This window comes from Protopterus annectens, chromosome 1.part0, assembly GCF_019279795.1.
Source record: "Protopterus annectens isolate FY-2018-M chromosome 1.part0, PAN1.0, whole genome shotgun sequence".
NCBI lineage: Eukaryota > Metazoa > Chordata > Ceratodontiformes > Protopteridae > Protopterus > Protopterus annectens.
The window spans coordinates 168,876,193-169,020,371 of record NC_056725.1 but is presented as its reverse complement, the minus strand read 5'-3'; positions in this window follow the sequence as shown (position 1 = coordinate 169,020,371).

The following is a 144,179-nucleotide window of genomic DNA, read 5'->3' as shown; positions in this document are numbered from 1 at the left end:
TCAGCAGATATGCATGCAGTCCTATGACTGCAGAGCTATACATGTAATCAATTTCAAAGAAGCCCATACTGCCTTCAGAACGTGGAATATATAATCTTGGTATACACTGATTTTTATATATTATTTGATAAGTGTGATGCATTTTCCTTGTTTTCCTGTCCAATTGATATATTACTTTTTGGGCCAGTCAATCACCCCCAAACTATAATTTAGAACAGGTAGAGCAAATTGGTTTATAGCTTGAACTTTGTTCCTAGATGTCAGTTGTTTTCAGTATTAATTTTAGTCTTCTAAAATATTCCTTACTGAGTTTTGTTCGCATATGTTCATGCTTTATTCTCAATACTTCATCAATTCCCAAATATTTATACACTCCCTCCTGCTCAATTTAATTTATATCACATTCCTGTCCTGGACTGATATTTTCTTGGTGCTGAAGCTTTCCTGCTTTAAATGTTGTTTTTGCACATTTATCAAAACCAAATGACATTCTTATATCATCTGAGAAAGCTTTGATAACTTGCAGTTATGCTTTCAGCTCCTCACCTGATGAACTATACAGTTTTAAATCATCCACAAAAAGAAGACAAGAAGTCTTTACACTTTGTTGCTGTCTGGGAGCCACAATTTAACCATGACCTAATCTGTTCAGTACACAGCTTAATGGTTAAAGGCAGGACAAAAGAGCAGTGGTGACCAAAAGTCAGCCTGAAATATCCCCCTTTGAATTTTTATCCCTGGGATAATAATTTGGCCTTGATCATGGCTTAGCTGCAAAGTGGTTTGCCACTGTTTCATGGTCACTGTAATGTAATTGATCGATGTAGGGTGTATCTTATACATCTGTAAGCACTCCTTTATCCACGAATGTGGAATGCTGTCAAATTTATTTTTGCAATCTAGCCGTGCTATACTTAGATTTTTCCTCATTTTACAATTGTCTATTATGACTTTAACAACAAAATGATCCTTCATTGCATATTACTTTCTTTTGTTACCCTTTTGTTTTATTGTCATGACCGAGTTTTCTTCTAAATGACTATAAACTCTGTAAACATCAACTCCAGTTTATAGTTTATACATTGTCGGAAGGTAAATTATTGGTCTATAGTTTATAGGATAGCTTGCAGATTCACTCTTAAGATGGAGTATCATTTTTTTCCTGTTGTTAACAGAAAAAAGGATGGTGTCTGGGGTGTGTATATAAGTAGTTCTTACTCATAGCTACATTTTTGTGTAAAGATGTTAATACGTTTAGCCAGAAGTTAAATACTGCATCTGGGCCTGTAGTTTTCCATTTAGGAGCTTTTCTTAATTTTGTTTCAATTTCTCTGGCTGTTACTTCATGACATTTTATATCCTGTACATTTGAACTTCTTACTGTTTCTTTCACTTTTATCCATTCAGCATCTTTGTTATGTTCTATGAGGTCTTCACAGATATTTCTCTAAAATGTGTCTATTACTTTTTTTTGGTGGTGTTTCTATTCATTTTGATTTATTTCTTAATTCTCTATAAAATCTTTTTGGGTCATCAACAAATTGCTTATTTTGTACTTTTCCTTTATACTTATCCACATATCTTCTATGTTTTTTTGCCTGTGCTGATATCTTTAGTTTATTATTTACAATAGTGTATGACAGATCCTGGTCTGTTCTGATACTGCTCATTGCTTTTATTATGTCTAACTTTCTAAATATTTTATTAAACTATTCCCTCTCCTATACTCTTCTAACAGTGACACTTCTTCTCTTAAACACTTTATAGTTTTCTCTATTCGATACTTCCATTATGGCATTTGATTTCTTCCCGTCCTTTCCCTTATCACCTTGTATTTTTGTGGTAAGACTTTAGGCAGGATTCATGAAGGCTTGCACAGAGTCTAAGAGTAGTGTAAGACTCCATGCAGCCCTCGCGATCCAGGAACAGCCCAAAATTCTGCGTAATAGACCAGCTAAAATGTCTCTTTCACGGAGTGGGCGTGGATATGCTAATCACCTCACTTGCAGCCGAAAGGCACGCAAATGAGGTAGATTAGCGATCCACGAAGTAAGAGCCGTTTTAGCTGCAGAAATGTACTCAGTTGACAACTGAGTACGTTTCTGCAAAAAACACAATGGAGCCATGTCAACTCCAAATAAAGGGTGCATATGTGTCAGGCAGCATGCCAATGGCCAAATATGTGGCCATTGGCAATGTACCCAGATGCAAATTTGAGAAATAAATTTGTTTTTTTTCGCCGATGTTTAAACGCAGCACAGCCCCACGCCAACGGGCTGCGCTATATAAAACATAAAAATGAAGGTTATTGAAAACACAAAGTTCCAATTAACACACAAGCTGGAAATAAAAAAGCCCACGTACTGTTCGTACTCTTTAAGTTTGTCCAACTAGTTGACACAGGCAACCAAAAGGTAAAAGTCCAGTCCTGGGTTCTCGTTTTTAGTCAAAGTAGTTAAAAATGTCCATACGTTGTTTGCTGCAATGCAAACCCAATGGCAATTGAGTGCTGGTTAAGTAAATACAAGTTCCATATTAGAATTCAGGTTGGTTCGCATACAGATAAACCCTCCGGATAACCAGCACTAGAGAGAGTTGTTACAAATTCCGTAAGAGAATGTACCCTAGTCCGCTTATAGGTAATCTCATACGGTTGCCAGCACTAGTACATTATTGCTGCCATAAAGATGAACATAAGCCCAGTCTGGATAAAAAAGAAAAAATACTCCAAATGAGTTCCAACAGCACAAGTTGTCACACTGCTCACGAACAAAGTAGCGTTAAACGCAACCAAGTGTTTTTCGTTCAGATACGTATCTGAACTTCATCAGACAAAACAAAGACTTTTTGGTCAGTTAGAATTTAAATACACCCAAGTGATGAGGGTAGTCTGACATTAATTACGTAAGCTTCTAATTGACCACGTTTAAAGGCAACCTAGTGTTTGAAACTGCTCTATCTAAACCATATCAAATAATTAAAATTTTTAAATAAATGTTTATACACAAACTATTAGTGTTATTGCATGTTTGAAATAATAAACTTCACATTAAACTAAAATGAATACCTAAAACAACTAGTACTTGAGTACTAGGATCCCCACTAAATGTTTGTAATATGTACTGTTGTATACAGTTCTGAAACAATTTATAAGTAAACAATAACTGACCTATGGCAATAAATATTTAAAACATATCCTGTCCTTCAATACTTATGTTATTATTGTAGGAACCATGTGTGTTCCATTAAATTATTTTAGATTATAACTGATGGTGAATAAATTTCTAAAGTGGACAAACAATAAGCATTAGTGTTTCTTAACATTAAATTACTAAAATATTCTCTCTATAACTAAAGAACAAGAAAATGTATTTAAAAATAAATTATGAATCAACAAATAATTAACTAATTTATACAAATGTAATTTTATATATGTGTATATATTTATATATTCCCTTGAATCAATAATAAAAATTAATTTAAATATTTAAGTCCATCTAATATATTATAAATATTCAAATATAAAATTATTATCAAACATTAAGAAATATCCTAATAAATATACAAATAGTTGTTTATTTATATAAATTTATTACAAAATGTTAAAATGTAAATGTCTCGTATTTATGTAAAAAATATGTATGTATATAAATGTATTTAAAAAAAACCCCTCAAAACTGTTAATAGTGTCAACAAATATACGGAAAATTCCACTTATCTTAATAAGCTTTTCATTTTTAGCACACATGCAAGGGAACAAAATTCATTAAGTCCTGGCTCTCTATATGCAGCTAGACGTAATTGCCAGGACAATTCATTTTTTTCCAATTCTAGTTTCAAGAAATTGTCAGTTATATAGTCAACCTTATTTGACCTATTCCTAATTTGGCTGATTACCATAAATTTAAAACTATGGCCTACATTTAAGTTACAATGTCTAGCAAGAGCATTTTCATCTTTGTTCTTTCTAATTGCATAAATATGCTCATAAATTCTGTCCCTTAGACGTCTGTCCATTTTCCCAACATAAAATGATGTACAATGTGTGCACTGAGCTAGATAGACAATTGCTTTTGAGTTGCAGTCAAATGAATCTTTGACATAATACTTTTCTTTCCTAATTACATACATTTCAGATTCCTCAATGTAGGAACAATACCTACATGCCCCACATTTATGGGTACCCCTATTGTTTTTCTTCTCATTATGTTTTTGTTCTAACAATTTTTTCATATTTGTACCTCGTCTTTATGTAACTATAGGACCAAAGTTTAAAATATTTGCAAGATCTTTATCCAGTGTTAACCAGTACCAATATTTTCTCAATGCCCTACATATGTCCAAAGCTTCTGGGCAATACGTAAAAGTAAATGCAATGGTGTAATTCTTTACCATATCTACTCTGTTGTCATTTAGCCCTTGTTCTAATGTAAAAGGCTGTGCTAAAGGTACTTGAGTGCCCTCACTTGTTGCATCATTTATTGTATATGTTACAATTCCATGATCACCATGCAGGATAGCATTATATATCCCTGTTCTTCTTTTACCAATTACTTCTTGGAATATTTCATCTAAGAATTCTGATGGGTAACCTCTACTATAAAACATTTGGTACAATAATGTACATTCTTTATCAAAGTCCTCCTCTAGTGTAATCATCCTAGTCACTCGAACAAGTTGACCTTTAACTACTGATTTTTTCTGATGGCTAGGATGTGCACTTGTAAAGTGAAGAAAGGTGTTCGAATAGGTGCTTTTTCTATAAATTTTCGCTACGTAACCTGCTGTGCTCTTACTAAGTTTGACATCCAAGAAGTTGATAGTATTTTCTTGGTAATTTTTTGTAAATTTTAAAAATGAAGTGGTTGTATTAAAAAAATCAACAAGTTGTTCTGCTTGTTCTTCTTGACCTCTTAAAATAATAAATATATCATCTAAAAATCTCTTATATATAAAAATTATGTTGTTCCATTGACTATTAAAGATATGATTTGTTTCCCAGTAGGCCATAACTAGGTTTGCAAAGCTTGAACCTACTGGTGACCCCATTGCTACTCCTATTTTTTGAATATACAACTCATTTTCAAAAGACACAAAGTTGTATTTCAAAATAATGTCTAGTAGTTGTTCTACTACCATACATTCGTTAGTGGTAGCGCCTTTTGATCTAATAAAGTCCACTACCCATTCTATGCCTACATCATGTGGTATGCAAGAATAGAGGTCAGTAACATCTACAGTTAAAAAATTGTGTGTAATGTCAAATATTGTACATTGCATCTCTTCAAGGAATGACCATGAATCTTTAATAATTTGCTTTTCTTTGCATACATAGTTTTTTAGTATAGAATCTACCAATTTTGCACATGCATATGTCATGGATTGTCTTGCATCCACCAGTGCCCTAAATGGTGGATTAAGTAGGTCTTTATGAAGCTTTGGAATCCCAAAAATTTTTGGGATTCTTTGTGTCAACATAGTTAGGTAGTGTTTTTGACTAATATCTATTAGTCCATCTAAAAACATGTCACTAATAAAAATCTTAATATTATTAAATGCTTTATTAAGTTGGTTCGTATTTGATAACTCATAAGTATCTTTTTCCAAAAGTGCTGCCATGATATTAGAATAATCTGTGTTGTACATCACTACCAGGCTTCCACCTTTGTCTGGCTTCATAAATCTCAATGGAAGGCTCCTCAGGTGCATTAACAATTCTATTTCATCTTGTGCCATGTTAGAATTGTGCTTCCCTTTCTTGCTGTTTATTATATATCTAAATTCATTTTCACACAACTGTTCATACATATTTAAAGTAGCATTTTGGGGGGGATTGTATGTGCTTGCTACCCTTAATTCATTTTCATTAACACTAGTGTTACCAAGCAGGATACTCAAATTGAGCTTGCGTATAAATAATTTAAAATCGATCAATAATTCCGCAATATCACATCTCTTAGATGGTACAAATGTTAGCCCTTTGGAAAATAATTCCACAAGGGTTTGGTCTATATAACATTCAGTGAAATTGTAGATTTTAAAATCACCTTCCCTATTAGTCAAGATCTCATGCAATTTCAACCCTGAAATTTGTTGTTGCTGCGGGTGTTGTATTTTTTCTTTACCCCTTGTTGTTGATTCATTTTCCAGGTTCCCCCCTTCCCCCCTCTGTAGTTTTTTTGATATTGTTGTTGTTGGTCTTGGCCTTGCCATTCATCATCAATCACAGGATCCTGGTGAATTCCTCCTTGTGGAATGTCTTCTAATTCAAAAATGTCACCATCAAAGCTGTCATTGATTACATTATTGTTATGAAAGCTCTGGGTGTGACCATTACTAACATTTTTGTTCCATGTTGTTCTTTCTTTATTCCTTTTTGTATTTTGTTCTGTGTTACCCCTCAGGTTACGTATACTATTCTGGGAAGTGGGGGCGTTTGGGAAAGCTAACCCTTCCTGGTATGCTTTCAAATCTCTGTTTAATTTCTTTATCTTGTTAGTTTTTAGTTTATTCATTTGTTGGGCAATACTTGATAGTGTCCTGTTGTATTCAAATTCATATCTGTTGTAGTCAATGTCATTTTTAATTTCTTGTTCTAGAGTAGTAGTTTCACTTATCAAATTATTCAATGTAATTTGATAATGTTTAGTCATACGTCGAAGTATTTCCAGACCATGGTTGTTATAAATTGAAATAAGTTCATTATAAAAATCTGTCCCATATTCTAACCCCGTAGGGTATGAATAATGTCTTAAGCCCTTAGGCACTATTTTTCTTTCAGACATCTGTTGAAATAATTCAGCTCTAATTGGAGCTTTTTAATTTTAAAAAGCTTATTGTCGAATAATTTTAACTTGTCCACTATATTACCATTAGTATCATTGTCAGTCATTAAAATGGCCCCTTCTGATGAAAGGTCCATATTTAGTTCATTATTTAACCAAGTATTTAGGTCAAAGTTGTTTACAATAACAGTTTCAGTTACCTCTTGTGTTTCTCTTGTGCGCCTTCGTTGTGGTAAACCATTATTTCCACTAGTTGTTGCCTGTGCCCCACCTGTCTCTGTTGGAGTATTGTTACTTTGACTGAGTCTATTGCCGCCAGAGTTGGTAGCAAAGTCCACTTTTTCCGATAAGCGGTCAAGCCGTTGATTAATTAATTCCAAAAGTTGCGTCAAATTTCCTTGTGTTAAAGGTTCTTCTTTGTTTAAAACTTCCATCCTCTATGGTATGCAGCCAATGGACAAGTTAGCAAACTGAGAAAACTTAACACTCCACAAAACTGTAAAATACGAATATTGACTGCTATACCCTTGAGAATAAAGTGCACCTTGTGTAATACTCACGTATTTTATTGAATACACAAAGTTCCAATTAACACACAAGCTGGAAATAGAAAAGCCCACGTACTGTTCGTACTCTTTAAGTTTGTCCAACTAGTTGACACAGGCAACCAAAAGGTAAAAGTCCAGTCCTGGGTTCTCGTTTTTAGTCAAAGTAGTTAAAAATGTCCATACGTTGTTTGCTGCAATGCAAACCCAATGGCAATTGAGTGCTGGTTAAGTAAATACAAGTTCCATGTTAGAATTCAGGTTGCTCCGCATACAGATAAACCCTCCGGATAACCAGCACTAGAGGAAGTTGTTACAAATTCCGTAAGAGAATGTACCCTAGTCCGCTTATAGGTAATCTCATACAGTTGCCAGCACTAGTACATTCTTACTGCCATAAAGATGAACATAAGCCCAGTCTGGATAAAAAAGAAAAATTACTCCAAGTGAGTTCTGACAGCACAAGTTGTCACACTGCTCACGAACAAAGTGGCGTTAAGCAAACTGCCAAGCTTTTTGATTCAGATACGATCTGAACTTCATCAGACAAAACGCGTTGACTTTTGGTCAGTTAGAATTTAAATACACCCAAGTGATGAGGGTAGTCTGACATTAATTACGTAGCTTCTAATTGACCACGTTTAAAGGCAACCTAGTGTTTGAAACTGCTCTATCTAAACCATATCAAATAATTAAAATTTTAAAATAAATGTTTATACACAAACTATTAGTGTTATTGCATGTTTGAAATAATAAACTTCACATTAAACTAAAATGAATACCTAAAACAACTAGTACTTGAGTACTAGGATCCCCACTAAATGTTTGTAATATGTACTGTTGTATACAGTTCTGAAACAATTTATAAGTAAACAATAACTGACCTATGGCAATAAATATTTAAAACATATCCTGTCCTTCAATACTTATGTTATGGAACACACATGGTTCCTACAATAATAACATAAGTATTGAAGGACAGGATATGTTTTAAATATTTATTGCCATAGGTCAGTTATTGTTTACTTATAAATTGTTACAGAACTGTATACAACAGTACATATTACAAACATTTAGTGGGGATCCTAGTACTCAAGTACTAGTTGTTTTAGGTGTTAATTTTAGTTTAATGTGAAGTTTATTATTTCAAACATGCAATAACACTAATAAATTTTAATTATTTGATATGGTTTAGATAGATGAAGTTCAGATACGTATCTGAACGAAAAACGCTTGGTTGCGTTTAACGCTACTTTGTTCGTGAGCAGTGTGACAACTTGTGCTGTCGGAACTCATTTGGAGTATTTTTTCTTTTTTATCCAGACTGGGCTTATGTTCATCTTTATGGCAGCAATAATGTACTAGTGCTGGCAACCGTATGAGATTACCTATAAGCGGACTAGGGTACATTCTCTTACGGAATTTGTAACAACTCTTTCTAGTGCTGGTTATCCGGAGGGTTTATCTGTATGCGAACCAACCTGAATTCTAATATGGAACTTGTATTTACTTAACCAGCACTCAATTGCCATTGGGTTTGCATTGCAGCAAACAACGTATGGACATTTTTAACTACTTTGACTAAAAACGAGAACCCAGGACTGGACTTTACCTTTGGCCTGTGTCAACTAGTTGGACAAACTTAAAGAGTACGAACAGTACGTGGGCTTTTTTATTTCCAGCTTGTGTGTTAATTGGAACTTTGTGTATTCAATAAAATACGTGAGTATTACACAAGGTGCACTTTATTCTCAGGGGTATAGCAGTCAATATTCGTATTTTACAGTTTTGTGGAGTGTTAAGTTTTCTCAGTTTGCTAACTTGTCCATTGGCTGCATACCATAGAGGATGGAAGTTTTAAACAAAGAAGAACCTTTAACACAAGGAAATTTGACGCAACTTTTGGAATTAATTAATCAACGGCTTGACCGCTTATCGGAAAAGGTGGACTTTGCTACCAACTCCGGCAACAATAGACTCAGTCAAAGTAACAATACTCCAACAGAGACAGGTGGGGCACAGGCAACAACTAGTGGAAATAATGGTTTACCACAATGAAGGCGCACAAGAGAAACACAAGAGGTAACTGAAACTGTTATTGTAAACAACTTTGACCTAAATACTTGGTTAAATAATGAACTAAATATGGACCTTTCATCAGAAGGGGCCATTTTAATGACTGACAATGATACTAATGGTAATATAGTGGACAAGTTAAAATTATTCGACAATAAGCTTTTTAAAATTAAAAAGCTCCAATTAGAGCTGAATTATTTCAACAGATGTCTGAAAGAAAAAATAGTGCCTAAGGGCTTAAGACATTATTCATACCCTATGGGGTTAGAATATGGGACAGATTTTTATAATAAACTTATTTCAATTTATAACAACCATGGTCTGGAAATACTTCGATGTCAGACTAAACATTATCAAATTACATTGAATAATTTGATAAGTGAAACTACTACTCTAGAACAAGAAATTAAAAATGACATTGACTACAACAGATATGAATTTGAATACAACAGGACACTATCAAGTATTGCCCAACAAATGAATAAACTAAAAACTAACAAGATAAAGAAATTAAACAGAGATTTGAAAGCATACCAGGAAGGGTTAGCTTTCCCAAAACCCCCCACTTCCCAGAATAGTATACGTAACCCGAGGGGTAACACAGAACAAAATACAAAAAGGAATAAAGAAAGAACAACATGGAACAAAAATGTTAGTAATGGTCACACCCAGAGCTTTCATAACAATAATGTAATCAATGACAGCTTTGATGGTGACATTTTTGAATTAGAAGACATTCCACAAGGAGGAATTCACCAGGATCCTGTGATTGATGATGAATGGCAAGGCCAAGACCAACAACAACAATATCAAAAAAACTACAGAGGGGGAAGGGGGGAACCTGGAAAATGAATCAACAACAAGGGGTAAAGAAAAAATACAACACCCGTAGCAGCAACAAATTTCAGGGTTGAAATTGCATGAGATCTTGACTAATAGGGAAGGTGATTTTAAAATCTACAATTTCACTGAATGTTATATAGACCAAACTCTTGTGGAATTATTTTCCAAAGGGCTAACATTTGTACCATCTAAGAGATGTGCTATTGCGGAATTATTGATCGATTTTAAATTATTTATCCGCAAGCTCAATTTGAGTATCCTGCTTGGTAACACTAGTGTTAATGAAAATGAATTAAGGGTAGCAAGCACATACAATCCCCCCCAAAATGCTACTTTAAATATGTATGAACAGTTGTGTGAAAATGAATTTAGATATATAATAAACAGCAAGAAAGAGTAGCACAATTCTAACATGGCATAAGATGAAATAGAATTGTTAATGCACCTGAGGAGCCTTCCATTGGGATTTATGAAGCCAGACAAAGGTGGAGGCCTGGTAGTGATGTACAACACAGATTATTCTAATATCATGGCAGCACTTTTGGAAAAAGATACTTATGAGTTATCAAATATGAACCAACTTAATAAAGCATTTAATAATATTAAGATTTTTATTAGTGACATGTTTTTAGATGGACTAATAGATATTAGTCAAAAACACTACCTAACTATGTTGACACCAAGAATCCCAAAAATTTTTGGGATTCCAAAGCTTCATAAAGACCTACTTAATCCACCATTTAGGGCACTGGTGGATGCAAGACAATCCATGACATATGCATGTGCAAAATTGGTAGATTCTATACTAAAAAACTACGTATGCAAAGAAAAACAAATTCTTAAAGATTCATGGTCATTCCTTGAAGAGATGCAATGTACAATATTTGACATTACACACAATTTTTTAACTGTAGATGTTACTGACCTCTATTCTTGCATACCACATGATGTAGGCATAGAATGGGTAGTGGACTTTATTAGATCAAAAGGAGCTACCACTAACAAATGTATGGTAGTAGAACAACTACTAGACATTATTTTGAAATACAACTTTGTGTCTTTTGAAAATGAGTTGTATATTCAAAAAATAGGAGTAGCAATGGGGTCACCAGTAGGTTCAAGCTTTGCAAACCTAGTTATGGCCTACTGGGAAACAAATCATATCTTTAATAGTCAATGGAACAACATAATTTTTATATATAAGAGATTTTTAGATGATATATTTATTATTTTAAGAGGTCAAGAAGAACAAGCAGAACAACTTGTTGATTTTTTTAATACAACCACTTCATTTTTTAAATTTACAAAAAATTACCAAGAAAATTCTATCAACTTCTTGGATGTCGAACTTAGTAAGAGCACAGCAGGTTACGTAGCAAAAAATTATAGAAAAAGCACCTATTCGAACACCTTTCTTCACTTTACAAGTGCACATCCTAGCCATCAGAAAAAATCAGTAGTTAAAGGTCAACTTGTTCGAGTGGCTAGGATGATTACACTAGAGGAGGACTTTGATAAAGAATGTACATTATTGTACCAAATGTTTTATAGTAGAGGTTACCCATCAGAATTCTTAGATGAAATATTCCAAGAAGTAATTGGTAAAAGAAGAACAGGGATATATAATGCTATCCCGCATGGTGATCATGGAATTATAACATATACAATAAATGATGCAACAAGTGAGGGCACTCAAGTACCTTTAGCACAGCCTTTTACATTAGAACAAGGGCTAAATGACAACAGAGTAGATATGGTAAAGAATTACACCATTGCATTTACTTTTACGTATTGCCCAGAAGCTTTGGACATACGTAGGGCATTGAGAAAATATTGGTACTGGTTAACACTGGATAAAGATCTTGCAAAGATTTTAAACTTTGGTCCTATAGTTACATACAGATGAGGTACAAATATGAAAAAATTGTTAGAACAAAAACATAATGTGAAGAAAAACAATAGGGGTACCCATAAATGTGGGGCATGTAGGTATTGTTCCTACATTGAGGAATCTGAAATGTATGTAATTAGGAAAGAAAAGTATTATGTCAAAGATTCATTTGACTGCAACTCAAAAGCAATTGTCTATCTAGCTCAGTGCACACATTGTACATCATTTTATGTTGGGAAAACGGACAGACGTCTAAGGGACAGAATTTATGAGCATATTTATGCAATTAGAAAGAACAAAGATGAAAATGCTCTTGCTAGACATTGTAACTTAAATGTAGGCCATAGTTTTACATTTATGGTAATCAGCCAAATTAGGAATAGGTCAAATAAGGTTGACTATATAACTGACAATTTCTTGAAACTAGAATTGGAAAAAAATGAATTGTCCTGGCAATTACGTCTAGCTGCATATAGAGAGCCAGGACTTAATGAATTTTGTTCCCTTGCATGTGTGCTAAAAATGAAAAGCTTATTAAGATAAGTGGAATTTTCTGTATATTTGTTGACACTATTAACAGTTTTGAGGGTTTTTTTAAATACATTTATATACATACATATTTTTTACATAAATACGAGACATTTACATTTTAACATTTTGTAATAAATTTATATAAATAAACAACTATTTGTATATTTATTAGGATATTTCTTAATGTCTGATAATAATTTTATATTTGAATATTTATAATATATTAGATGGACTTAAATATTTAAATTAATTTTTATTATTGATTCAAGGGAATATATAAATATATACACATATATAAAATTACATTTGTATAAATTAGTTAATTATTTGTTGATTCATAATTTATTTTTAAATACATTTTCTTGTTCTTTAGTTATAGAGAGAATATTTTAGTAATTTAATGTTAAGAAACACTAATGCTTATTGTTTGTCCACTTTAGAAATTTATTCACCATCAGTTATAATCTAAAATAATTTAATGGAACACACATGGTTCCTACAATAACAACATAAGTATTGAAGGACAGGATATGTTTTAAATATTTATTGCCATAGGTCGGTTATTGTTTACTTATAAATTGTTTCAGAACTGTATACAACAGTACATATTACAAACACTTAGTGGGGATCCTAGTACTCAAGTACTAGTTGTTTTAGGTATTCATTTTAGTTTAATGTGAAGTTTATTATTTCAAACATGCAATAACACTAATAGTTTGTGTATAAACATTTATTTTAAAATTTTAATTATTTGATATGGTTTAGATAGAGCAGTTTCAAACACTAGGTTGCCTTTAAACGTGGTCAATTAGAAGCTTACATAATTTATGTCAGACTACCCTCATCACTTGGGTGTATTTAAATTCTAACTGACCAAAAAGTCAGCGTTTTGTCTGATGAAGTTCAGATACGTATCTGAATCAAAAACGCTTGGTTGCGTTTAACGCTACTTTGTTCGTGAGCAGTGTGACAACTTGTGCTGTCGGAACTCATTTGGAGTATTTTTTCTTTTTTATCCAGACTGGGCTTATGTTCATCTTTATGGCAGCAATAATGTACTAGTGCTGGCAACCGTATGAGATTACCTATAAGCGGACTAGGGTACATTCTCTTACGGAATTTGTAACAACTCTCTCTAGTGCTGGTTATCCGGAGGGTTTATCTGTATGCGAACCAACCTGAATTCTAATATGGAACTTGTATTTACTTAACCAGCACTCAATTGCCATTGGGTTTGCATTGCAGCAAACAACGTATGGACATTTTTAACTACTTTGACTAAAAACGAGAACCCAGGACTGGACTTTTACCTTTTGGTTGCCTGTGTCAACTAGTTGGACAAACTTAAAGAGTACGAACAGTACGTGGGCTTTTTTATTTCCAGCTTGTGTGTTAATTGGAACTTTGTGTATTCAATAAAATACGTGAGTATTACACAAGGTGCACTTTATTCTCAAGGGTATAGCAGTCAATATTCGTATTTTACAGTTTTGTGGAGTGTTAAGTTTTCTCAGTATAAAAATGAAGGTTATAAACCCACAAATGTGGGTTTTATGCAATACATGGATTTACAATGCAGGGACCAGCAGACCAAAAACAACATGGCCACCGTTTAGTGGTTGCTAAGGGGGAAGTTGAGTCTAAGACATGTAACTAAGCATTAGTAGGCAATCTGATGTAAATGAGTGTTAGGACACTGAATCCCACTGCCACATAGCAAATGAGCACATTCTGAGTAGTGTAAGAGTTACATAAGGGGGAGGAACAGAGTAGGAGATAGGTGACATCACAGGGGGGAATGGCAGAAAGAAATGCAGTTCATTGGAGGTCAGTGTTACATGACAGATGTCAGACACATATCCTGGAAAGAGGAGTGCCACAAGATAAGCATGGGAAAGTCAAGAAATGGAAGGTGTACACTGTTGCTTACACCAAAGTTTCTTGCTGGGCGTGCATGCTCACGTGTGTGCACCATGAGGCACGAGTAGAGCAGTGTGCTCGCGTGTAAGGCAGACTGAGCATGTGGGAGCCTGTTGGCAGACTTGTAAGACTGTTTGCACTGGTGTGCACATGTTTTAACCTGAATAAGAAGATTCTAAACCATGTAAGCATGTGTGCGCGCATGTAAGCCACTGTGAGCACATTTCTGCTGGTATGCGCGTTGCTCCCCCCTGAGGAAACAGAGAGGAAAAAGGAAGCAACAGAATTAGTAGGAAGCTAGCAGGGAATACTGCTGGAGCTAGCAAGTGAAAACAATTAGAAGCAGGCAATTACACAGGCAGAATAGTAGCCCAGCCAAGCACTTAAAACTCTGCAAACAGCAGTGCAGGATGTTTCTCTCAAGAGACACTGCAAGACAGGAGTAAGCTATTAGAAGTGAAAACTGAAAAAGCTGAACTCAGAGCAGAAATGCTAGGGGCTGCCATAGCTGTCATAAGGAGACATAGGCGACTTGCTGAAGGTGGTGACAATGCAAATAGTGCCAGACAACCCACAGTGAGGAGACGGAGAAGAGTGTACAGGCCCAGGGTCACCTACCATGGGTTACATGAGCTGGAGATAGTGGAGCACTATAGAGTGGACAGAGACCTCCTGCAGCAAATTGTTGAGCTGTGCAGGCCACGCCTCACACACAGAACCAACAGAGGGGAACCCATTCCAGTGGAAACCAAGGTATGTGTTGGCCTAAGAATACTAGCAACAGGTACCTTCCAGAGACCAACTGGTGATATGATGGGGATATCACAGGCATCAGCCTCCAGGGTACTGCACCAGTTCCTGGATGCCATGTCAGCACATGTCGGTGATCATGTATATTTCCCCAATGCCCGTGAGGTATTGGCCAGCAATATGCATCTCTTCCAGCAAATAGCGGAATACCCTGAGGTAGTGGGTGCAATAGACTGCATGCACATATGCATCAAAGCACCAGCCGGTGAGTGGGGTAGGGCCTACATTAACCACAAGGGCTTCCCCTCTATCAACTGCCAGGTCATGTGTGATGCCCAGGGCATAATAATGAATGTGTGTGCTGGCTGCCCTGGGAGCTACCATGATTCCCATATCTGGCATTTGACGCAGCTGTACCAGACATTTGCCAATGGGGACATCCCACATGGACACCTAGTGGGGGATGCAGGTTATGCACTGAAGCCGTGGCTGATGACACCCATCAGAAATGCACCAACACCTGAACAGGAATGCCATAATGAGGCACACGCACAAACATGTAATGTAACAGAGCGTGTGTTTGGGCTCCTCAAGTCACGGTTCCGGTGTCTGGACACATCTGGTGGAGCCTTGCAGTACTCACCAACTACATGTACCCAAATTGTCATGGTATGTGCTATGGTACATAATATGATCTTGCAAAAACAGCTGCAGCAGGACCAGCATAGGGCCAGGCCAAACAGCCCCCCACCATTGCCAAGGCCATCACAGGCAGAGCGTGACTCAGAGGAGGAACAACCTGAGCCTGCCCCAGTAGGCAGAAGGAGGCGTGCCCAGTATGCCCTATCCTTGGCAAAGAGGCAACGCATAGCACATACACTGGCTCAGTAGGAACCCTGGGAATGATACCCCTCTCTGACTCACTCATATAATAACAGGGATGCCTAAAATGACATAACCTGCTCTCAAAAATGTACAGGGAGTGTAGTATGTGCATCCGACAGAGGCAGCCCTGCAGCACCACCTGAGGCATGAATGCCATATGTTAAGCAATGTAACACCATGTAGTATATGCAAACTTGATTACCCTGACTAACATCCTACCCTCACCAAGCATGATGCCACAATATGACGATGAGATGATCAATTGCAATAATTGGCTGAAGTATTGCAGTTAGTCAAAGGGGATCCAATGTGTGCCAGCCTGGGATGACATGCTGAGCATGACATGATGCTCCACCTACTAGGGCTGGTGTGCACCTATCAGTCCTGGCCTTATGGATACTGGCAAAGGCTGTTGTTACCCACAGCATGCCTTGAATAGGTAAGGCTCAAAACACAAACTCACCTCCATAGGTATCACAAGGGATAAGCACCTAGATGTAATGCTACCCAATGCCAGAAGTCTAAACAGCAAGATGCATGCAGTCTAAACTCCCCCAGTATGGAGAATGTTGATATCTGTCCTGTAACAGAAAACTGGGTCAAGGCTCACAACAGCACCCTAACACTACCAGGTTACACCTCATACTGTGCTGTACAGCCTCAAAACATGGAACAAGCTACAAAAGGAGGGTGACTAGCAATAATTGTCAAGGATAACCACACCCCCATGTTGGTACCACAACAAGAAGCAGCATGGACTAGCCATGGTCAAGTAATAGTGGCTAAAACTGCCTCTCAGTTTATAGCCTGCTGCAGACTACCATACTAACACCAGGAACTGCACTTGGCCTATGTTGGAATGCATGAATATATCAAGCCCTCCAAACCACATTATATTGGTTGACTGAAAATACCCAAACATAGACTGGGAGCATTATACTAGCTCCAACACTGTAGGACAAAAGTTCCTAGAATCCATAAATCAAAATGCCCAGGAACAACGTACCACTCCCACAAGAGGGGTAAGCATACTGGATGTGATAATCAGCAACGCGGGTACTGGATGGCAAGATGAGAAGTGTATCCCTCACTGATAAGACCTGACCATAGAATAATCACACCAGATATACACATCCTGACCACAGTCCCTGGCCATAAAACCACAGTGAAAAACATGTGTAAATCAAAACTTGCACTTCTCCAAACTGATGTGGAATCCATTAAAGGCCCTGTGCAGCTGCAAAATATGGGCCACACCTCAGAACCTGTTATACAGGCATTCCATGAACACTGCCAGGAATGCATGAATTATGCAATCCCAAATAAAACCAAGACACAATGCCATACACGCAGGCATCTGGCATGGTGGACTCCAGCCATTACCAAACCATGCAAGAGAATGAGGAAGCTACTATATGATAGAGCAAACATAAAAAGGGAAGTAATCACTGATCAGTAGTATGGCAATAAAATATGTCCACACATACAATCCACTAAGACCAGCTACAACAAGTTGAATCTGTGAATCTTGAGGCAATGTTACACCTGCCCTATGTACACAGACAACCCTCACCTCCCCCCAAGAAATACAAATATATGTGAGAGATGCAACCATTTATCCAAACCAGAGGCTGAGCTCTCCCAACTCAGTACTGTCAAAACTATTGAGGAGGAGAAGGTAACCACACACATCACAAACCCAGTCTCACATAGACCTATCACAACTGCAAAACAAAGACATAAACACAGAAAAACATTCCCGGAGGCCCTAATTACAAACACACCATATCAACAGAGGTCTCCAAAGCAGACACCCAAGCAACCACTACCTCCAAACATAGCACATGCAACACATAGTACACAAAGCTGGTGTGCCAAACAGTCACAGGCCAGAAGGAGAAACAACATGCCTGATATAGTTGTAATAGGTGACTCCATAGTCAGACACACTGCTGTCCCGCTCACCAGACTGAACAAGGGAAAGGGTACAGTAAGCTGCCTGTAGGCTGCTACAATATGCCACATAACACAAGTACACAGGTCACCCCAAAGCAAGTAGAAATATGATGCAGTCGTTGTCCATGCTGGCGTGAATGACCTGAGATGTACCTCCCCGGACTACATGAAAAGAGACATAGATGAGCTCTCCGATTATGTAGTCCAGGCCGGTATGACATTGACTGTGTGCAGCATCCTACCCTCACCAAGAATGATGCCACAGTACAAACACAGAATGATCAGCTTTAACAAGTGGCACAATTACTGGTGTCATTCCAAGGGGATCCAATGTCTGTCTGCTTGGGATGTCATGCTTGACAAGCCACGCTGCTGTTCCAGGGATGGCTTGCACCTGTTACCCCTGGGCGTCTGGATATTGGATAAGGCTCTTACCACCTCCATAGAGCCTTTCATAGGCAAGGCTGAAAAGACTAACCCACCTCTCTCGAAAACATAAGTGGAAAGAAACATAAGGGTAATGCTGCCCAATGCCAGATGTGTAAACCTTAATATGAATGCTCCCGAGGCCCTCCCCACTATGGAGAACATTGATATACGTGCAGTGACAGAAACCTGCAGCAAGGCTCCTGACAGCACACCAGCACTACCGGGTTATACCTCATATCATGCATTATGGCCCCAAAACCTGGACCAAAACATAAAAGGAGGGGGAGTATCCATATTCAGCACAGACACCCACACATCCAGGTAACTGACAATGCACGAAGCATCGGAGACCACCCATGTGCAACTAACCGTAGGCAAAACTGCTGTACAGTCTGTAGCATGCTACAGACCACACTCTCACACACAGGAACCCCACCCAGCCATCCTGAAGACACTGGACAGTATGAATGTCTCACCAAATACCAAACAAGGTGCTCACAAATTACCACATAGGTGGTAATCCATTATGTATGGAAGGAGTAATCAGGGACCTAGGGACAAAAGTGGACAGTAACCTATTATGTGACACTCACATTGCCAACGTGGCTAGGAAGACTGTCTATATTGGACACCGTATCATGAAAGGATTTACATCTACATCAACAGAGGTCATTGTGCCCCTATAATGTTCTCTTATCAGACCCATAATTTAGTACAATGTCTCATTTGGGATGTACCTTACCCGACACCTGCAGCAGTTAGAAAGACCTCAAAGGTACCTCAACAAGAGGATAAAGGGTTTCAAATATATGTCATATGTTGCCTGGCTGTAGACACCCCAGCTGTATGCAGTCACATACTGCCTACACAGAGGCATTGTATGCCTGTTGTACAAGGCCATGTCCAACACAGGAGTAATGGACATGCTCCACCCCAGAAAACCCAAATCCATCGGAGCTGTGAGAGTGAGAGATGTCAACCTCAACACATAATGAAATAGGATGTGCTGGAGGGATAGATACATAACCCAGAGGCTCCCTACACCCTGGAACAGAATCCCATTCCATGATAGGCAGAGCCCCTCACTGACTCTCTTCAACAGGTATCTTGCCAAGTGGATGGATGATCGTAGATGTACACTGGGGGTCTTCACTGTGTCATGTCCAGACAGAGGCACAGTAAAGTAAATCATAAATGGCCATAATATTCACATAGCAAGGGGTGGCGAAAGCCACAACACTCTGGCTAGGCTTATAAATTCCCTAGGACGGATAGCCTAGTATGAACCTATGAACCTATGAAGATACAAATTGTACATGACACTAAGGATAATCACAAGGCTTTCTTAACTGATGGTATAAACCTTGTTGGGAATTCACAGATATGCTCTGAATCACTCATATATTACAAACAACATACCAAACACACACACATATTGCCAACATCCAACCTGACAGGTGCAGTGCAACCCCCCCCCCCCCCCAAAATGCAAAATATCTATCCCAGCAGAGTGCTGGCCCCCTGACATTGCAGATGCTGAGGTAACAGCCAGCATCTACAAAGCAAAACACACAGCATCAATGGTATGAGATGGTGTCCTGAGCTGAGTCCAACATGGACTCCAAGAAGAATGGAATGCCAAATAACACTACTGCTCAATGTCAGACTTACCACCGGATATGTACCCAAAGAGCAGTGTACAACAACAGTGGTCCTTCTCAACAAAGGTGTTGCCTGAATGGATACTGCAACTACCACCCCAGAATCCTGACAAGCTTGGTCTGCAAAGCTATGGAAAGGATCAGCATGTACCGCAGACATAAAGATATTGTGGACCTACTGACACTGGACCCTACCCAGTGTGGCTTTCTTAAGTGCAGATCCTGCCCCTTAAACATGTTTGACTCATTTGAAACAGTCATTAATGTCATTGATGAGGGGAATGTGGTCCACACAGCGTAGCTGGACCTTGCAAAAGGCTTCCATACAATACCCCACTTGTTCATTATAGATAAACTCACCAGCTTAAATATAAACCCTATGTCAGTAGAGGGGTTGCAAACCAGACCAAGGACAGAACTGACATGGTCAGAAATGCTGCAGCCATGTCAGACTACAAACCAGATATAACTGGCATCCTACAAGGCTTGATCCTGGGACCTCCCTCGTTTGGTATATATGTCCCATAGGTACAGGCCAACATGGAAGGACTGTGTCTGAACAAGTTTGCAGAGGACTAAAAACTGGCCACCATATCTGACCCTCCAGCTGACACAAGCATCCCACAAAAGGGTCACATAGAAACAGACAACTGGTGCCATAGCCATGTCAGCAAGCTAATTGCAGAAAAGTGTATAGTCAACCCCTGTGGATATACAGTAAGTGCCCACCAATTACCACATAGGTGTTTACCCATAAGTACTTAAGATGTAATAAGAGACCTGGGGACACAAGTTGATAGATATCCTGCATTGGACAAGCATGTGGCTGTAGTGGTTACAGAAACATACCATATACCCACCTAATCATGAAGGTAGTGAGATCTAGATCAGGGGAGGTCATTGTGGCTCTGCAGTCATCCTTCATCAGCGTTACAATTTACTACAATGGCCCCTGTGGGATGTACCTCAGCAGACACCTCCATCAACTGGAAAGACCCCAAAAGTACCTCACCAGGAGTATCAAAGAGCTTGCACAGATGCCATGTGTTGCCTGATTAAACAAACTGCAGCTCCACACACTGCCATACTGCCCACCCAGAGGCAAGCTGTGCCTGATGTATAAAGCCATGTCCAAGATGGAATCAATGAACATGCTGCACCTTGTACAATCTGAATGGCAGTGAGCTATGCACATGAGAGACCTGAACCCCAGCACCGACATACATAGGACAAGCTGTACTGAATGATCCATAACACAGAAGCCACCCCCACTCTTGAGTAAACTCCCAGTACAGGTTAGCCAGAGAGTCACTCATCGACTCTCCTCAAGAGGAATCTTGATGAGTGAATGGGAGATGGTAGGTTTACCCTGGGTATCACTGTTATGTCACGGGTAGACGGAGGCACAGTATACTAACCATGACATATGTCATGGTTAGTATACTAACCATGACATATGTCATGGCAAACTCCAGTTACAATGTGTGTCGAAGGACAAACACACTCTCTGACTAGCATTAGAAATGGCCTAGGGCACATCGCTGGTGTTTGCCAATGTACACCTATGTTGTGGAATACACTACTAATGTTGGACAAGCCTGGTTTAAGTAGTTCATATCTGAACATAATACAACATGGTCATATGTGCACAACTGGCCCCTAACCAGTCTGTTGTGCTCACTATGAAAATTTAAAGCAGTGATAGGACTAAAGCCCAGGATACTGTCCACCACAGTGAAAGTACTGAACCAGTACACTATATGGTACTACAGTGTTAGGTCAGTATGAAAGGATGTTTATGCAAAGTATCCCATGCAAACCCTGCAGGCACAGTATAATCCCTGTTGTGTTCAGACACAAAGCAGTTGGACAGTAAGTACACAACATGACACACAACACACAACCATAAACATGAGATATTGTTGAAGTTCACACTCATCCACAAATGTGGTGGACTGCAGAGTTCAACATATGGAAAGCTCACACTGGGCATGCTCGCACACTTTGATAAATGAGACATATGTCAGACAACATGCCATGGAAAGCCTGAACTGGGCATGCTCACACACTTAAGCCATATCTCAGTTTAGCAGTTGGCCACACATATCTGGTATTTGTACGTGTTATTCCAGGAACCAACCACATTACAGCAATCTGCCCAGTGCACACAGTTAAATGACTACAGAGACATAAGTGATATAGTGGATCCCTCACATATTCAAACATCTTCCACAGATACACAAGTTGTTCATAGAAACAGGGAATGCTATGGCAATAAAGACCTTCAAACAGTCTATCAGCAACAAATATTGTGCATCTGACAATTAAACATATGGGTGTAGAGGTCAACACTAGGCTGTTTGCCCTAGGGAATGAAAGCTTAGCCAGAGTGTGCTTGGTGTCTGCCTCCCCAGTACAGTAGGCTACTGTGCCACTGTAAAGTAGGTCACATAAGGCACCGTTTGAGGCTAGTGTGCTGTGCCTCCGTCAAGCAGGGACACAGTGGAGATCCCAGGGGTTGAATTTGCTAAGCCACATCCATGTTGTTGGTGTGTGCTGGAAGAGGGTTGGTGAGGACCTCTAACAGTAAGTGGGCATCAATAACAGACTGAGGTTGAGCCTTATCCGCAGTGTCTGGACAATTTCACTGTCAACACTTTGTCGTGATGATTATGAGGGATTGAAGTGTCGTGCCAGTACTGTTCAGAGATGTCCTCCCTCTGTGGGCTACTGCTCTGCAATGTATTAGCTCACTCTGTCTGTTGGACAGCTCATATATGGCTGGTGTACACCTGACAGGTGTCCTGTTGTGGAGGAGTCATGGGTATATTTGGGATAGCATGATCAATGCAAACCTTCCACATGCTCATAGAATGCAATTGTCAAAGATTATGCAGAGTGGCCTGTATACTCCCCCAGCATGGGTCCTTTGAAGTCTTCCACCCCAGTCTTCACAAGTGTAAAGTCTTCTTTTGATAAATACACTTTGTTTGCAGTGACAACCTTGCCTGGGGGTGGGGATGGGATATGGATGTCCAGGGAAAGGTGGGTATGGTCAGATATCAACAATGGTGGTCTACCTCTGGTGTGGAACAGTGAGTACCCATGTTGCAGATGGTCAGGTGCAATATGTATTCCCCCTTGTGGCTGTGGTGAGTGGTCCTGCCATACCACATGGACTCACAAACTGTAGTGGCTGTAGGGTAATGTTGTAGAGGCCTGTGTAGTTCCCACACACAATATACCTGTACCTGATGTTAACAACTGGAATGGTGTATGTGAATACCTTCGTATCTTGGCACTGTTCCCAGGGAAGCAAAGTGTGTGTCCTGGATGTGGGAGGGGTGGTCAGAACTGGTTGTGTTGTGTGTTACAGGTCCTGTGGTCACGAAGCATGGTATAGAACATAACCTGCCAGTGCTGATGTGCATATCTGACCCTGAAGTAGGTGGCTGCAAATGCATATATATGCTATCCCCCACCTGACAGGTAGTAATAGATGTACATACCTCTGTAGAAATAATGATGTCAGCACCCTATAAATACTGCAGGTGCAGAACAGATGCCCAGTAATTTGGATAGTGCGCTCTGCTAATGCGTCTCCCTCAAGTGTCATAGCATAGTTAGGTAGGGATTTGAATCCTGCAAATGCTCAGTGTGTGTGGGTGAGGGGGGTTAGTGTGTGTGCAATTCTGTGTAAGAAAAATGTCTCTTTTGGCAACTAGGAAAACACACTACAGGATGCATATTCCCCTTTCTAAACACTGATGATGTCAGCACCTTATAAGTACAGCAGGAGAAGGGAAACCTCCCAGTAATGTGAATAGCGTGCTCTGGTAATGCGCCCGTCTTGAATGTCATAACATAGTTAAGTAGGGGTGTAAATCCTGCAAATGGCAAGTGTGTGTGCTTGGGTGAGGGGGGGTTAGTGTGTGTGCAGTTCTGTGTGAGAGTAAATGTCCCTTTTGGCAACTAGGAAAACACACTACAGGATGCACATTCCCCTTTCTAAACACTGATGATGTTAGCACCCTATAAGTACAGCAGGAGAAGGGAAACCTCCAAATAATGCGAATAGCACGCTCTGCTAATGCATCCATCTTGAGTTTCATAACATAGTTAGGTAGGGGTTCAAATCCTGCAAGTGTGTGTGTGTTGTGGGGGGGGTGGTGGAAGTTGTGTGTGTGCAATTACATGTGTGAAAAAACTGACCCTTTTGGTAACCAGTACAACACACCAGCTGGTGCATATTCCAATATCTACACAGAGATGATTTCAGTACCCTACAAGTACAGCAGAAGAGGGAAAATCTCCCAGTAATGTAAATAGCACGCTCTGCTACTGCGTCTCTCACTACTGTCATAGCACAGTTAGTTATGGCTTTGAATTCCACACATGCCACGTGTGTTTTTGTCACACAGAATGCCCATGTGTGTGGGTTGTTGTTCACAATAATGCATGACATCGATTAAACCAGTAATGGCAATGGACACAGATGATGTATGTGTGTGCCAAATACACATATGTACCTGTGACCTTCAATAGTTCCCATGTCTGATGCCTGCCACGTGTGAATACATGGTATTTGCACTGGATAACATTATGACTGTGGTCTTCTGTGCGGGTGCTGCATGTGGTATGTGTATATACAGTGTGAGTTGTATATGGTATCATCCTAGCAGTGAGGGATACACATCTGGTCTGGGGCATATAGTCTACATGTTGTTGATGAACAGGTGCTGCATGTTTCCACCTGTTGTGGGAGTGGTAACAAGTTGTTCCATAGCAATGCAGTGACTACATGCTAGGAACCTTTCAGCTAGGGTGTTGTAGCTACAGTAATGCATCAGCATTCAGTAATACTTCAGCATTCTTGGTAAGGGTATGATGCCAACCAAGGTCAAGGTCATACCAGCCTGTGCCACATGCTCAGAGAGCCCTTCTATGTTCCCTATCATGTAGTCCAGGGAGGTACATCACAGGTCAGCCATAGTGGCATGGACAATGACTGAGTCATATGTGTCCATGCCTCTGACTGACCTGTATGCTTGTGTTATGTGGTGGACCATAGTGCCCCACGGGCATATCACTGTGACCTTCACCTTGTCCAGCCTAGTGAGCGGGACCTCACTGTACCGGACAATAAAGGTACCTAACACAACTGTAGCAGGTGTGTTGTCTAGCTGTACAGGCTGTGACTGTTTGGCACACAGGATTTGTGTGCTATGTGTTGCACGTGCTGTGTTCCGGCTTAACGTATGCCTGTGTGCCAGCTGCAGAGGTGTTTGCTGCTCAGGCAGGATGCTATTCTGAGGCTCCAGGATAGCCCCAGTGTGTTCATGTGTTTGGATTGCTGTCAGTGTAGGTCTACATCAGACTGGTATTGTAGTCACTGTAGTATTTCATGCCACCTGACAGGTTATGCCAGTACTGGGTTCAGAGTGCTTAGTCCCCAGTTTGGCTATGTGGTTGCATCTCATACATGTGTTGTACGTCCATGTGTAGGGGAAAGGGTTGACTGTGTACATGTGGCAGCTGTGACATTGCCACATGACTCACATATTCCACAACTGTATCATAGAGGTGACTGACAAGTGACCTTTGCACATGCTACCATAGTATTGTGATTGCCACGGTGATTAACAGCACATAGGGCCAATGGGGAACAAGGTACAGAAGGTAAGTATGTGAGGGTGTAGTGCCTGTGATTAGTTAGCACTGGCATATATGACTGCTCACATGGTCAAATGCCAGGTAAGTCATATGCAATGTGTCACAGGCAACGTACATGTGAACAGGACAAACAGTGATGCTCTGTCAAGTGAGACATGGACATACATATGGTAAGCTATCCAGATGTCACTAGGAGTCCACAGAAGCTCTGTAAATCTGCATTGCAGGTGGGATCAGTATTTCAGGGTAACTGCAAGCAAACATGCATGCAAACAAAGCTACAGTAAGCAGGGCTGCATGTAGTCCATTTTACAGCAAACAAGCTGTATCACTTCCAGTAGGTAACAGTGCAAATATCCAGGCACTATACACATGTACATGGAAATACACAGGTCAGATGGCCAGGGTCCAGTCTCAGCGCACACAAGTGTACAGACCATGTACCGTCAGGATGCACAATAACCGGATGGAAACCCAGGTGCTCATACCTGCAGTAATACACATGTCAAATAACAGACACTGAGCCTTCACTCAGTGGTTCCATACTTAGTAGGATGTATGCTACCTGTCCTGCCACCACAGTATCCCTGACATTTATGGGGACTCTCCCTCCTGTGAAAGTCAGTTTTGTGTGTTGGGGCTGTCTAGCATGGTATGAGATGTGAGCTTGCAGTGCTAGGGTGCTCCTGTGTGTCCTGTACCAGCCGTGTAGTACTGCACACATATCAACATCCTCAAACATCCACATTGCAGAGTCCAGTGTGGGCAACATGCCACTTGCAGTTTACACGTCCATCATTGTGTATCAATACTTTCATTACCTTATCCCCTGTGCTACCTATGTATGTAGCCTTCTGTTGACATCCTTACCACCAGTATGCCAGCATGTGCAGATGATACACTATGGTTCTTACCATGGGTGTAGAAAACAGTACAAGACAATCATACCCTTACTGCATCAGGCATGCTGGGATATACCCACAATTATATCAGCACACAGTACTGTTAACAACTGATACTATTACTACACATCTATGTAGTCACCCTGTGCATCAGCAACATGTTAACCTGTACCTGCACTGATGTTACAGATTGCAGGAGGTGGCACAGTTTCATCATATGCACAGGGTGTGAACTTGGTATGCCTGAGTCTGCCACTGATACCACCAATTGGCATGTATGTGTATGTGTGTTGGTGAGGGACAGCAGTACAAAGTGGGGCAATGTTGATGCAGTGTGTGCGTGTATGCAGTAGCCCTAGGTGTTGTCAATTCGCATGTGTGTATGGATGCACACAGTTCCCCCTCATGGCTGCCATATACCGGTGTTTGTGGACAGCCACAGACTGTACCTGCCAGGTCATACAGATCAGTGTCTCTGGCCACGGACATGGTACCTGTGCCTTGCAGGGGTGCTACGGACTGTATCCAGTATCAATCCAGACTGGGTACTGTCATAAAAAGCAGGTGTTCGTTGACTGGACACAGATCCCTGTCGGGCTTGTCCAGAGCCAGGTGCACGTGGTCTCCTGGGGCGGTCTGATGACAGCACAGACTCAGCATTGCTGGGGCTGCTGCTGGCACTATGGGGGTGGCCGTGGCCCTGTTGTCGTCCGTGACAACTGCCAGCTGCTGCTGTTGCTGGCATACACCCACGTCGACACCTCAACCATCCACCATTGCCCTGGCTCATGGACATGTAGTTGTGGAACTGGTCTAATATGTTCCCACAACGTCTGTCTATGACATCAGTGAAATTACGGATGGCAGCCGCAATGTCACGCATACTGTCAGTCATGGCTGTGCGACATGCTGTCAGCTCCCTCAGACCCTGTCTGGTGTACCGTTCCATACATGACTGTGCCTGCATGACAGCCCGAAACATAGCTGAGGTTGTAAGACCTCTGTGGGCACATCTGACAGGGGCAGTACGCCCACGGATGCTCCCACGAGAACCCCTGGACATCTGTCTGTGTGGTACCATCTCAGGGCCATGCCCATGGCTGCTGTGTGGGGAAGCATGTGCCACAGATACCACATTACCCTGGTCAATGCCCACTGTATCCTGTCCATCACCTAGGGACATTGGTGACAAAGGGTGTATTGGCAGGATGACTGTGCACATTGATGGGGTTGACAGCTGTGTACTGTCAATTGGCTGACCAATGACAGACCCTGGCACACCTTCCTGTGCCATTACACAGATGTCATCATTATCAGTACCCTTGGCACCTGATTCAGGTTCCCTGCTGCATGACACTAGATCAGCACCAGAACCTGTGGGAGGGAAACAGGAAACACAGTTTACAATGTCTACACAATGTTACCAGTGATGCACACATGCACACATGCACACATGCACAGGTGCACACATGCACACATGCACACATGCACAGGTGAACACATGCACACATGCACAGGTGTACACATGCACACATGCACGCATGCACAGGTGCATACATGCACACATGCACACATGCACAGGTGCACACATGCACACATGCGCAGGTGCACACATGCACAGGAGCACACATGCACACAGTTGCACACTTGCACACATGCACACATGTACACAGTTGCACACTTGCACACAGTTGCATACTTGCACAATACTCAGTATGCGAGATATCAACACACAGACACAGACACACCTGCATGCATACACAGAGCACTACTAAGTGAGCCTAATATTACTATTACTATCAAGACTATTAAAGGTATTGTTAATACACACTCACCAGCATGGATAGGCTGCATTGCTGTTACACCGAAGGGGCCTGCAGAAGTGAGGAAATTAATGTCAGTGGGCACAACTGTGCCATTGTTACTGAGTATGATACAGGTCAATAGTACAACAGTTGCCTTTCACAGGTCAGCTGCTGATATTGAGAATATCACACTTGCACATTAAATACTATGATGACAGCTACAAACCAAGGACACACCTCACACATGCATTAACTACCGGTGTACACAACAGTCAACTATACATATGGCATATTACCTGCACGCTCGTAGTCTTGGTGCTGTGTGGCTCCAGCCTCCATCATAATGCAGGTCTGCTGCTGTTGTTGTTGTTGGTGGGCTGAAGCCACAACACTTATTAGTAGTCCCTCCAGTCTGGTGAGTGGGGGATGTGTAGCCACCCCACCACCTGTTGCAACCTGTTGCCTGTGGATATCCGACGCACACTGATGGACATTTCTGATTAAATCACTGCAGTGATGTCGTACCTGCTCATATGTCCTATTATGCGTGCCTATGTCATTTACCCAACGGACCAGGTCTTGCCACAGTGCAGCCCTCTCCTGCTGATTCTGGCTGGTGCGGGAAAAGAGTATTGCATAATCCCGCACCAGGCTCTGGTGTATTTCCTCATCCTCAGCTGCAGAGTACGCTGGATTGCGCTGGAGAGCCATGGTCCTGAAAAAGGAAATAACATGATATCAGCAAAATATGTCAGCAGAATTTGGCACACATACTACACATGCTACTCGACTGTTGTGATACAACATATCTCCCATATATAGCATCTGTCTGTCTATTGGTGGATACACATGTAAATGGCCAGGTATCAGTGCTCAGCCAACAACTGTGCAACAGTACCTGGCACACTCCATACAACATACTACCAAACCCCAGCAGTCAGAACACTGATTCAGGTGCAAAGCACCTCCTCACTCTGGGGGTTTGTATCGAGCTACTGTATGGGGTACATCATCAACTACTGTGATCTGACCACAAACTAATTGCCCTGGATATACATATCCCACATCCACCACCAGTACAAACAACTACAGTGAATAACATTTCAAATGCAAACTTTACACTTCGTAACACTGAGATGGTATCCTTTAAGCCCGCTGGGCCAGTGGAAGACACAACCCACAATGCTGACTACTTCACAAATGATTTCTACGGACATCTCCGAGAATGCATGGATCATGCAATCCCATATAAGACCAAGACACTCTCCACAAAGGGAAAGCATCCTGTCTGGTGGACCCCAGCCATAGACAGATTGTGTAACAAAAGATGGAAGCTACTGCAAGACAGATCATAATTCCATAAAGGGAAGGCATGTCTGATCAGCACTAGTAAAGAGCTATTTTCTCTCATACAAACATCCATGGGCAACTTTGAGAGGGAAATCACCAGTGACACTACAGATAACCACAAGGCCTTCTTCAGTTATGTTAGAAACCTGGTCAGAAACCCTCCAATATGCTCATAGTTAGTACACAACAACAAATAATTCACTGAACCCACAGATATTGGCAACATTGTGGCAGACAGGTTCAGTGCAAGTTTCCCTCCTCCCTCTCCCCCAAACTAAGACATACTTATCCCATCTGACTGTAACCTCACTGTCATCACAGATGTCCAGGTGAGAGCCGCCCTCAGAAAATCAGAAAACACAGCATCACAGGGACCTGATGGTATCCCCGGTTGCATGTTACATCAACTCCAAGAGGAGCTAAACACACATATAGAAGTGCTAAGTAACACTAGCCTGACTACAGGATATGTACCTGTACACTGGCGTACAGCAGCAGTGGTTCCACTCCACGAAGGAGGCACCTCTACATACCAATACAATGCAACACAATACAATACATTACAATACAATACAATACAATATGCTATTGCCCCTGGGACTACAGTAGCATACTGTTCTGCTACCCTGACCATTGTGACACATGTGATGTGATGGTACCTGCTCCTGTCAAACAGTTACACAGGGTGACTCATATGGCATATTACCTATCTGACTAACATTCAGCAGGGGTATGTGTGACATGTACTCATGGGGAGTCTTGCTTCTTAATGCTGTGTGGTTTATTGCAGGGTATGTCTTATTTGTGGGTAGTAACCTGTACCTCCGCCATGTGCTCTCTACTGCGGTGTCAAGGATGACACACAGCGGTCATTTAGGTTGTGGATGGTGTGAGGTGTTACTATGGTTGTTGGACATCTGTCATGGGTGTGACTTAAGTATGTAAATCCAGGAGTGGTAACCTCTATGTGGGTAGTATGTGTGTACTCTGTGGTGTTGTCAGTCACTGTGCATTGGTAATGTGTTTGAGTGCATTGTCACAGTGTTGTATATGTCACTGTGTCCTTCTCCATATCTGTAGCTGTCATGTGAGGTACATACCGTGGCAGCCATTGTGTGGTGTGGAGGGTACACTGACCTACATGTCCATAGCTGACACACCATGTCTGCTGACACATACCATGTGCAGGTATTCCAGGAATAGTGTGCCACTGTGACTATCATTGGGGGGACTATTGTACACATTTATGACCCTGTTCACCCCTGACACATGCAGTGGTGGGCAGCCAATCACATACCTGGTGGTTACTGGTGTAGGTGATTTGAAATGGGGTATGGTACTCCAGTTTCGACACTGGTGTTCACTCCATGCCTTTGTCACCAGGCACCTGTTGCAATACATCTGTACACATGTGCCTCACTCAGAATATATATACATCTCTCTCTCTCTCTCTCTTTCTATATATATATATATATATATATATATATATATATATATATATATATATATATATATCTATATGTATATATACATATGTCTATATATATATATATGTCTGTATATATATACACAGATATATATATCTCGATGTACATATATTACTATAGATATGGAGAGAGGGGGTGTGTGACAGAGAGGGGGTGAGATTGACAGAGCTGGTGGGACAGGGGGAGTGTGAGATCGTCATATACAGTCATATCTGTAGATAGTCAGATCTGTCTGTCTATGTATATGTATCTACATATATCTATATCTGTATGTGTGTATTACATATATATGTTTCTACATATTCTATCTATCTACATCTGTCTATGTATTCCTACATCCCTCTCTATGTATGTATACATATATACATATTATATATATATATATATATATATATATATATATATATATATATATATACATACATACATATATTGACATACATACGTATCCATATGATAGATAGGTATATCAACATGTTTGTTTACAAAACTGTATACACACACTAACATACTGCTAAACATACATAACTGTGAAACCTACTTTGTACATTGTACTACAACCTACATTCAACCTACATTGATATGTGCACATAGATGCCCTCACATACATATGTATGTACAGCCTTCACTGATATTTGCTGTATGTCCCCTGCCGTATGCACATCTTCATATACATATGGATACAGACCAATGACACATATGGAGGGTTCACAGTATGTAGACTTTTAAAGTATTACTTTACATTACCTGTGTTTGTCACAGCTGCTTGCTTTGCCGTTTGGTTTGGTGTCCTGCTGCTGCTCCAGTTGGCAGATGTCAGCTTTCTAGTTGGTTTTGATGAGTGTTTTTGTTTGTGTATGTTTTTTCTCTCTCTCTCTCTCTCTCTCTCTCTCTCTCTGTCTCTCTCCCTACTTCCAGAGGGTGCAATGAAAGTATTGCATGTGTGGACTGGGAGTACAGCATGCTTTTGTAGGTATCTGCATATGCCCATGTGATGGCCTCTGCACCAATTGTTAGCCAGCATTTTCTAATTGCATGCAGCCAGTTGTGTACTGATTGCAGTTCTCACTGTGATTCCAGGACAGTGCTATAAAAAGGTATGTGAGATAGGCATAGCCCTTTCAGAGTTTAAGGGCAGGGACCATGCTGGTATGCTGTGGACACTGTTCTGTGAGTGTAAAGGTTAGTATCTCTCTCATATTTCTGGCTGTGTTGTAGATTAACATTTCTTCATTCATTTCTCCAGTTTCCTGTACTAAGTGTGTATGTACACTGACACCTAAGACTACTACTACTGTTAATGTGGGTGTGTGTGCTTTCCTGTGGGACATGTGGTGTAACTGGTATATAGCAGTGGCTCTTGCAATTTGTTGCTATGGCTTCAATATTTGCCATTTACATTCACTACTTGTATGCCTGCTAGGTGTCTTGACTGTAGTGTGTTGCTGTGGCTTTCCTATTTTCCATGTACATTCACACCTTGGAATACTTGCTATATCTGCTAGGGTGTTACTGCATGCAGTGTGGTCTGGCCATGGTGTGGGCCTTGACATCTGTTAGGGTATTTGAGTATGCTGCTGAGCAGGCCCCAGAGACTCTCAGGTGCATATTTTATCTGCCTCATGGAATGGTACATATCAGTGGGGTACACCCATTAAATTGCCTGGTATTCTGCAGTTGTGACTGTAGGTTAGCATGAGCATATGTATTACTACACTATTTCCGACGTGCAAGTGGTGCATACTTTCAGTACTTCATAGTTACCATTGCATGTGTTGTAACACCTTTCTGCCTACTGTTTGTACATTTCACAGGGAGTCTGTGGGGCATCCCTGTAACTCAGTCACTATTGCTATGTCTAGGCTCTTAACTATTCAAATATGGCAGTGTCAGACCTCTCAAGTGTACAGATATTTGCAGGATGTCCACATTTTTGCCTCATATTTTGGTCCATATCTCATAAACAGCTTTTTCTGGCAAATCACTCTGGGCTCAAGTCAGACTTTAGTGACAAACATTTCAGTTTCAGACTTCATACCCTTCCAAACATCCAACATAATGCGAAACCTGTTACTCTCTCAACTGTCTAAGTTTGTTGGAGCAATATTTGGAATGTGTCCCTGTTTTTGGGCCTTTGCTCCACATTTTTTATTACTTAGTCCAGATGTGTTGCTGTAAGAGGTTGTGGGGTATGGGCAGTGATTATCCTGCTGTGAGTATGTGTGTGGCTTGCAAGGTGCTACAGTGTCATTATTACCTACTAGCTACCAACTAGCATGGCTGTTTCTGTTCACACGCTACTATTATAGAAATCCACTACATTTGACAGTAAATATATATGACATGCTTTGTGTACTACACATCCTATATTCCCTTTACATTCATTCCTACTATTACATGATATATTTATTGTAGCACAATGTTCTTATATAACAGTCATGGCTTAGTGGTAAGTCATGCAGACTACTGTTTCCAAGGTTCTGGGTTCGGGACTGACATTGGGATTTTATTTTGCTTTTGAGCAGACTACATGCCTTGTCATTCAGAGTGACTAAGGTACTTTTAAGCAGTTGTAACCGGGTTAGCGCTGGTTTGCGTGGAGCTCACACATGCGCACTGGCGTTCAGCTCCGCGCATACCCACTTACAACTGCTTAAAAGTGCTTACTCTTGCGCACACCCGCGCTAATTTCTTTGAAAGAAATGAAAATGGGGAGACAGGAAAGTGGTGAAAAAGGGGTCACAAAGAGGGTAAGACAGTAGGGAAACAAGCTTGAGTTTTGCAGGAGGGATGTAGGTAAGGCCCATAGCTGCCCATTTCTTCATCAGCAACAGCTGTGCATATGTTTGTAATTTGGTGAGACATTTGAAACCTTCCACCCCTGAGAGAGGTGTAAGGACAACAATAATACTTGTTGTACAGCCAATTGTAATTGACAGTTTCCATGCCCAGCAGACATGTGTGCGAAATGGGCAGCTATGTATGGGGCGTAATTTTTTTGTGGGTACAGAGTGCCCTTTTTTTTTTTTTCAGGTGAGAGTGGTATGTCAGGTACAGGAAGTCGGTATAGCTGGGGAGGTAGGTTGGGTAGGTTAACAGACAAGACAAACAAGACGCACACAGGGCTGGTGTATGACACATGTGGGGGGATTACACAATTGACAGGGATGGATGTTTGGATATCTAGAGCCCATGAGCCCACAGATGGCAACAGTGGAACTGATATCCCCACCCATGGGCAGTTGCCACTGTGCCTTCACTGCCCAGGATGGGGCTGTGCTGGGGGCTGTGTAGGCTGGGCAGCAGGCACACCCATTAGTTGTGCCACCCATGCCTCAAGCTGGCGTAGGGGCCCAAGAACAGCCTCCCAGATCTCCCTACGCACCACAGTCCGGACATTACGGAGGGTGAGTGGATGTTCTCCTCCGGCCACACTTGCAGAGGGGGGACAAGCCCCATCCCCTGCAGCGCTTCCACCCACAGGTGGCACAGGGCCACTGGAGGAGGGTCCGGTCTGGGCACTACTGCCAGGTGCCCTCGCCAGCTGAGGAGGGAAAGGTGGGTCCACTGGAACCCGCCTTCCCTGTCGCCAGACACACTAGTCATTGGTGACTCCATAGTCAGACACACTGACGTCCCGCTCACCAGACTGAGTAAGGAGAAGGTCACAGTAAGCTGCCTGTCGGGTGCTAGAATCCGCCACATAACGCATGCACTCAGGTCTCTCAACAGCAGGTACAAGTACGACTCAATCATTGTCCACGCTGGTGTTAACGACCTGAGACGTACCTCCTTGGACTACATGAAAAGAGACATAGAGGAGCTCTCTGATTATGTAGCCCAAGCAGGTATGACCCTGACCTTGAGCAGTATCCTACCTTCACCAAGAATGATGCCACAATACAGAGATAAGATGATCAGCTTTAACAATTGGCTTAAACTCTGGTGTCATTCAAAGGGGATCCAATGTCTGTCTGCCTGGGATGACATACTGGACAAGCCACGCTGCTTTGCAAGGGACGGCTTGCACTTGTCACCCCTGGGATTCTGGATTTTGGCAAAGGCTCTTGCCACCCCCATAGTGCCTTTTTTAGGCAAGGCTCAAATTCTAAACCTACCACCCTAGAACACAACAAAGAAAAAAAACTAAGGGTAATGCTGCTCAATGCCAGAAGTCTCAACCTCAAGATGCACGCACTCGAGGCCCTTCTCAGTATGGAGAACATCGATGTCTGTGCTGTGACAGAAACCTGGTTCAAGGCTCCTGAGAGCACCCCAGCACTATCAGGTTTTACCTCATATCATGCGTTCCGCCCCAAAACCCGGACAATACCAAGAAAGGAGGAGGGTATCCATATTCATCAAGGACACCCATACCTCTAGATTGGTGGCAACGCACGATGCATCGGAAACCATCCAGGTGCAATTAACCATAGGCAAGACTGCTCTGCAATTTGTAGCATGTTACAGGCCACCCTCGCAAACTCAGGAACCTCATATGGCCTTCCTGAAAACACTGGAGGGATAAATGTATCTCCAAACACCATCATACTAGGTGACTTCAACTACCCTAATATAGACTGGGAACACTACTCAAGCCCAAACACTCTAGCCCAAAAGTTCCTGGAATTCATAAACTCAAATGCCATGGAACAACTAGTCACCATCCCCACAAGAGGAGAAAACATACTTGATCTCATCATCACGAACATGGGAGCACAATGTTCAACACGAAGTATACCCCTCACTGGTGAGATCAGATCACAAACTAATCTCGCTGGAGGTCCTCATCCGCCCCCACCGAAATAAAAAAGACCACAGTAAATAACTTCTCGAAAGCCGACTTCACACTTCTAAAGACTAGTGTGGTCTCCTTTAAGGCCCCTGAGCCGGCGGTAAACATTACTCAAACTGCTGAATCACTTACAAATGCCTTCTACCAGCACCTGCAGGGCTGCATGGATCAGGCAATCCCAAGCAAAACAAAGACTCTTTGTACCAAAGGCAAGCGTCCAGTCTGGTGGACCCCAGCCATAAACAAACTCTACAACAAAAGGAGAAAGCTACTACAAGATAGAGCAAAATCCTTAAAAGGTAAGACACCGCTGATCACTATAAGTAAAAAGCTAAGAGCTCTCATAAAATCATCCAAAGCTAATTTTGAGAAAAAAATAGCTAAGGACTCTAAAGACAACCATAAGGCATTCTTCAGCTATGTCAGAAACTTAGGAGGAAACTCCCAGATATGCTCAGAATTAATTCAAAATGATGTGAAGATTACTGATCCTACAGACATTGCCAGCATACTGGCTGACAGGTTCAGAACTTCTCCCCCCCCCTCCCCCCCTAAAGGAGAGATATCTATACCAAATGATTGTAGCCCCCCAAACATCTCTAACGCCCAGGTGAGAACTGCTCTCTCCAAGGCAAAGAACACAGCATCCATGGGACCTGATGGTGTCCCCGGCTGTGTGCTTCATGAACTCAACGAGGAATTAAACCCACAGTTAGGACAGCTGTTTAATCTTAGTCTCACCTCCGGATACATACCCAGGGAGTGGCGCACAGCGACTGTGGTCCCTCTCCACAAAGGCGGTCCCTTCACCGACCCTGGAAATTACCGTCCCATTAGCTTGACAAGCCTTATCTGCAAAGCCATGGAGAGGATCATAATGGATCTCATAAATAAAGACATAGGGAATTTGCAGACTTTGGATCCAACCCAGTTTGGCTTTGTCAAAGGCAGATCATGCCTCTTAAACTTGGTTGACTTTTTCGAAACAGTCACCAAGGCCATTGACGAAGGAAAGGCAGTCCATACAGCCTACCTAGACCTGGCGAAGGCTTTCGATACAATACCCCACTCGGGCATCATTGATAAACTCATCAACTTAAATGTAAACCCATACATTACAAGATGGGTTGCAAACTGGCTGAGTGACAGAACCCACAGGGTCAGAGTTGCTGGCGCCATGTCAGACTCAAAGCCTGTCACAAGTGGTGTCCCACAGGGCTCAGTCCTGGTCCCACTCTTGTTTGGCATCTACTTTTCTGAAGTACAAGCAAACACAGGAGGGTTATGGCTGACAAAGTTTGCAGATGACTGCAAACTGGGCCGAGTTGAAAACACATCCGACACAGATATCCTTCAGAAGGGTCTCACAGAAACGGATAACTGGTGCCAGAGCCATGGCCTAAAGTTAAATGCCAAGAAATGCATAGTCATACCCTTCGGGAAAAATAAGGTTACCCCTAGCTACCATATAGGAGGCAATCCCCTGATCACAGAAGAAGTTATCAGGGACCTGGGAACCCAGGTGGACAGTAGCCTTTCATTCGACACCCATATTGCTAAAGTAGTTAGGAAGACCTTCTACATTGCCCACCTTATCATGAAGGGATTCACATCTAGATCAAGGGAAGTCATAGTCTCCCTATACTCATCACTCATCAGACCAATGATCGAGTACAATGCCCAATTCGGAATGTATCTGACCCGACACTTGCAGCAGCTGGAGAGGCCACAAAAGTTCCTCACCAAAAGGATAAAGGGTCTCAAAAATCAGTCTTATGCTGCCCGACTGAAAGAACTCCAGTTATATTCAGTTGCTTACCGCTTGCTCAGAGGTGACCTATGCCTGACATACAAGGCCATGTCGAACCCAGATTTGATGAACATGCTTCATCTCAAAAAATCTAGATCCCTCAGAGCCACAAGGGCGGGAGACTTAAACCTCGACACGGTTATTAATAGGACGTGCTGGAGGGATAGATTCATCACCCAAAGACTCCCTATGCTGTGGAACAAAATCCCGGTTTATGTGAGGCAGAGCACCTCGCTGGCCTTGTTCAAGAGGAATCTTGACCAATGGATGGGGGATCGCAGATACACCCCAGGGGTTACCTCAGTGTCACTGCTCGACAGAGGCACAGCAAAATAATGGGCATAGTTTCTCCAAACTAAAGGGGTGGCGTAAGCCACAAAACTATGGGCTAGGCTTATAAATGCCCTCGGGCAGATAGCCTAGTATGAACCTATGAACCTATGAACCTATGTTTTGCATTATGTCATGACAGTTTGGGTTAGTAACGTACAATACCATTCACAATTAGTTGTAACAGCATGCATTAGTATTCCCATTAACCAAACACCCAGATATTCAAACCATTGAACAGCAAGCATAACACATGCATATTTTGAACAGCAATACACAGTCCAACAACATGCAGGGTTGATTGATGGCAACAGGCCATCAGGTTTGGATGTATGAACAGGGCAGATGCATCAACGTACATGCAAATATGTATGAACCAGCAGGACAAATGTCCAGGGGTGTTAATTGTGATTGCACATACCAATTTCACGTGGAATGGATTATATGTGGTTATAGGGTAGGGTGAAGAAAATTTAATTAACAACTTCAAATACCAATACATATGCTGTACATTTCTAATAGCTGCAGATATATACACACTACAGTCCTGCCTACAGTTTCCTATGTGATAGCTACTTCAAGTTGATGATAGGAATGTTACTGCTACATCAATATACATTTTCATTTTTATTCATACACATTCATATCTGGCTCTGTTCAGCTACATCATCCTGCTACATTTGCTTTATATAGCTATAGACAACTGTGGATGTTTGGTATTTCAGACAACCATACTATCTGCATATTGCAGACTGAGAGCAACATATCCAGATTTTGGGATACACATTCCAGCTGCAGTACCGTTTTCAACACATGTTACTGTTTGGTTCTGCCTGTCACATTCATTCCATTCTGTACTGACTGCAGTATACTTTATTCAGGAGTTATTACTACTTTATTGGTGGATTCATAACTCTTTCTCACACTCTCTCACTTGTTTTATTTTTACAATTCAGGATGGTACTTAATTCTAGGCTTTATTGACATGTTTTACCTGTAGTTATAACAATCCTTTCCAACAGTCTCACTTCTGTCATGTTTCTGTATTTCAACAGGGATATATTTCACACATGTGTTTTACCCAGCTTCTGCAGCTGTACTTTTCAGCCTGCTGCAGGTTATGTACTATTATATTACAGATGGGACATCTTTATTTCAGACTTGTTTAATTTTTATGTTTGGATTACAGGCTGCATCACACTTTTGTAATCAAGCAATACTTGCAAACCCTCTTACACTGTTACTTGCACATTTTATTAATTAGTGACTACACTGCACTCTTTTGCTAACTGTCATGCTTATATATTTATTTACAGTTACAGGGAGAGAATTACTGACCTGTCTGGTGGCGCAACCGTGCCAGCTTATTGACATAGGCTCTACTGTTCGCAGAATGGACACCTGCAGCTGTAATATAAATAAAGTAATATTGGAATACACATCTCCATAATATTAGCTAGGTTAATTTCTTACATAAATAATTACATGTAACCTACTCAGTAGTGGGGCGTTGGGCATTTGCCGGGCCTCCTGGATCCAATGGTTCAATTGGTCCTGCTTCCATCTCTTCAGGTCCGCATGGTGGTGACAGACCTGCTCACCAGTCCTTGGTATCCCTGTGGCACTGGTGAGATCATGAGCCAACCGGTCCCACGCCTCAGCCCTATATGCCCCACAGGACTTGGCCCTGCATGAGTTGGGCCTCATGATTGTGGACAAGGAGCCAAACCATATATTTGGACTCCTCAACTTCCCACCTCTGTGCTCGGAAGCAACTACCCTCACCTACACCTGACATTCTGGCTGCAAGTTGGTTCTACAATCGGTTATGCTGTGTATTCCCGCCTATGGGGCTTATATATGCCGTTTTTCCCACACTTATCTGTGATTGGCCATTTTGGAATTGTATCAGCTTCACAAAAGCTGCTTTGTCATGCTCCTCTTTCTATTCATTCCTATATATATATATATATGCTATTACTGCATTTCTAAGTGCAACTGTCATGGCTTAGTGGTTCAGTGCCTTGACTATGGTGCATGGTATCCTGGGTTTGAACCTGACCACTGCTTTTTATATTTTATGACTGTCTACACAGGCTAGGAAGTGTGTCTGTGTAAAGGCAGTTTTGTTACAGCTTGCTCAACGTTGCCCGTCGGTTAGCTTGTTGGCACTGCGCGCAGCTCCGCGCAAATGGGTTACGCTGGTTTGCGTGTCATTTGGCTGTCAGCATGCATATTACGCTCAGCTCAGCTATGAGCACACAGTTTCAGCGTGTTAAACCACTGCTCACCTATGGGCACTCATTTTATACCTGTTAAACCACTGCTCACCTACGGGCAGATGTACTCAACTTGTTAGACTGTACCTCAGCTATAGGCACATCTGACTTTTTCTTTTTTTTATTATCTCACATTTCTTCAAAATATATGTCCCATTTCATTACATTTTACATAAAATATAATTTTATATGTGTACATATATGTCAGGGACTTGTTTCGTGCTTATTTCACTAAAAATAAAAATTGATGTTGGGGGGGCTCGAACCATGACTGCCTGCTTTTCAGCCGACGTCTCTACCGCTATGCTATTGCTTCTTGGCTTACTTTGCATATTTAGTTCTTATATGCTTTTCCACTGACTGCTAACTGTGGCTAAGCTACGGGCACGCCCGCGCAAACGAGCGCACTCACGGGCAAACACCTTTACAATTAAAAAAAAAATTATAAGATGTTCATTTGTACATTTTATGTTCGTAGTCTGTGGGGGTATGTGTTGTGTTGTGTTTATTCACATTTACACAGGCTCTGTCGTGGGGGTTTACTTTCGGGACTTTTACTCTTCTGGGGGCGTGTCCATTTGCAGGGCTCGTCCTACAGACATGCCCCCTACTGTCTTCCACGGACTGTGTTAGCCTTAGGTGTGATTCAGCATGCCCTCATGCATATGCAAGACATGCTGACGTCACACCGTTTAACTGCAGCCTCCGTGTAAGCCTTGTAACTCTTACACGGAGGCTTCATGAATCCTGCCCTTTATCTGTTATTACTTTTGCTGCAAAATAATATATCCTATTTACTTCTGTTATATCACATGATTTTCTGTTAATAGACTTGATTACTGTGTTTGTTTCATCAAACTTCTAATGTTTGGGGTTTTATTGATTTTATGTAATCTATTTCTTTCATTGACCTTAATATGTCTATCCATCTCTATTAAATCAAACAACTCTTCCCATAGATCTTTTTCTTATAAACTGAGAGCATATTCTTTATTCTCCTTTTACTGTGGTGGTTTAGGTGAGGTGTCCAGGGGGAGGGGAGATGAGTTTAAGAACTACAACTCATGCATAACAAAAGAATGAAAATTGGCCACTTTAGAAAGAAAAACAAGTAACAGGCACTGAGTGTACTGTTCTGTGTGATTCATAGGATCAAACTAGCCAAGTTTTACCCTTATTTCTGTGATCAGCACTATCACCCCTGTCCAAGAGGGACACAGGTGAAACCCCTGGGGTGAACTTACGGTTACCCATCCAATCATCCAGACTGCGTTTGAAGAGGGCCAATGAGGTGCTCTTCTTGACATGAATAAGGAGTCTGTTCCAAATGTGTGGTAACCTCTGAGAGACAAATCTGCCCCTCCAGCAGGTTCTGTTAATGTCACATACCAGGTTAAAGCCATTACAGCAAGTAACCCATGTAGCATTTGATTTGCATATATGCAGCATTTAAAATAAAGCATGGTCAAAGACTGCCTTATATGCAAGGCAGATATCATCTCTGAGTAGTCTGTATAAAACAGAATAAAATGACAGTGATTTCAGATGATCCACATGGGACAGATGCTGAAGACATTGAATTCTCCTTGTGAGGAACCTTTGTGGTCTCTCCACTTGCTGCAGGTGCTTGGAAATGTGCATACCAAAAGGGGCGTTGTACTCAATTATTGGCCTGATGAAAGAAGAGTACAGGGACATTATAACTTCTTATAATGTATTCAATTATTGGCCTCATGACATTATAACTTCTTTTTTTTCTGGAAGCAATGCCCTTACTTATAAGATGAGCAATATAGAATGCCCTTTTTACCACAGTAGACATGGTGATCAAAGGGTAAGGTTGCTGTCAACCTGTGTGCCCAGGTCTCTCACTGAATGCATTTTTAGGGTGTTGTTATTGATGTGGCAGTTAGCAGGAAAATCACTCTTACTGAAAGGGATGATAATACCTTTTTTTGTATTGAGTTTAAGGCCATGACTTTGGCACCAGTCATTTGTTTGGGTAAGACCCTCTTGTAGGATGTTGACATCGTTTGGAGATTCTATGACAGCTCCCAGTTTGCAGTCATCAGCAAACTTTGTCAGCCACAGACCTTTAGTTTTAGCTTGTACTTTGAAGAAATAGATTCCAAACAGTAGAGGTCCCAGGACTGACCCCTGTGGAACACCACTGGTTACAGGTCTGCTGTTGGAGGTGGATTACCCTATTTATTTGTGTTGTATCACTGAGCCTGTTTGCAACCCATCTAATGATATACATGTTGATACCTTGCTGGGTGAGGTTGTCAATTATGCCTGAGTGGGGGATAGTCTCAAAAGCCTTAGATAAGTCTAGGTAGGCTGTGTGCACAGATTTGCCCTCATAAAGGGCCTTGGTGACTGTCTCAAAGAAGTCCACCAGGTTTAACAGGCATGATCTCCCTGTGGCAAATCAAATTGAGTAGGGGTAAGTGTTTGGAGGTTACCAATGTCTTTGTTGATAAGTTCCATCATAATTCTCTCCATGGCCTTGCAGATAAGGATAGTCTGGCTAATAGGTTTATAGTTTCCAGGGTCAGTGGAAGCACCACCTTTGTGCAAGGGGATAACAATGGCCTTTTTCCATTCAGCTGGGATGAAGCCAGTGCTTAGACTATGATTGAAAAGAGTACTCAATGGCATTGCTAATTCTTGTTTGAGCCCATGAAGGATGCAGCCTGGGATGTTATCAGGTTCCATGGATGCTGTGTTTTTGACCTTAGACAGGGCATTCACGACCTGCTCTTTAGAGATACAGGATAGAGGAGAGGTGGTAGGGATGTCTTGGGGTAAGTGTGGCAGGAAAGGGGGAGTGAAGTTTTCACAGAACCTGTCGGCTAACAGGTTAGCAATGTTCACAGGTTTGGTATATGTGGTATCATTAATTAACAGTTTAGCACAGATCTGAATCTTTCCTTTTAGGCCACGGATGTAACTAAAGAATGCTTTATGGTTGTCCTTAGTTGAGGAAGCTAATTTGAATTTATAGTTAGCTTTGGAGGACTTCACAAGGAATCTTATTTTCTTGTTTAAGCTGAGGAGGGAGTATTTCCAGTTTGGGCATGCTCCCTCTTACTCTTAGACAGAAATGTCTTCCACTTATTGGAAAGCCTGTTAATGGCAGTTGTCCTTCAGACAGGTTTGCTCTTCCTCAAGGAGCTTGTTTTGGTCCTATCAAGTACGGCCACATCAGTGCAGTTGTTCAGGTGTTTGTATAAAGCATTTGTGTAGAACTTGGCATAGTTGCCGGTTCCATCTGAGGGAGGAGGTGCAGTGAAGCTAGTTATACCATCCCATAAGAGATTATAATCCGTTTTGGAGAAGTTTTTTAGTTTAGTTTGTGCTACAGGGGGTCAGGTGTGATAGTAACTTCAAATGAGACTGATTTGTGGTCAGATCTTATCAGGGAAGACCTTACAATGGAGGTACTACTGTGGTCCCCCATATTGGTAAGCACCAGACCTAGGATGTTTTCATCCCTTGTGGGGGTGTCAACTAGCTGGTCTAGGGCATTGCAGTTAATGAACTCAAGGAATGTTTGGGCAAGTGAGTTTCCGCATGAGTAATTTCTCCAGTCAATGGATGGTTAGTTAAAGTCACCCAACAGCATGGTGTTCAGATGTATCTTGATAGACTGAAGTAGATCCAAATAGGCAGAGTGGCTGTCCTGATTGATGGAGGGGGTCCTGTAGCTGGCAATGAATTGAATAGGTGCCTTACCAACAGTTAATTGCACCTGAAGTATCTCCAGGGAATTATGCTGTCTAACCAATCTGGAGGCGTATTTATCTTTCATGAATATTGATACACCACCTCCTTTAGCTTTCACGCCTTCAGTTTGCGGTCTGAAAGTGTGGAAGGAGGTGTAGCTGGATATGGCTGGAGTGCTCAAGACAGCCTTGAGCCAGGTCTCCGTGACTGCACAAATGTCTGTATCTTCCAAGGTGATGACTGCTTCCAGTGAATTCAGTTTTGTGTTAAGACTCCTAACATTCAGCAGCAAACCCTTGAGGTTGTTCTTAGACTAAGTTCTTACGTCCGGAATTTTGTCCTTGAGACACTGCTAAAAAAAGGCAGTATGAGGGTGGCAACAGCCTTGGCCAGTAGCTGAAATCCCAGGGGTAACAAATGAAGACCATATCTGGCAAAGCATCAAAGTCTGTCGATCATGTCATTCCCAGGCTGACAGATACTGTATCCCCTTGGAATGACAGCAGAAACTAAGCCAATTATTGAAGTGAATCCTATTCTGTTTGCATTGAGGCATCATGCTAGGTGAAGGGAAGATGCTACTTAAGGCTAGGGATATACCAGCCTGAGATGCATAGTCAGAGAGCTCAATCAAGTCTCTCTTCACATTGTCTAGAGATGCACATTTCAAGTCATTCACAACAACATGGACTATGACAGAGTCATAACAGTACCTGTTGTTGAGAGACTTGAGTGCATGTGTGATATGGTATATCCTGGCAACTGACAGACAGCTGACCATGACCTTCTTCTTATCCACCCTGGTGAGAGGGACATGTCTCAAGACAGAATCACCTATGATTATCCCTGTTTGTCTTTTAAGTAGTCACTGAAAAACAAGAAATGGTAGTTAAACCTGACTAATTAAAAGAAAGCAGGGTATATGTGAAAACACGTGTAAAGTCAATGCATTGACAGGAACTTAGAGACTATGATGTAATATTATAAAGCCAAACACTGAATTGTGGGATACCTAGAGATAGACTAAAATACCAAGATGCTGGACTCCATGTGAGCAGACTCTGGAATTACATTTAAAAATATAAAAAAATATATAGAGTCCGAAAGTGGGGTTAAAATGTAGGAAACATTAAAACATGACGAAATAAACATGTTTTTTTTTCAGTCTGTGGGTATGGTTCTCCTTTAAGTATAGACACTCTCAAATAAATGCATAATCCTGTCAGACTTTGCACACTCGGAATTGTTAATATTTGTACTCCAGTATCTCTCTCTCTCTCTCTCTCTCTCTCTCTATATATATATATATATATATATATACATGTAGTTCTTCTGAAATGTGGTGAATACCAAAAGACCAAATTCCATTTGATTGAAACCATAGAACTGAAAACTATTTGAGGGAAATTAACTTGAGTGCAAGTTTTACAAAACAATGTAGTTACCTTACCCATAACAACTTTATGAATGCATTCTCATTCTGTAGTTATAGTAATTATAGTAAAGGAAAGCACATTGGTTTCTTATTAAAACCACGCATTTTTCTCTTTCTCTAAGGTTATGTGTCATCAGAATAAAATTATATTAGAAAAAGAAGCTGTACAGAGGTAAAGGCTATTCTCTAGCTGGAAGTTACCGATTTTTAATGTAATCTATTGATCTTTCCAACAGTTAGCACAGAGGATTAAGGCTCTGAGTGGTTAATAAGCTGCTTACTGTAGCCAAGGGTACATGGTTTGATTCCTTTCCCCTCCATTTTCCTACTGTCTGATTTTGAGCAAGTCATTTAAGCAGACAGTGCTTCCAGGTTGACCTTGAAAGGAGACTCTTGTGTCCAATGAGCTTTTATCCAATTAATATATGTGTAAAAATGATCTCCCTTTACTCACAGGCATGCTGTTATGCTGAGCTACATTAAAGTGCTGTAAGTGCATATACCCACACACTTGTGATGCGCAGCTGGAGGGCTTCTATAACTTATCTGGGTTCATTTCATTAAAGTCCCTGTGGAAGGAAGTACAATACTGGACATTTCTTTAATTGGTGCTTCTATGGCAGAACTTAATTAACTTCCTCCCACCAAGATGGATGCATCAAGCTTGATCATTCTGAACCACCTACTCCTTCCAGCTACTTTCTCCATTGCTCAAGTTTCCATTCAAACCAGAGTAATGTAAGACATACAGCCAAAATCTGTATATCTTGGAGATGGAGCAAAGGTTGGCTCTTATTTCTGACTTTCTGCATTGCTGACCTTGCATTTATAGCAGTGATCTGATCAGATTCTAACTTTAGCCCTTATCATACCTCTCAGCTATCCAGATTTTTTGCCTCCCATTTTGATATATTCCTCATAAAATTTGTGACTTTCTTGATTTTTGCAGGAAAGCAGTGAGGATTGAATTTGCTAAATAATGACGGGCATTTGAGTTTCAGACTTCATATCCTTCAGGAAATGCATGGTAACACATTATAGCAACTTTCTAAGTTTATAAGTGTAATATTTAAAATTTGCTCCTATTTTTGGGGCTTTGTCCCTCTATTATTTTTGGCTTTGTCCAGATTTTTGTGTTAAGAAGTTGAGAGCTATGGCCCTTATCTAGATGCAACTATTCCTCCAGGCTTAGCCAATATTCAGTATTATAAGCAGGTTAAGATTGGCTATGGAGGTAGATTTCTGTCTAGGTCCTCTTTGAAAGTGGCTCATGTTCCAAAGACATGCAGTAGGTGAATTGGGGACACTAAATTGGCCATAGGTGTGAGTGTGCATGTGAGTGCATGGTGTAGAAGAATTACCACAGCAGGCTAGAAACCCAATGGTGTAAACTTTGGTTTTAGATGATTGTCACAGCTGAAGAGGCACCCTGAACCCATATGCAAAAATGGGAAAAAGGGGTTGTGGATGGATGGATGGATTCTGGGAAGGAAGGTTACGGGCTGGATTGTTTCTGGATATGTACATAGATGATCTTGTCAACATGATTTAGGACTCTAGCACATACTGACATCCTTGCCATAACAGTACATCTTCTAGTCTTATCTTGGCTGGATTACTGTAGTTCTGCTTTACTTGCACTAAATACCTGTGGCCATGCATGATTTCAGCGTGGCTCTGTAGCTCAGAGGTTAGAGCACTTATCTAGTAAACCAGGGGTCATGAGTTCAAATCTCATCAGTGCCTGTGCTTCCCTTTTTCTAATTGGGTTGGGAGGGTGGCCTAATGGTTAAGATGTTTGCCTTACAAACACAAGGTGCAGAGTTTGAGTCTCACAAAGGATAATTAGCTAGGCTTAGAATGGCTCACAAATGCAGTTAGCCTAGTACTAACCTATGAACCTATGTTGGAGAAGACTACAGTGCACTTACCTGAATATTATACTCATGCAGCACATTCTACATTGGCTGTTTGCTGACTTAAGGTCCGTATACAAGATACTTACTATAACACGTCTAACCAGCATGATCTGGTTCATTATTACCTTGAGAAGTTGCTGGAGCTTTAGCAATTAGCCTGCGGCCTGCACTCTGCTGCTATTGATTCCCTAGGATGAAGCTTGAATATCCCACCCTACGTCATTTTCATATCATGTACCACACCTATGGAGTTTACTAACTTCTCAAGTATTTATGAATAACATGGTTATGAACCACATTTTTAATTCTGTTATATTTTATCTAAATTACTGTACTAAGCTTAGGTTTAAGGTTGTAGGTAACACTGATTGATTAATTGTTAAGGAACTGAGTGAAGGATGTCAAAAATTAAGAAGTACCTTAGGGATGGGTACACTGTAGATCAAGATGTAAAGAAGGTAGACGTTTCACTATGATAAAGATATGTTAAAAGGAAATAATAACTGTGGATTAAGGAGAGGGAAATAATAGAAATAGTTATAAAGATTCAAGGCCATGAGCAGAAGGGAATGGAAACAGGAAGAAAGACTGTGAAGGAAGGAAGGTAGTTTGGAAAAGTTGAAGGGGTTTCAGGGGAATAAAGGATGTTTGGGAATTTGGAAGGCAAGAACTGTAGGTTGGAGTGATTGGGTCAGTAGGAGGAATGGTGTGGTAGAGGTGGGGTGGAAGAAGAGTTATAGTACTGGTGGGGAGGGCACTGAGGGATTAATAAAGTTGTGGAAAGGACACTTGCAATCTGGAATAAGTTGAGATGGGTCGTCAGTTTTTCTTAACTCAGTAGATGTGATTGTTAGTGTTTATGATATCAGCAACAAAAAGAAGCATGTCAACTTTAGAGAAGGCTAATCAGATGTACAGAATCATGACTTATGAGAAAGTAAGTGGAAGAACAAATGAAGGTTAATAAACTAAAAAGATTACAGTGGGAATTAGAAAGTAGTTTGCCATCAGGATGAAAGGAAATGGGGGAGTGTGGGTTGGAATGGGAGTGTTGGGGTGGGACATCACTTGCTGGACCGTTCCTAAAATTACTGCTGGTTAGCTAAATCAATACATTTAGTGACTCCACTTAATGTACTGATTTAGCTAACCAGCAGTAATTTTAGGAATGGTCCAGCAAGTGATGACAGTGTAGTGATTTAGGAATGTTCATAGTAGTGAACTACCTTGTACTCTTGTTGGTCCATCTTGACTAATAGCAATTGTAATCAGAAGGTCAAGAGAATGGTGATTGTCTAACTTAAAAGCCATGCAGGTAGCCTGTGCAACTAGCTGAGTGAAATTATAGCGTATGCCGATGTTGAAATACCCGAATGTTAAAAATTTGTTAAGTGGTGTTTTAAGTGATTTAAAGCATTTCAGAGATCTTCTATGTTGTATACATTGACCGGCAGAAATAAAAGACAATGACCAGACAATTTGCTGTACCCATGTCGAATAATGTCAGCTATGAGACAGTTGAGATTATGTTGCTTTATTGAAGAACTTCCATTTTAAATGAAAGGGATCCCCATTGATCAGGAGCATGATGTTCCCACCAGCTTTTGGATCTGGCATATCTAGTCTGAGATATGAGTAGTGATGACATGTGATGGAAATGGGGAATTTAAAATCATGGCGTGCTCATAGTAGTGGACATAATATTCAGTTTTCATTAATACTGAATTAAACTGCATAAAATTAAATGAAATAGTAAGTTTCTGAGTAACACAAATATCTGAAGGGCAAAAGGGCACCAGAACTGAATGACAATACCAATTCATTTTTATTGTCTCTAAGTTGTCCTTGTATTTAAAGGATTCACTGCTAAAGGACAACTCTTTGCATCCTGGGGCGAGTCTTTTTTAGTGCCATTGTTTATGCACAATAAAACAGCTTAATAGTTATAAAAAATACAGTTGAACATGCACAAGGAACATATTGTGCTATCAGTATGCCTAGCATCACTAGCTTATTTTTTGTAAGGTATTATACACTAGTAAAAGGTTAAGTTTAGCAAACTGCCAAAGTGATTTCTGTTATGAAACATAGTGATTAATGACAGAGAAAAGCATATTTGGATCAAACCAGTTTGTCTTACCAATACAAGAACTGTGGAAAAAAAAAAAAAAAAGAAAACAAAGTTGGATCACGTAGTGTCAACAACCACACACAACAAAAACTTACTGTACAACTTCTGTAAAGAGCCGGGCTGAGACCAGAATCTTAAGAGCAATTTAGTACTGGCAAACAATATACTGTATATAGGTTAAATGCTTTCATCCCTGTAAATACAGGACTTCTTAGGAACCACATGCTTTTAAAACACTACAGTTTAACTATCCAAAAGTTTTGTCATATGTATAAAAATATCCAATCCCAAAGCATGTAAATTAAAGGACGTGCCTACCAATACCAATACAAATGCAAGAACTGCTTCTAGGTGATATGCAGTAATTTTGGGGAGATTTCAGTTTATTGCATTTCCAGTTATTATATCAAACAACCTCATCGAACAAGAAGGATGTTTCTCTAACATAAATTTGTCAATAAGCTTAAAATGCATACAGATATCTCACTCATGGCTACAGAGAATGTAAAATAAATATACACAATCCATGAAACACCCACCAAACAAATATCTGTCTACATTTTCCCACACAGGCACCTCATGGATTATTAGAAGGTGTGTAAAACAAATACTTTCATGAAACACTCGCTAGCAAGTACCTGCTTCCATTCTTCCATTCTACAAATTTATTTAAATAGTTTACAGATAAGGTGCAAAATAAGCTGCAGTGGTGCAGCGGTAGCATTGTTGCCTCACAGCAAGAGGTTCTCCCGTTCAATTCTCAGATGGAGTGCCTTCTGTGTGGAGTCTGCATGTCCTCCCCGCGGTTGAGTGGCATTCGAAAGACATGTGCACAATGGGCGTGCCTTTGCTGGAGGTTGGGCGTCGAGCTGGCACCTTGGCACCTGTAAAAAAATCTACTGCCAATCAATAGCTGACCGGTGTTCTGCTGTGGTGACCTTTAAATGGGAAAAGCCAAAAGAAGAAGAACAACAACAGATAAGGTGCAAAATAAATATGAGTAACCAGTTACAATCTTATTGTTTTTTCCATTACATATAAATGCATTATGGATCTTTATGTAGATTATGGAATAAATATGTGCAAGCTGTGAAATACTCACCAAGACATATGAACCTCACCCCCATTTTACTGTAGTCCAAGAATAATGAAAATACTATTTGAGCTTTTGAATAATTTTACTGGCTGACAGTGCACTTTTGAGAAGGCATTAATATTCAGTACATTTATTAACTAGCTATATTTCCACTCAGACAACTTCCCATATGCTAGATGTCATTCATTTATATGGTTAAAGTCCAATTATTTCACATGGAAATGATGTTAGTTAGCAATATTTTTGCTACATATAAACAATACAGACATTCTCAGATTTAATGCAAAAGGATATAAATGTTAACCAAACAATCCATAAAGGGAAATGAAATAAATAATCATCACATCAAAGGAGGGACTTGTAGGTGGTCAGCATTTAGTCCTAGATTATTTTGGGACCTGCCAGTGGTATAGGGAACAAACTGCAGGGGACACTATACACCATAGTGTAATTGCTTTATTATTTGCAAATGTGATCCTAAATATCATCCATCTCATCTCCAACCACCTGAGCACCCTCCCCAGCTGCATTTGAACTTATCAATACACCCATTAAGCAAATCCGGCATTAAAAAGAGAGTGAATTAATTGCCTACTAGGTCAGTCTTAAGGTTAAATAAGCAAGAACAAATGCCATGGCATAAAATAAACAACACAGTTATTTTAATAAAATATAAGAGTTCTTTTAATAAAATGTATTAACTAATTTAAATATAATCTCATTTAAAATAAGGCATTCCACTTTAAGCACAGAGACATAACCATTACCCAGCCAAATCAGAAGAGTGTGTTTTTGCCATCGGAACTTAAGTACCATATTGGTTTAATAAAAAAAAATACAAGCAGATGCAAACAAAAGAAATATATTTACACACATGAATCCAAACACAAACAAAAACACTCTCAAGACAGTGAATTACCGTTATTAAACTCAATTTAGTGCTTTCATCTTTACAAAAACTTTATCAGAACTAATAACTAACAAGATGTTCTTGATTAAGTCATAATTAACTAAACACTTGCCACATATAAAGCAATGCAATCGCATCTGTTATTAGCCTGACTACCCTTACAAACTACATGAATACTGCTACTTAATAATAAGATCATATTAGAAAAATAACTGCTCAAATCTATCCATCCATCCAACTCCTTCTTGTTCAGTTTCAGATGGTACTATTTCATGTTTATGTGTAAACATATTGATTGTGTCCAAACCCTAGACAGGGATGTTATAGACAGTCTCAGTGCCAGACATACCCTCCACAACCCCAGACTGTGCCTGTCCAACATTGACATCACTTCCATCACTGCCAGAGACTACTGATTCTCCAATATCAGGTGTTAGGAGCTCCACAGTGCAGGTGGCAGCCTTTCCTGTGATTATTCCAATAAAACAGAAAAACAGGCAAAATGCAAGAAGAACTGATCAGAAATGTGCTATCTAAACAAGAATAAAGGAACAATATATGTAAATGCAAAGAAACATTTATTTATTTATTTATTTATTTGACATATGTTGACCGGGTTGGTCCAACTAAGCCAGAGGCCCATTTTCAGTGGTGACCCGAGGAGAAAAGCGCCAGATATTTTACAAACTTATAAAGTATAACAACATGAACAAAGTAGTTAACAGGAAAACATATAACATGAAGTATAACGGTAACAAATCACATCATTACCTTCTGGAATAGAAATAAAAAGTGACAAAAAATATTGTTACAGTAGTATACAGAATATAAGGTATGTTCACTGTATTTGACAAAAGAGACATGGCGCTGAAAATAACAGTTGTGTTTTTAAATACAAGATGAATAAGGTAAGATTGCATGACAGCGACAAGAGGAGGAAAGGGAATAAATTAAAAAAAACTAAGGTATGACCATAAATAAATAAATAAATATGTGCAGGTGGCTGTTGGACCTCAATGCCAGATGTACCTAAACAGACAAAATGGAAATTGACAGAGGTATGAAAAACATTAAACAGAATATGACCAGTTATAACTCTATACCACTTTTATAACACACACACACACACACACACACACACACACACACACACACACACACACACACCCGCACACACACACACACACACACACACATATATATATATACATATATATATATATATATATATATATATATATATATATATATATATATAAAATGTTAATTTCATATTATAGTGTTTGGTTTTGCTTTAATATTGCTTAGTAAAACAAAAGTAAGTGGGGGGCTTCACCCCCCACACCACCCATTGTGGGGTGCTGTGCCCCCCACACCCCCTAACTATATATTCTAACTCCAGGGTCGCACTGCAGTGGGGAAGGGGGCATATTCCATTTTCTTGCCAATAATACTTGTCAGTCAAATGAAGTGTCGGTCAAATGAAATTTCAGTCATTTGGTCTTGAGCAAATGGGTGTCAGTCAGTTGGAAGTTTAGGGCAAATGAAGTAGACCCATATATATATATATATATATATATATATATATATATATATATATATATATATATATATATATATTCACGTTATATCCTTAAAATACTGAAATGTTGAAATTCGGTATGTCAAGGCTATAAAGTCAAAACCTAACAACAACGAAAACTCAGAAGCATAAAATTCAAAATATCGCATACTGGAGATTTTGAATTAGTGCTTCTATTCTCCACAAACACATGCCTTCCTTCTCATACACACACACACACACACACACACACACACACACACACACACACACACACACACACACAAGCTCTGCAAGCCCCCCACACCCCCCTACTTAAATATTCTAACTCCGAGGTCGCACTACACACAAAAACACACAAAACACCACCACACAAGCTACATTCTCTTCGCATACACACATCACAGCAACAAAACACACTAACACACACCATAGCTCCTACCCAAAACCCTTAACACATCAACATTTACCTGAATCCATAACTACAGCGAAACACCAGAAGCGCTAATTCAAAACCTCCGGTATGCGAGGTTTTGAGTTTTGTGCTTGTGAGGTTTTGCTCTTTTCAGGATTCCACTTTATGGGCTCGAAATACTGAATTTCAATATTTCATTATTTTGAGCTTCTAAAGTGAATCCATATATATATATATATATATATATATATATATATATATAATTCACAGCAGCTTCCAAATAAAACTTGTAATCCACAAAATGAAGCAGCATTTCAGGCAAAACAATAAAGCCCTGAGCAGGGCAAGCTTAGAAAATTGTGAAAAAACCCACGGATGGCTCAGCACACTTCAGTTCACTTTATTCCACAGAAACACAGCACATTAAAAGGTCTTTGTGAAATATACTTCTCTCAATCACATTGTTAGGGTATTTAAATACCCTGAGCCCCTAGTTTCTGATGTTCATGGAATGTGAAACTAGCTTGAGCAGTGAAGGGCAGCATGAAAAGGAGGAAATGGGGCTGACCAGGAAGATGATTGGTCAACTTATACAACTGATAGATCTGTTGGTGCCCCTCAGCCAATCGATGATGACAGTAGCATCACAGATGCAAGGGCAGCAGAACCAGGAAGCTGCTGCTTGCAGTGGAGCGAGAGGGCGGCAGAAAGAAAACAATGTCAATGTGATGCAGAACAGACAGGGTACGAGTAATATAAATGGAAATAAAAGCCCAGATGCAAGTTTTTCAAGCACACCAAGGCTTTTAAGGAACTCTAACCAGGCCTGTGAGTCTAATAACAACAATTCAACTGGTATAATGCCAGGACAAGGTTCAGGGGCTGTTCAGGGAAATACACCTAAACGGACAGACCTAAAGGAATGGTTACAGGTCAGTTTTTCAATGAATTTTCGTGAAAAAGTAGTTAAACCTGCAGCAGTTACTGATTCTTACAAAACCAAACTTTATAGACTGCAAAAATTGTTGTACAAATACAAAAGTTTGGATATTGAAAATAGTTTTTTAAATGAATGTATAAGTGAAGGAATAGTCCTGAAGGGAATAAGGGTATTTAAATACCCTAACAATGTGATTGAGGGAAGTATATTTCACAAAGACCTTTTAATGTGCTGTGTTTCTGTGGAATAAAGTGAACTGAAGTGTGCTGAGTCATCCGTGGGTTTTTATAAAATATATATATATATATATATATATATATATATATATATATATATACATATATATATCGGTCTACTTCAGTAGCCCAAAATGTCACTTACCTGAAATTCATATCATCGAGATGAGAAGGCTGATGACCACACAACACCAACATTCTGAAACACCAACTTTCCATTCCAGATAAGTAAGCTCTTGGCCATTATGAAAAAAAGTAAAACCGTAGGATAGCGCCCCCCCCCCCACTTAAATATACCAACTCCAAAATCTCACTACTGCGGGGGTAAGGGCAAAGTTCAACAGGGTGGCCAAGCAGTTATGAATTTCTGGTAAGTGAAATTTCGATCTACTGAATTAGACCCATATATATATATATATATATATATATATATATATATATATAGATATATATATAGATATATATATATATACACATATATACACACACACACACACACATATATATGTATATATATATATATATATATATATATATATATATATATATGTATATATATATATATAAATATGAATGGCATACCTGGAGCATCACTAGTGGACACACTGTGGTTGTTTTCCAACTCTACCTCCACATCCATTATGACACCGGGTCATTTGAGCTGCCTGTATGACTTACAGTCAACAGGAACCGTGCCCATTCACAGTAGGTCTCCTTTCTCTTGCAAGATCCATGGATCCATTCATTACATTCTTTATCGTGTCACTGGCTCTATGTCTGATAGCCTTGTAGTTACAGCCATGGCCACACACTGCATTCACATCATCATCCACCTGCTGCCACACATGGTGATGGAAGATCTTTTCAACTAAGCATTTCTCAAAGATGTGTGAGCTATGGAGAAAGAGGTCCTTGACTATTACCTCATTCTTAGCATCTGAGAGTGCAGGTTTATGTGGGATATTTGATTTAGATGCTGTATCCCTGCAGTGAAGTAAAAGTAAATGCTGTTAAACAACGCATCAGTGGTTCTGTGGTTACAAAGTGGTAAACACTGGGTAGAAAACAAACAATTATGCTGGCATCACCATTAAAAAATGTTAATGATGATATATGAATATGAACTTTTAACCAATACTTGTAAAATGCCTCATAATCCCACATGCCAATGACACAAATTCAAAAGGGGAAAAGTTGGTTGTTTTTTAAAGACCTTTATTGAATTATCACTTGTGACATAGGCAAATTTATATTTATACAAAGTAATCAAATTGTATTAACAAATTAACACTAACAAACATTATACTTCACATATATTGCTATATATCATATAACCTAAGCAACATTACATAAATTATTAAATTCCTGCTCCTTTTTTTAAACAAGAAACATCTTTATTAAACCATCACTTATGACATAAGCGATCATACATTTATATACATGAAAACAAACCACACCGACACAATGCTAGTTGCAACCATTTTACATCACAGACCCTAATGACACACTCCCAATTACAAACATTATACATCACTTATAATCTACCCAATCATTTTCAGTCAAACATTACATAGCTCATTTAAAACCTGCCTTATTTCAAACCTTACTCCTCTCCTGCATGTATTGTTCCCACAATTCCTATTTTTTTCCTGTGTAGTTTGTTCCTACCCTTTTCTAAAGATCTCAGTTCCAGTTGTTTTATCTCTGTTACTATATTCAATACTTTTAATATAGTTGGTTTACATTTTGATTTCCATTTTCTAGTAATTGCTTTTTTGGCAGCCACCATAGTTAGACACAGCAAGGCCTTACCATGTCTAGGCAATACTGATTCTGTATCGTAGCTCAGAAAAATCATCTCCCTCATCACACCAATCTGCCATCCCAACATCTCCAACAGTGCATCCTGCAGGGAATCCTTAAAGTCCACCAACACACTGCACTCCCTGAAAATATGTTCCCAAGTACCTTTTCCTTCCCCGTCACACCTACAACATTTGCTGTCTATGTGAGGAAAAGTTCTCTAGTCTGCTTGGGGTACAAAAACATCTATGTAAACATTTCCAAGCAAAAATCCTAAATCTTCTAGATTTTGTTGCATATTTATGTCTGGGATATAGAGCAACATTAGCAATGAACAGTTTCTTAAATGTCACTTTAACCTACACTAAGTTTCTCAAGTCTGGTGTGTGTCAAAATCCCCAGGAAATTATTCCAGAAAAAAATACATGTAATACAAATAAATAAGAAAAGATTATTGTAATAGCAACTATTAAATCTTTGGTACAAAAAAAACATTGCAAAGTATAGACGGCATTAATTTTTGTCATAAAAATTCAAGATCTCATACAATAGCCCACCCACCCTCACAATGGCAATAGCACAACCTCATAATGGAAAAAAGTTATGTCAGACATATAGAACACCATTAGCATTGAACAGTTTTCAAAATATCAGTTTAACCTACATAAGCTTCTCGAGTTAGAAATATGTTAACATACTCAGAGATATGTTTCCAGAAAAAAAACATAAACAGGATCATTGCAATAGTAACTGTTATATGTTCATTACAAAACAACTGTGCAAATTGTAGACATCACTCATTTTGCAAAGAAAAGCATACTAAAATAATACTGTAAACAGTGCTTTCAGAGGACATAGCACACCTTGAGAGAAACTGTAAGACACTTCTCCCAAAATAACATAAATGCAGTAAGTTTAAACAGTTAGCAGCCGCATTTTAGTTCTGAAGCACTTGGGGAATCCAAGCGACCATCGCAAGAATGGTGGAAGTTCCTTAGCCTCGGGTTCTGCTTTTTTCATGTAGATTACCCCTCTGGACATGTGAATTATGTAAATTAGGTGTCAAGCTCATTATTATTTTTGAATTACTCAATCTTCTCAAGGTGCTGGACAGGTACACATTGTGTGTGGACTTAAAAGAAGGCATATATATATATATATATATATATATATATATATATATATATATATATATATATATATATATACATATACATATATACACACACACATATATATATATATATAGCTGGGTAACTACAGCAGAGCTAGTAAGAGAGATGGCTAGAAAGGTGCTTGGTGTGACATCTGGAAAGAGGAAGGAGGGTAAGGAGACCTGGTGGTGGAATGAAAAACTCATACAGAGAAAGAGGTTGGCGAAGAAGAACTGGGATTGTCAAAGAGATGAAGAAAGTAGACAAGAGTATAAGGAAATGAGGTGCATGGCAAAGAGGTGGCAAAGGCTAAGGATAAGGCGTATGAAGAGTTGTATAAAAGGTTGGACACTAAGGAGGGAGAAAAGGACCTGTACCGATTGGCTAGACAGAGGGACCAAGCTAGTAAAGATGTGCAGCAGGTAAGGGTGATAAAGGATAATGAGGGAAATGTACTCACGAGTGAGGAGAGTGTGTTGAGCAGATGGAAAGAGTACTTTGAGGGGCTGATGAATGAAGAGAATGAGAGGGAGAGAAGGTTGGATGATGTGCGGATAGTGAATCATGAAGTGCAGTGGATTAGCAAGGAGGAAGTAAGGATAGCTATGAAGAGGATGAAGAACGGAAAGGCTGTTGGTCCTGATGACATACCTGTGGAAGCATGGAGGTATTTAGGTGAAATGGCAGTGGAGTTTTTAACTAGATTGTTTAATGAAATCTTGGAAAGTGAGAGGATGCCTGAGGAATGGAGAAAAAGTGTTTTGGTACCAATTTTGAAGAATAAGGGTGATGTGCAGAGCTGTAGTAACTAGAGATGGATTAAACTGATCAGTCACAGCATGAAGTTATGGGAAAGAGTAGTGAAAGTTGGTTAAGAAGTGAGGTGATGATTAGTGATCAGCAGTATGGTTTCATGCCAGGAAAGAGTACTACAGATGCGATGTTTGCTCTGAGAGTGTTGATGGAGAAGTACAGAGAAGGTCAGAAGGAGTTGCATTGTGTCTTTGTGGATTTAGAGAAAGCATATGACAGGGTGCCTAGAGAGGAGTTGTGGTATTGTATGAGGAAGTCGGGAGTGTCAGAGAAGTATGTAAAAGTGGTACAGGATATGTACGAGAGTAGTGTGACAGCGCTGAGGTCTGCGGTGGGAGTGACAGATGCGTTTAAGTTGGAGGTGGGATTACATCAAGGTTCAGCTCTGAGCCCTTTTTTATTTGCAATGGTGATGGACAGGTTGACAGAGGAGATCAGACAGGAGTTCCTGTGGACTATGATGTTTGCAGATGACACTGTGATCTGTAGTGAGAGTAGGGAACAGGTGGAGGAGACCCTGGAGAGGTGGAGATATGCTCTAGAGAGAAGAGGAATGAAGGTCAGCAGGACTAAGACAGAATATATGTGTGTGAATGAGAGGGAGGATAGAGGAATGGTGAGGATGCAGGGAGTAGAGGTGGTGAAGGTGAATGAGTTTAAGTACTTGGGATCAACAGTTCAGAGTAATGGTGAGTGTGGAAGAGAGGTGAAGAAGAGAGTACAAGCAGGATGGAGTGGGTGGAGAAGAGTGTCAGGAGTAATTTGTGACAGAGGAGTACCAGTAAGAGTGAAAGGGAAGGTCTACAAGAGGGTAGTGAGACCAGCTATGTTATTTGGGTTGGAGACAGTGGCATTGACAAAAAGGCAGGAGTCAGAGCTTGATGTGGCAGAGTTGAAGATGTTAAGATTTGCACTGGGTGTGACGAGGATGGACAGGATTAGGAATAAGTATATTAGAGGGTCAGCCCAGGTTGGAAGGTTTGGAGACAAAGCCAGAGAGGCAAGATTACATTGGTTTGGACATGTGCTGAGGAGGGATGCAGAGTATATTGGGAAAAAGATGCTAAGGATGAAGCTGCCATGTAACAGGAAAAGAGGAAGCCCTAAGATAAGGTTTATGGATGTGGTGAGAGAGGACATGCAGGTGGTTGGTGTGACAGAGCAAGATGCAGAGGACAGGAAGAAATGGAAACAGTTGATCTGCTGTGGCGACCCCTAACGGGAGCAGCCAAAAGAAGAAGAAGAATATATATATATATATATATATATATATATATATATATATATATATATATATATATATATATATATATATATACACACCACAGGAGTACATGAGTGGGAATCAGAACTGTGGCTAGTTAAAGTTTTGCATGTGTGAATCAGTATCAGTAGTGTACAGTTGAATACGTCTTTAACACGTCTAATGGGAAGCACACTTATAACAGGGTGTCAGACAGAATAGATTTACAGCAAAGTTTTTTTTTTTTACATTACTGACTTTTGTAAAATATTGTTAAAAGATAGCTGTGCCTCTGAGTAAAAAGTGTCTGGAAGTCATTTTAAGTATATATAACAAACATACAAATAGAATGAGTCAAAATAATTGAAAATGTAATACACTCATTACAAATGCATCAAAAGTGGGTAATGCTCACAGATGAAAATGCAGAACACACTGCTGCCGTGTAGACATTTGCACTGTGACATGCTTCACTAGCATAATTTCTGCAAGTATCACATTCAGCAAGACTTCTATAAAATGACAAAAGGAAGATGTGAGAACTTGGGTACAGTGCTCTCTAAATGTATGTTTACTCTGCTTTCTCTACCTTATAATATAAATGTTGATACAACAAACACTGTTAATCTTGTCAATGTTTCATGACAATGCCATGGCTTCAAGACTCAAATCTAGAGCAGGTGATGTCTCTGTGAAAGCAGGGATCATTAATGTCAACATGTTTATGGTATAAGACCACAAAGTTGAGAAATCATTATGCTGATTTGTGTGTGGGTTGTTTTTTGGCTTCATTCTCTGCACCAGTCTTAGCATTGCACATTGGTGATGGATGGCTGTGGCTATCAGTTCACTTCCCAAAGCAAAAACTCAACAATTTATTTCTCATGTGCAAAAACGTAGCCATTAGTCATAAAATGAGACTGGCACCAATGAGCTTCAGTCAGCACTCTGAACAGTACTGAGTGCAGAAAATGCATTTGGTAACTTTGCCTGTGGCTCAATGTATTGATGCTGCAAGCTGTAAGGACCAGCACAAATAAAGCAGGGTTCAATTCCAGCTTGCAGATTCTTTTATTGAAGGTGTCAAAATAAAGTTTTGTGTAAGTTACTTTTTGTTGAAAGTGAACATGAAGTACAATTAGCAAGTTGCAAACTAAAACTTGAAAAACAATTCTGTTTGATGAATATTAAATAAGATAATTGCACTCTACATCAAGTGTGTTAACCACAACACTGATCATAGTAAATGTGAAGTACACTTGCATGTGCATGATGTTACCAGTAGTTCCTAGGATAAAGTATAACTCATTGCAACTAGCAGCATCAGGTGTTAGGGAAACCATTAAGAGATGAGCAATACCCATTTAGACATATATCTGAACATGGCTGCAGTGGAATGAGATTTGTCATTTTCTCAGGTGTATATGGTACTGATGTATGTTGTATAGAACATTATGTAACATATAGTCTGTACGACCCCTTCCTCAATATATGTTAGAGAGATTACTCAGATCAATGCAAAGGAAAAATTTTCAAAGCATAAATATTTGCCGTAATATAGGTTTCCTACCACCAATCTGCACATTCATTTATTTTCCTTCCTGTGTTCTGCCCTCTGCTTGATCCCCATTCTCACCACTGTGCAATCAACCCCTTTTCACATGTTGAATCTGCTCAAAAAATAGAATCACACACAACACGTGGCCAGAGATGACTCATAAAATGAACACCCTCAGCATTTGCATAAGGCTTGGCATTGCACAGCAGTGTTAAATAAAGGTAAATGTCATTTTATATTCTATGGCAGAACCTGGAGATTTTATCTTCAGCCACAGTAATACTGTTCTTGTCATGCAACTGTGTCAAGCCCTGTGCATTATAGAAATAAAGACTGATAGCACTACGAGAAGGCTGTTACAAATATGTTTAAGGGACTGCAGGATGTATTATGCACCTTATGGGATTTACAGTTCTCATTGCTGTAATGAAGCCTGATACATACATTCTGCCTTGCTTCAAACCTCTGTCACTTCAAATGTTAAGCTTTACTATCTGAAATGTGAGTCCCTGTGTAGTCTGCTCAGATAATGCTTGGGTCTATATAAGAAGTATCTCAAACAGTATTAATTTATTTATCAAATATAATATTATGGCTGGAAATGTTGGTTACATATGTTATTATCCCACTAGTATCCTGATAAAGTCTAAATAGTTGTTCTAATATCCTACCCTTGCTTGTTCCTCATTTGAAACATGTTATTGTATGCAGCATGACAGAATTATTATAAGGAAAAGATTAACACACACAAAGCCCAAAATGGTCCTTAAACAAACTGCTTTTCTTTCTCTCTCCCTCTCCCCCTCTCCCCCTCTCTTTCCCTCTCCCTCATTTTCTTCCTCTCCCTATCTCTCCCCCCAGTTCTGTCTCATCAGTCTTTGTCCTCAACATTTGTGCAATGTTTGACATCGAACAACAATGGCAACTGGCAGTAAATGACAATTCATCTCTTATGGTAAAAACTGATGAGTTTGCCTTTGAGTGTACCTTTGACCCTTGTTAAATAATGGATACATATGTTATTCTACAGTCATCTGCTTGGTCCTTTATGTGGTCTACAGTTATCTTTATCTTGCTCATACCTTCTCACCTGTAAGTGTAAGTGTAAGTGTAAGTGTAAGCATCGGCATAAAGCAAACATTAAAATTAATGAACATTAATTAAATTAATAAATATTAATGAGGGAGGGGCAAATTCACAGACACTAGGCACAGTTTACAATCATTGCTATTGTACATTTAGTAGGTGCTAGCTAATATAAAATATTTTGCATTAGCACACATTTTCTGAAGGATCTGAAGTCTGATATGTAGATGTTAGGGTGGCCCTGGTGGTGCAGCAGTTAATGTTGTCACTTCACAGCAAGAGGTTCTCGGTTCAATTCTCAGCAAGGGTACCTTCTGTGTGGAGTGTGCATGTCCTCCTGATTCTCAGCTGGGGTGCCTCCTATGCGGAGTCTGCATGTCCTCCCTATGGTTACATGGGTTTCCTCGGGTGCTCCGTTTTCCTCACAAATTCCAAAGACATGCAGTAGGTGGATTGGACACTCTGAACTGGCTGTAGGTGTGAGTGTATGTGCAAGTGAGTGGTATTGGTTATCCACTGGTGTAAACATTGGCTTGAGATGATTGTTAATGCTGAAGTGACACCCTGACCTCATGTGCAAAATGGGACAAGCGGTTGAGGATAGATGGTTGCATGGATGTAGATGTTATGTTGTATCATCTGTACTCAGTAATGTTATAGAAAAAAAGCAAATTGCACAAGGAGCACAGAAACATGCATTAAACATGCGAACTGTCAGCAAATATAAGGATATTGTATGCATGCCCCTGTACTATTTATAGAATGAATGCTTTTTTTGCATTGTTCATGACACTTGTAAATGAAGATACAGAAAACATTAATATAATGCATCTGTTCTGAAATGGCTCTGAATCTGAAATGTCTATAAACCCGTACTTTTTGATTGCCTATACTTAGCATGGAACAATTCCAAAAACTCAAAAAATAATTATGCATGTGCTAATAACTTCTATCATTCATGCAAATTAGCTTGTCAGCAATGCACTTCAGTAAGCAATTTTGACAAAAAAAAATTAGGCCAGTGACTTGCTGTCACTGAAATGTAATTAGTCCACTGTGATGCTGTCCAGCCACTATATACTGCAAATCATGTTTACATTCCAACACATTAGACTTGAAAATTATTTACAATGATGTAGGACCTTTGGACACATATTTGCTGAGTGGTATTAAATAGTGAACATTAATAAGTTTGATATGCTGTTTTTTATTTATATTGTAGACAAATTACAAAATATTTACAATGGTACACCAACTAATCAATATTTGCATACAATGGACTTAAGCTGAAGAGTAAGGAATGAGTGGTATCACTGCATTGTTTGACAGCTGTGATCAACATTCTACATCCATCATATACATGGTCAATAGACTGTAGTGTGAAACACCTAAATAACATCCAAATTACCACAATGTCTATGAATAAAGTGATGTATGAATTATCTCTGCAATATATAATGAATTGTGATAAACATAATGTGATTTTGTCCACCTGCCAACATGCAGTCCTAGCCATCCAAACATGGGTGTTTAATACATGTATTTGCTGTTAAACACTTGTAGCAAGACTTTTCCTGTGGTACTGGTGGTTAATACAATGTATTCATGCTTGTGTACTTAAATAGGTAGGTGTTCATATCAAGCAATTACTCACTATTATGACTGTATTTGTGATTCCCATGATAGGTAGGACTGGCCTAACCAGCAGATCTGATGTGCACACTTCCACTCAAGAGAAACATTTATACTAGGAGGAGTCTCCCCAAGTAAATTGTTCCCCCTTTAGCCCAAACATCTGTGCATCAAACTGATGAGGTCATCTATTCAAATCTGCTCTGTCTCACACTTATAATTAGACTTCACTTATGGTATGAGCAATTAATACATGGTACTCCTGTTTGTGTACTCAGATAGGTAGGTGTTCAAATCAAGGAATGACTCACTCTCACTTCTTTGAGAGTGTGTGTGTGTGTGTGTGTGTGTGTGTGTGTGTGTGTGTGTGTGTGTGTGTGTGTGTGTGTGTGTTTGTGTGAGAAAGAGAGAGCGAGAGAGAGAGAGAGAGGGACTCTAGTGCTAAGAAGGACTGGTTTAACCAAAATATCTTATGTGCAAATTTATACCAGTAGAGGGCTCACCCATCAGTTACATTCCCTTTTAGACAAAACATCTGTTGCACAACATACTGGTTAGGTCATCACTTCAAATGAGCTCTGTCTCACAGTCATAGTAAGACTTTTCCTGTGGATTTTGTTTCGGTGAGTGGCTATTATACAGTACTCTGGCGTGTATACTTAGATGGGTGGGTGTTCAACTCCGTCAATGATTGATTAGTAAGAGTACGTGTATGATACTATAGTTAGGTAGGACTGCCTTAACCAACAGATGTGATGTGTAACTTCACACTGGAAGAGGGTTCTCCTATTAGTTTCCATCCCCTTTAACCCAAACATCTGCTTTGCAACATACTGATAAGGTGATCCATTCAAATGTGCTCTATTTCACACTTGACATAGGACTTCTCCTGTGGTGTGAGAATGATATGATTCTCTTTAGTTTATGGGCTTAGGTAGGCATGTGTTTGCATCTGGCAATGACTAAATGGTGAATGTATGTGACTACAGCGACACTGATGACTGGATTCAACATGTGGTGTATACATTAAGCCAAACCTTGACAGAGAGAGGCTTCATACAACTCTGTTAAACAGAGCTGAAATATGCATGCTTAAGGTTTTCTAGCTAAATTCTTATATCTAAAATGAAATACAGACACTAGTAATTTCTTTGTACTTAGTGTGCACACTGGCAAGTGTTTGTCTCCTGTCACAATTTTCAACAACCCCCTTCTTCTAATTCCTGATACCTTGACAAACTAACTTATTCCCTATGCTTGACCTGCAACTACGCTTAATACTTTCTATTATCTCTCTGCCTCTCTCTTTATACATACATATATATATATATATATATATATATATATATATATATATATATATATATATATATATATATATATATATATATATATATATATGTATATATAAAGCAAGCTGCTTTTCCTTTCACAGACCCCAGTTTTTCTTTCTGAAGACCCTACACCTTTGCTGTGTCACTAACTCCTTTCCAATTCTTACTCCTCTCCCCTCTATCCACCTGCATCTGCCTTGCATCCCTAGCTCCTGCTCTTCCCTTTATTTCTTCTAGCCTAATCCCTCTGTGGACAGAATTTCTTGCAATACTTTACTACAGTTCCAATAGTTATCTTTTACTTCCTTACCTTATACTGCAGTACCTTCTCTCCTCACTGATTGTTTTCTAGTGGGATACAGCCATGATGGTGGGGCCTCACTCTGTTCAGCCCTCATGGTTTTGCTCCCCTACTCTGCCCATATTTTCCACCCATCACAACTATCTCTACATTTATACTCTCACAACCACATCACTCCCTATAATCAGCTCCTCCCCTTCCTTCCCACACATTTCACTGTCACACCCTTGCTCCTCCTTCTCACTACACCTCTTTCCCAAAGCACTCCTTACTCTATCCCACTTCATTTTTCATTCATAACTTGTCACTCTCACATAACCTTCCTTCTCCTCTAATTTTCCCCTCACATACCTATTTATTCATTCTCCCTCTCCACATCCCCATCCAGTTTCTCTTCTACTTTCTAGTCCTATTCTTTCTCCTCCCACTACCCATCTTCCTTATTTCCTTTCCTTTACCGCTCCACCTCCTTCCTTCTATCCAAACATGATCGTTGTATATCTCTTTACCCCTTTGCTTCTCCTACTATCTCTCCTTTACTGCTACAACTCTAATATCTCTCCTATCAACCCACCACCTATCCTTACTCCCCCACTTTATAGTACTAACAAACCCTAACATATAATAGCACCTTATTTATTTTACTTACCCACCTTTTTCATGTACAAATTAAAACTCCTCATCATCAACCCCCTTTCACACAAAACTAAGTACAAACATCTTACCAACAAATTAAAACTCCATTCACAACATAGTTTCTCCACAAATATTTTACTATGTGGAGACATACACCATAACCATGGCTGACCCCCCCCCCAGTATTGACCCCAACTTGTTACCCCCAAACTACCCTATTTCTAGACCATCCACCGAAGGTCTATCATGTCTATGAATATTCATAGTCTCCTATACAAAATCTCTGAATTCCATGCATGGATTGTCTACCACCTACCCAACATAGTAGCACTTACAGAAACCTGTCTCAAACCACATATCACTGACACTGAAATTCTTGCAAAAGATTACAATATCGTCTGCACAGACAGACTACACAAGAAAGCTGCCAGCATAGCTATACTCGACCATCTCAACATCACACCACTAACTATATCTCTTCCAAACTTTCTCACTGCAGAACTCTAGTCAACTGAAAACTAAACAATTATAAATCACTATGCATCACTGGTATCTATATTCCTCCTGGGATCAATATCCCTACTGTAGAAAACATACTGTCCTTAATCTCCAACTACATTTCCAGTGAAACTATCATCCTAGGCAATGTCGATGTTGACTGGCAAACCCTGACAACTGACTACCCTATATCCAGCTTAAATCTCCATGGCTTCACTCAATTAATTTCCATCTGCATCCACTACAATAAATCCTCCAACACAGGTACCATTCTTGATTGGATTTTTGTATCTAATCCCAGCTTATATCACAACCATAAAACCCTCACACACACTATCAGTGACAACCTCCCTGTCCATGTACAAAGACATTCCTTACATCACATCAGGCAACACAAATAAATAGAATGCCACAATCTCACCAATTAAAACACAGAAGAGTTCAATAATATACTTAGCTCTATAAAATGGTCCTTCCTCCTAAGCCAACCACCAGAGGAGGCCATTCTGAATTGTAACTGCATTTTCCTGGCTACTCTTAACTAACTAGCTCCCCTCAAGAAAAAGAGAGAAATCTTGCCATTCACTTTGCCTTTCTCATTCTACCTGAACCTTTATGCACAACAGGGACACAGCTTGGATAAACTGGCTTAAAACCATATCTCCCAGCAACCTTCAAACCTACAAACAGCTATGTAACTGTACAAAAAACAAGACAAAAACCTCAAACACTCCATTGAAACAATCCAATAAGATTTTGGAATACCATAAATAAAATCCTGAACCCTAGTTCTCCCAGTATACCAAACTCATTCCAAGACCTCTCTCCCTCAGAAACTGCCACTCTTTTCAACTCCCACTTCATTGACTCCATTAATAAATTAACACAAAACCTTCACAATCCTTACCCTACACCACCACCACCACTCCTTGCCAACATACCCACTTTTTCCCTCAAAGTCGCCCCTACTGTTTATATAAAAAGCTGTCCTTACCAAACTTAAACCGTGCTCTCCCTCAGCAGATAATCTCCCTCTAGAATTCCTTAAACATGTTGCTAACTTAATTGCCTTTCCTATCTCCAGCCTAATTAACAGATCTCTTCAAGAATCATTAGTCCCTTCTAGCTGGAAACAATTCTACATTGTTCCACTTCACAAAGGTGGACAACACATAGATCTCACAACCTTTAGGCCCATAGTTATCCTGTCCCCTCTCTAAAATATTTCTCAAAAAATGCATTCACAAACAACTTCTAGAACATTTACTAAATGGAAATCTGCTCATATCAACCCAACATGGCTTCTGCCCTAACCACAGCACAACTACTGCTCTACTTTCTTTCACAAATACCATCATTAAAGCTACAGAAAACAATAGCCTTCTACCCCCCTTTTTCTGGACCTCTCCAAAGCCTTCAACATGATCTCTCATCCCTTACTTCTCCATAAAATGTCTGCTAATGGTGTCTCTGACTCCACTCTCAACTGGTTTACTAGCTTCCTATCTAACCACTAGCAGTCTGTTAAGTGATTTTCCTCCTTCTCGAACCTGTTCCCTATTAACACTGGTGTACTTCAAGGATACATTCTTGGGCCAATACTTTTCAACATTTTCACCAACTGTCTTCATACATCCTGCTTCGCTTTTTTAGTATGATAATCTCCAACACTCTGTCTAACTCAAACATCTTTTAATTCAATAGAAAGCTGGATAAATGAAAACCAACTTACTCTTAACTTAAAGAAAAAAAAGTCTTCTATTCCTCCCAAAGTCTCTACTTTACCAAAAATCATCATTTGCCATTACTTCTCTATAACTCACACCACTGAATATCTCTAAAGACTGGTTTGAGCTAACTCATCATCTCCTCCTCTCACAGCTTTCCTCTCTCACTTCATAATAAACAAACTTAATTCTTGCCCTGCAATTGCTCCACTCCTCACATTATATACACCTAATTGCTCACACCAAATCTCTGTTAGACATCTACAAGCCTAAACAATCCCTATGCTCCTCACATTCTATACACCTAATTGCTCATGCCAAATCTCTGTTAGACATCTACAACCCTAAACAATCCTTATGCTCCTCACATTCTATACACCTAATTGCTCACGCCAAAGCTCTGTTAGACATCTACAAGCCTAAACAATCCCTATGCTCCTCACATTCTATACACCTAATTGCTCACGCCAAAGCTCTGCCCAACTTCTGTTAGAAATCTACAAGCCTAAACAATCCCTAGGTCATTCTCTATACAGCCATACTGCTGCTCTGGAGCAAAATACCTGTAACCATTAGATTTATCCAGAACAGTCTCATCTTCAAGAAAGCCTCTTCCTTTAATTCCCCCCCCTTCTACCCCCTCTACCCACCTATTGTTCTATGCTGTTCCCCATACTCACTGTGAATCTTCCACATCTCCCCTCCCATCCATCAGCTTATCATCTTCTCACTTCCATGAACCTCTACTCTTCCCATTTATTCCCATCTTTTTTCTCCTTTTTCACTACCTACACCCATTTCCTTCTCCTCCACTCCTCTCATCTACTTGTACAACTGCTTTGCAGATAGTTCTGCTCTCCCTTGAAACCTTTTTTCCTGCTACTGTATTTTAATACTAAACTTTGCAATTCTCCCTGAAAACTTTCTCTGTCTTTCTATTTCACCACTAAATCTTGCATTCGTACTCAGACCATGTTTTTTTTTAATCTTACTATCTACAATCTTTCTATGCTTGTTAATTATGTAATTATTTAAACATTATTGTCATTATTTTTACTTTTATTATTCTTGTTGTTTTGCTGGAGATTTTCTCCCTGGGCCTCCACTGAAAATGGGGTCATGACCAGTTGGACTTAATCCAGTTAACAAATATCAAAACAAAAAAATTAAAAAAACTCACTTTTAAGCCACACATATACATTGCAACACAATGATGATGCAATGCCTTCAAATATATTCAGCCTCAGACTTGAAGAATACTTCTGTTGTGGTGTGTGCAGTTTGTAAGTAGTTTTCTAGAATATAAACTTAGATAGACAGTTGTTCAAATCCAGCAAGAGCAACATAATATGAGTGTAGTGGCATGGAAGACAACCTTATCCTACATTCTCCCCAAACATTACTATCCCTTTCAGGTCAAACACAGGCCTTTCAACACATTGATGAAGACATCTCATTCAAATATGTTTTCTTTGACATTTGCTTTAAGACTTCTCCTGTGGCACGTGTTGTTAATAAAGACTGCTATCACATGTAGACTTAGATAGGCAAATGTTCAAATCTGGTTATGTGTATGTGCAAAACAATAATGATAGAATAGAGTGGCTTACTCAACAGATTGTGATATGTCTGACTCTCGATTGTGTGAATAGTAACATGTCTAATGGCTTTTAATCCCTTAAATGATTTTTAGGGGATAGCTAACCATTCAAAACATTTCTTAGACCACATCTTGAAGTGTGCCCTTTCTGACCACTATATTTTAAAGTCTCCTATGGCAGAAGCCGTCACTACTTAGTTCTCTAGAGTGTTGGCATAGACAGGCAGGGGTTTGACTCTGGTAACGTATGTCTGTCAGAATATAGTGGTAGACAGGAGTGGCTTACCTAACTGATATCAAAATTGATATTACACCCTAAGAGGGCTAAAGCTTTTTGAGACCTCAGACTACATTTTAGGGGGTCTATATTATATGCATGAAGAGACTTTTCTTCAAGCATATATCATCCACACCTAAAGAGCAAATGCTTTGAAGCATGAATGGCCACATCCTCGAATTTTTTTCCTTGGGAAAAAATTCAGTTGGTCATTACCGGGAATTGCCCTTTTTCCCAATGTACAGTGATCTTGGAGTTGGTATATTTAGTTAGGGGGTGGGGGGGCACAGCCCCCAATGTCAGTTGGTGTGGTGGGTGAAGCCCCCCACTTGGTTAGGGTTTTGAAGTTTGTGTTTTCTGTGTACAGCCCCATTATTTTTTTCCCGAGGAAAAAAGTCGTGGACATGGCCGTTCATGCTTTAAAGCATTCGTTCTTTAGGTGCCGATGATTATATGTTCAAAGAAAAGTCTGTTTGCGCATATAATATAGACCCTATTTTAGGAGTGCCATAACCATTCAAACACATTAATGACTTACTGAATATTTTTTGTCCTCTGAACAGAGCCAATAATGACAACAGTTGCAGTTGTGACCAATTTATTAAATCAATATGTTTAAACAGCAGCAAATAGGAAACTCCAAGTAAAGTACAGTCCATAAATCCAGAGACCATCAACCACTCCACAGGGAGCAGATAATGTAAAAACTCTACTTAATGAAAGTAGAAGACAGACATGTTGCAAAATCAGATTAACGCCACTTTTAATATACATTTTCATCATTAACTTCATCAGACATAAAACCAGAAACTCATACAATCCACCCTATTTAAATACACTCCTTAAACACTATTGGATAATTAATTATTACATAAAATTCAAAACTTAAAGCTATGTACTCTAAATCTGTCAAGTATAACAATAAGTTAACTTATTTAACCTTACTTATTATGTAAAACACAATTTTATTAAAATCATAAATAAAAAAAACATTTATTTACTTAAGACATAATATTACTTTAATATAAAAAGTATAAAATAGTGTATGCTGTCACATTATAACCTTGCAGCCCTTAGTTTTAGTAGTGGTGCAAGGGACAAATTGTCATTAAGCCCTTGTGGTCTGTTTGCCTCTAAAATGACATGCCAATATAGCTCTTGATATTTTATTCTGGTCTCCCATGGGCCACCTCTATCATCTTGAGGAACCTCTTCAAGTATGAAAAATACAAAGCTGGCAGTGAGGCAGGAAGACATATGTTTATGGAGAGCATTATTAATATTTTTGTTATGAATATCCCTTGTATGTTCACATATCCTTCTTTTCAACTTTCTCTCAGTCTTGCCTATATAGAAGATGGGACATTTCTTACATTTAGCTACATAAACTAAACCACTAGTCTCATATGTGGAATAATTGGCTCTGGGGATGTATCTATCTTTTGTTTCTATCATTACCCCCTCAGTTTGAACAATGAGGGGGCATTGTGGACATCTTCCACACTTAAATGTCCCCCACTTAATGTGATTAGTAACCTTCACTGCATTCCTTTCTATAAGGTTTTTAATATTTAACCTTTTTCTAAAAATACATGTAAAGGATGTATCACCAATATCCCTCAAGTCTGATATATTGTAGAACCTATCTCATTCTTTCCTCAGTATATCTCTAATAATAAAGGCATCACCACTGAAGTCCATAATAAATGCACTTTCAAAGTCGTTGCTTGCTTTTTTATTTAAATTTAAAGCTTGGACAGAATTAATAGGTTCGACAACAAGATCTATACCCAAAATAGGGGAAAATCTATCTTGTCTAGCCTTTTTCACTTTATCAAACATCTCCTCAATAAGCCCTTTAGTGTAACCTCTGTCTCTAAACATACTTTCTAATTTCTTTGTTTCTATCTCAAAATCTTTGTCATCTGAGGTCATACGACTGGCTCTTAAGTATTGACCTTTCACTATACTCTTTTTCTGACTGGTTGGATGTGCATTGTTAATGTAGAAATTAATTGAAATAGGTCTCCCTTCTAAAGATTTGGGATTTAAAACATCCTTCTACCTTTTCAATTGTTATATCCAAGAAATTGAATTTTTGGCTATCTACTTGGTGTGTAAATTTAACAAAAAACTAGTGTTATTAGAAATACAATCTAAAAATGCCATTAATTTATCCATTGATTCATTCCAAAAAATAATTATGTCATCAAGGAGCTGTCTATATAATAGCCAACAGTTTTTAAAAGGGGAGTCTAATATAAATTTGCATTCCCAATACATGAGAATCATGTTGGCATATACCGGGGCACATCTGACCCCCATGTCTACATCACTTAATTAATGGAAAAAATTCTCCCTCAAAATACAAGAGCTTGTTGTGGAGAACCATATCCATTAATTCCACACATGTTCAGAATTCATTAAAGGGCAACCCACTGAGCTCATTCGTGATTTCCTCAAACCAAGCTAGACCAGGACTGTGTGGAATACATCCAATTATACAACGACCCTCCATTAATATTCCAAAACGTGCACGCTGATTGGTCAGCATGCATGTTGTAAATGAAATACTTATACTAATGGAAGTCCAGTCGCCTGGACTTTTTCCATTAGTATAAGTATTTTTTTTTTTTACAGCAATGGAGAACACAAGATCCCCGTTGCTTTATAGAAACTATCTCACTATGTTAAAGGAGTTTAAAATAGTGAGACAGCTTTAAAAAAGTAACGGAGATCTTCCTTTCTCCGTGCTTTTTTTTAAAGCTGTCTCGCTATGTTAAATGGGTTTAACATAGCGAGACAGCTTTTAAAAAAGCAACGGAGATTCTCCTTGCTTTTTTTAAAGCTCTCTCGCTATGTTAAACTCCTTTAACATAGCAAGACACTTTGTAAAAAGCAACAGAGATTTTGCTTTCTCCGTTGCTTCCACCCACAGCTCTGATGTACTGCGTAAGCATACGCATGTGCAGTACATCAGAACTGCTGCAGAATACCAGACAGCAGCAGAAGGGCAGCATGGAGGCATTATACAATGCCATTTATTTAAGAAAAGTAAGTTTTTTTTTTCTTAAATAATGTCATTGTATAATAGCAATAACCCACTTCTGGGTGTGGGTAATGCTGGATTTACCCATGGTTATCTTTGTTTGGCCACTCGGGCTTCGCCCTCGTGACCAAACCACACCAACTGTGGGTAAATCCAGCATTACTCACATCCAGGCTTGGGTTATTGCTTAAATAAATCAACAACATCAGTCATAACAAACAATAACTGCTGAGTATATAAATCCACAACATCAAGCGTAACAAACAATAACTGTTGAGTATATAAATCAGGTCTGCTACATGTTAGAAGGTCTCACGAATCCTTTAGAACATACAAATCTTGTTGTGGGATGCGTTTCAGTTTTATATCTAGGTACCTGGCTAGGGGTGCTGTAATGGAGCCTTCAGCCAAGACTATTGGTCTCAAAGGGGTGTCATGGACATCTTTATTTACCTTGGATATGCCAAAGATTGATGGTATTTGAGGTTTAGCATTCATTTAAAATCTAAAAGTCCCCATGCCTATCAGACTTTCCTGTAGTAGATCACTTAGGGCTATATGTATATGTTGTTAGGCTATATTTATTTAATTTCTTGATGCTCTCACATACTTGCCCATTTCCCCCAAAATGTCTAACATTTTAGCCTCATATACAATTGTATCCATGATCACAGTTCCCCCTTCTTTGTCGGGCCTCATAATCCTAAGATATTTATTCCCTCTAATTTGATTTACCAAGGCTTGCTCTTCCTTAGTAAAGTTAGGTGGAAATCTATTTTTCATAATCCCAGCTCTCAATTCTTTTTCTACTAGAGAGTCAAAGTTTTTAAACTGAGGGTGTAGGGGGGATTAAAGGTGCTCTTTCTTCTTAACATCTGATGACTACCCCTATTTTCTCTATCTTACTGTGTAATTTGGAAATTTTTCTTACGTAAAAACATTTTCAAATCTATAATGACCCTACTGAAATCGGCCTTTCACCTGAGAACAAAATTAAAGCCTTTGGAAAACAGTGAAAAATAGGTTTCATTTATTTACATACTACTGTAGTTGAAAATGTTATATCCATTTAGACTCTGCTTACATCCATCTTGCTGGACCCCTGTTTGTATACCTTTGTTTAATTCATTTAATAACTCCTGTTGCTCTTCCCCCTGTTATTGTCCTTGCCCCTCCATTGGTAATTGTTCTGATATTTGTTCCTTATCCTTTTGGACCTCCGAAGGGGTGGGTATTCTAAAGGGTCTTGGTAATTTAAGTTTGGATCAGCATAAGGTGGTTTGAACACCTCATTCTGCCTTCCATTTCTAAAGTCACCCCTTTCTCTCTCCCCATTTTCTTCCTCTTCCCTAGCTGTATAACTACCACCCTTAGGTTTAGGGTAGCTTTTCTTGCCCTGATATTCAGTTAAATCCCTATTAATTATTTTCTTTTTTTTAGCAAATATTTCTTGACATTTTTTGTCAACATATTCTCTGACTTCTGAATACTATTTCTGGTTTATGTCTACCTTAAACAATAAATCATCTGTGATTCTATTGTTAATCACATCTATATTCTATATTTTTGACAATGTCATCCATAACAAGTTCATTGTTTTTAATAATGGCTTTTATTATATCAAAACCAGCTCTATCAAAAGTTAACAGAAGTTCTTCACGAAAGTCTGAACCTTCTGCCACATTATTTGGAAATTTCCAAAGTCTAAGTCCTTTTGGCACAATTGATAATTTTAAACATTTTTGACCTACCTACTACAATATGAGGCTACTGAACCCTAAAAGGGAGATTACAAAGTAGTTGAGGCTACAAAATAACCGCTCACCAGCATGTCGTTGCATGCAGCTCCCCCGTTCACTGCCCCATGTGTGTAATGGCCCACATTATAATTTGTTGAATATTTGGAAATGACTACAATTTTTTTGAAACATCAAAGGCAATGTAACTAATAACTAATAAATTTAACAATATGAATAAAAGGAATAGTAATAGGAGAACAATAAGAAAATTACCCAATAGTATGGACAATAGTATCATTAATGCCCATTGATAGTTGCAGGTTAAACAGATCTAAACCCAAAGCATTCAAATGTCTTCCATCAGATTTGTAAACACCTTTATCCAGTTTGGCTAGGTCAAAATGTTCAGTCATATTCTGATTTTGTTTAACTGCACATCTATTGCGTTTTTCCTTTTGTGCTATTTTTAGGAGCTTAGCATTTATGTTAACTGATAATGCAAAAAACATGTATAATTTCTGGGCCACATCCTGAATTTGTTAAACTGTAAATCTATAATGTTATATCTTCTGTGCCATTTTTTTTTAGAATCTCAGCATTTATGTTACCTGGTAATGCAAAAATACATGTATTCTCAATCATGTTATTCTGTCATATTCAATTACTGTATTGTGGAACTTTTCTCCCCGTGTCTCCACTAAAAATAAGCTTCTGGCCCAGTCAGACATTACCTGGTAAACAAACATAAAATCGATAAAATATGGATGCCTAAAGATTCTGCTGAATGAACTACATAATGATTCATGACCTGCATTAACAGCTTGACAGCTTTAACTTTTTAAAGCATTTTTCCAAATGAACCTGGGTGCCAGAGTAGAGCAGAAGATTAATAATTCGGGATAATGATTGTGCAGTGTAGAAAGATCCAAGAATATTTTAGCTACTACATTTTTCTTAGTGATTTTGGTCAGATCATTTCCAAGGTGGATGATTACAATGTTGGGATAGGTAGCTTGGTCAACAACTGATGTCAAGCACCCCAGAACTGAAACCAGGGTAACTACACCAATGGATTATTGTCTGTGTAGGGTCCAATTGATGGAACAATCCCTGCAGATGAATAGCTGCCCTCAACACTGTTCTCTGGATATATTAATGCCCCATGATCAAGAAGACGCTCCTCCTCCTGAAAGGCAGAATAATGTGGTTATGGCGTGACAGAATAATGTGGTTATTTTGAGACAGAATAATGCGGTTATGGCATGACAGAATAATGTGGTTATAGTGTGACAGAATAATGTGGTTATGGTGTGACAGAATAATGTGGTTATTTTGAGACAGAATAATGTGGTTATGGTGTGACAGAATAATGTGGTTATTTTGAGACAGAATAATGTGGTTATGGCATGACAGAATAATGTGGTTATGGCATGACAGAATAATGCAGTCATGGCATAACAGATTAATGTGGTTATGGTGTGACAGAATAATGTGGTTATTTTGAGATAGAATAATGTGGTTATGGCATGACAGAATAATGTGGTTATAGCATGACAGAATAATGCAGTCATGGCATAACAGATTAATGTGGTTATGGTGTGACAGAATGATGTGGTTATTTTGAGACAGAATAATGTGGTTATGGTGTGACAAAATAATGTGGGTATTTTGAGACAGAATAATGCGGTTACTGTGTAACAGAATAATGCGGTTATGGCATGATAGAATAATGTGGTTATGGCGTGACAGAATAATGTGGTTATTTTGAGACAGAATAATGTGGTTATGGCATGACAGAATAATGTGGTTATGGCGTGACAGAATAATGCAGTTATTTTGAGTCAGAATAATGTGGTTATTTTGAGACAGAATAATGCGGTTACTCTGTGACAGAATAATGTGGTTATAATGTGACAGAATAATGCAGTTATGGCATGACAGAATAATGTGATTATGGTGTGACAGAATAATGTGGTTATGATGTAACAGAATAATGCGGTTCTAATGTGACAGAATAATGTGGTTACTGTGTGACAGAATAATGTGGTTATGGCATAACAGATTAATGTGGTTATGGTGTGACAGAATAATGCAACTATTGTCTGATATAGGAAACGAAAGCATCAGATACCCATCTGCCTGTTCCTTTTAATGTTTGAACACAGTGTCCTTTGAGACCTAGGTCTGACCTCCTGCCTATCCTGATTGAATGTGGCAAATTGCCAGTGGTGGGAATTCTCTGTTGTCTCAAAGCAGTGTGAAAGGTAGCAGTAACCTCCTTGGATGTAATCTTGTGACCTCATTTCTGGTAAAAAATAAGCTGGGAAGGTAACAGTTCTTTCTAATTTGTGCAAGGATAAAACCAAATGTACTGGAAATGTAAAGTACTTGCCTTCTCAAGGTGAACTTGCTGACCTCAGATAGACTGATTAGTTTTGGTCCTCTTTATCCAAACTGTAATGTAATCTTTGCCTATTGTGACATCACCCTAGGAGAGAGTCTGAAGTAGTTACTTTATAGGTTCATAGGTTAGTACTAGGCTAGCTGCCCTTGCAGGCCATTTGTAAGCCTAGTCAGTTTCCTGTTTTCTGCACATAATAACCTATCCTGCTTTTTTATAGATAAGCCTTACCCATCCCACGGTCAATAATTATATATTACCCCTAATGAGAATAACTGGGATCATTCAATATATAATTTGAAGGGACCACTATGCTTGGGATAAAGATTATAGAAGCTGCCTCTGTCAATTAGTAGTACAGGGCAAAGTCCTGGAGAAAATTTTCTGTTTCCCATCTATAGCTCTAAGTTGTATTTGAATATGAACGGGGATGAACTTTGTTTTTTTGTGGATGTGGAGACTGTTCATCAGCATCGGTAACCTCTAAGGGACATACCTGTCCATCCAAACTATTCTGCTGATGTTGCAGAAGAGAGGTTTAGATTCCTAGACCAAGTATTCCTGATGCCATTTAACTTGCTGATGTGCAGTAAACCCATCCAGCATTAATCTGAATACACCCATGTATGGAAACATGCAGTGAATAAATATTGAACAAATCACCATGAACATTATTTGTAGCAAAATCCTTGTAGAAAAATATATTAAAGCACAAAAAGGTGCGCCATTCAAGATGGATAAGCACTTTTGGGATTTCCTTTCCTCAGATCCTGTTGCAACTGAAAAAAAATTTCCATTTAAGGAAGGCTTAACCAATCAAAAAGTTCACACAAGCTGACACCTCCAGTGTAAGCCAGAGGTAAAACATCCTATCAGCAACTGATGGTAAAGTTACACCCTCCCTAGAATCCAGTCAGTGGAAAAACTTCAAGTGCAAATTAAAACATCACTCCATTAGGTGTGCATTGGTTTTCAAAATAAACACTCCTCTGCTAGAGCAGATACCGGTCCTCTTTCTTCAGATGGATTCAAAAAATAATGCAACACCTTAGTTAAAAATAAAACATGATGTAGTAAGTTGACACTCTGCTTCAATGAGGTGAATCTTGTCACATAAAAGGTTATTATTCACAGTGCACGAACCATAATGGAAAAGCCTAAAACATTCACAGTGTGTGTGTGTGTGTATATATATATATATATATATATATATATATATATATATATATATATATATATATATATAGTTCCACTTCTAACCATCGAAATTTCAAAACATCGAAATTCTGATCATCGAGACCAGAACATTGAAGTTTGAAACATCGAAGGTTACAAGTGTAACCAAAAAAAAAAAAGAAAAATAAATTTTAATACCTGTATGTGGGAGGGGGGGTCTTGGCCCCCTTGCACCCCCCACACACACCCTACTTTAATATTCCAATTCCGAGACCACACTACAGTGGAGTAAAGGGAAACCTCCCATTTAGCGCTATATGCAGAAGCACTAAACGGGAGATTTTCCATACCCTATCTGTAGTGCCATCACACAGATGGCACATAGACACACACAGTATGCAGGGCACCTTGGTGCCCTGAAAAAACACAAAAATTCTCCCACCTACACTTACCTTTTTCTTCCCCTTCAAACCTTCAATGTTTTAAAACTCGATGTTCTGGTCTCGATGATCTGAACTTCGATGTTTTAAACGTTCGATGGTTTGAAGGGGAACTATATATATATATATATATATATATATATATATATATATATATATATATATATATATATATATATATATATATATATATATATATACATTCAAGTGTGCTAGCCATTTCTGTGCATTTAAAGTGCTTTTTTTTTATTGTATCTGCTTTATTTTCTGAAAATAAACAAAAGAAAACTTGTTTTCCCACCTTTTTAAGCTAGTTTAGTCCAGTTTTCAGGTTAGTGCTGAATTCAGGGCTGTGTTACAAGTTTCTGTGTTTGCCCATACCTTACTTGGATAGAAGGAAATTTCTCTGTTCACTGTGAGAGAGGGAGCTTTGAGCAGCCTATCTGTCCCTGGAGGAGTGGTTTCAGCCCAGAAATTAGTAGTTTATTGGCCATTTTGGGCTAATTTCTATCTCTTTCATTTTCCTGCTATAAAACCCACATTTGCGTGGTTTTGCATGCCAGGCAGCACCGGTTAGCTAGGGTATAACTATTCCCGGCTCCACAAAGTCTACTCTTCAATTTTTCCCTTGGAACTAGACAAACGTTCAACTTAAGCACTCAACTCATTCACTTCTCATCCTGGCATTTGCCCAAAACTCATAGTAAGCACTAATAAACCTTAGCACTAGACCCCCCTATACTGTAGAGAAGGACAAGGCTCTCTATTCGACCTTACCAGCCAATCAGTAAAACAGTTCACTGTACCTATCCAGGCATGTCCACAGGGCAGTTTCAGGTATACTTTCTAGTCCAACTGGTGAATTTGGGTATTTTGAGGCAATGTTACAATTGCCTCATGTACACAGACAACCCTCTCCTCCTTCCACCAAACACTAATACATGTGAGAGAAGCAATTATACAGCCAAACTGGAGGCTAAGTTCTCTCAAACCAAGACTGGACCAGGCAATCAAGAGGAGAAGGGAATTATTTGCATCACACCACCAGTCTCACATAGACCTATGAAATCAGCACTATCAAAAAACACACATAAATACACAAAAACATACTCGGAGGCTCTAAATAAAATTCTGAAAAAGCAACAGAGACCTCCAAAGCAGACATCCAAGCAACCTCCAACCCCCAACACAAACCATGAAACACATCCTTCACAAAACCAGTGTGCCACACAATCACTGCCCTTAAGGCAAAATAACATACCCAACACACTAGTAATAGGTGACTCTATAGTCAGGCACACTGACATCCCACTCACTAAGCTGAACAAGGGGAAGGTTACTGTTAGTTGCCTGTCGGGTCCCAGGATCTGCCACATAACACAAGCACTCAGGTCACTCCTGAACAAGTACAAATATGACTCTGTCATTGTCCATGTTGGTGTGAATGACCTGAGCCATACCTCCCTGGACTACATGAAAAGACACATGGAGGAGCTCTCTGATCACGTAACCCAGGCTGGTATGACCCTGACCCTGAGTAGCATCCTGCTCTCACCAAGAATGATACCACAGTATAGAGACAAAATTATCAATTTCAACAATTGGCTAAGCTTCTGGTGTCATTCCAAGGGAATCCAGTGTCTATCAGTTTGGGATGACATGCTCGACAAGCCACGCTGCTTTGCTAGAGACTGCTTGCACCTGTCACCCTTAGGCTTTTGAATACTGGCCAAGGCTCTTGCCACACCTATAGTGCTTTTTTTAGGCAAGGCTCAAAAGACAAACCCACCACCGTAAATAGCATAAGTAACAAAAAACTGAGGGTAATGCTGCTCAGTGCCAGAGGTCTAAACCTCAAAATGCACACACTCGAGGCACTCCTCAGTATGGAGAAAACTGATATATGTGCAGTAACAGAAACCTGGTTTAAGGCTCCAGAGAGCACTCCAGCACTACCATGCTACAACTCATGCCATACATTTCTGCCGCAAAACCCAGACCACAATACAAAAGGGGGGGTATCCATATTCATCAGGGATACCCACACCTCCAGGTTAGTGGCACAGCACGATGCTTCAGAGATCATCCACATGCAACTAACAACAGGCAAAACTGCTATTCAAATTATAGCTTGCTACAGATCACCCACCATGTCCCAGGACCCCCACTCCACATTCCTGGAAATGCTGGGAAACATAAAGGTCCTACCAAACACCCTGATATTGGGTGATTTCAATTACCCAAACATTAACTGGGAGAACTACTCAAGTACAAACTCCCTTGCCCAACATTTCCTAGAATTTATAAACTCAAATGCCCTGGATCAACTGGTCAACACCCCCACCAGAGGTGACAACATATTGGACCTGGTCATCACCAACATGGGCGACCGGTGTTCCACACCGGAGATCAACCCCTTGCTGGTTAGATCTGACCATAAACTAATCACTCTGGATATCCACATTCCGCCACCACCCCCGGTCAAAGAAACCACCGTGAAAAACTTTTCAAAAGCAAACTTCACTTTACTTAAGACTGAGGTGGAAAGTTTCATATCCCCCTTGCTAAAGGATAACGCTGCCCAAGCTGCAAAATCCTTTACTAATGCACTCTACGGGCACCTACAAGAATGCATGGATCATGCTATCCCAAACAAAACCAAGACTCACTCCTCCAAGAAAAGGAAACCAGTCTGGTGGTCCCCTGCCATAAACAAGCTATACAATAGAAGGAGGAAACTAGTACAGAAAAGAGTAAAATCCCAAAAAGGGAAGACATCCCTGATCAGTATCAGCAAAAAACTACGTTCCCTCATAAAATCATCCAAGGCTAGCTTCGAAAGAAAAATTGCCATGGACTCCAAAGATAACCACAAGGCATTCTTTAGCTATGTCAAGAATCTAAGTGGCAATTCTCATATCTGCTCAGAGTTAGTGCAGAATGGCACAAAATACACTGAACCAACCGATATAGCCAACATCCTGGCAGACAGGTTCAGTGCAAACTTCACCCCCAAAATGGCCCATAACTATACCAGAAGAATGTAGGGCCCCTGAAATCACAGACACTCAGATTAAAACAGCCCTCTCCAAAGCCAAAAACACAGCATCAATGGGACTGGACGGTGTGCCAGGCTGCGTCCTACATGAGCTCAAAGATGAACTAACCCCTCACCTAAACACACTGTTTTAACTCAGCCTCTTCACAGGCTACATGCCCACAGAGTGGTGCACAGAAATGGTTATTCTGCACCACAAAGGTGGAGCCACAATGGACCTCAGGAACTATCACCCTATAAGCCTGACTAGCTTGGTCTGTAAAGCTATGGAGCACATTATCATGGATCTCTTTAACAGAGACATTGGAAACCTCTGAACACTGGACCCTACCCAGTTTGGCTTTGTTAAGGGCAGATCATGACTCCTAAACCTGGGGGACTTCTTTGAGACAGTTACCAAGGCTATAGATGAGGAAAAGGTGGTCCGCACAGCCTACCTAGACCTCGCAAAGGCCTTCGACACCATTCCCCACTGAGGTATTATAGACAAGCTCACCAGCCTGAACATAAACTCCTACATCACGAGATGGGTTGCCTACTGGCTCATGGACAGAACCCACATGGTAAGAGTTGCAGGAGCTAGGTCTGACTCTAAACCAGTTACAAGTGGCGTTCCCCAGGGCTCAGTCCTAGGACCCCTCCTGTTTGGCATATACTTCTCAGAGGTACAGGCAAGCACAGGAGGACTATGGCTCACCAAGTTCGCAGACGACTGCAAACTAGGGGCTATAATTGACTCTCCAGCTGACACAGACATCCTCCAAAAGGGTCTCACTGAGACAGATACCTGGTGTCAAAACCATGGCCTCAAGCTAGATGCCAAAAAGTGCATAGTCATCCCCTTTGGAGAAAACAAAGTACCCACAAACTACAACATAGGTGTTAGCCCCCTAAATATAGAAGACATAATAAGGGATCTGGGGACCCAAGTAGATAGTAACCCCTCCTTTGATAATCACATTGCCAAAGTGGTTAGAAAATCCTTCTATGTGGCCCACCTAATCACAAAAGGGTTTGCATCCAGATCGAAAGAGGTCATTGGGCCCCTCTACGCATCACTCATCAGACCCATCATAGAGTACAATGCCTCATTTGGGATGTACCTTACAAGACACCTGCAACAACTGGAAAGACCACAGAAGTTCCTCACCAAGAGGATTACTGGCCTCAAGCAGATGCCCTATGCAGCTCGACTGAAAAAAGTCCAGCTGTACTCGGTTGCATACCGCCTACTCAGAGGTGATCTCTGCCTGACATACAAGGCCATGCCCAACCCAGAATTGATAGACATGCTCCACCTAAAGAAAACCATATCCCCTCGAGCCACACACTCCAGTGATCTAAACCTCACCACAACAATAAATAGGATGTGCTGGAGGGATAGATTCCTGTCCCAGAGACTTCCCATGCTCTGGAACAAGATTCCAATCTACATTAGGCAAAGCTCTTTGCTAACCCTCTTCAAGAGAAACCTTGATGAGTGGATGGGAAACAGAAAGTTTACCCCAGGGATCACTTCAATGGCTCTGCTGGACAGAGGCACAGGGAACTAATCTAAGGGGATGGTGAAAGCCAACACATTCCAGCTAGGCTTATAAATGCCTTCAGGCAGATAGCCTAGTACCTACCTATGAACCTATGAACCTATGTGTATGTATATATATATATATATATATATATATATATATATATATATATATATATATATATATATATATATATATATATATATATATATATATATATATGTATATATATGAGCCAATCCCTCCAATTCATGCCAATAACATTTTTCTATACAAGAAATAACAAAGAAGGGGGGTGCATTTATTTCCTTGACTCAAAGCTAGCTGAGAAAATCAGTAACAGGTTTTGAAACTTTTGGTCTATAGAACAGGTTTTAATGGCACCACACCATTAAGTCCAAGTTCACGGCCAGCTTGTAAGTTGATGATCCAATCAATTTAAGCAACTTCCCCTTATTTTTCAGGAATCAACTTTAGCACCATAAACGTAAAGGAGTGTGCAGGATGCATTTAACATGCTGTGTTAAAGCATTGGTCTTGTCAGAAAGGGCAATGTCATGTATATGGCGAAGAATTCTTTCTTTAAATTGGCGATTTATCTTCCCTATATAGAAGGCATTGCAATCCTGGCAGTCAGCCATATATATTAAATGCTTGCTGTTGCAGTTGGCTCACACCTTTAGGGAAAAATCCTAGCCAGAAACTGGATGGCAAAACAAATTGAAAACATTGATGTACTGACAAGCCTTGCATTTTCCACATTTAATAGTCCCTTTTCTACCCTCAGTGTGTTGATATCTCCTAGTAGTTCCATCTTTATGACACGAGTCATTTGATGTTCTTTTTACTTTTGAAGGTAAATCTGGGCACATCTCCCACTTCCTTAGACTCTGATCTTCCATCAGCGTTAGCCAGTATTTCCTGATGATGTCACATACTTGTTGAACATCTGTGGAATAGGTTAGGATGCACCTTAATGGTGGAAAATATAACCAATTGTGCTTAGTAACTTTCTCATCATGAGCAAATTGACTGGAAAAATAGGGTCGATCCTTCCTCTTCCTGATGTTCAGTATGTCACAATTCTTCTGATTCACATCCTTATTGGAATAACCTCTCCTTTGCAAATGTATTTTAAGTTGCTGAAACTCTTTTTCAAATTCATCATCAGCTGTGCATAGCCTAGAGATTCTAGTGGCTTGATTTTCAAATATATTGTTGAAGACATGCCTTGGATGCATACTATCTTTGTGCAGATAATGATTCCTCCAAGTTCTCTTCCTGTAAATACTGGTCTCTAGTTCTGCATCCAGATGCAAAAATAACTTTATATCAAGAAACTCAATGGTTGTCTTAGAGTACTGTGCTTCAAAGAACAGGAAGGTGGTTGTGCTGTTCAGAAATTCTATGAATAATTTCAGTTGAATGTCATCCCCTTTCCAGATGAAAAGAATATCATCCATGAACCAACCATAATAAATCAGATGGGTGGCCCATGGGGTGGATTCATTAAAGACATGTTCTTTCTCCCATTGGCCAATCACAATGTTAGAGTAACTATTGGCACATGAGGTGCCCATAGCAACACTCCAACGTTGTCAATAGTACTTGTCACCATAAATAAAATTATTATTCTCTAGGATGATTCCTAATAATAAACAGATTTGTTCTGTACACATCAGTCTAGATTGTACAAACCATTTAACAGCTGCAATGCCATATGAGTTGGGAATTACAGTAAACAAACTTCGTATATATATATATATATATATATATATATATATATATATATATATATATATATAGGGTCACCAAAATAAAAGTCGAGAAATCTGTATATGATTTCATCTTACTAAACAGTTTCGCCAGATAATCTCCAGTGTCTGTAAGTATGGCATGAACTTCTGGTAGTTTTTTTAGCTGGTCCTCTTCATATACCGAAAGTGATTCAATGACCCAACCCCGTCCAGCTATTATGGGGCACAGAAGGGGGTCACGTAAACATTTGTGAATTTTTGGCAGACCCCTAATAGTGGGTATCTGGGCATGTGCTGTGCTGAAAAAATCAAATAGCTGATGAGAGATGATTCTGGTGGCAAGCATATCACTCAAGATGTTACTGGCCTCATTAACTACTTTTTCAAGCTCTTTCCTAGTAATATTTTGATAAGTTCTGTTGCCTCTTAACATCTCCTCCATCGTTCTCTTGTAGTCATTCGAGTTCATTACCACCAGCACCCCTCCTTTATCTGCTGGTTTGACTACAGTGTTATCATTTTCCATTAATTCCAATAAAGATTTTCTTTCTCCAGTGGTTAAATTATGATATTGTTGTCTTGTTTGCTGCTGTCTTAAGTTGGCAACATCGTTTTCACATAGATGTACAGACAGATCAATGGCTGGATGATTTACTGGCACAAAGCTGCTCGTTTTGTGTACTGTTTCTGCTGGCAAGCGTTGTCATTCTTCACATTTTCATTGCCGAAAATATTCTTCAGTGTGACATTTGGCAATGTTGGGGTGTTGCTATGGGCACCCCATGTGCCAATAGTTACTCTAACATTGTGATTGCCCAATGGGAGAAAGAACATATCTTTAATGAATCCATCCCATGGACCACCCACCTGATTTATTATGGTCAGTTCGTGGATGATATTTTTTTCATCTGGGAAGGGGATGGAGACATTGAACTGAAATTATTCATAGAATTTCTGAACAGCATGACCACCCTCCTCTTCGATGAAGCACAGTACTCTAAGACAGCCATTGAGTTTCTCAATGTAAAGTTATTTTTACATCTGGATGCAGGACTAGAGACCAGTATTCACAGGAAGAGAACTTGGAGAAATCATTACCTGCATAAAGATAGTATGCATTTGAGGCATGTCTTCCGCAATATATTTGAAAATCAAGCCACTAGAATTTTTAGGCTATGCACAGCTAATGATGAATTTGAAAAAGAGTTTCAGCAACTTAAAATACATTTGCAAAGGAGAGGTTATTAAATAAAAGTGTGAATCGGACGAATTGTGATGTAGAGAACATCAGAAAGAGGAAGGGTCGACCCTATTTTTCCAGTCAATTTGCTCATGATGAGATAGTTACTAAGCACAATTGGTTATATTTTCCACCATTAAGGTGCATCTTAACCTATTCCACAGATGTTCAACAAGTATGTGACATCATCAGGAAATACTGGCTAATGCTGATGGAAGATCAGAGTCTAAGGAAAATAGTGGGAGATGTACCCAGATTTACCTTCAAAAGTAAAAAGAACATCAAGTGACTCGTGTCATAAAGATGGAACTACTGGGAGATCTCAACACACTGAGGGTAGAAAAGGGACTATTAAATGTGGAAAATGCAAGGCTTGTCAGTACATCAATGTTTCCAATTTGTTTCGCCATCCAGTGTCTGGACAGACTTTTTCCCTAAAGGTGTGAGCCAACTGCAACAGCAAGTATTTAATATATATGGCTGACTGCCAGGATTGCAATGACTTCTATATAGGGAAGACAAATCGCCAATTTAAAGAAAGAATTCTTCGCCATATACGGGACATTGCCCATTCTGACAAGACCAATGCTTCAGCACAACATGTTAAAATGCATCCTGTGCACTCCTTTAAGTTTATGGTGCTACAATTGATTCCTGAAAACATAAGGGGAGACGATGTGCAGAATTGCACTGAAGTTGCTGAAATTGATGATTGGATCATCAACTTACGAGCTGATCATGAACCTGGACTTAATGGTGTAATACCAGTAAAACCTATTCTAAAGACAAAATGTTTTCTCAGGTAGCTTTGAGTTAAGGAAAAGCATGCACCCCCCCCCAACACCCCCCCTTGCTTTGCTATTTTTTTGTATAGAAAAATTTTATTGGCATGAACTGTTGGGATTGGCTTATATATATATATATATATATATATATATATATATATATATATATATATATATATATATATATATATATATATATATATGTATATATATATATATATATATATATATATAAAAGCACTGTGATTGTTTAAGGCTTTTCCATTATGGCTCGTGCACTGTGAATAATAACCTTTTATGTGACAAGATTCACCTCATTGAAACAGAGTGTCAACTTACTACATCATGTTTTATTTTTAACTAAGGTGTTGCATTATTTTTTGACTCCATCTGAAGAAAGAGGACCGGTATCTGCTCTAGCAGAGTAGTGTTTATTTTGAAAACAAATGCACACCTAATGGAGTGATGTTTTAACTTGCACTTGAAGTTTTTCCACTGACTGGATTCAATGGAGGGTGTAACTTTACCATCAGTTGCTGATAGGATGTTTTACCTCTGGCTTACACTGGAGGTGTCAGCTTGTGTGAACTTGATTGGTTAAGCCTTCCTTAAATGGAACATTTTTTTTTTCAGTTGCAACAGGATCTGAGGAAGGGAAATCCCGAAAGCACTTATCCATCCTGAATGGTGCACCTTTTTGTGTTTTTATATATTTTTCTACAAGGATTTTGCTATATACATTTCCTTTTTATCAGGAGTTCATTTTAATAAAGGATTTCAAGAGTTTTTGGATGTCCATGGTGATTTGTTCATGATTTATTGAGTGCATTGCCTTTTCTTTCATGGAACACCTTAAGCTGCTAACAGGCTTGTTTTGGACTGTTTTCTTTTATGTATGGAAACATGGTTGACAACAAAACAAATGAATAAAAATCATTGACTATAAACATCACATCCATTATGATGGCCCTCAGCATGTGTTTACCTATAGACTATCTAGGATCATGTGTTATTTCTTTGATGTTTCTCCACCCTCTGATTACTCTGTTGACTTCCCAGCTATTGGTGATGTCTGAGGACCCCAGGGAATAAGCTAACTAACCAAGTGCTGCTAAATGAATCTGCATGGTATTTGGAACTTTGTTCATTATGCACTTTTGTAGCAGGGCAGCCCAAGTTAAAAACCTTAAAGGCATTCATTGAAGAGGAATAATCCCTCTTAGTATTAGCTGTCTAGGATTTGGATATTAATACAGTGACTATTCTTTGCCAGTCAGCCAAATTTCTGGAAGTAAAGGCATCCAAAATCATGCTTCTGTCACCAGTTGACAAAACCTGGAGATTGTAAACTGAAATAAACTATCATCTCTGAACAGGAATATGAGCAATTAAATTCAAATTGATCTGTAAACTTAGTACGATCAGTAATCTTAAAACTGAATGCACCCATTTGGATCTAGAGGGGTGTTTGATTAATGCTTGAACCACTGATTAATTATCAGAATAAAACAAAATGACCCTCCTGTTGGTGAAATGCTCCTTCCAAATCAGAACATTTGCCCAGACTGGTACTATTTCTAACAACATTATGTCTCATTTACATTCTTCAGAACAGGTGGAGGTCCATTTTGCTGCAAATCATCTCCCTGAAAGTATCCTTCCATGCCTAGGCCTGCAGCTGTATCAGAGAAGAGCTGGAGAACCTTAAAGGAAACCCAAGGGCTCTACCAAAAAATGGTCTCATTACAATTGTTCAAGAATATCATCCATAACTAAATGTCTTCTTTGACCCTTTGTGGGACATGTACCAAGTGATGCTTATATTCTCCACCTTTCAGTAAATTCACTGTACAAAAACAGGAATACCCAGCCTGATTTAAGGTGACGTGCTGCCAACCGCCTTTTAGTGGATTACATAAAGGATTTGTGAACTGAAAATTGCACAAAACAGCCTGTCTTTACCTGTAAGGGTAAGTAGGGGTCAGTCACATCATCACTGCTGAAAAATGATCATGTCACAATCAGTTTTCCATATGGTTGTAAGTTGTTTCTGGGCTGGTGCTGTTGTCTTGCTGAGAGTTGAAGGTATCCTACCTATGTGGAAGAAAAGCCCTTATCTGATGCAGTAAATAACACTCTTTGGAGCCAAAAAAGAGACATTTGGACTTTTATTTCATAGGGGTCAGTCCTTTATAGCTCTCGTTTGAATATTTGCTACTACCACCAAGATCTGCACCCATGGCGGCTCCACCTGGGCCCTCGCCCTGGGCTTCAGTTCCATCGTGGCAGCCCTTCTACTCATTATGGTATAACACCCTTGGCTCCCAGCCCCGGTGACAGTTGGGTATGGGCCCAACCCTCCAGCACCATCCATTTTCAGGGCTAGTTGATTTGCCAGGTGAGTTTTTACACACTTCTTAGCTGATTCCGACTTCTATGGCTACTGTCCTGCTGTCTGTATCAACCAACACCTTTTCTGGGTTCTGATGAGTATCAGCATCAGATGCCTTAACCTGGCATTCATTCATCCCGCAGCACCAGTTCTGCTTGCCAAAAGTGGCCCACTGGATGCTCACATTCCATGCCCGGCTCCAAGCCAGCGAGGCTTCTTACCCATTTAAAGTTTGAGAATAGGTTAAGATCGTTTTGGCCTCAAGACCTCTAATCATGTGATAAAACTGTGTCTGATAAGCACAAGCTAACCTGAGGGAAACTTCTGAGGGAACCCGCTACTAGATGGTTTGATTAGTCTTTCGTTTTTATACCCAGGTTGGATGACCGAGTTGCATGTCAGGACCTCTACAGACCTACACCAGAGTTTCCTCTGCCTTTGCTCTGCCCAGGCATAATTCACCATCTTTCATGTCCCACTAGGTATGCTCATGCTCCACCTCCCAGATGGGATAGGTGAGATGGCCTGGCTATGCGCCACCTGTGCAGGGCTGGGGATCTTGCCTTGGCTGGCTCAAGTCAGCCCTCACTTTCATTGTGCCTTGGGGTCTCCTGCCCACCCGTGGACTCACTCACCTGTTAGACTCCTTGGTCCATCTTTCAAGATGGGACAGGTGGGCCACTGGCATCGCTGTGGACTCCGGGCACTCGAGGTGAGTCTGCTGGCACTGCGGTGGGATACAGTCAGACCACACTGAAGACAGTCTGGCCCAGTCAACAGTCATGCTGGGAGGTGGGGGACCCCAGTTCCTGCCACGAGTGCGGGAGTGGGTGCAGCAGCAGTCATCTCCCACAACCCCAGGGCAGGGAGAGTGAGCTGATTCTGTGGGCTGAACAGTCCCCTCCAGGGAGGGAAGCCACCTTCCACATGGCCTTACTGGCCAACACGGAGCTAGTCACAGCACACTGCCATGGAGGAAGTGCACCTGATCACAGCTGGTGCACCCCGGGAAGGTCCCCCACCCCACCCCTTGAGGGGAAGGAGGATCCGCCTCACCTGGGTGGCTGACCCGGTTGCTGAGTTGAAGCCCCTGGGCAGACTGCATGAACTCCACCCATTTACATAGAAATGACATGCAACCATACAGAAGATTGATCATGACAGGCTCATTTTCCAGCAGTGATAACATGACTGACTGATTGTTTTGTGCACCTTTCAGTAAAATGGATATTGATCCCAAAAAAAGTCTTGCCTTTGCTCAGCAGGCAAAGTTAAGGAGCCCATGGAGCTTTACAGTGTCCTTAATTCTAACTTTGATGGCTAAAAGGAACCTGTCAATACAGCAGCTAAGTCATTGTAACTTGTCAGGAGGCAATTGAAATGCTGCTGCAAGGGCATGAATTACTATGCCTGGGACCATAATGGCTTGACAGGGACCTTGAAAATTTCCCTCTTTCCCTTCACCCATAATGAAGTAGTCATCCAAATAATGGAGGGCAGCTGCAGCTAGCACTTGGTGATCTCAACACCAATGTCAGGTGGAGCTGAAAGTTTCACAGACCAAGCAAGCTGAGGAGCAGCCCATGAATATGGCCTTGTTGAAATAGAATTTGCCATCAAATGAAAGACCTAACAACAGCAACCAATTTTGTTTTCTGATCACGAAAAATTGAAATGCAGATTGACTGTCTAGATGAAAACTGTTTCGATGACCTGTGCCACCTGGTCTGGAGATGCATAGAGTACTTTTGATTATTCATTGCCTTTGATGTCATTAACAGAGGCTCCATTATTATGAGGCAGGTGGTGGATAAATCAAAATTCTCCCTTCTCTTCTTTTTAGGAACCATCCCAATGGGGAAAACTTAAAAGTAGGCCCAAGGGGTTGAAAGAAGAGTCATGCAATCTGCTCTTTCATAAGTTCAGTCTAGAGTAATTTGTAAATCTGTTTCTCCTTCCATTTAATTGAAGATAGATTCATAACTGATTTGGTATCTTTTTCATCTGACAGACCAGTGGCAAAACCTGACAAAAACCATTGAATGAGGAAGTTAGCTCTATGTTTATTACAGATGACAGACAATTTGTTTGCCAATCTATTGATCTTGATCAGGAATAAGATACTGCGAGGGAACAACTGACCTTGAAAAGAGTCCCCTCTTTGTACTCGAAACACTAGATGGCTTCTATACCACCGCTAAGTTTGTGTTTGTGCTAGTTGCCAATTCACTCACTAACACCTAATCATGTAGCTGTTCTTTCCATAATGACAACAAAAGTGGTCAAAGTTGCAGGTTGGCTAAGAACATTTATCATTACTAAATGCCCGGCAAAATTCCATCTTTATATGAAAATCTGACAAATGGGGAGAACCATGGTAACCAGGCATATGCAGCATAATACTTAACCAAATGTCAGAATGGTGTTGGTCCCAGTGAAGTGATTTGTCAACTTCCTTCAGTTTTCTAATATGTCAATTTATAAGGATCACACCAACCCTCTCCAAATGTGATGTCACTCTCTGTTGGAAAAGAGACAGTGCTTGTTTAGGATCTTTCTCAACTAGTACAGCAATGTAAACCATAAATCCTAGAACCAGTTGTCGTAATTGTTTGTGATGAACTTTGAGGAAGCATTTTTTTACCTAGAACAGCCAAAGCAGCAGCAAGATCCTTGGATCCTGTGTTTCCTGCCTTAAGAATCCTCTGTATGTTGCCATTGTTAATTAAATCAAAAATGTCTAAATAATCCCCTTTGACCACCTTATCTTTAATGTTGGAAGGACATGGGCTATTATATGAAAAGCTGAAAGAAAAGGACTTGCAGCACTTATAGTGGCAGCTTTCTGAAGTCCAAGTTGGAATTTCAGAAGGAAGATTCATTGAATGGGAGACTTCTTTACAAATCTGTCACCTACGAATTTTAGAAAGAGTTTCAGTGGATGACTGCTCACCTTCAGCATCCGTCTGGCTTTTCTTATTTATTTATTTTATTTATTTTATTTTACATTTGTTAACCGGGGGTGTCTGACTGAGCCGAAAAGGCCCTTTTTCATCAGAGGCCCGGGGAGAAAAGCTCCACAAAGAAAAATTACAGACACATTTAGTTATTTAGACATAATCAGTATACACACAAATTATAAGAGACATGTTTTTACAGTGGTATGCTGCACAAACAGTTACAGTGGAGAGAACAATCAAAAAAATAATAAGTTTAAAAATAAAGGTAAGTAATAGATTTGTGGTGTACAGCTGAACTTTGGAATGTAGGTAGAATACATACATAGTACACAGGTACAGTACATACATTGTAGATTAGCCAGTGTTTGTGAGTAAGATTGAAAAACTATTATCAATTGCTCTAGATTTAGTATGTATATGTTATCCGCTTTCACTAGCCTGGGGAGCAATCATGGCACTGCCAACTTTGCTTGAGATGTTGCCTGATGAGGTCTTTAAAGGAGGCTTTGGATGATGTGTTTTGAATGCTAGTAGGGACAGAGTTCCATTTTTAGCCAGAACTACTATATAGTGCATCTCCAAAGCTATTGTAGCTGTTGGTGACTTCTAGTAGTAGTTTGCTTGATGATCTAAGAGGCCTTTTGGCTGAGTGATGTTGTACTAGGTTTTGGAGGGCAGGACACTTATTGGGGAGGTAATAGATAGAATGACAGAGGCAGAGCTGATTGTAGGTTAGGAGGTTGGGCAGTTCAAGCCAGTGGAGCTGTCTCAAAGCAGTACAGTGATGAGTTCTATATGAGCAATTTGCAGCAAAGCGGGCAATTCTGTTATAGCAAGCTTCCATTTTGCTTAGTTCAGTTTTGTTGAGATTAGTCAGAATGGGAGATGCATAGAGTAGGGTGGATAGAAGTTGGGAGCGAGCAATGGCTGATCTTGTGTTGTTGGTAAGAAATGGTTTGATACGGTAGAGTGACCCCAGTTTGGCATGTACTTTTTTAATAGTTAAGTTCAGATGACTATCAAATTTTAGGTGGGAGTCTATGGTAATTCCCAATAGCTTAGCCTGTGCCACTGGAGCAATTGGAGTAGCATTTGTGGAGTAGATAGTGAATTGACTGTTATCAGTGTTTTTGTTAGAACTGGTTATAATCATAAGCTGAGTTTTCTTTGAATTGAGGATAAGTTGGGCTTTGGTAAGGTAGTTTTCAACGTCAGAGAATGCTAGTTGAGTTGTTTGCAGGAGGGTGGGAATGTTTTGTGCAGCACAGATTAAGGTAGTGTCATCTGCATACTGAATTATAGATGCATGCTGTGTGGAGGTGTGAAGGTCATTTGTGAAGACTGTGAATAGTAGTGGTCCTAAGATAGAACCCTGTGGGACTCCTATAGTTATGGGCAGCTGAGGAGAGAGAGAATTTTCCCATTTCACAGCTTGGTACCTGTCATTTAAGTAGCTTTGGAACCAGGTAAGAGTGGAATTAGATAGATGATATTGGTTTAGTTTGTTTAGCAGGATTTGGTGTGAGACTGTGTCAAATGCTTTGGACATATCCAAATAAAGAGTTGGCACTTGTAGGCCTTCATTTTTGAGATGGTTTACTGTGCCTGTGAAGCAGAGGAGGGCTGTAGAGGTAGTATGTGCAGGTCTGAAACCATGCTGAGTAGGTGACAGGATGTTGCAGTCTAGGAGATAGTTTAGCATCTGGGTATGGATGCATTTTTCTAGAATTTTGGCCAGGGGGGAGAGTAAATTAATGGGTCTGTAGTTATTAAGTTCAGTGGAGGTCCTGCCTTTATGTATGGGTGTAACATAGGATATTTTCCAGAGTTTGGGCACATAGTTTTCAACAATTGATCAGTTTATGAGAGTGGAGACTGGGATAGCAATAGCATCTGCTGTGAGTTTCAAGAAATAGCTGGGGAGTAGGTCGGCTGCTGTTGATGAGGTTTTTAGTTTGGAGAGCATGCTTTGGATTGAAGCGGTGGAAACTGTTTTGAGGGTAAAGCTTGTATTAGTGTTATTTGTGTTGGGGGGGGATAGTGAGGAAGGAACTGTCCTGTGATACTAAGGATAGAATTGAGTTCACAAAGTGGGAGCTGAATTGTGTTTCGATGGGAACAACTTATTGTTTTTATTCTCGTTTTCTTGATCATGGACAGCTTCTCAGCACATGAAGAGGTCTTGCTCCTTAGCTGTTAAACACTTCAATTTATCCTTTAAAGTCTGTAGTGAAAAAGCACCAAACAGAAGAAAAATGGTTAGATGGGCTCAGATTATTCTGACATGGAGTCTAAAAACCTTAATGAAAACCTAAGCTGAATAAGCAAATTTTTGGGAAACATTGGGGGGGATTCAGTAATCCTCCTTGTAGGATGAACGAAGTCTTACTCGGAGACTGCCGTCTAAGAGTTAGACGTCAGCGTGTCATGCATATACATGAGGGCGCACTGACTCAACTCCCAGGCTAACACGGAGCATGTAGGAGTGCAGGGGGCGTGTCATCATGCCCCTGCAAGTGCCTAAATCTGCAAATATCAGCAGATATGATTGAGTCCGCTCAAATGTGTATACCACCAACACTACACTCCCCCACATTCAAACCCCCTGTACAAATGAAATAAAAGTTTAAAAATTTTTTTTTTATTGTTCCCGAAATAGCTGCCCGTATTTGCGAGTGTGCATGCGGGTGTGCCCATTGCTTAGCTACAGTAAGCAGTGTAGACATCGAAGAGGATAATAAACTACTAATATGCACATTAAGCCAAATTGCAATAGCGTAATGGTACAGCCTTCGCACAAAGAGGAGGCATTCCCAGTTTGAGTCCCACCACTTCCATTTTCATTAGGAAATCTGTGCATAAAAATAATTCCTGACATTTACCTTTTAAATCCTATTAAAATGCATTTAAATGGCCTATGTAGTAGTGAACGATATTTTAAATATATATAAGAAGGTGAAACGATCATGCATACTAATGAATGCATAAGTAACCTATGTTAAGCAACGTGAAGCACTGCTAAGCAACATTTACCAGTATTAAGCACATTTAAGAATAATTGCCCATAGCTAAGCACTGCTTTAACTAGTGCAATATAATTGCCCATAGCTAAGCACCGCTTTAACTAGTGCAATGGCTTTGCGTGTAGCTGCGCATCGCACCAACTAGCGCATGCAAAAACATGTTTGTGCGGAGCTGCGCACTGCGCCAACTAGCGCAACACTGGGCAACGTCGGGCAATGTAGAGCAATGTAGAGCAACGTTGGGCAAAGTAGAGCAAAGTTGGCTAAACATAGCCACACCTCTTAGCCGGTCAGGCCAGTAGTAAAATAAAAAGTAATGACAGGCTTCAAACCTGGGATACTGTGCATCATAATCAAAGTACAGAACCACTAAGCCATGACAGCTTTTGCTGTTCATGCACTGTCAACATATATATACATATTAATGAAAGTTTACTCAGTCCTAAGCAGGTTTACACTCAGCTGAGAATTTTCAAAACCGGCCAATCACAAATAAGTGCAGGAAATGAGCCATATTTAAGTCCCATAGGTGGGAATAATCGCTATAACTGGTTGTAGCTCCCATCTGCGGACAGAATTGCTGGCGCTGGAGAGGGCTCTCATTTTCGAGCTCAACGGTGGGGCATTGAGAAGTCAAAACTGATGGTTTGGCTCCTTGTCCATCGTCATGATGCAAGACTCCTGCAGGGCCAGTTCCTAGGCACGGAGTACAAAGCAGAGGCATGGAACCGTATAGCACATGATCTCACCAGTGCCACAGGTGTCCCTCGGACTGGTAAGCAGGTCAGACACCACCATGCAGACCTGAAGAGATGGAAGCAGGACCAACTGAACCAGTGGATACAGGAGGCCCGTGGAAATGACAATGCCCCACTACTGAGTAGGTATCCATGGAATGGAGTATGTAAGAATAACTATTGTAGTCTATATAATGGACATGTATGTCTCAATATCCCTTAATTTACTTCACAGCTGCAGGTGTCCGTGCTGTGAATCAGCAAGCCTATGCAGATAGGCTGCTAAGGCTGCACCACCAGGCAGGTTAGTAATTATTCTGCATGTATTGTTATATAAAATAAGTGAGAGAGCCTGAAAAAAAGTGTTGTAGCCCAATAATAAAGGCATAAAATGCCCTGAATAATTTCTCTGCATGTACTGTTATATAAAATAAGTGAGCGAGCCTGAAAAAGAGTGTTGTAACCCATTAATAAATGTATAATACGTCTTGAATAAGTCGTCTGCATGCACTCTAATAACAAATAAATGAGAGAGCCTCTAGAAAAGTGTGTAATGTAATTAATAAAGGTATAATACCTGGAGTGAGTCTGTGTCACTTACTTTGAAATGTTGTCGTACTCTTGCATTATATAAACAGTACAGTTGTATTAAACGCTGTGAACCCACAGTTGGGCAGTCCCATATAAAGTGGATGAAGGGAGTGCCAGTAGCTGTGAAACATATATACAGTCCTCGACAATTGTTTAATGGCTGGCATGCATAGGTAAATCTGGCACATGAGTAGCTTGTTAATGTGTTCCCCATAAATGTGAGTGTGCTGCTAGAAATGTAGGGGGCTGTAGAAATATAACTGAAAATGTCACGTGAACACATCCAGATATGTAGATATACAAATATAAATAAAATATATACATATGTAGCAGTAACATCTGCATCATGGACAGTTAGTATGTCAGATATAGGTCAGGTATATAATGAACTAGCCAAACCCATTACACAACCTAATGCACGTTGCCTAGTGTAATAATACATGTAGGGGATATACACCTGCAATCAATAGGACTGTAGTGCAAACTATAAGTACATATAAGATGTTAATGACGGTATCTTTTTACACCCTACTGTACATGCATAAACAATGCAATTACACACCTCAATGGGTATGTCTAATCTCAAAACATTTGTTGGGACATATGTCCTATTGTTCAATAAATATCTGCATTTACTTTGATGCATGTGCCCTGTTCAAACACCACAATCTTGGTGGCCTGTTGCCACCAATCATTCCTGCATGCTGTTGGAATGTCCACTGTTGTTCAATATATGCATGTGTTATGCTTGCTGTTCAACTGTTGGAACCCTGGTGTGTTGGGTTAATGGGAATATTACTGCATGCTGTTACAACTAATTTTGAATGCTGTTTTGTTGTCATTAAATACACCTAAACACAGAACGTATGGGAAGGCCGGTCCCAGCGGACCCACCTGTCCCTCCTCAGCTGGCGATTTCACCTGGCACCAGCAGATCCGGTGCCCAGCCTGGGCTCCCCTCCTTCGTTGGTCCTGTGCCACCTTCAGGTGGAAGCGCTGCAGGGGATGGGGCTCATCCCCCCTGTGCAAGCGTGGGTGGAGGAGGGCCACCTGCCACCCTCCGAAGGGTCCGAGCTGTGGTGCATAGGGAGATCCAGCATTCAGTCACTGATCCCCTATGCCAGCTCGGGGCAAGAGTGACAGGACTCATGGGTGAGCCTGCCCCTCCTATGCAGCCCCCAGCACAGCCACCCTCCGGGCTGTGAAGATGCAGTGGTGACTGCCCATGGGTGGGGATCTCAGTTCCACTGTTACCATCTGTGGGTTCATGGGCTTGCGATTTCCAAACATCCTTCCCCATCAATTGTGTTCACCCACCCCATGTGTCATATTCCGCCCCTGTATGCGACTTGTTTGTCTTGTCTGTTTACCTCCCCAACCTACCTCCCACAACATACCTACTTCCCCTACTTCACATTCCACTCTCACCTGAAAAAAACATGGGCAATCTGCTCCCGCAAAAAAATTACGCCCCATACATAGCTGCCCATTTTACACAAATGTCCGCCAGACACAGACACTGAAATTCAATTGGCAGTACAACATACTTCATTGTCCTCACTCCTCTCTCAGGGGTGTAAGGTTTCAAAATTCCCTCCAAATTACAAGTATATGCACAGCTGTTGCTGTTAAAGAAATGGGCAGCTATGGACCTTCCCTACACCCGTCCTGCACATCCCGAGCTGGTTTCCTTACTGTCTTTCCCTCTTTGTGCCCCTTTCTCACCACTTTCCTATCTCCCCATTTTCTTTTCTTTCAAAGAAATGAGGTTGGGGGTTAGCAGGAGTAAGCACTTTTAAGCAGTAATAAGCGGGTTTTAGCGAGTGTGTGCATGTGTGCGCTTAGCTTAGTATTGCTAAGCGTCATGCAAACCCACTTACAACTGCTTAAAAGTGCCTTAGTCACCCTGCATATGAGGGGCCTTGTTCTGCTCAGCAGCAAAATAAAACACCACTGCCAGTCTTGAACCCTAGACCTTGGAAACACTAGACTGCATAAAGTACCACTAGGCCACAGTAGATATACAGTAAGATGTTGCTGAAATATATATATATCATGCATCAGAATGTGTGAATATAAAGGAAAGGTAGGAATGCCATAACACAAAACCTGTTCTGTCGAACTTTACCAGCAGTTGTTGTGGAATTGCATTACATGACTGTGATAACAGAACCAGACATTCTAGCAGTAAATACTGTTACAGCAGCACTTCATAACCCCCACACAGTATCATAGCAGGACAATCCCCACACAAATGTACAAAATACCTGTGTGTTCTAGGTACAGCAAGGATTTAGGTAGGCATACTCAGTACTGGAATTGTCTAGTTTCATGAGCATCCTGTGATAATGTCAACAAAATAAAAAGCACAAACACTGCAGAAGTGTGTACAGTTAATATCCACAGTATAGATGTTCCCAAACAGTTCATGTGCCAAATGGTAACATCTCAATAACTACATATGTATGGCAGCTCATTGTAGATGTTGTAAAGAAACTCCATACTCCCATGTATCTTGTGTTAGCATTTGTAGGGGTGAGTACAGTTCTACACTGTCAACTGTGTACTGGAAGAGGCAAAATTCAGGTCTGAGTACAACATACAAATAACTGGCTAAACCCTTAGCAACATTTAGACAAAGTATACCTACCTTCTGACTTACACTACGGTGTCCACAGCAAACAAGCATGGGCCCCACTTTGGAAAGCTGAAAGGCCTACGCCTACCTGACCTAGCAATTTATAGCATTTGGTTGCTATGACAGAGAGTACTGCAATTACCACACAGCAGGCTGCATGCAATTACCAAATGGTGACCACCAATTGGTGCAGAGGCCATCACATGCACATGTGCAGATACCCCTAAAAGCAGGCTGTACTTGCTGTCCACACATGCAATCATTTCATTGCAGCCACGGAGAGAGAGAGAGAGAGAGAGAGAGAAAGCAAGCAAGCAAGAAAGAGAAACACAGAGACACACACAGACAGACAGACACCAGCAACAGCAACAGCCACAGCAACAGCAAAAAAAAATCAACATAAAAAAAATAAATAAATAAATTTATTACTACACACACAGAACGTAATAATACAAACCCATACAAAGTAAAGGTATGTAACTGATGTAACTGATATGTATTTACTGGCATGTAGTAGATGTTTTAGAAGAGTACTCTACATACTTTGAATCATCCATATGTGGCAGCAGTACGTATCTATGCACAGATGCCCTGCATAACTACTGCCATGGAGAAATCAGTGTGTAGGTGTGCAGTGGGATATGACTGTGATATATGTAGTTCAGCATTAAATGTCAAACAGCTGATCCATGTTATCCCTGTTCTGTACAGTAGTGTGTACAATGGCTGTTTGGGGGAGTAGCACATACAGTTATATAAACAAGGATGTGACAGAGTAACAAATGCATGATAGTCATGTTAAAGTGTAGCTTAGCATTGGCAACAGCTGTACCAGGCTAGTATGCTAATCTAGCGTTTGCAGCTATATATACACCCTTTAATATCACTGTGTGCTCACATGTGACACCTGTTCATGTTGCAGCAAGGCCCAGCAGGTCAGCTGTGAGGTCGATGGACTTACAACAGTGTGGACCTTGTGTGTGTATGGCACACATATATGGAGAGATCTGTCTGTGTCAGATATATTAGCATCTGTACATGTGCATAGAGCAAGGGACATACTGCAACTGTTTGTGAAGTGTGGACATATATATGTTGTTGAAGGTTGTTATGTGCATACTTCTATGCAGGTTGTAGTGTTTGGCAAACAAGACAGCATACAGTGCTGGTATATGACATGGGGTGGTTAAACGCTGTGGGTATGAATTTTCCGGTTTGCAGTGCTGCAGCCAGTGAGGCCTGCTAAAGCTACGTGTGCTAAGAACACCTTCAATGCATTCTGCACAACACTGTGCAATATTAATACATAACAGTATACCTCGCAACCATTGCATAATTGATATTCCCACCATGAAAGGTGGACCGTATATGTGCCTATATGGATATCTATATGTACACCAATGTATGTTTATATTTATGTGTGTGTGTGTGTGTGTGTGTGTGTGTGTGTGTGTGTGTGTGTGTGTGTGTGTGTGTGTGTGTGTGTGTGTGTGTGTGTGTATATATATATATATATATATATATATATAGAGAGAGAGAGAGAGAGGGTCATATTTACTGCGACAGATGGCTGTTGACAAAGCCATGGACTCAAGCTCAATGTTGAAACTGCATTGGCATCCCTTCTGGCAAAAACTCCGTACCCATGAACTACCACATAGGTGGTAGTCTACCTAACACCGAAAGTGTGATAAGAGACCATGGGACACAGGTGGACTGTAGTCTCCCCTTCAATAATCACAGTGACACACTAGTCATGTAATCTGTCTACCTGCCACACCTCATCACAAAAGGTGTGTCATCCAGGGAAATATAGGCCAGTGTTCCCCTCTACTCATCACACATAAAGCCCATTATAGAGTATAATGCCCCATGTGGTATGTACCTCACAAGACATCCACAGCAACTGGAAATGGCAAAGACATACCTCACAAAGAGTAATACCAGCCTCAAACAGATGCCCTATGCAGACTATCTCACAAACCCACAACTACACTGTGTCACATACCGCCTACCCAGAAGTGACCTCTGCCTAACATTCTAAGCTATGTAAAAACCAGAGCTGTCAGACATGCTGCACGTAAACAGATCACAATCTGTACATGCTGCACGCTCTAGGGACCCAAACCTTCTGACCACAATAAACAGCACATGCTGGAGGGATAGATTCCCATCTCAGAGACATCCCATACTCTGGAACAAACCAACCATCCATAGCAAACAAAGCTCCTAATTAGCAGTCGTCATAAATAATCATGAAGATTGTATGGGAGATAGTGAATACACCCAGGCATTCACCTCTGTGTCTCTGCTTGACAGGGCCACGTGAAATGCAATGACCTGTGCGTCAAAGGTCAGAGTAGCGTATGGCTAGGCTTCTATAGGCCCTAGGGCCAATAGCCTGTTACCTACCTATGAAGTGATACACACCCACATGTACTTGTTGCAATAATTGCTATGTGAGTTTGACTGAGTGTGATAGTGAATGTGTTGGTGAATGTGTCAGAGTTTGGTTTATGTGTGATAGCTTAGTGGGAAACTGTTTCTGTCATGGTATTATGTGTCCTAGCTGTGATCCCAGCAAAAGATGTGTATACAATTGCTAGTCTGAAAAAGCAGTATGCCATATGTTCTGACATAGTCCATTGTTGTCAACTGGGGTGCCCATTGTAGGGCAAAGCAGTACATGCATGCTTATTGAGGGTTACTGCTGGTGAATCCAACCCCTGTATGAACTGTAGTACTAACTGAGGCTGTATGCCTAAACAGCACAGTATGGTGTACGTCCACATTGATTGGAACCACTGTTCCGTGTGTTCCCTGTAGTCCGCACAGATTACATACCTCAGGCATATGGTCTCGTAACTACTGACATACAGTACTGTAAGGTACACAGGTAAAGGTCACCTGTGTTGCCATACCTATGTGTCTGGTATGTATGCCTGATGTGTGTGTATATGCCTGTACCATAGCCTCGGTCATATGTGTGTTACAGGATATAGGTGCATATCTAGCAACATGTATAGTGTAGCACAGCAGTATGCCACCTATATTCACGAATGTGCACATATATTAGGCAGGGGTCTGCCATCAATGACTAGTGTGGTATACCGGTGATACTGTCACTGGTCTTTACAATCATTGCAATGGATTACACTTTTCATGATGCATTAGCATGTTATATACCTCCTGTGTCAAGGCTGTGCATTGTGTCGCATACAGTGTGCCATGTACTGTTGTACAGTATTACATACTGTTGTAAGTCTGTTGCTGTGCAAAACATGGTTTGATATATAGAGTGTGCCAGGCACTGACAGGCAGTTGTGGGTTGAGTACTGACATGTGGTATTGAAAGTGTGTATCTTCTGACAGCCAATAGGTTGCTATATATGGCAGTTAATTGATATCTGTACATTAGAAATATATGTGTGCCTCATGACTTGCTCACACATATTGTTTCATTGTCTTCCAGGGCTATGTCCCACCATCGTAATCCCACCTATAGCACGGTGGAGGAAGAACCAGCCAGGACCAGCATGAGCGGACTGCGCTGTGGCAAGAGCTTGTCCATCAGGTAAATGACATAGGCATGCATAACCGGACATATGAGCAGGTACGCCATCACTGCAGTGATTTAATTAGACATGTCTGGCAGCATGCGTCTGATATCTGCAGACAGCAGCTTGCCACAGGTGGAGGGGGTAGCCATCCACCCCCCCCTCACCAGAGTGGAGGAGCTGCTCCTGAGCCAGGTGGCTCCTGGTCAACAACAACCCAACAACTAACATGTGTCATCATGGAGGCCGGAGTCACCCAGCAAGCTGACATGGAGCATGCAGGTAACATGGCATAGCTGTAGACTACTGTTACCTCAATTGTTAGAGCATATCTATGTGATATGTGTACTGTGTAGTTAGATGATGTGGTGCCTAGTGTTGTGCAATGGTAATAATTAGGAATACAATCTGTAGGCCTGTGACTGTCAACCGTTGTACTACTGGATGATTGCAAACACACAGTAGCAATACCGCAGTTGTTGCCACTGACAAAGTGTCTCATATTCTTATAGGTCCCTCTAGTGTGACAGCAAGGCAGCCAACCCATGCTGGTGAGTGTGTTCTACCTTTAATACTGCTAATTAAATGTGCATGTCATAGGTGAGGTGTAGGCCATGTACACGTAACACACATACGCATAATGCATGCTGTGCATGTTTGCTGTGAGACTATGCACATCCCAGTAATGTGGGTAGCTGCCTAAAACACATACAATACACAGAGCATTCCACAGAATTGTGGCAACACTGACGTGGACATTGGATAGGCAGAGTTGATACACATGCACACAACATACACAACACTGTCATACGCAGTACACATTAACATGCTACACATGGCATATTCAGATGCCCACTGTAAGGTCACACTACAGTAGCCCACACTTCATCCACACAGCACACATAATATACCTGAGGGGTAGATGCCTCACATGTGGCTGTGGGACACTCTTCGACACATTACATATTCATGGTAGGCAATGCCCCCTATTGTGCACCTTACAAACCCATGTGACAACTGGCTGTGAAATGGTGAATGTAGCCATGGTACTGCAGTTCCGGTACAGCATGGTATGTGCTGGTCTGGCACACATCAGTAGCCTTGAGTGACCACATGATGCTGCATGATGATGGCTCATGGTAGTACACCCCATCCAGTTACAGTGACCACAGTACTACACATAGCATTACCTGCTATGCACCTCAGTGTTGTGTGTGCAAACATAGGCACCTATACACAATATGCATAGCAATCACCATTTGTACAAAGTGACACATATATATCTTGTAATGCTATTGAGTGTATAGGTCACATGACACACACTGTGTCTGTGTGATGTTTAATGTTGCAGTTGTGTTGTAGCATGCCATGTCATGTCTGACACTGGCATGTCCACAATATGTCCTACACTCACAATAACCACTGTACAATGGCCATGTTGAGCAATGGTATTCCATTAGGTAAACACGCACCACTCATCCTGTGTGTATACATAGCATGCATGTGCTAATCCTGTGTCCACAATTATCTGGTGAAGACACAGATGCTATAATCAGAAATGGATATCTATGGGACACACAGATACACATCCAGCCATGGTATGCATACCTGTAAGAGATGGTACACAGAACATTGCAGAGCTTATAATACTTGCACAGCACTGTCGTGTCCATGTACACAGTGCCTTCCAGGGTGAGGTCAATCACTGAACAACAACACACATGCATCAAAGACATGTATAGTGTTATTGGCAAGGGCTGTCAACACCCGCACTGCATGCTGTTGCGAAACACACGTCCTGCATGCTGACACGTGTGATATAACTGTTTGCTTTGTGATACTGTACCCCACCATCACCGGCTATTGAGTATGTTCTGGATTGCTGGTGGTGTGTGTGTGTTTGTGTGTGTGTGTGTGTGTGTGTGTGTGTGTGTGTGTGTGTGTGTGTGTGTGTGTTTTAGTGATGAGTGCATTTGTGTGCATGTGTGCATGTGTTCATGTGTGCATGTGTTCATGTGTTCATGTGTGCATGTGTGCATGTGTGCATGTGTACATGTGTGCATGTGTTCATGTGTTCATGTGTGCATGTGTGCATGTGTTCATGTGTTCATGTGTGCATGTGTGCATGTGTTCATGTGTGCATGTGTTCATGTGTGCATATGTTCATGTATTCATGTGTGCATGTGTGCATGTGTGCATGTGTTCATGTGTTCATGTGTGCATGTATGCATGTGTGCATGTGTGCCGACATCATGTACAGGTCGTAAAGTGTGTTTCCTGTCTTCCTCTCACAGGTGCTGACCTTGGGCTGGTTCACTGCAGCAGGGAAGCTGATGTCACCGAGCAAAACAGTGATACTGATGATAGGTGTGTTGAGGCACAGGCATGTTTGCCAGGGTCTGTCGTTGGGCCACCAATCGACAGTACACAGCTGTCCACCCCATCCATGCATACAGTCATACTGCCAATACATCCATCACGAATGCCCATAGCTGAGGGACAGTGTACAGTTGGCATTGGCCAGGACAGTGTGGTATCCATGGTACATGCATCCCAACACAGCAGCCATACCCAGAAATCTGGAAGGGTACCTCATAGGCAGATGTCCATGGGTTCTCGTAGGAGCACTGCTGCTCATCATGCCACTGGCAGACGTGGCACAGGTCTGACAATATCACGCATGTTCCAGGCTGTCATGGAGGCACAGGCACGTATGGAACGATACACCAGACAGGGACTAAGGGCACAGAGGGCACATAACACCGCCATCATTGACAGTATCCATGACCTAGCAGGTGCCATCCATCATTACACCGAGGTCACTGATAGACATTGGGGAGAGATATTAGATATTCTCTGCAATGTCATGTCCATGTGTCAGAACAGTGCGGGAAGGTTGAGTCATCGACGTGGGTGTATGCCAGCAACATCAGCAGCTGGCAGTCACTGCGGACATCCCTCAAGCCACAGGCACTCCCATAGTGCCAGTACCAGCCCCAGCAATGTTGGGGTGGGCTGTCCATAGAACGTCCTAGAAGACCACATGCACATGGCTCTGGACAGTCCCAGCAGGGACCTGTGTCCAGTGTACATCCATCCACCTCTGGGGATAGTACCCAGTCTGGCTTAGTACCTGATAGTGTCAGTAGCACCCCTGCCAGGCACAGGTAACGTATCTATGGCCAGAGACGGTGATCTGTGAAGCCTTGCAGGTACAGTCTGTGGCTGTCCCACAAATACCCATATATGGCAGCCACATGGTGGAACTGTGTGCATGCAGACACACACACATACTCCAGACACCTAGAGCTAACACATACCCACACACATTACATCAACATTGACCCATTCCAGTATTCTTGCCCCTCACACACACACACACACACACACACACACACACACACACACACATACATGTCGATTGGATGGCTCACTGTAGGCCTCTGGCAAACCAACAACACACCCTGTGCATATGATAAAACCTGTGCCACCTCCTGTCATCTGTACCATCGATGCAGGAACAGGCTGCCATGGTGCTGATGCACAGCGTGTCTTTATAGCAGTATAGCAATGTTAGCATGTTGTCAGCAGTACAGTGTAATGATATGCTTGAAGGTGTAGCTGAGCATGTATGATGCATTAATGCTATGATTGTCATTGTAGTTTACACCAGTGATGGTTCCAATTGTGTATTGCCCGGCCATGTGCCACTTGGCTGATGTGTGCAGTATTGGCAGCATGTGTTAGAGAGTGGACAGTATGTGTGGGATGTGTGTAGCACAGATTTGCAGGTGAACAGTTGTGAACATGGTGGAGGTGCACTGTGTGCATGTATGTGCATAGTGGACACATGGTCAGGGTGACATGCTCTGTATTATACAGTAACACTCCATAGTTTCTATTGGTGGCCAGTATGCATTGTACTACACACATTTCGGAACCTGACTACACATGTGTGTATAACATGGTTTGACACTGTGCTGTGGGTGATACTGTTACTATCTGTCACTGTTTTGCATTCTGGTAGTATACATCACTTCCACAGCCTGACCATAACCAATCGTTAGATGATGTCTTGACAACCGACACACAGATGTAGGGCACACAGCAACATTTGGATCCTTCAGGTACTATACTATGCCAGTAACCACTGGTATTCACCTGCACCCATTACTGACACCACTCCTGTCAGGCATATAGCTCTCTTAGGTACAAGCAATCACAGTAGGGATATGTCCGTCCACGTCTGGTAATGCATACTGTGGCCTATAATGCATTCTCCAGATGACACACACATCCTGCACAAGGGTATCATACAGACAGATGGCTGTTGTCAAACCCATGCTGGAAAGCTATAAGCCAAACTAAGCATAGTCATCCACCTTTATGGAACACATTACCCCCACAGTACCACATAGGTAGTAGCCACCAACATGATAAACAGGTACCGATATGTACATGCAACCAAGTGTTACATCATCTGTCATTTGTTAATCACATTTCCAAAGGTATTCTGAGATCCCTCAGTGGATCGCATAAGCAGTAAGGGGTCTGCATGCATATCCACAAAGGTTGTTCAACACCTGTTATGAATAGTCATCATTGACAGACTTTGCTGCATTTGAACAGGTCTGACATATACCTCGGCCATAGACCCTCACACACACATTCCAATAGGAACTGTAATGACTTTGTGTGACACAGATGACCTAGGCCAGGGATCACTGCAGTGGCTGGGCTTGTCACAAGCATACAGATGTGACCTAAGGTCTGGGAAGCAGCAGCACAGTATGGCAAGGATGACAGCTGTGTTCTTGGAGAAAGCAGGGTTCCCACACATGCAATCATTGAGGTAACATGTATGTATATGTATTTGCCACACAGCTAGCTCACATGTGCAATGCATACTGATATGTCATACAGTAGTAAAAGCAAAACCCACAACACATTGACCAACAGTGTCACACACACTCACCAAGTGCAGGATTCAAACCCCTACCTAACTACTTCATGATACTAGATGAGTACGCATTAACACAACGCGCTATACATATCACTGGGAGTTCTCTTTTCCACATGGATATTTGTAGGATGGTGACATCATCAGACGACAAAGGTTAGATTACCACTTTTGAGATGTTTCACTACTCTCCTAGAGGGTTGCTTCTTCCCAAGGAGACCACACACAAACACACACACAGTTGTCCAGTGCAGGATTCAAACCCCTACCTAACTACTTCATGATACTAGAGGAGTATGCATTAACACGATGCGCTATACATTTTACTGGGAGTTCTCTTTTCCACGTGGATATTTGTAGGATGGTGACATCATCAGACTTGACAAAGGTTAGATTACCACTTTTGAGGTGTGTCACTACTCTCCTAGAGGGTTGCGCCTTCCCAAGAAGGCCATACACAGTTATCCAGTGCAGGATTCAAACCCCCTATCTAACTACTTCATGATACTACAGGAGTATGCATTAACACGATGTGCTATACACATTACTGGGAGTTATTCTTTCCACAGGTATATTTATAGGATGGTGACATAATCAGACTATACGAAATGGGTTACATTCGGTGACATTAGATGGCCTACATTGAAGGAATGTCTAAACACTTTGGCCATGTGATCATCAAAGGTGAGTTTACTATCTACCTGTGCCCCCAGGGCCATAATGACTTTCTCCGTACATGCTGGATTACCACCTATGTGGTAATTTGTGTGCACTTTGTATTACCCAAAGGGGATGACTATGCATTCTTTGCCATTCAACTTGAGGGCATTGTTTTGACACCAGATATCTGTCTCTGTAAGACACTTCTGGAGGATGTCTGTGTCAGTTGTACAGTCAATTATGGACCACAGTTTCCAGTCATCTGCAAACCTGTTCAGCCTTACACCTGCTGTGCTTGCCTGTACCTCTGAGCAGTATCTACTGAACAGGTGGGGTCCCAGGACCAAGACCTGTGTGATGCCATTTGTGATTGGCTTAGAGCTGAACATGGCACCCGCAACTATGAACATGTGTGTTTGATCTGTGAACCACTTGGCCACCCATCCTGTGACATAGCTGTTCACGTTCAAGCTGGTACACTTGTCCATGATGACAGAGTGGGGAATGGTGTGGTAAGCCCTTAGTGAGGTTCAGGTGGGCTGTGTGGACTACGTTCACCTCCATCTATGTTCATGGCAACTGTTTTATATAAGTCAACTAGGTTTGGCAGCCAGGCACTGCCTTTAACAAGGCAAAGTTGTATAGAATCCAGTGTCTGCAGATCTTCAATGTCTCAGTGTATGGGTTCCATGACAATTTGCTCAATAGCTCTGTAGACCAGGCTGAGTACACATATTGGGCAATGGTTTCCAGGTTCTGATTTGGCACACCCTTTGTGGAGCTGGATGACTGTTAGTGTATGCCATTCTTTGGGTACATAGCCTGTGGTACGCTTGAGTCTGGACAGTGAATGTAGGTGAGGGTGTAGTTCCTTATGGGCCTAGTGTAAGTCACAGTCACATCGATGCTATGTTCTTAGCTTTGGTGAGGGCTGTCTTTACCTGCATGTCCATGACATCTGGGTCTCTGCATCCTTCTGTGATGGACACATGCCCTTTTGGGGGTGATGGGGGGGGGGGATTTACACTGAACTTGTTCCCCTGGGTGTGGGCATTGAAAGTTGGTTTGGTATATATCTTTCCTTTTTTCAGTAGCTGACAGCATATTTGGAAGTTGACACCTACATGTCTGGTATAGCTACTGAAGGCTTTGTGGTTGTTATTCTTACATTCCTTGGCTATTTGTCTTTAGACACCATCCTTGGATTATTTTAAGAGCGATCATTGTTTCTCCCTGATAATGATCAGTGATGCCTTTCCTTTAGTGATGTTGGATCTATCATGTGTTCGGTTCCTCCTTCTCTTGTCTAGCTTATTTATGGACAACAAAAACCTGCTTGTTGTACTATTTTTGACACCAGATATCTTGGTTTTATTTGTGATGTTTCATTCCATGCATCCCTGTAGATGCTCATAGGATGTACTTGTAAATTATTCTGCAGATTGCATACCATTATCCTATAGCAAGGGGTCTTCAGAATGTTCCACTTTGGTCTTGGGAAGTGTGCAGTTTGCTTTTGCAAATGTCTTCACAGTGGTTTCATTGACTGGGTGTGGGGGTGGGATGTGGATGTCCAGTGTGATTACTTAATGATCTGACATTACCAGTGAGGGGTTTATCTCTGTTGTGGAACACTGGTACCCCATGTTGGTGATGATCATGTCCAGTATGTTGTCACCTCTAGTGGGCATGCTGACCAGCTGTTCCAGGGTGTTAGAGTTTCTTAACTCTAGGACACATTGGGGAAAGGACGTTGTATACGAGTAATTCACCCACTCACTGTTTGGGTAGTTGTAATCTCCTCATATAATGGTGTTTGATAGGACCTTTATATTTGCCATTGTTCTCCGCAATACTGAGTGAGGTTCCTGAGACAAGGTACGTGATCTGTAGCAGGCTACATTCTGATGGGCAGCTTTGCCCAATGTTAGTTGCACTTGCATGGTCTCCAAGGCCTCATGCTGTGCCAGTAACCTGGAGGTGTGGATATCCATAAGGTAAATGGCTACACCCCTTCCTTTTGTATTTCACTTGTGGTCTTGGGTCCAAAGGTCAGGGTGATTGTGAGTGTTTTACATGGATCATATCCAACAGCTCTATGTTTGACATAGCTTTGTATGTTACGCAGTGAACACCTCTGAGTAGGTGATATGCAAGGGAGTACGGATGGAGCATTTTGCGGTGGTCTGTGTATGGCATGTATTTCAGGCCACTAATGCTCTTTGTGGGGTATTGCTGCTGGCTTTTCAGTTGTTGTAGTTGTCTTGTGAGGTACATAGCAACAGTGGCATTGTACTCTTTTAGAGTTCTAGTGAGTAGAGGGGAACAATGTCCTCTTCTATTCTGCATGAGACACATTTTGTGATTAGGTGTGCCACATAACAGGGTTTCCTGACTACTGTGGGAATGTGCTCATCACAGTTGTATCCACTGTCCACCTGTGACCCAGGGTCTCTTGTCACGCTTACAGTGTGAAGTATACTACCACCTATGTTGTAGTTATTGGCTACAGTGTTTTTAACAAAGGTGATGATAATGCACCTTTTGGCATTGAGCTACAGCCCATGGCTTGGACAACAGCCATCTGTCTCAGTGAGGCCCTTTTGTAGGATGTCCACATCTTTAGTGTTTACAATGATGGCTCCTAGTTTGCAGTCCTCTGGAAACTTCTGTTGCCACAGGCCTTCCATGTTAATGTTTACTTCAGGGATGTAGATACTACACAGCCTGGGAAGTTATCTAGTCCCATGGCTGCTGTGATACTGGCTTTGGAGAGTGTTTTTTACCTGTGCAGCCATGATGACAGCAACTTTGCAGTCTTCCATTATAGACATGTGCTCTTTCATGGGTGAGAGGGGGGTAAAGTTAACACTGATCCTATCTGCCAGGGTATTGACAATATCAGTTGGCTCTGTACATTTAGTGCCATTGAGCTGTAACTCAGAACAGATCTGAGTGTAACCATGACATGGACATGTCTGTTGGGCAGAGATCTGCTGAGTAGACAGTATGCAACAGAGTACAGATTGGGTTACATTCCAGTCTTGTTGCATGGGGCAACTATTTGAGGCCAGTAATCCTCTTGTTATGGTACTTCATTGGTGTTTCTAGCTGCTGAATGTGCCTAGTCACATTCTTTGCAAGTGTGTTACTCTCTGACAGGTCTGATGACTGCTGAGTTGTGGCAGCCTCATTTGACCTACATGCACAGACCTTGGCAGTTTGTGTGAACACATAGCAGGATTTTCAGACCACTTTGTGAATGTGTTTCTGTAAGTAGAGATGACTATACACATTTGTCCATAGATCCCTTATTATCACATCCGTATTTAGCCTGTGTGTGAGCATGCCCAGTATGACCTTTCAGTATCTTCCTGCCTGACATTTGCTTTGTTTCTTTAAGTGTGTGAGCATGCCCAGTATGACCTTTCAGTGTAATGCTGAATGAAATTCACTACATTTGTTGGAGTGTGTGAGCATGCACAGTATACACATTTATACTATATGTGTATGGTAAATCAAGTTGTATTTTTACAGCAGGGATCACATTTGTGTCATAGATCAACAGGGATCATGCTGTGTCTGCAGGGCTTCCAGGAGACACTTTGCATAGACCTATCAACATTTCTACATACAGGGGGGACAGCTATTCTTTGTACATTTCTAACCGTGGGTACACCGGATTGTTACTGTGGGTGTACATAGGATGTGGGTTTCACCTGACACTTATACACATTTGCTGTGCCTGCACTGCTATGTACAGGACACCATTACAGTCTGTACTGTTGCCTATCGTACTGGCTTGAGGCAAACTACTGTACTACAGATCTTATCATCCAATGTCGCATATATTAGCTTGCGACTTCATAGCCTACACAACCCACATCACAACGCCTGGCCTGATGTTCTCTGTCTGCATAAGCGTGTGGGGAAGGTTACCCATTTGCCTCTTTAGGGGCATGATACAGCATTGCTTTGTGTTTGCATTAGTGTACAATTGTCCTGCTGTTTCTGTGCCACTTAAATGCTATCATGGCTTAGTGGTTTAGTACTGTGACTACAGTGCACAATATCCTGGGTTCAAGGCCTGTCACTGCTTTTTATTTTCATGCTGGCCAGACCAGACTTCTTAAGGAACAGTAAAGCAGATATTAGCATGTTTAACTGACTTTGCTGAACTTGCCCTGACCTTGCCCAACATTGCATGAGCAATTTTGTTTACATATACTAGATATTGGTGAAAGCTGCTTAGCACTGCTTTATAGTGCTTAAAACATGGCAATCATGCCTCAGGTGGTGCTGCAGGGCTGCCTATGTTGGATGCACATACTACAGTGCCTATACATGTTTGGAAACAGGTAGTGTCAAGTTAGGCATCCCTTTTATTTTATGTGCGAGTCAGAGAGAGGTATCATTTCCATGGTTCCTATTGAGCCAGTACATGTGCTATGCATTGCCTCTTTGCCAAGGAAAAGGCATACTGGGCATGCCTCCTTCTGCCTACTGGGGCAGGCTCAGGTTGTTCCTCCTCCAAGTCACACTGTGCCTGTGCAGGCCTTGGCAATGGTGGGGGGCTGTTTAGCCCTGCCCCATGCCGTTCCTGCTGCAGATGTTTTTGCAGGATCATATTGTGTAGCATGGCACATGCTATGACAATTTGGGTATATGTAGTTGGTGAGTACTGCAAGGCTCCACCAGATGTGTCCAGGCACCGGAACTGTGACTTGAGCATCCCAAACACACGCTCGATTATATTTCGTGTTTGTGCATGTGCCTCATTATGGAGTTCTTGTTCAGGTGTGTGTGCATTTCTGATGGGTGTCTTCAGCCACGGCTCCAGTGCGTATGCAGCATCCCCCACTAGGTGACCGTCAGGGATGTCCCCAGTGGCAAATGTCTGGTACAGCTGTGACAGATGACAGATATGGGAATCGTGGTAGCTTCCAGGGCAGCCAGCACACACATTCAGTATTATGCCCTGGGCATCGCACACAACCTGACAGATGTTGGAGTGGAAGCCCTTGCGGTTGATGTAGGCCCTACCCCACTCACCAGCTGGTGCTTTGATGTGTATGTGCGTGCAGTCAGTTGCACCCACTACCTCAGGGTATTCCGCTATTTGCTGGAAGAGATGCATATTGCTGGCCAATACCTCATGGGAATTGGGGAAATATACATGATCACCGACATGTGCTGACATAGGTTTCAGGAACTGGTGCAGTACCCTTGATGCTGATGCCTGTGAAATCCCCATCATATCACCAGTTGGTCTCTGGAAGGTACCTGTTGCTAGTATTCTTAGGCCAACACATACATTGGTTTCCACTGGGATGGGTTCCCCTCTGTTGGTTCTGTGTGTGAGACATGGCCTGCACAGCTCAACAATTTGTTGCAGGAGGTCTCTGTCCACTCTATAGCGCTCCACTATCTCCAGCTCATGTAGCCCTTGGTAGGTTACCCTGGGTCTGTACACTCTTCTCCGACTCTTCACTGTGAGTTGCTCAGCAGCATTCACAATGGCACCACCCTCAGCATCTTGCACATGTTGCCTTATAACAGCAATGGCAGCCTCTAACATTTTTATGTCTCAGTTTAAGCTTTTTAAGTTTTCATTTCTCTTTGTAGACTGCAGTGTTGCAGTGTTTCTGAGAAAAACATGAGGGAATGTTGTTTGCAGAGTTTTAAGTGCTGGGCTGGACTGGGCTAGTGTACTGCCTGTGTAATTGGCTGATTCTGATTGATTTCACCTGCCAGCTCTGCTAGTTCTCCTTGGTTAACTTCCTACTACTTCTTTTCCTTCCTTTTCCCATTTCTGTTTCCACAGGGGGCAGCGCCACGCAAACACACGCACATGAGTGCACACGCGTGCGCATAGGCTTACATAGGCTTACACAGGCTTAAGCGGGTGCACATTCGTGTATACAAGCTTAGACAGCCTTACACAGGCTTACACGGGTGCACACACGTGCAGACAGGCTTAGACGGGTTTACATGCACGCACACGCGTGCACATAGTGTAAGCAGCTTTGCAAGAAACTTTAGTGATAGCCATGGCATACACCTTCGGTTTCTGGATTTCAGTTTAGACAACTGTAGACACACCTCTTTTAGTCCTGAGTAATTCACAGCAAATACATGCCACTCTGCTCCAATAAGCTTACAGTCTTTTTGATACATACCCCCTCATGATGTCACCCATCTTCTACTCTGTTACTCCCCTTATCCTACTGTTACACTCTAAGGACATGGTTCACATAGCAGAAAAATTGGGATTTACTATCCTTATCCTCATTTGCATAGGATTGCCTACTAATGCTTGGTTACATTTCTCAGAATGAGCTTCCCCCCTTAGCAACCTCTACTCAGTAGCCATGTTGTCTTCAGCCTGCCATTCACTTGCATGGCAGATGAATATTTTGAATAAAATCCCTATTTGTGGCTTTTATTTTTTGTTTTTCTGGTTTTTAGAGTGCAGCTCGTTTGCATGGTGTTGCGCTACACTTAAACATCGGAGATCGAGGAAAAAAATTATTTTTTTTTATTTTGCAACGGAAAATAATGCCAATGGCCATATATTTGGCCATTGGCATGCTTCCTCAACTGGATGCATCCTTTATTTGGAGCTGTCATGGCTCCGTTTTGCTATTTGCAGAACGGTACACAGTTGCCAACCGAGTACATTTCTGCAAATAACACTACTCTTACTCGGACAGGTTAGTGTTTCCTGGATCGCAAATTTACCTCATTTGCATAGCTTTCAGCAGCAAATGAGGTAATTTGCATAAACTAACCCTATCCGTGCAAGAGTCGTTTTAGGAGCTGTTCCTGGATCGCTTGGCAGATATGTTGGCTGCATGGGGTCTTACTCTACTCTTAGACTCCATGCAAGCCTTTGTGAATCCAGCCCAGCAGCAAATGAGGTAATTTGCATAAACTAACCCCATCCGTGCAAGAGTCGTTTTAGGAGCTGTTCCTGGATCGCTTGGCAGACATGTTGGCTGCATGGAGTCTTACACTACTCTTAGACTCCGTGCAAGCCTTTGTGAATCAGGCCCATTAAGTCAAAGTAATGACCTGGCTGTGCTCTTGATTCTTAAAAAAAAAAAATTAACAATTGAACAATGTAAAACCTGTATGTTAGCAGAGTTAAAATCTAAACAACTGTCAATAAAAAGTTGAAGCATTATTCAATATTATTATCTGTGCCTCTTATTATTTATTTATTATTGTCTTATAAATGGAAAACCTCTCAAGATGTACATGGGGTAATTTATTCCCAGTGCGTAGTGTAGCAAAAAGGTAAGCCAATATTGCTATATGTATAGAGAGAGTAATACATGATTTTAAATGATTTGAAAACTGTAGAAAAACAAGATTTTGTGATTAATTATGTGTAAAAGAAGTCTTAACCTCATGCAATTAATTTAACTTCCCCACTGGTCAGATTCCAGAAATGGATATGTTTAATGTCCTCTAATTTAAGTTCTGATATAGCTAACCAATAAAATACATGCTAAACAGCAACAAAGTTGACTTTACTTCTTACTAATGGCTTGAATAATGTATATCCTATTCAGCTACAATGAACGCAAAATGACATGTGCTGATTTAATATTATGTATTATAAAGACAACTAAATGATTGCCAAACATAATAAGAGTTGCTGACCAGCTATTAAATTTGACTCAACAACACTTCAATTATAATAAATATAGTTATGTTTGTCAATAAAATCTCAAGAATTGAATCGGGAACTGCATTTGGTATTAAATTGATGGCAAGACCATAGCATAAAAAAACACAAGGCTCCTGAATTTAAAGATGCACTATTTCTGCGTTTTTTCTAGATTGCTGCAACATCTAGTTAGCCACCTTACATAATTGTGAGAAAACAGCTTACCCCATCAATGTTATAGATATGAGCATACCTTACCAACCCATGAAAAAACAAACTCACAACAAAACACTGAGGTGATCCAGATAGGACATTAACAATATCAGCAGAACATTTATTAAGCAGGACAGGCTCAAATAGAAACCCATGCCTCAGTCCCAACATAGTCCTGCAATGAGCGCCAAACCACCAACCTGGAAGACAAACCAACATCCCATCTAGTCCCCATCCAGAGACTGTAATCCCCACAACCATCACCAACAAGTATTCTGAGACCACCACACAACTCTGTGAAACTGTCAGGGACAAATACCAACAATATCACAATAGGGACACCTTTAAACAATCAAACTACTGCTTTGATATATTCTCAAATAAGAGATTGTACATCCAGGCAAACACTCCAAAGAAAGGAAGTTTCTAAGTCTTATTTATCTTATGGTTTACTGAAAGCAAACCACCACCTTTAATATTATATTTTCCCTTTTTTTTATATGTCACTATTCTGAGGAGGGATGAGGAGAAACAACACCAAACTAAGAAAAAACAGAGTCCTCGACCACTCTCACCCAACTAAAACAGCCAGACTTAGTGTAATCAGTCCATATACCTGACCAGTATGTCCTCTTCTTAGAAATAATTACAGCTGCCACAGCTGGCTGTTAGAACGAGAAAAATGTGTAACATGAAACACCAAGGTTAGTCTACAACTAGTAAAATGACAGAAACTCTATGTTAAGAATGAACCCAGGACCCACGGCTTCGTAAACTGGGACCCAACATTGGCACCTCATCAGCGGCCATGGTAAATGATGCATAGCAGTGCTGTGAAAAAGGATGAATTCAAATTTTCATATAGTCCTTTATTTTTTTATAAAATCATTATTGAAAATGACCCTGGTCACTGGCAGAAGACTCCATGAAGCTTCAGCATTAACTCTTAAAGAATAGACAGCAGGGTTCTTTGAGCAGAGAACCAAAGTGCAGCAAAAAATGTTCAGAATTTGTTTCAATGTTCCTCAGCTCTGCCATTCCTGATTCAGCTCATAGTTACAAGTGGCTTGCCAGCAAGCTGATCTTACATACGTTAAACATAAAATAATAAAAAAGTGCTGTTTTTCTTCACAGTAAATAAGATTTTGTGTGGCAAAACAGAACCATGGTTATCACCATTTGTTGTTTATTTTGTATCTGAATTTTTAAAATGATTGCTACCTTCTTATTCTTCTTACTCCTACTATGCAGTAATCAATGCTTTTTAAGTGAATTGCCATTTGGGAACACAGTCCTTTAGGAGCCATTCTGCTACTGTGGTTAGGGCAATGTTTTCAGTAGTTGTGGAGACCACTATGTTGTTTACAATACAGACAACAAGCACATATATAAAGAAATTAGCTGTCTTAGAGGGTGTTACTAGAAGGAAGAAGTTTTGGAATGCAGTCATTCTACTGTGGTTTCAGTACAATGTTTGAAGAATTTGTTATGAAGCGGCTGTTTCTTCCATTTAGCAGCTAAACATAATAACTATTTACTTGTTTTTGCATATGTATTGCTTATGCATATGTGAGTGTGTGTGTGTGTGTGTGTGTGTGTGTGTGTGTGTGTGTGTGTGTGTGTGTGTGTGTGTGTGTGTGTGTGGAAAAGGAAAAAGCATGAAATAGAATAAGGGATAGTATGTCCTCTGACACTTTAGAGTTTTAAATTTGCATTGTACTACATATAGATTAGTTAGAGAAAACATGATTAAGCCATCATAAGGGTCACAAGTCTCAGACATTGCAGAGTAAACCACAGCAAACAGTCAGCTAGGTCACATACTGGGCATTTTAAAAAGTACCACAATTCAACTAAGCACAATAGATTCATTTCACACTATGTTTGCTAAGACTATGGATGGAAATCTTTACCTTGTACTGTCCAGCATGAGTTTGAAAGATGTGAAAAATTAATTAGATTAGTATAAAAGTATAAAATCCGGCATCATTGTTGGCCTTCCCTGAGTGGTTTATCTAGCCTTTAAGATTGTAATCTAGCTGTGAATTTATGATATTCTAATTGCTATGATTTGTGTCAGTTTGTCATATACACAAATCTGAAAGACATAGCTAGTTATCATCCTTATTTGGCCATTCCTTTGGTATAACTAAAACTATAATACATACATTGACATGCTGTCATGCTTGGTATATTTTTAGACTGTGAAGTATGACATTTTTTTTATTTATAGAGATTCACAAATGCACTAGTGTTATGTATAGATATTTCAGCATGTTTTGTTGTGTTACACTACTGAAATGCAATAGACTGGACAGTTCAGGCCTGCCATTCATTGTTGGTTTCATGACCCACTTGTGGTTTTAGAAAACTTCAGATATTTGTGAACTTCCTAACCATCTATAACCACCTGATCCTGCCTTGAAGTTGCTCATAGTCTCTTCCTTTCTGTCAGCCCGTTGCTGTCCCTTGTCAATCTGTTGGAGAACCATGTTTGATAGATCCTGATTGCTACCTTTCATAGTTTAGTACATTGCATGTGTTTTTCCACCTTTCCCAGTCTTCTTCACTTCTTCCCCACATTTAAGCATTCATTTTTGGTGGTATTAAGTGCCAGAAATAAATCACACTCATCCCATATCGCAGGGGTAACAAAACCAAACCAACCATCCTTTATAGCAACTGTTAATAGCAAATGATGACTTGCATAGACCGTAACAGTAACACAGTGAGAGTGAGAAAAAATACTAGGCTGCGTACACTACATAAATCACTGTGAAGATGTAATTATGAGATCGGACATTTAAGTCATGCCAAATGCTGCATGAATTTCACACACATTTTGTATTTTCACATTTGTATCCTGTTTGCTGCTATTATGTAATATGTCTGTGCAAAATACAAAGTAAGTCAATGGGATACAGCTTATGCCAAAGACCACAAGAAAAGCATTGTTCTTTTCTGCACAAGCAGGATATGTATGGGAAAGCAGACATAAACAAAGCTCATACAACCTTTGAATTCATTAAGTTGTTACTCCTCTGAGTTTGGTAGCCATGCAACAGGGTGTATAGAATGTCTAAATTGTTTCCCTCTCCTGGTGCCTGATGCTACACTACTACATTCCATCACAAATGCAAATCAATATCTGGCATTAACATATATTTATTATATACTAGTATGATTCAATGAGTCAATGAGATTGTAAATAGAACAAGAGAATGTGCATTAGCATGCTTTTAAGGACTAAATAGCGTGTTTACTGTAACATTCTTGCATTTTTATTTATCAGAGTACTGTTTTATGATTTTGTAAATGAGGGATTTAATTTTTACAACCTAAAGGACATCCCTAAAATTCAGGGGCAGCTAAGAGGTAAACCATATATTTCATATGGTTAAACCATTTTAAAGCTCATATTTTTTTTTCTTTTAAACCCTATAAATAGGCTAGCATAAACATAGTTACAATTGAATTGAAAGAGAAAGTGTACATAATTATGTTTTGCTTGCATGAAAAGTGAGATCAATGAATTTTTAGCTCTGTGAGCTATAAGGCAGCTCATAACACTAAGACTAATTTACCATTTTAGTACTTAAAATAGAAATATCTTGAGATATATCAAAGCATGTATTTAGACTTCACTAGCACAATGGCTAAGTAAATAACAATTTGGAAAGTTCTGCGAATGACCTACATCCTGTTGACAAAAATATGATTCCCACAAGCAGTGCCTGCATTTTTAACGCGAAGCAATTCACTTGACTAGACCATCAGTGAAAACAAGCCCTTGGGTGTGGTTTGCCTGCCAGACTGAACAATGACTAAACAAAAATCAGCATTTATATGTATTAGTATACCCAAAAAGTGTACAGGAAATGATCATCACATATGTAACAGCAACAAGAACATTATTCAAAGCAGGTAAGAAAAAGGAGGTTGATAAACAGTGCTATAGAAATACTGAAACCTTCAGAGATCTAAGGGTCCCTAGTTCTCTACTGTAAAAAAAAATCTAGCACACAGAAATGATGCAATAACTTTAGTTGAACCTGCATAGATTTTAAAATAGAGTAAGCAGCTTACTCTATTTTAAAATCTATGCTGTAAGCTCAAGCTTTGGACTAATTGAACTCATGTATTGGAGTCAGGATGTCTGTAAGGTTTAAAAACATACTATCCCTGAAAGGGCTCATGTAATCCAAAAACCTAAGTCAGGCTTTACTGTAAAATACCTTTCTAGTGCTATAAAAAGTTATCATGTGACTTCTTTGTCCTAGTGTTTGACACTTGACTCACACAACACTTCTCCTCTTCTAATCAGAAATAACAACAAAAAGCAAATCAAAACTCTTTCACTGACATCAAATAATGCATTTTTCTTCTTTACTAATTTATTCTCAGTTTGTAACTGGAATAGTCTAACTAGACAGAGCCCATTTTCAGTAGAAACACAGGGAAAAGTTCAAAAACAGCAATGAAAGCAGTGCACTTATTGTACAAATGACAAATTATATGACTAACAAATGTATTCATAGCAATTACATCATGATATATGCAGTAACAAATCTGATAGCCTGGAAAAGCACACAAAAGGTAAGATGTTTAAGATGGAAAAGCACAGGTAACAAAATAAGACAGGGAGTAATTATTGCTAACTGGTTCCACTATGACAATCACAGGCCTAATATGCAGTAAAATAACTCTGAAGAGACTTCATGAAGGGATGCAGAGGAGGAATTTGGTGAATGTCAAGGAAAACATGATCTAAAATTTGGACAGTGATGCTGAAAACTTTAAGTGTATTATGGGTATGGAGATTTTTTTTTTTAATTTACCCTGATTTTAGGCACCCTACAGGTGACCATCAGGTGCCCAGGTTCCAATACCTGCCAACTGGATCTACTGGACCCACCTTAGACTCATCTGGGCTAAACTTGACCTGTATCTGGGATGTCTGGTCTGGTGTGGAAATTAAGAACCTTAGCACAGCTGCTGCTGCTGGGAAGCATTTTTCTCCTACTTTCCATACCCCTGCAAGCACTAAGTAATACCCTGAGGGTGGAGAAAAAGTGCTGGAGCATCCCTCACTTCCACAAGGGGCTGACATCTGCAGGGTATCACCCCCCCCCTTCCCCCTTGGACAGCTTCTCACAGTTGTTTCCAGTATCTAACAGGAAATCAAATCTCAACAGTATACCCTAAGTATGCACCCCCTTTCTCTCAATATGGGGTCACCTCTCCTCCCTGGCAGCACCTTAGATGCTCAAGTAACTAAACAAATCCAGGTCGGCTTGTACCTGTGTCATGGCTTTATCCTCTATACCACTGCACTGGCTAGAAGGAATTTTTAATGTAAAGTTACTGACTAGTACAGGCCTTTCCCCATTTCCATGGCCAGCCACTCACTGATAATATGAAAACATAGAAACTAAGCAGCTTCCGTTCCTGTGTCTCTGATTTTTGGATGTTATCAGTGAGCTGTACCAGCAACCAACTGCACTTCTAAGCATTTTGTACTTAGGGTGTTTTCTGAGAGTGGAGTTTCCATGTGTGTGTGTGTGTGTGTGTGTGTGTGTGTGTGTGTGTGTGTGTGTGTGTGTGTGTGTGTGTGTGTGTCTGTGTGTGTCTGTGTGTGTGCGTGTGTGCGTGTGTGTGTGTGTGTGTGTGTGTGTGTGTGTGTGTGTGTGTGTGTGTGTGTGTGTGTGTGTGTGTGTGTGTGTGTGTGTCTGCATGTGAGTGAATGTGTGTGTGTGTGTGTGTGTGTGTGTGTGTGTGTGTGTGTGTGTGTGTGTGTGTCTGTGTGTGAGTGAATGTGTGTGTGTCTCTGTGTGTAAGTGAATGTGTGTGTGTGTGTGTGTGTGTGTGTGTGTGTGTGTGTGTGTGTGTGTGTGTGTGTGTGTGTGCGTGTGTGCGTGTCTGTGTGTCTGTGTGTCTGTGTGTGAGTGAATGTGTGTGTGTGTGTGTGTGTGTGTGTGTGTGTGTGTGTGTGTGTGTGTGTGTGTGTGTGTGTGTGTGTGTGTGTGTGCGTGTGTGCGCGTGTGTGTGTGTCTGTATAAGGGGGATACTAGAGGATGGTTAAGTAATATGTGTCAGGAGAATGTTCTAACCTCAGTCTCCTCCAGGATGTCCCTTTGCTTGGGACATAACAAGGATCTGAGGATTTTCTAAATTAGCATAAACTTTGAAAATATACCTCATACAATGCACTTGACACAGACAAAAAAAGAAAACAAACAGTTTACTTCTATTTTATGGAAATATTCATTATAAAGTACCCTATCAGCCATATTATACACTGACAAGTCATTTGCATACCATTCTATACATGACTGTGTTCCATATAGTTGCAAATATAATATACCTCACCTCAAGTCTTCTGAGAATTTTGCAGTTTGACTGCTGCATCTTGTTATATCCTATATACAACCAAATTCATACTTCTCAGCCTGTAGACATTAAAGAGTTCTTGAAAAGTAGCTACACCAGCCAAAAATCTGGTTATCTAATTAACATAAAAATTTGAATACCAAACATCTCATAATGCTTCCATCATCCACTAGTAATGTCGGCTACTACTCAAAAGCACATTTAAAAATAGAGAGTGACAAAAACAACAGGAAAATATTAGCACATTATCAAAGGGCCAGTGTGCGAAATCCATAGATTTTAATTAACCATATTATAAAATTCTACCAAACGAGGTCATTGATTATTTGATTCCATAAAAGGAGGAGGAGGAGGTAAGATGTGTCTGTCCTCTTTCTTTACATTATTGGTGTCATTAGTTTTTTTGGTCATGTATCGTGGTGTTCTGTATACCAAATAGCTTCAAAACACAATTACTTTAAGAGGGATTCAGAAAATTGTGTGGAGGGGTAGGAAAAAGGATAACTGAGGCCTGAAAATAGGTGCATTTTTCCAAAATAGGGACAGCTGAGAGTTCTACAACCAATAGCTTTAACCTCCATTACAAGCTTGAATCTACATCTTCATGTTGGTAAAACATCAGTGCAGCTATAATCCAGCCTGTGAATTAATTATTGACCTAAAGTCATGTATGGCACACACACGCACACACACACACACACACACACACACACACACACACACACACACACACACACACACACACACACACACACGTGCACACACGTGCACACACGTGCACACACACACACACACACACACACACACACACACACACACACACACACACACACGCACACACACATATATGTGTGCATATATACACCCTCTCAAACATGGAAACATACACGCACACACTCAGAAACACATACATTCACAAACAAACCAAAAGCACATACGGTGTTTGTAATGATACATGGACCTTGATTATGCATGAATGGAAAATGCCATACTAATAATAGCACTGCTGTAGCAACAACACTACCTGTTGGGTGACAAGTTTTCCACAAAGGACTCCATAGGATTACAAAGCACAAGTGATACAGCTTAATAAATAAGATTAAAGACATATGTGAGTCCAGCTTATTCTGACTAATACTCTGCAGTTTTTCATACAATGATTCACTGGATATACATATGTGTACATAGACAAGTGGATAGCATGTTGAGCATGATTAATTCATATGCTGCTATAACTTCCATTTCATGCCACCTTTAAAATACATTGTACAATCTGAAAGCATTATATGCAGCACCTTCAGTTGAAAGTGTCAGAGTCAGAGATAGAGAAAGAGAGAGAGAGAGAGAGGGCAAGTAACGATGCACAAAGTAGTGAATATGACTTTAATTAGCAGTTCCTTTAAGACTAATCTGCATGCCAGGCATTGATTCATAGGTTGTTACAACGCTTTTTTCCCTTAGTACTTCTGACATCTATTATGATGTGGGGTATGTTAGTAAGGCAGTAGTTAAGGAATTTGTGTGGGGGGATGTTAATTGGAGAGCATTTTATTTACTGACAGCCTCTGTCCATCAGAGACATGGGAGTCAGACCAGGGATGAATCTGTGATTTCCCATCCAATGGTCAAGGTTGCATTTGAATAGGGTCAGGGAAGAAATCTGTTTCACATGAATAGGGAGCCATTTTCATAACATGGGGATCCTTTGAGTCACATATCTGTCCCTTCAATATATTCTGTTTGTATCACAAGTGAAGGTCAAATCCTGGGATATTATGTTTCTAGTGCTGTTTGTTTTGCTGATGTGCAAAAGATCCATCAGGGCTGGATCTGAGGATGCCTTGTAAGCCAGGCATAGATCATCTCTCAGCAGCCTGTAGAATACTGAGTACAGAGATAGGGCCTTTAGACAATGCATGTAGGACAGGGTATTCATGGATTTTCCTGGTGAGGAACCTTTGTGAGCATTCCACCTGTTGCAAGTGTCTGGTTCGGTACATTCCAAAGGGGGAACTGTACACAATGATGGATCTGACAAGGGCTAAGTAGAGTGGCATGAAACTTCCTTGGACCTGCATGTTTTTTACTTCTCCAACAGTTAGTACCATATGAAATCACCACGACATGGCAATTTAATATGACACAAGCTACTGCAGAAGAAAACAAAAATCATGTCTCAGAAAGTTGATTTGGGCAGTTTTGTGAAGGTTTGAAGTCACACAAACATTGGTAAAATCAGTGTAGGCTATGTAGAAGGTCCCACTGACACAAATATGAACAGTGTTTAGACTCACAGAGGGGGGATGTAGTGGGAGTGGGTGTGCATCAGAGTTCAGCACTGAGCTCACTGCTGTTCTTACTGGTGCTGGACTACATTAGCAAACCTGTCAGAGGGAACAGATCAACAAAGTTGTTGTATGCAGATGATGTGGCATTTACTGGCAGACTCTGGACAAGAGTTTCAGCAAATGATAGGGGAATGTAATGCAAAACTGAAGGCACACAGGAAACAAAAAGAGTATAGAAAAGACAGTTGTAATGGCATCACATATAGGAAATGAGAAGAAGCTGAAAATTGAGATAGGAGGGAAAATAGTGGCACAGGTTAACAGTTTTGAGTACCTGGGAGGGGTGGTTTGGTAGAATGGAAGTCAGAATGAGGAGGTCAAAGCCTAATTCAGTGGGGCTGCAGCCAACTGGCATAGAGTGTCAGGGGTAAAGTGTGACAGAAGAATGCCAAAGAAGCTGAAAAGTAAGGTGTACAAAACAGTGGCGTGACTGGTGTACTGTATGGTGCACAAACCTGGGCAGTAAAGACAAGCAGATAAGGAAGCTAGAGGTGATGGAGATGAAATGCCTTAGATGGGTGGTAGGATGCACACTGTGGGACAGACGAAGAAATGAGGACATCAGAGCAGAAGCCAAAGTAGCTCTAATTGCAGAGAAGATCAAAGAGAACAGATTACAGTGGTTTGGGCAAATGTGCAGGAAAGCAGTAGGCAATCTAGTGAAAAAGAATTAGGACAGACAGGAAGAAGGGAAGAGGAAACAAGGACAGCCAGCAAAGAGATGGATAGATAGCATGAAAGAAGACCCATGACAGTCAATCCTGGCTGTCAAAGAAGTTAGGAGTGTGGGACTGATGTGACAGAGATGGCGACTGTTGGCATGACACCTGGACCTCATGTAGAAAATGTGAAATAGAGGGCTGATAATGATGCTGATGATGATAATGAGCTGGAGCCATGATAGTAAATGGTACAAATGTAACCAGACTGGCTTCTGTGTGTCTTTGTTACAATATATATGTGAGTCTAGGTAATACTGAAAAAAAAAAACTGAACATCACATGGTATTAGAATGGGAATAAATAGCACGTCATACCTCTCAAAGTTTTGTGCAAGAAATCTGGACAAAGTCTGACAACATGGGGGGACAAAGGCCTAAAAATAGGGACATATTTTAAATATTGCTCTTAGAAAGTTGCTAGAGTAACAGTGTTTGTTTTAACATACATTTTCTGAAGGATTTGAAGACTGAAACTCAAATGTATGTCATTATTTAGTGATGTCAATCCTCAGATCATCCCACTGGTTTGCCAGAAAAACACACATTTTATGAGGACCAGAGCAAAAATATGAGCTAAAAATCTGGACATTCTATGAAAATCTGGACAGCTGAGAGGTATGGCACTCATGGATTTGACATTTACCAGCCAGTAGAATGGAACCGAATGAGTAGCCCACAAAAATGGTCATCATTTCCATCGATACTACCACCGATGGCCAAACTGCAAACTGCAAGAGAAACAGCACAGCCAAAGGATCAGCTACCACTAGCACATCAGGTGAAACTTAAAAGTTTAAATAACAAATCCCTGGATACAATATACAGAAAATGGACGAAACAAAAAATGAACAGAAAACAGTGTCAAACCAAACAGAAATGTAAATGACTAAATGAGCAATAAAAAGCAAGTAATGAAGTCATAATTTGGACAGCTACATAATTTGTTGATGAGAGATAGCATTGTCTTTGGTATGAAAAATTATAATACTTGGAAAACCTATGAAACTGTGTAGAGCAGCAGATTTAACAAATAATGTGAATGTGCGTTTAATTAAAATGAAGCAAAAATCTGTGCCTTTGGTGTACAGTGTAATATATGAGACAGGCTTAGAAACCAGAAAGTCAGAAAATGGCTACGCTGAAACCCTACTGAACCCATCTGCATAAGCTCCTCACTTTCCCCTTTGATACTTCCACCACTTACTCAGTTAATCAAACTGCCATCCCATTCCCGCCATTCTAATAGTGACTTATCTGCATCACTCTTCATCCCTAAAGCACCTCCAGCTGAAATTACTCCCTCTCCATACCTTTAAAAAGCCTTTCTCAGGTTCACCATTCAAATAACTCTAGTTTTAACTATCTTATTTACTTAGTTACCATGAACCCAACACTGAGCCTTACCCTGTAACTCCCTACTATTTACTGTCATAGTCACATTCATAACCATGCTCCCACTCCTCTCAAAATAGCTTTCCTTAATGCTGTTAATATGATAAATAAGTGGGAGCAGATCCATGTATTTCTAGCCTGCAACTAAACTGGTATACTGACAATCATACTATTTTGAGCAAGGCGATACTCCAGTCCTAACTTAAGCTGTCATTTACTAGATTACTCTAAACTCTTCAGTGCTAAATCAGGTTCTAGGGTTGGCAAAGGAACACCACTACTTATGAAACAAAATATTAAAACACAGTCCAGTGCACAACGCTTGACTCTTAATGAGCGTGACTCCAAACGGTTAGCAGTAAAGCTTAGTTCGACTAACTTAATTCCCCTTTCCCTAGCTGTTGCTTACCTTCTACCCAGCAAAACCACAAAACATTTATAACATTTCTTAATCACTCAATGAAATATTTTAAACCTAAAAGTGACTTGGTTATGCTTGGTGAACTCAGTGTCAACCTCTCAACCAGGCCAGCTCAAATGTCACAGATACCATAAACATCCTAGGCCTTATTCAGCTCATAAATAAAAATAGGCCCAATTTCAGATCTGAGAACCACACCCTTCTTTACATTGTTCTAACCAACAATCCAAAGAACTTACATAATCTCTTTTTTCTATTCCCTTAGTAAGTGACCACTGCCCAATTGCTTTCAGCCTAAAACTCAAACAAAAGACACCACAGCTCTTATTGCCTTTCATCCCAAGACATAAGAACTTTCTCAAACCAACATAGATCCTGCAATAACTGATCCAGACCCAGCTCCCTTTCCATTACACCCACTAACACCCTTTTCAACCAGCACTTTCTTCCCCAAAGTCACGAAATTTCTAAATTCCACTAGAAATGTATCAATTACTAAAGACTTCAAACAACTATAAAAATTTCAGTATAATTCTTGGAAAGTTTGGAAGAGCCTTCTCTCCCTTCAAAACAGGCAGTAGTTCTTCCTCAAAGATTTATCCAGAAAAAAGCCACTCCTAGGCATGAAGTGAACTTTCTTAGACCTGTCTAACTTCACTACAAAAGAGTTAGAAACAATTCTGGATTCTTGCCAGCCAACCTGCATGATCACGTGCCTCCAGTAAATTTCTTCAGGTTGACACAATGTCCACTTCCTCTAGCCCCTTAACGCCTCTCATAATCTTTACAGAGTTCCCAGCAATCCTCCGAACTCAATAACTCCATTTGCCTAGTTCTCCCCTATAGCCTCCACACTAGACAAACATCTTTTCCACTATGTATCACCTCCAAATATTTCCATAAGGAATATCTAAGAAAATCCCCAACCCTATAAAATATAACAACACCTGGAGATAAATAAACTTCCATGTACAATGTTCTACAAGTCTCCAAAACATACCTCATACTGTAGGTCACAGCATGTCCTTAGGCTTTGGAGCATGACAGAAGTCCTATTAGTCAGTCTACTCTTTTTTGAAAAGAAAATATAGAAAGCTGCAAATCCATAACATCTTCATTTGTCCCAGACTATCAGCCAAAAAGAAAACAGTTTTTACAACTGACAGTAGAAGTGTGCTAACCACAAAAATATATTTGCATTTTATTTAGGTATTCAATATAAAGTATTGATAAAATGTTAAAAACACATTTTATGTCCTTTAATATGATAGCTACACCTTCAGCCAGTCATGTAAGAGCTAGGGGTCCTTTATTCCAAGTATCTATAATGTTCTATAATATAGATATAACAAAGGAGAACACTCTTACCTTCAGTAGATCTTAGACTTAGAGATATTCAGCATAGGCAATTTCACTAAGCCACCTTATCCCACAGAACCTGCAATTGCGGAAGGTAAATGGTACGTCTCAGCTCTCAGGTCATATCCTCTGAGACTGCAGCGGAAAAGGCAAAGCAGGAATAAAAGAAGGAAATCATCCATAAAGCATACTACAAGAAACGCATGAAAAGACCCTGTCCTGACATACTTCATCCACTCAGATGGCACCTCCAGTCATCTTTATCCACCCATTCCAGCTCCATACAGAGCCACCTGTTAAATGTCCCTTCTCAGATGCTCTGCTGTCACTCTTCTCTCTCTCTTTTTGTGACTTTTGTCACTTGCTTCCCAGCGAAAAGAAGAACCACCATCTTCATTCACTGATGTTCACTTCATCCATAGGATTAGATCTAGCCAGCCAATCTCAGTCCATCTCTTCCATCTTTCAGTCAACACCAAGTACTTGACTTGGGGACATGCTATTCCTTGCAACTGCCCCCACCTTCTGCACTGTCTCAGCCAGAGGATCCTTCTTGGAGTGCCTATCAAGTGACAACCATGCACTGCTTGCACAACCCACCCCATGCCTTTCAACCTTCAACCTCTGCTGCTTCCATTCTGTGTTCCATAAGCCCCACACATTGCTAGTATAAAACGTCATCTCCTCCTTCAAAAGCAACACCAGCAGTGCCCCTTGCCTCTGAAATTGAACTGAGGAGTATAACACTCATGGCTGCTCCTTCATCCTTTGTTTCCTGTGCTATGTGTTGATATTGTTTCCTCTTTTGGTAAACACGCTGCAAATAATCGTCTACCACCTTCACTTTTTTTCTTCTACACAAAACCCCTTCTGTGTAGCACCTCTCTGAAAACATACTCCTTTGTCCTGTAAGAGTGACACTTAAAAATTAAATGGCGTGGTTTGCTAGCAGCCTTGAGCCAGCATCTTATTCTGTCTGCTTGCTCAGCTTGTACACCGTGGTCAGCCATACCCCATCATGTTTTTACTGACATTCCAAATAAGCCACTGGGTTTGCTCCTTCCACTTCTTCACATAAGGCACTCCATCTAATGCTTTAATGCCAGGACCTCTTCTCACCAAAGTCATGTTTTCCAAGATATCATTAGCCTGACTAGATCTCTTTGTAACTCACTGATACTACCTAATTTCTAGCTCTTCACCCTCAGTTACAGTTATTCTTTTCTTTAATGAATAAGCATCTCCTCTGCCCATTCCCACTTCCTTTTGTTAGGCCATACACCTAGAGTTAAATGCATTCAACTTGCAAATGATGTGATACAAGCTGTTCTCATTTAGAACACCACTTCTATGTGCACTTTACACAAAAATATGTTCTCACAGTTTTCAGCAGCCCCAATAACATGTATTTCGTCCTAACTGTTTTACTTTTTGTCTTGAACTTTTCATGAAGCGGGGTTTAAAAACAATGACTTGGACAACCATATTGATTCTAACTCTTTGGCATCCCCAATACTGTATTATTTTACATCATTGTTTTAATGTACATATTTATGTTGTATGTCCATCTAAGTTATGTTTTATTGTATTTCTACTTAGCTATTATAAGCTCATGGATGAATATTTAATTTAAGCCATTTTATTATGAGAATATAGAATTTTTTCAGGCTTTTTGCAAGTACAGCATTAATTAATTTGTTTTGAAAGATAACGCAGAAGACTGAGGCTATAAGCTGTTAACAAGCTCTTTTAATCTGACAAAGCTCCTGGATCACCCACAATAGAGGCACTTCTGATATAATCAAGAAAACAAAACAAACAAGTAATGAAACAAAAAGGGAGGTTATTTATTTCTGCTGAGTGATTTAGACAATACTTATTTTGGTAGAGAACCTTCCTGTAATCTTCTGGGCTTCTGAATTAACTAGAAAATGAAAAACCAAATTACTCCATGATATTTAGCCAAGAGGTAATATATGGTTTACCTTTGAAAGGTAGAAAATCAACCTGGTGAACGGCCCTTTGTGCGAACCGAAATGACAAAACCATCATTCCGAACAGCACCAATGTTCAAAACTCAGCCAATCGAATGGCAGATTCGCTGAGTTTCAAACTACAATGCCGACCACACAATGTAATGCAGGGGGGAAGCCCACTTGCACCCCCCCACACCCCCCTACTTTAATATTCTAACTCCGAGGATGTACTACAGTGGGAAAGGGATCCATTTCCCGGTCCCCACTATAGTGCACTCCACACCCACAATGCCAAATCTGCAATGAGTGAATGTCAATGTGTATTTGCTCATTGCACATTCAATGCATTTTTTTTCAGCTAACTGTGATCTTGAAAACATCCTTTCATGCAACTGTCTTTCGACAAGTTGCATTTCAACTTTTCAAAGGTAAACCGTAATATATAATCCATTTATTAAAATCCAGGTTAAGTGCTTTCGTCCAGCTCCAGGACCTCTTCAGAACTAACAAAACTGTAAAAAACACCACCTTCTTATACTCTTTCAATAAATCAATTATCCAATTAATTGATAAAACAATTAATGAGTCACTTTTTTAACTGTTTCATCAATATAATAGTTAATGCATTCCATCCTGAAAACATACATAAAACATTGTTGCAGTATCCTCTGTATCCTTTCCGATCTTCTGGGTTTTGGAGAAGCCACAACCTGTTGGTTCCAATCACCAGTCACCTCAACCTCTGAAAAATCATCATAGTCAATAAGTTGCTCTTCTTCTGCCTCAGGTATTACCTCTGTCACTCGACCTACATTGTTGCTACCTCTACCTTCGTACAACCTTACATTATTAAGGGTGTATGCCTTCCCATCTCTGTAATCGTTACTGTCCCTGTGTAACTTTTTCTCTTTCCATTGGATGGATTATTCATACACTTGTATTTTTATTTCCACACATTTGCATTTTTATTTTATTGTATATACTTACATTTATATGTGAGTTTTTATGTACTATATGCACTACTTGCGTTATGTGTTTTTAAACAAACAACAATGTTTTTATGTATGTATTCAGGATGAAATGCATTAACTATTATGTTGATGAAAGGGTTAAAAAGCGACTCATTAATTGTTTTATCAGTTAATTGGATAATGGATTTATTGAAGGAGTATAAGAAGGTGGTGTTTTTATGGTTTTGTTAGTTCTGAAGAAGTCCTGGAGTTGGACGAAAGCGCTTAACCTGGATTTTAATAAATAGATTGTATATTACCTCTTGGCTGAATACTGTGGAGTCATTTGGTTATTTGTTTTTATCTACATGGGAGGCACACCACTTTTGGTTCTTTAACTAGAAAATGGTTGTAAGATTGCAAACTGGTCAATTAAGAAGAAAAACAATTGTATGAGACAACAATTGAAAGCACGGTGACCACAAATGGGAAAAGCAGATGCTGACTGAAGCAGTAAAATGAGAAAAGAGAATACCTAAACTGCTGTATCTTGTACTGTAAGCTAAGTCAGATAATCATTAAACTATTAACTAGCCTCTCTAAGGCTAACTTCCTAGTGCTAGCTATTTTATAAGGGTCTATTTCATTTCAGCGAATGCTTAAAATTGTGAATGCTGTTTAATCGATCCATTAAAGTCAGAATCCCTAAATCTCAAACACACGGAACAGCGATTTTTTTCCCAAGGAAAAAAAAATAGCTGATCCATAAAAAAAACCCCACAAAATAAAGTGGGAGGCTTAGCCCCCCAAACCCTCTAATGTGATGGGCTGTGCCCCCTCACCTCCCTACTTAAATATACCAACTCCGGGATCTCACTACAGTGGAGGAAATGGCAAAGTCCCGAACACAGCCCAGTGATTTTTTTCCCCTGGTAAAAAAAAAAAAAAAACACTCCAAAAGTATCCTCAAAAGGGTAAAGAAAGAATTGAAGTGAAGGATCAAATCTGCAAGCAAAATACAAATGGAACATTGCTACATCATCCAAATACAACCACAAACCATGTTTAACCATATCAGGAATCTTAGAAACAATATTTAGCCCTGCACTGAGCTTATTATCTGTCACTCACTCTGACCCATAGAAACTGCAGGTATAATAGCGTAAAAATATAGTTCAAACTTCTCCCTCCTCCTACGTTTTCCTTCTCTATCCAGACAGTCCAGAACCACACTAAACATTACTTTTGAAGAACTCCTAAAAATCCCACTCCAAAAGTAATATCTTTATGCTGGGTATGAACCCATAGCTTGAAGAACAGTTGTTGTGGTACCCCTGCATAAGGGTGGTTCTACCACTGACAGTGGGAACTACAGCCAAATTGGACATACCATTGCCATTTGTAAAATAATAAAATTCATAATCAGGTAACTCATAAACAAAGATATTCATAGCTTACAAGTCCTTGACCTTGTCCATTTGGGTCTTTGAAAGGTAGATCCAACCTAGTAAACCTGGTGGATTTCTTTGAGAAGCTCATAGAGGCACTAGACGATGGCAAGTCTGTGGACTCTGCCTACCTGGATCTGGGTAAGGTCTTTGATACAGTTCTACTCCTTGGCATTATAGGCAAAAGTATCCCAGATGAAAATAACTCCCTATTTAACTTGCTCGATAGCTATTTGGCTTATAGACAGAACCTACTCAGTCAAGGTTGGTGGCACACTTTCCTGTAAAAGATTCATAACTAACTGCATCTTCCAAGCTTGCACACTTGGATCACTACTCATTGGCATCAACTTTTCTGATGTCAAACCTGATGTTAAAGTCATTGGTTAATTAAGTTTGGTAATGACTACAAACTTGAAGCTATTATCAGCTCTGCAAAATGGTCAAACCCTTGCCTGCTCATGGTGTTAGGACAATGGACTACAGCTAACATAAAAAGTGGAACACTCTACTCTCTAAAAACAAGAACACCCCTGAAACAACAATATAATGACATCTCCACACTGCAGATACTATCATGACAGACCTAGACACATTCATGGACAATGGACACTCCTTTGAACACCATGTATAATCAGAAAATCATTTTACATAGTCCAGCTAATTAAATGCATATCCTCCTGGTCAAAGTTATTCCCCGGGATTCATGAAGCTTGCACCAGGCGCACGCATAGCGTAGGTGTTATAACACCAAATATGGCCGCCGAGCGATTCAGGTATGATCTAATTCCACGTGCACTACCGGCGTACGCCAGATCTGTGCAGCCCCCGGCGTAGGTATGCAAATCGCCCCATGTGCAGTATTGCACCATGCAAATGAAGGCATATAGCGATTCATGAAGTGGTGCAGGCGTAGCGTAAGCTCACGGAAATGTAAACCAAAAAACACGGTTTACATTTTCCCAAACATAACATCGGAGCTATGGAAGAGGGCCAGACCCAGGTATCTAGCGTGAACATATGCCAATGGCGAAATACACAGCCAATGGCATAAGAAAAGATGCACAACACATAAATAACAACATTTAATGTCATGTCCACAGTAACGCACAGCAGAACCGCAGGGCATGTGTGCGGAAGCTGTAACATAAAGAAATAATATAAAAATGTCATAAAATTGCAAAGTAATAGAAATCAGGTTTACAGCATAACACACAATGGTAGGCATGGAACACCACAACCAAGGTGCAAGGGTTGCTAAGGGCTTGCAATAGTGTTCGGCACAGTAACTATGAATTAGTAGTCAATGCCATGCAAATGAGGCAGATAATACTGAATCGCAAATGTCCCGCCGGAGGAAGGTTGTACCATACGGCGCAGCGGTATAACACTGAGGAGTGGCTCAGAGGAGATACATGACATCAGCAGAGGGGTGTGCCACTGTAGCACTAAGCACATTGGAGCATTGCAAATCTGGCCTGTCCGTTGCTAAGCAAAGCTGCAGGATAGGGGTGGGGAGGAATCATTTAGCTGAGAGCACACATGGTGGCCAAAAGCGCATGTGTACGAGGATGAAAACATGCCCGAAACCCAGTAATCAGACGCACGTGCCGCAAACAATAGCTGAAACAGGAAGGTCAGGGGAAGAAAAGGAAATGCGGAAGTAGGGTAATTGGAGTACTAATGAGCAATCAACACCAATCAACCCACGAAGGCCAATCGACGGCAGCTGACAAGTCCGCTTGCAGAAACCTGCAAAACCAGATAGGGGAGGCATGTGAATGCAAAGAAAGGAGGGGAGGTATTGGATTGCAAAGATAGGAGACCTAACACAGCAGAGCAAAACAAACCGACAGCAGACCGGAAGTAGCACACATAACGCAAGATACGCCAGGTCCAGGAAAGCACAAATGAAAGTAGGCTGTAGGATGCACACCAGAAAATGGTAGGTGCAACGCGCAGAAATGTAAAGGGAAGGTCAAGAGGTAATCCACGGCAGGCAAATGTAATTCAACACCAAAGGCACCACAATAGTATTTCCTGCAATAAAACACATAACATAACCTGTAGCTCCGAACGTACATACACACCCTATGACATCATCAGTGTTCACAGCACAATAGTATAAAGTGTGTAAGCACCCAACAAACACCTGTGTATTCCCAAACACCGCACCATAGGTGTAAACACATGGGGAACTTTTAAAATGTACATGTTGGGAGCTGCCATAGCTGTGATTCATCAGCATGTGTTGGAGACTGACGGTGTTGTGGAGGATGATGCCGACAACCACCGCAGGCCTCGGAGGAGATGGAGAGTGTTCAGACCAAGGGTAACCTACCAGGGGCTACATGACCTGGAGATAGTAGAGCGTTACAGGGTGGACAGGGACATCTTACAGCAAATAGTGGAGCTGTGCCGGCCACGCCTGAGAACCAGAAACAACAGAGGGGAACCCATACCAGTGGACATGAAGGTATGTGTAAGCCTGCGAATACTGGCCACAGGTACCTTTCAAAGGCCAACTGGAGATATAATGGGTATCTCACAGGCATCAGCATCCAGGGTACTACACCAGTTCCTGGATGCCATGTTACCACATGCCAATGAGCAGATATACTTCCCCAGAACTCAGGAGGAGATGGCCAGCAATATGTGTCACTTCCACCGTGTGGCACAATACCCGGAGGTACTGGGTGCGATAGACTGCATGCACATACAAATCAAGTCACCACCCGGTGAGCAGGGTATGCGCTACATAAACTGCAAGGGATTTCACTCCATTAACTGCCAGGTCGTGTGCAATGCCCAGGGCATTATCATGGATGTGTGTGCTGGCAGCCCTGGAAGCTACCATGACTCCCATATCTGGCATGCCTCACAGCTGTATCAGGTAACTGTCAGGGGGGACATCCCACATGGCCATCTCATGGGGGATGCTGGCTATGCACTGGAGCCGTGGATGATGACTCCCATCAGAAATGCACACACACCCATGCAAGAATGCCATAATGAGGCACACGCACAAACCAGAATCATCATAGAGCATGTGTTCGGGATGCTGAAATCACGGTTCCGGTGCTTGGATACATCTGGTGGAGCCTTGCAGTACTCTCCAGGCACGTGTGCCCACATCGTCATAGTATGCGCCATGCTACATAATATGATCCTGCGGAAGCAGCTGCAGCAGAGACAAAATGGTGAAGGCCCTCATAGCCCACCGCATTTGCCAAGGCCAGTGCAGGCACAGAGGGATTCAGACCATGAACACACTGTGCCAGCCCCAGTAGGCAGATGGAGACATGCCCAATATGCCTATACCTTGGCAAAGAGGGAATGTATAGCACATACACTGACCGTGTAGGCCCCTACGGACTGACACCTCTCCACTTGCACACACACTAAAATGGATGGCACACAAACATGACCACCTGTAAATTGTAATGTATAGGTGGCCCAATGTGTGACTCCTACATAGGCAGCCCTGAAACATTGTAAACACAACAGCCAGTGCAACACGGAATGCCAACACCTGAACAGTACATGAGTCTTACAGCATATGGTGGTGCTGTGTGCCTGTCACGTTCCCCGCCAGATATATATATATATATGTACACATATGCATATATATAATACAGATAGAAAGGGCAATAGAGGGATATATGGTGATATAGATGGATTCAGCGATATCTGCAAATATGATAGATAGTTCAACGACATTCATAACATCTTGGAGGTACAAATAAATAGGATACCGCCAACCATGGAATGTGTAACATACCGACATGCATAACCACGAGGCTGAAAGACCGATAGAACACAGCACCGGAACAGTACATCTGCGAGTAATAGTATGATGATATGAAGGGACGGTTAGTCACCGCTGACGGTGTTGTGGTCCACATAGGTACTGTGTTCAACTGTGTCTGTGAGTGCCGTAGTCTGTGTAAGTGTGCGTTGAGGGTGCCGTGTGCGTTTCTGTGTGACTGTAATGTGTGTGTGTGTCCGCAACATGTGTATGTTGGTGCCAAGTCAGAGGCAGACCAGTATGGTAGGTGTGGGTATAGCTAGCCGTAGGCATACGGTTACTACCTGTACCACAGTAGGAGGGACATCCCCACCCTGGGAAGGTGTGTCCTGACATAAAACAGTACAAAGGGCAAATGTCCGAGATGGTAGGACATAAATATGTCCCATATATAATGTAACAGTCGTATTTAATAGTTATGCCTGTATGTAAGAAACTTAAATGTTACATGCAATATGATAAGTATCCAAAGTCACAACAATAGGTATGTAGTGAGGATAAAAGTATGTGCTACCTGTGTACTGACTATGGCTACGTGTTGGCCTGTAAACACTGCTTTGTGTCCCGCAAGTGTCCAACAATGACCATATGATAAGGTGGCAACGCATGGCAAACAGGCTCTTTTAACAACACAACCACAATGACTGCAAATATCTGGGACAGAAATACAAGGGATAGCTGTCACCTACACATATCCCCTGATATATTGCTGCAATAACGGAGGTATACAAGTAGCAAGCTCACCTGCAGACGATATAGAAACCAATTAACAATGACCCAACGTACAATCCCGTAACATAAGTCTACTAACTGTTAGCTCTCTAATCAGGGACACATATATACGGATTATGTAGAAATGCAAGGCCCACAAACCGCATATGTTACGTACAACCACCGACATCCCCCACACTAGAAACTAAAGCAATACAAACTGTAATAGCAGCACAAACATCCAGTCAGTCAATTACATCTGCAGAACCCTCAACATACCATGTGAGAGACACAATTAAAGGCGACATGCAAAATTGCAGGCGTTGTATAATGGAACAAACAGCCATGTTACAGGTATTGATTGCAATACTCCATTAACAGACGTCGGGATGACAGGTACACCTACATGTTGAACCAAATACTCTACCTGTCACACACAATCCACGGGGGACATGAACCCAAACTATACTTGTCTCCATGCATAGCAGTTGCAGTTACTCATAACAAAACACAATATAGACCGTCTCCCCGAAGGTAGGGCAAATAGGCATTGCCCAAGTGGAGAATCCAATTATACCCCACTGTCGCCACGTAATTGGCGAATGGAGTAGCTGCACAGCTGATATGCAAGTAATTAGTCACTCAGGAACACCAATTGGTGGGAAGAATCCACGTTTCAGGTATCGACGTATATAAGGATGACTTGCCAGACATTCAAATCGTATGCTCATACCGAAAAACAGTTGACACACTGTGAGAGAGATAGAAACGAAACGCTGTAACGACAACAAGATATGTAGAACGCCCGATATGTAAAGTTATGTATAGCATGATCTGTATTAATTAGTTTTACTGTATGTATAGCCTGGTTTGCATTAATTAAACGTGTCCGCAATGCATAAAGTGGGGAAAGGTATTGATGTAGTGATGTCTTGCTGAGCATACTAACGTTTGTAGAATCTGTGCGTCCAGCAGTGGGACACAAGGTACACAGCACAGACACCAGAAGGGATGCTACATGAGGCCATTAAACAGAACAATGCCATACAACCCGCCGTCAGTGGTAGGGTATGTCCAACAAGGACGTGCCATAGCAGGGGATAGTATATGTTGATATACTGTCACAGCACGCATGTGTATGGGCAAATAACATTAATGACATATGTAAGGTGATCCCGCTGAGCAAGTATGCTTTGCATTATGGGGTACTATGTGAAATATGTGTAATGTATAGTATTATAGGTAGATATGACAGATATTCTACACAGCATAACAGGCATATCATGCGTACCACAGGTATCATCTATTGGTATGTACAATAACAGGATACATATGGCCTGTAGGTATGGGACATAGTAATAGCATGATAGCTAATCTAAATGGAAGGGATACCAAGTAACCATACACAAAGGACATGTAATAGCTGCACAGGTGCATAATGGGGTACTATGCAGTCTGTCAAGTCCATGTGTAAGCACAACTACAGTGTTCACACTAGTGGCACCTCTCCAGGGTAGTGTCCTGTGAAGAGCAGAGCCAGGTGTCACCTGCACCACTGCACAGTACAGCCACTGCAGTGATCCCAGGCCTACATGTGTCTCCCAACCACCAAGGGAGGTATCACATGAACAGTGCTACTGAGTGTCCCTGCGTGATGTACAGAGGACTTATGTTCCACAGCATGGTGAGTGTCCTGCTTGGGAATGTAACCCAGAAGCACATCCCACTCATTGTGGCGTGTGTGCACATATCCATGAGCATGTTGCTCACAGTGGCCTCTGCTTATGTTGCGTATGAGGAGTATATCCATCAATAATGTTGTGGACATGGGCCCTGTCTGATCAGCAGAGGTCACCCCTGAGTATGTAGTATGCAAATGTGTACAGATGTGGTGTCCGTAGTGCAGCCACATATTTAAACTGTTGGAGCTCAGTAAACGCCATGGTATGTTAATGTTGTGGCATGTAAAGCTGTAGTTGTTATGTAAGATACACCCTAAATGGGGTGGTGTACCCTTGAATGTGTGTAGATGTCTTGAGTTCAGAGGTAAAATGGGTGCCTATGTACCAGTTACACACCTAGTACAGATAGGTGTGTCCACGTAGGAGGATATCCATGCCACATTGGCAATACGGTAACCACAGGAGTGGGTGTGACATATGTGTGTACTGCAAACATGTACAATGTGATATGTATGTAGGGGACTACCATCCATGTGATAGTCAGTGGGTGAATCGTGTAATGCAAAGGTGATGTGCATGCACCTTGTGTCATGCAGCTTGATGCCATGATAGTCATATTATGTATCTGTCACAGCAACACCCGTATGGTTGTAGTCAGTATCAGCTGGTGGAGCAATCATGGCGCTTGGTATGTAGGGGCTCTTAAGCTAGGCAGGGAAAGTCCCCTGTGCCAGCCTGTTCTGCAGGGAAGCATATACTTAACATGAGGGGCCCTATGACTGAGGACTGTGGTATGCCAAAGTACCTGACATGTAGTAGGTACTATGGTATGCTGGCCTCACTGTGCGTCCTGTCCATGAGCCACATAGCATAACATCCTGAGACACAGGGTATGATGTGCAGGTGGATGTGTATGTTGTCAATACCAGAATGGGGAATGGTGCTGAAAGGCAATGAGAGGACAATGTAGGATATGTGGACTCCCGTACCATCAGCAACTGCCCTGGTAACTGTATGAAAGGAGTCCACCATTGTAGGGGCCATGCTCTGGCCTTAACAAGCCCAACCTGGGTGGCAGCAGAGGATGGGAGACCAACAATGTCTCTGAGAATGACATCCTTGATGATGTGCCCCATAGCCACGCAGAACAGTCCAGTCAGCTGTGTAGGACTATAGTCCCACTCGTACAATGTGGTGCCACCTGTGTGTAGTGTGATAAATGCTGCTGTGTGCCATTCAGGGTCTACAATGTCTGAAACAAGGCTATTACTGAATATGGTGGCCTAGTGGGGAGACAAGTAATTCAGAGGTTGGTGGACATCACAGCCTGGGACACTGGAAGGTGACATGGGGCCAGTGTCCCAGGAAACATAGAGTGTAGGTCAGTACTGTGTAGGTGTGACCACAGGGACACCACAATGTTCATGTATGGATTGCAGCCCTGTAGTGAGTGAGAGGGTGTACTGTCAGCATTGAATCCATCCTCCAGCATGTTGCCAACAATACCTGGGTCTGCAATGTTCCTGAGTGACTGTTGTATGTGACAGCAGATGTGGGTGTTGCCATCGAATACTGACATATCACCATAATGCCTGGTGGTACACCCTGGAATGTGTGGCAGTCATGTTTACGTAGCTAGTCTTGGAGTATGTGATGAGGGACCCTGTGGCCCCACCACGGCTGACCAGTGAGCCACCCCACACATGGGAATGTACACCACTGTGCAACAGCTTACACCTGTTGTTGTACATCATATGTCCGTGGAACATGACCACCAGAGTGGCGTCTGTTATCTGGTGTGTACCATCATGGCTCTGTGTGGAATAGCATGATCCATGCAGTTGTGTACATGCTAATTAAGTGCACTGGGGTATGTGTCAGCATTTGCATGTGCATTGTCCATCTGCACGGGTGTCATGATGTTAACAACCGCTGTCAGCAGACGTCTGTAGTAGGTGTAGTAGTACACATGTACTGTGTATGCTGTGATGGGTGTGTTTCTGGGATGTGGCTAACAAGGTAGATTAGCATATGTTCGGAATCCACCAATGAGGGGATAACTCCAGGTGTGTAACACCAGTCACATGGTGGTAGTGTTCATGCCAAGGGTAATGTAGGTCTTGGAGGTGGTGTGTATGTGTTGATCCAGCAGAGTGGAGGGTATGACTCATGGATGTGTCAGTACATGAGTGGCTATCCCAGTGAAGTGTGGGGTAGTGTCAGTCACACATCAGTAGTAGCTGAGGCCCACTGTCCACTATACCACCATAGAAGGTATGTTACCCGTGGGGTATGGTGTTGACTCTGTCGCTTGTTACAATGTGTATAGCGGTCCCGGACACAGTTAGTTGCACGTGGAGCACCTCTGATGCATTGTGCTAAGCAACTTGCCAGGATGTGTGCAAAACATAGTGGGGTATCGGAACCCCTCAGCTGTGGGTGTGCCGGTCCAGGTATGTGCCTGGAAGGTATGGTCCGTCTATAACCTGTCATTGCAGGTGTGCTCTGCAGAGCCTACAGGCAGGTCCCAGTCACTGCAGAGATGTTGGAGTGGTGCATTATAAGGTGTGCCTTGCCTGCGTGCGTCACAGGGGAAGATGCAAGCAATGTGTCACATGACCCCATGTCGCGCATGCCAGTTACCGCCCTGCCGGTGACAGTTATTGGAAACTGTGCAGGACAGGCAGTATAGCAGCAGGAAGAGCCTAGCATGTGAGCTGTACTCCCAGGGCCGACAGGTGCAAGTCATCTGTGCCACAGCATTGTGTTTGACCAGGACAGTCATAGCGGACAGATACCACATGCCTGTGGAATGACAATAGGAGCATAGGCAACTGTTGAAGTGACACAGTCGGTCATTGTACAGTGGTATCGTGTCTGGATGAATGCAAAATGCTCCCCAGGGCTAGGCCCACACCCTCAGGGCTATAAGACTGGTGAGCTATTGCATGTCCCTGCACACGTAGTCTGTGAAGTGGCATCACAGGGCAGTCACACTAACATGGCAAATGACAGACATATCGTACCTGGTGAGGTGTGGCATGGGTGCATAGGTTATGTTGCAGAAGCAGTTACCCGACAGCAAGATGTAAGCGACTAACGCCCTGTTTAGCCTGCTGTGTGGAACTGCAGTGTGACACCCTACATAGTCAGCTATGACTGGTGTGTTGTGAATGTTATTACACACTATTGGCTGTATGTGGTGGGCACACATGAGTCTGTCGGCTATAAGCTGGTGATGTTGTCTTCCATGATGGGGGCTACCTCTGGTGCCTACAGTGAGTATGGAGACGTACTGCACAGGTTGTCCTCGTAGGTGTGGCCAGTGGTGTAGATTATGTGAGACTATGTGATGGGTGGGGTGTGTTGCAAATGTTACACATCCCCAAATGACTGTCAGGTGCAGTCAGGGTTGGCGACAGCATTACCCCCAGCTATAGCTGTCAGCCTCCTGTCCCCAAAATGAGGAACATTAGCCCTCATACAGTGTGACAAATGGGCGAAACGTGGAACACTTACAACTGGCTTACTAACACCGTCAAATAGGAAGGGCGTATGATGGCTAAAATAGGCTGGTCTTACGTATAAAACAGATATTCCAATGAATTACTATGATTCTCATCTATCTAGCCATGGCTAGCAGGTAAACTATGTACAAC